The following is a 144,179-nucleotide window of genomic DNA, read 5'->3' on the forward strand; positions in this document are numbered from 1 at the left end:
CGCTTCCAGCATCTTCAGAGCGATATCGGTGTGGCCTTGACTTATGGCCAGCATTAAAGGCGTGCTGCCGTCCTTGGGAAAAGAAGGAAATGCATTTATGTCACTCTGCAAGCATGTCACGTTTGTCTTTATTTCAAGTCGAGGACAAACATAGCAAGTAAATCGTCGCATTTAAACGCGTCGAATTAAGAAAATAAAGCAAACAAAGGGTCGATACTATGTTAGGTAAATTGTCTTCGTTAATGAGAGCGCCAAAAGCAGCCGAACACGCGTAGTCAGGAGCGAATGAATTGGCCCTCACAGTTCTTATTAAGCCCTGCGACCTATTAACACCATCTCTTTCTCGACACGTCGACTGCTTTTCGCCTTGACGTATATACGGGTAAGACCCGTGACCTACGTTAGGATGCTTTGTTACTATGCAAGCCAGGATGTTCTATGTTGTACTGCCGTCAGGCATTCAGTGTTTCCGCAATAAGAATACGTGATTACTGATGGCCTTCAAGAGCTACGATGAAGGAGCTACGAAATTAAAGTAGAGGTGGCACGCTGGCTTCGAGACGAAAGGCTAGCAATCAGGGCCGCTTGTGCGGAAGACAGAATGGCGCAAGGGTAAAGAAGACGCTCAGCAAAGCCTGTTTCTTGCAGGTGATAAGCGCTCACATAGACACTTTTCGCTACGGCGCACCTCTTTCTTGCCGAATTTCGTGCTTTTGAAATCAACAGGGAACACTCACCCGAGCGGTGACGTTTAGGTCGTTTCCGGCCTTGAGTAACGCTTCCACTGATGGCTGGTGCCCGCAATAGGCTGCAGCGAGCAATGGTGACCTCTTGTACTGCACGGTACAAAACGTTATAATGTAAACGCAGGATGAAGAAAAGCAAAGCGGCAAAATGGTTGTTAGTTGGCATATCTCCGTGATTCTTATATATGACTAGCTGAGTGGAGATACGTTAGGAAGTTAAGATGATGGAAATAGCTGCGCTGATGAAATCTTTTTTTGCGCTTTTTATTACTCCTTGCCGACTTTGCGATAACTTTATTGATCGAGTTTATTTTATTTATTTATACAAACAAGAAGGTACAGTCGTGCGCAAAAGTGGTATACAACACTCAGCCGCTGACACTGCTCATGAAAACATCCATGAAATGTCATCTAGCGACAGCGTCAGGGACAGAAATAGCGACACATGCATGGGGATAAAATGTGGCACCATCACTATTGCCTCAATCTCAGATAGCTGTTGCTAGATGAACTTAGAATGCAGTTTTCCGAAGCTCCGCCACCGACTGAGTGTTGTATACCACTTTTGCACACAACTGTACAAGGCTGTTGGGGAAACAAGGGTAACAGCTGTGCAGGGGCAGCTTGAATGGCCCTATTACAACGACTGTAGCTGGGCGGATTACGTGAGAAAACTAAAGACACAAGAAAAACAAAGAAGGAAAACAATTATTAAACTTAAGTGCGGAATACGTGCAAAAATAAAGGAGGAAAAAGTACAAGCACAGTGTATGAATAACGAGTGCCAGGGAACTTCTGAGAATTTTCTAGCCAGACAAATAAGCACACCAGAGATACTCTCGCAGATATGTTATCGTGCACACCGGCTCTTCTCCGCTTATACAGAAAAGCTGTCGTGAATGACGGCAGTCTAATTTTGTACACAACTCTGTGACAGTGCCTCTGAGGACGGCAAGGTACTGAACGAACTACGAGAAAAAGGCGGGTCTACTGGTGATATTGTCCACAATGCCACTGCGGCTAATCGTTACAGTATGCAGCTGCAATGGTTGCCCGAAGGGAACTTCTCCATAACATACCAAGAGAATGAGCTTCAACATCTCTCCGACATTCCCTTCTGTCGTGCTTTAATCGAACGACAACGATGCCAAACGTAGCATGCGAGTGATATAGTGCAGTCTACACTTCTGACAGACAGTTGGGATGATAGGACAATTGCTCGTAGATTCTTCGAATACAATGCTGCGCCTGTGCGCTTAGGTGCCGCACGACATCTTTCTTCTGCTGAAAACATTTCACACCTGCTGCAATTCGGATCATGGTCTGCGTTTTGATGTCAATGCCAATGCGATTTTTTTTTTTTTCATAAGGTGGACGCGCATAGAAAAGTTTGGTTTGCTGTGCGCCTTCTCACTGCTGTTCCACGTGTACGGTTAAGCAATAAAGGACGTTAGTAACCAAATAAATAGTCAGGATGTGCTTTTTTCATTGCGCCGCCGTGGTAGTGCAGTGGTTAGGGAGCTCGACTGCTGTACCCAAGGATGCGGAATCTGATCCCAGCCGTGGCGGGCCCTTTTCGATGGAGGCGAAAAGCAAGGCTCCCGTGTGCTGTGCGATGTCGGTGCACGTTAAATAACAACCGCGGGTTGTCGAAATTTCCGGAGCCCTTCACTACGGCGTCTCTCACAGCATCAGTCGCTTTGGAACATTGAGCCCCATAAGCTGAACTAAACCAAACGTTTTTCATCAAGCATAGGTTGCTCACAGTTCGACTGTGTTTTTGAATAAACGAATACTGCTCTTCAAAGAAAATTTTCATTTCCCGCATATTCTCGCTACCGACTTTTAAGAAAAATGACTCGTCATGAAGTCTTGCAAAGTACCATGGTTGCATACTGTACGACAGTAACCGCTATGACTTGTCCCGCCCTGCAAGGCAAAGATGGTGAGTTTTTACCGAAATTATTTTGTTTCCTCTCTTGCCAGGGTGACAGCCCACCTGACTGTGATGCTGCGCAGCCGCTAGTCATGGCTTTTCAAGACAAATATTCGTTATCTGACAGAATAAGTAGCACCTTTTCAAGTTTTTTTGTTTTGTTTTGTTTTGTTTTGCTAGCCTAGACAGGCAGCAGACCATGGGACACTTGTGTCAGTTGGTATCGTAGCAGTGCCGGTATTTGAACTAAGAACACGCCAAACCAGAGAAAAATTTTCAACCATGCACACTGGGCCTTTTGCGGCCCTGGGCCTGCCTAAACTGCGTTTCTCACTATTCGCTTTACTATATTACCAAGCGTAGTATACGTATACAATAGAAGAAAACGTAGATATAGCAGCCTGCAATACGAGATCCTTCATGACGTATTTTCCCCTATTTTAGTCCTCGAAACAGGCCTACTGTAGACATTCATATGCATGCTAGACTAATATGGTGCTTATTTTGAGAAACTGTTGCCTCGTGTTATGCATAAGTGAAGGTAAAAAGGCCCTGAAACCTGGATAAAGTCTTTCCGTCCAAGATTCGCAACTCTGTAAAAAGAAAAAAAAAAATAGAGAACCGAAGCACAAAACATCGAAAAACCCACGCACCAATTCCTTGAGCAAGGCTGATTTGCTGCGGTCGTTGGCGCCCTGGAACACGATGGCCTGCAGTGCGTCCAGTGCGTGGCAGGCAGCAGAGTCCCATTTCTGTTCCTCATCGTCCCCCTTCCAGCGCCCCCGCTTCTTGACGACGCGGTCTAGTTGCTTCTTGCGCACCATGACTGTGGACACACACAGTTTCCGAAAGCCACGTTGATGCTATGTGGCACCTGAGTTGTCTCGAGGGACACGCGGTAAGCAGTTTTCGTACACACTGCGCGTGGCACCTCCACGTTTTCATCTTCCTTTCACTGCGTGACAGCAGATGTGCATCGCGGTAATTCGCTGCCTCGCTGACCGAAGTCCGTCTTTGCTGGGGAAGGCGACGAAGTGCTGCTGCTCATTGCTTGGTCGATTGGCTTGTCTAATCCGACTTCACGTAAAACACGTCTGAATGTATTTTTTTCCTTCTACGATTTCCTTGTGTGCCTTGTGCGCACGGGCCCTTGTCCGGTTGCTCTAGTGTGCTTGAATTAGGTAGCTATATCCATCGTAAATTTCACTCCTTTACTTTTTTTTTTTTCTCACAGGTTTGGCGGCATGAGGAACTGTCCCGCAAGGTAAACGCCGTAGGCTTGGCGCTGCAATATGTAGTAAACGCGAGCTCCGGCTTTCACCTGCTGGAATTAGTAGTGTTCAGGTGAAGAGAGGATCGCATTGGCGGCTTGTAAAACGTGTTCATGTGGTCCAAAGTTGGCATGACCAACCTGTGCCTCCGGACTGATGTGGTAGAACTCTCACTATGACTTCTCCGAAAATGTTGGCCTCAGTCTAGTAGCTTTCTCCCTGCCAATTTAGGTCATGAAAGCAAGGAACAAATTTTCCAGCCTCAAAGAGAGAAAACTAATATGGGGGCGTGATTTCATATTATTATCCGAAGCACGAACTTGAACAGTGCACTTCTTTTAAAGCTGGCGCTTCGTTTGACAACTATTTTGATCTCTTCGAATGCAGCATTCCAGATGTCAGTGCCATTGTAGTCATGGAGCCAATGCGCTCTGGGATGTGTAGTTGATAAGATTGCTTCTAAATCCAGACTATTGAAAATATTGACTTTAGAAGGCGCAGCATGGACGAGTTGCAAAACTCTAAAGACCCATGCAATTTTGCTTTTTTTTTCCCTCTTTCTCTATGTTCTTTTTGTTAACTCGCACTGTTAGGCGATACAGACCACGCAAAGTCTGCGCCGTGTGCTGCACACCTTGCAAACATTAATAGTCATAACGGGTGACTTGTGCGGCAATTTTTCAATGTTTTGCATAAATCTTGCGCTTCGGGTGCACTGAGTTCGCAGATGACCATGGGTATTTGCTTTTATCATTCAGCATTTAACAGTACAGTCATGTGAAATGTTATCAAGTTCTCGGTAGCTGCATATTCATTAAAAAAAGTAAACATCAACGTTAAAGTTTGTTTGCTTTTAGTATGAATTTGTTTTGTTAACATTAAATACTGAAATTGACTTTTAATATTATCATAGTCACCTAATTACTGATATTTACTCTTTCTCCGCTTTACTGTAAAGTTTAATTTCCCATGATCGAATGCCCTAGGTTCCTTCTCAATTTTCGACCACCACAAATGTGGCTGCTCTGTATAAACATTATAAAACTCGACGACCTATGGCCGCAATTCGTCTCCCTGTTCTTTCCTGTTTTCGGCAAAGAAAATTGACAAAGGGAAGTTTTACTTCCATGCATTTTGTTATTTAATTCCGTGTGGTTAACAATCACCTGTATGGGGCTCTTACAACTCAACTACATGCAACTGGTGCGATAATATTAGAATAATGTTCAACGAGGGCTCAAGAAACATAAAATGTCTTGTGTGCAGAGGGATTTTTTTTTTAAATCCTCTGTGCTGTTTATGCTTTGCATCTTATTGTTATACTTCGTTTTGCGTGCCTATTGAAAGTACGAGCGAAATGCTAATATTTTCGGCCAGTGGTCAATTTCTCCGGCTGTTACGTGCCTAGACATACCGCTCGACCTTCCGCTATCTCGTATAGCACCTGTTGTCACATGAATGTGGTCATGGGTTTTACAAAAGTTTGATGTCCTTTCGTTCCTTCACGTCCCATCAGGTGGCAAGCTTCCCAAAGCCCAAGGGGGAGGTCTGGTGCACTCGTAATCAACAGAAGTCATACCATTCACTGGCCGTCTCCTTACCTTAGCGCAACCGACCTTGCGCTTCGTTTCTATGACGATTCTGCCATGGGCGGCGAGTTAACGAGAAGTAATTACGCTTAGTGTATACCACGGTGCAAGCACCGTGGTGTATACGCATGATTCCTTCCTCGCCTCCCTTGCATGAGTACCCTAAACGAGGAAAATATTATTCCTCGCTGATGGGACTTCATCATCATCAGCCGGACTATACCCACTACAGGACGAAGGCCTCTCCCATATTTCTCCACTTAACCCGGTTCTGTGCTAGCTGCATCCACTTGAGCCCTGCGAACTTCGTAAACATTCGCCCACCTACCTTTCTGCCGCCTCTTGCTGCTATTTTCTTCCCTTGGAATCCAGTTCGTTACCCTAAGCGACCATCGGTTATCCTCTCTTCGCACTACATGTCCTGCCCATGCCCATTTCTTCTTCTTGATTTCCACTAGAATGTCAGTAACTTTAGTTATTTCTCCGACCCACTGTGCACGTTTCCTATCTCTTAACGTTACCCCTACCATTTTTCGTTCTATAGCCCTCTGCGTTGTCCTCAACTCAAGTAGAACCCTCTTTGTTAGCCTCCACTTCTCAGCCGCCATAGGTGAGTACAGATAAGAGGCAACTGTTTTACACTTTCCTCTTGAGCGATACCAGTAAGCATCTAGTCATAATCTGCGAGTGCTTGCCAAATGCACTCTGTCTCAATCTTATACTCTGTGTTATTTCCCTTTCATGGTCCGGATCTGCGGTTACTACATGTCCTAAGTAGGCATATTCGCCTACTACTTCCAGTGCTTCGCCACCTAACGTAAGCTGCGGTTCCTTCCCGAGAATGTTGAACATTACCTTAGTATTCTGCATATTGATTTTCAAGCTGTGGGGCTCCGCAGCCCCTTTAGGTGTTTTAAACCGCGCGCGCGTCTTTCTATTTGTATTGTGTTTGCACGGGCAGCGCGAGTGCACATGAGCAAGCAGATAATCTTGGGGGGCGTGATGTTACCGGCGACAGAAGAGGGTAGATAAGCGCGTCAGAAGCGAGGCGCGGGGCTTTTTTGCGCCGGCGGAAAGGTCGGCGCGGGGCAACCGGCGAGCGTCATGGGCCAGCAGGGTGTGCACGGACGACCGAAAGAAGGTCGCCGACGCGCAGATGGGAGCAGTGCTTGCAGGAACAGTCTAGGCGTATTGCTGTGAGTTGCTGTGCCGCGAGGGGCAATCTTTCTTGTGTCGCCGTTAGCACTTTGGCCCCATTGCTCGTTTTATTTGCTCCGCAGTGTGTGTTGTTTCGCCGCGGTAAGGCCCTCACATTCTTCCCGCTTTCCGTTGTTCTATTGTCGCGCGCATGAACAGCCTGTTCTCAGCGCAGTAGCGCCTTATGTTTCTCTGTTTTGCCTTTTTGTGTTTATCCGGAATAAACCGGTGTTTTTAAGAGACTGGTTTTGTCACTCGTCGGGCGAGACCATGGCTCGCGGACCCGTTTTTTGAAGGCGAGGCCTTCAAAGCCTACCTTTCTACTTTTCCTGTCTAGGTCATCAATCATTCTTTGCAGTTCATCCCCAGAGTTACTTAGCAAGACAATGTCATCAGCAAATCGCAGATTACTGAGGTATTCTTCATCTACCCTTATCCCTAACTGCTCCCATTTCAAGTCTCTGAATACTTCCACTAAGAAAGCTGTGAATTGTACTGGAGAGATCGTGTCTTTTTACCAAACACCTTTCTTTATGCAGAACTATGGTTGCTGTGCAGCCGCTATATATATCTTCCAGTGCTTTCACGTATGGCTCCTCTACACCCTGATTTCGCAATGCCTCATGTCTGCCATGACTTATACTGAGTCAAACGCTTTTTCGTTATCAACGAATGCTATGTGTAAGGGCTGGTTGTATTCCGAGCATTTTTCTATCACCTGATTGATGGTATGGATATGATCGATATTCTCTTTCTGAAAACTTGCTTGATCTTTGCTTGATTTCAGTCTAAGGTTGTCCTAATTCTGTTAGTTATTTCCTTAGTAAATACTTTATACGTAACAGACATTAAGCTGATTGGTCTAATTTTTGTGGTTCTTAGCGTCCCCTTTCTTATGAATTAAGATAATGTTTGCGTTCTTTCATGGTTCCGGTACCGTCGATGACACCAGGCACTGCGTATACAGGGTGGCCAGTTTACCTAGTGCGACATCTCCCCCCCCCCCCCCCCCCCGTCCTTCAGCAAATCTACAATTACAGTGCCGATAGGACAGCCGAACTACAACTCTGCTTCGAGCAAACCAACCCCTTTAACCGGATACTATAACCTAGCATTGACACCCTACCAAGAAGCAGTACTTCCTCCCCCCCTTTTGGTTTCTCTTTTTTTTTCTTTTCTTTTTTTTTTGCTTTACCCTCACACATCTAACTCCCAAAGTGAGCGCCAACCCACACATCTCGCTCTCGCTGTATGCTGACATCACGTTCCCGACTGCAACGCAAGTGCTGTCAGATCAAAGAAACGCTACAGCAAGCGTGGGTTCCCACGCTAGGAGTATATGTAGGCCTAACCTGTTCTCCACAAAAAATCAGAACTGCTCTTAATAAAAGTCTCACCTAAACAGTAGGATGCCAGAGACAAATTAGGACGGGAAACGACTGGAAGTCTGAACAATTTGTATGCTGTGTATGTACGTTCAGAGTAATGGTCGGAACAATGCGGTGCTCAGCCATATTTGGCAATGTACGGCCAGTATCAATCGTCTCATCGGCATAATCACAAATAGGCACAAAGAGATGAGAGAGTTTGATACGTGAAGGCCAGATGTAGTCTTCATTGCCTGCCGTATCACCTATCCAGTCCCTTACCTAAATTCCTCTGTCGCAAAAAAAAGATCCTCTCAACAAGCTCGTACAGCAGGCGTATAAGAAAGCCCTCCACCTGCCCAAAACCACTTCAACAACAACAACAACAACAACAACAAAAATAAAGAACGAAAATACGAATCCATAACATTGTCGAAAGCGTTTACGGAGGTATGTCTTATATTGTACAGTGTGAGTTGCTCTCTCAAACAGCAACAAGAAGGGCAATTATGTGCAGACTCGCATTATGTCGCATGCATTCCATTCCTGGAAATTTAGCATACCATATAGTCATACAGTACAGTAAAGAGTTGACTGAATTGGTACATATTTCAAACAAATAAAAGCAACGGAAGGACGCAGACAGGCACACAGGCCGACGCTGGACTATGAACTGAATTTATTTCACTAAAGATTGCACGCATACATATTACATTATTGAAAGCAGACATGCGCAAAATAACACGAAAAAAAAATAGCGCATAAGAAAAGATTCCCCCCGTCACATCACGCTTTCTAAAATTAAGTATCGGTGCTCTGAAGTGTTCAAGAACTGAATTTCCTTATGGAACAGCTCACTGGCGTATCCCTGAAATGAAGACACATGTGTCAGTGATACGCTAGTGAGCTAGCTCCATATGGAAATTAGGTCCTCGAGCTTTTTCGAGCACACATAGATAATCTTGAAAGAGGACATCGACAATTGCAATCAGTCTCCTTCTCATGTTGCAGAGATGCGGACTCCTTGAGAGGTTCCTGTCCATGACAACTCCAAAGAAGCGATGGATTCTATCACAGCTAATGGCTTTGTCATTCTTACACATGGCGTAAAGTGACATTGTTTTGCGTTTTGTGTGACGTGCATCTTTTCCTCTGTTATAGTTTTCCACGTCATGTGCGCATTTCTAGTTTCTCTGCTGAAGAGTATGCATGCGTGATCTTCGATGACATAAACTGAGTCCATAGTCCAGCGCCGTTCTGTGGGTATCTTTATGCCTGCGCCCTTCCGCTGGTTTAATGTGTTCCAAATACTACCAAAATCAGGGAGGAGCAGTCTACGTAGACGCGGCAGAATATTCCAGTGCAGCAGCTCTTGTACTTGCTGTCGAAAACAGTCAAGGCTCGCCTATCTCGGAGGCCGCTGAAGAGGCAGCCATTGTATTCATCATCGCGAACACGAAGGTGGAATACATTCTCAGCATTTCAAATCTGCAATTACAAATTTCGCCAAAAGAATCCGCACACCAGCTTCGTCTATCCTAGCCAAAGCTAAACCACTAAAACAGACAACCTACGTCACTGGCCACTCCTCCCATCCGAGGAATACGGCCACCCGCAACCATACACAAGGATTCGTCGGCAAAGCAGCGGGTGACCCGCTCCGCGAAAGGCCGCATGGTCACATATAATGAGATTTATCGAATATTTAGAGGAATCCCCCAAGGTGGAGTAAATTTGTAGTAAAGGAGTAATTACTCATTGGCATAGATCAGTTTATAGATAGATCAAGTTATATATCAATTCGCTCTCGCCCTACCGTCTGATCTGCTGAGCGTCCTGGTTAGCTCAGTCGGTAGAGCGACTGCCCCTGAAAGGCGGAGGTCCCGGGTTCGATTAACGGATCAGGACGAATTTTTCTGTAACTACGAAGTTTCTGAGAAAGCTGTATAGCTTTCCTTTGTAGCCGTATGGCTACGCTTGGGTGGATGCCAGTGAGTAATTACTCCCTTATTATATAATGAGATCCCACTCCATTACCTGAATGAAAGATTAAAATGTCCACCCCCGTATTAATTCCTAACAAAACCGTAGCAAGTCGCCCGGAGGCAATTTTAAACCAATATTTTCCTCAACCCCTATTCCCTCATGTACCTATGTACCTTGTGGTATATCCATCCCACTGCATATTATGCAGTAATTATAAAGCCAATCCAAATCATATACTGTACGAGAGCTTTAGGGGATTACCTCCCCCGGGGCCTCCAACTATCAAACCAAAAATCAGTGGGAATAGCGTTGCCCAACTTGGATCCGGAGACACAACTCCGAACAGCAAGTTGGGCCCGTCACCAGGAACCATGGATCTCCCGCCACCTGGCCCACGCAGGACATCTCAAGATGACCCTTAACCCCTCTCCCTTCTTGTATTCGTGACAACAGAGCTTTACCACCTCCACCAAGCCGTGGCTCGCTAATTGGGCAGCTTTGCTTTCCCGATCAAAAGAGCCCGTATAGCGAATCGTCCGTGCTAACAAATCGTGATAAAAATATTTAATAAAAATTCTTTACGATCAAGATGTGTTTCATCACGTAGTGATCGGCCTTGAAGTGAGATAGAAACATTCTTGGCAGCTTTGCGTGCATTACTCTGGTATTCACTGCCCTTAAAATAATGTACTAGATACTGGAGCACATATAGAGTAGTTTACAAGATGTGCATGACGATTCTTGGGGTAATTACGTATATCCTGCAACGATTTTCCGCTAGAGAGCGGTTGCGTCACAGCCGTTCAGGCATTACGACAGATGAGCGTCGACCGGTCGCTGGGGCAGTGTAAAGCATGAAAGGATAACATATGAAAATTCAATGTTTCCGCGAGCACACCTACCTGCTTGCCAGTTAAAAGAAAAGCATGAGTGCTAGTCGCCAGTGCTGACAGGACAGATAAAAGGAGCGTCGTTCTCCGCGTGCAGGGCACTGGTGAAGCTGCAGTACTGTTACCTAAAATATCAACACATGGAAGTAATAGATCACTATAAAAGATTTTATTTCAGAATGTGTTCACGTCACATCTCTGTGTCTTGAAGGCATATAACAGATGGTCACGAACGGCAACAAAGAGAAACTGCAAGAGGCATAGGTTCAACCGCTTCTCACGAAAAAAATATATATATTGGAACACAACATTATAAATAGAGGGAACAACATCGTTCAACTTTCTTGAATAGTTAGCACCGAGGAAAAAAAAAAAAATCACGAGAAAGAACGAAAGACTGGGAATTTAAATACGCTGTGTAATACGAGAACGAGGGCTTTTCTTTCTCTTTATACTGGTGGTTCTTCGAGAAGAGCAGAGTAATGCAGACTGAGGAACAGTGAACACAACCGAACTCCACGAGCATGCCATTCCAGACACGTACCCACGCTGTCGCTAAGGTGAGCAGTCAAACTCAAACCCCACCCAGCGGCCACCGAAATCTATACGTCAAAGAGCTTGGGTACGTCCGGCCAGAAGTGACAAGCTTATGGTTGCCCGCCCGGAAACCTGGTTGCCCATGTAGCAGACACGAGACGCGAAGCACAGAGATATCACTGCGCCCGTGGGACCATTTATTTCATCAAGGAGACCTCACGTCACCGCTCACGTGGAGCAACAAGAGAGAGAAAAAAGAGAGGAAATGCTTGTGCGCAGAACACAGAACGGCTGTCCACTCCGTGGCAGTTCTCTGCCTCAGGCCGCCGCCACCAGACACTGCTGGCGTTACAAAAAGCCAAGCGGGACCCGCGGCCTGCAAGACGTCTTTTGGACGACAGGAAGATATTTCGAGTGCATAAAAATTGGAAACTGCCACGCAGATAGTCAGTGACGTCTGTGCCATTTACAGTGCAAGGGTAACCGGGCTGAAACAACGTGTACATGCATGCGGGAACGGCTGCGCACGATCCTGCAAGGCGGAGCTTGCGTTTTCGCTGCACCCCAGTCCCCCGCTGCATCACGCCGTTAGAGTAAGTGGTGAAAAAGTACGACACCTGCTAAAAATATGTGCGCGCGAAATATCTGCGACGACGCCAAAAAAACAACGGCGTGTAATCAAGCATTGACCGGACATTTTGTGATGCCGCTGGTCGTGCAGCGCCCAGCTGCGGAAACCACCTGCAACTGTTTTTTTTTTTTTGTTCTGGGTAAAGAAATTAGCACGTACGTGCTCTACTTTTGTGCGTACGTCAAACCTCATCAGTTGCGGTAGTCGTAATGCCTTCTCGTTGAAGCAAATAAAAAGGCAGTTTTGTGTAAACAACAAACGGCGCGATTAAATCATTAGAGGTACTTAAAAGAAGTTGTATAACAAATCTTTAAAATTCAGTATTCAACAAAGTTTAGTTACAACAATGGCGAATCTTTTTCGCGGTGTTCACATGATAAAGATGGCATTAAAACCACCCGCTTGCAAAAACAAAAAAACTCTCCACCCATCCCCTCTCCCCCACCCCATCCCTGCCCTTTCATCTAAGCTTTCAATGAATACATTTCTCACAACAACCCATGTCAGTGATTTACAGTAACAATTACGTGAAAAACTTGTAATAATAATTTCAAACGCCAACTTGTAACAAGAAACATGTTGTCTGTGAGTCAGCACGTAAAATTTCGCTTGCCGTGGCCTGCAAATGACATCTGTAAATACCTGTACTCTAAATATTTTGTTTTAACTTCCAATATCAGCCAGCATTGCGTTGTTAAAATAGTATGTAAGTTCTCAGCAAAAAAAAAAAAAAAAAAAAAAAACGCGCAATGTTTCGGTGCGTTTTATCACCCAATAGTGAATAGCGATTATTAAACTGCTCACTGTCAACCGTTTTGCATCACTTCTGAGTATACTATCCCGATAATGTGAAAACTTATTCAGTATACTTGTAGGCAGCTTCGTAAGCTTGACGGTGAGGATGAGCGCTCACCGGCGTTGTAGCTTGGCCTTCGAAAGTCACTCTGACTCACCTTCCTGAAACAATTGCTCGTGACCTGCTTCCGTTATCGTTTAAGATTAGGAACATCGCAAAAAGACGTATTTTCAGTCATCTTTGCGGTCCAAGGCTGCATTCAGAATCCCACGCAACTGAACTGCAATCGCGCAGCCCGATGACTAGATCGCAAGCACAAGTACGTGTGCTTGTTGAACCCTATATGGTAACCTTATATGGAAAATAAGACTAGACAAGGTTGCCTCGCAGACTACTGAGAATCTATGCAGCAACGAGAGACTGCATTAATTCACTACACGTGCGACCTGTAGCAAATTTCTTCCTACCAATGAAAAAATACACAACTTCCTGCAGGACAAAACCAGCTGTGTGTATGCAGCGTAAATGAGCTTATCTGAAAAGAAAGCAAAATTTTGAAGAAAAGCAAACAGTTACAAACGCATCATGACATGTGTGTCCTGTCAATCCACGGCAGTGGATAGTATTGATTCCCAGAGCAAGCGAAAAGAAATATAGGTCATGAAACAAAAAAAAAAATACATAAGCGCAGTCACCATTACAAAACTCCTAAAAAAAGAAAAACGACGAAAAAGGAAGAAAAATAAATACAGATAGAACACTCACCAGGTGTGGAATTGTGTTTAAGCTGGAAAGTAGACCCACTAAGCACGGAAGAATAACGAGAATGGTTCAAAGAGAGACAGGTCCGAAATCGAGCTAACGCTACAGTATCGCTACCACTAGAAATTGAGGCACTAATGGTGCAGCAGAATACACACTGTCCTGAAAACCTGCTCTCCACAGCGCCACCACACATAGCACTGTAGCGTTTGTCAAGGTTCCCAAAAAAGAAGAAGACTGCTTTTACGACGTGCTTTCTTTTTGGTGTACGCGTACAAAGGGTAGAAATTTTATCGGACGCTGAAGGCGAGAACGAAATTGACATCAACCACCGGGCACCAAAAATATTTCTCTCGAACGGATTCGATCGCTCTTGGCAGGGCTTTGGCCGACTTCTGACGTGCTCTTTGAACCAAACGAAGCACTCCACTGCACTGCCCGACTTCCTGATTACTTCTGGACAAGCTCCTCGGATAATGGCGGCCGCGTGGAACATATATGTCGTCACATGACCGTGGCACGTCACAATGAAAGCGTGCGACCTGTTAAACGCAGACAACACGCATATCCCCCTGGCTGCTCGACGGAGTGTACGCAGCCGTCTGGTCATTGCGGCCTTTTTCTTTTCCTTGTTAGCACGCGCCTCACTTGCCGATACACCTATAGGAACAAGAGCGAGTCCTTAGTGGACGAGACCATGCTGCTGTGGCGCAAGACTTTCTTCGCTCTGTGATCTCAGCAAATTTCGCTTGTCGTCGAAATACAGCAGACCTGATGCCAACACAGAACCCCAACGACGCTTTCCGAAGAGCGCAAGCCTGGTGAATCGAACGTTTCAAGAATGAACGACAGCTGTCCGTTAAACGACGCACCATACGCACAAAAAACAGCGCGTTTCGCCTGCGTGCTTGTGGAGAAAAAACGAGCACCTAGTTGGAAGCGCGTAAAATAGGCGTGCTCCCGAACCAAACACGTTCGGTTGTGTGAAACACGGCCCAACCATTCTGTGCATCCTATCGATGCGCTAAGCTAACACTGCAGTATAGGGCACGAGTATGCCTGTCGGAAACCATCACAACGTTTGTGAATGCGCATTTATTTCATCTATAACATGCAAAAGTCTAGCCTGAAAGAAAAGTACAACGGAGAGGAAGGCCCGTAGAAAGAGCGCACACCACCACTAAGACTCCTTCGTCTGTATTCTTTTTATCAATGCTATATCTACGTTTTGCGTGCATTCCAGATTGCACGGTTTAAAAATGCGTATCACCCGGGGCACAACATCACCTCGTGTTCGTATGCTCGTGACCTTCTAAAGGTACGCTTTTCATTCACTCGCTTGACACGTGATCACCAGGAAGATGTACTTCTACAATAAATATAGTGCACAGCACGAACTGAAGTCACTAGCCGGTTTCTCCGCTCAGGCAGGTGTGTATGTGCACGAAAAAAAAAAAAAAAAAAAAGGTATGGTTCACGTCAACTTCATAGGAGGGCTCTGAGAGGTGACGATGGAACGTGCCCGACCGCTGGCGCGGTGCAAGCGAGGCGGTATGAAACACCAAATGCAGTATTCTCTGACCGTACAGCTCAGCCGAAGGGGCTTCGACATGCGTAAGCGAAGAACGTAAAACAGTTCGACAAGGGCGTTTGCTTGCTATCCTGCTGTAAAAATATGATATCGGTGCCTGTTGCAGGATACAGTGAAGGTGCGATTGTGCATTAAGACGCTGTACTTGGACACCACGCGTTTTTAGGAAAGGGGGCGAAAAATGCACGTCAAAGGTAAGAGAGGAACGAAGTCGCTCCAGTTGGCGCATTCAGAGTCTAGAGGCTGTCATTGATTTTGCAGTAGTTGCGTTACCTGTCTACCACACCGTCCACTGCACCAGCTAATCGATAGTTCAGGGGCGACAAGAACACGACACAACCTGCGTTGGGCCCACGGTGCTGCATGGCAACAGTATGCATCAGCGGCCCAGGCATTCAAAGGGCGAGTTTTCTGCGCTTCGCCGTTGTCCACCTGAGAGAGCGGATGGGAGCAAGCGCCGTGCATGGAGCTACGAGGCGAAATCTGGAAAGAACGTGGCGACAAGCCGCTTGATGCACTTGTATACAACCTGACGGCTCGGTCGGAAGAAGTGGGAACATTTTCTTTTCACGGGAGTATCGCGTCTCTTCACCCTCAAAAGCTCCTCTCGACTATTACAATTCTCCAGCCTCGGCCAGACAAGCGACCGCCGCCCGGGGTCTCCAGGAACTGGAGTTGGCCGACAGCACAACCGGACGCTCGTCGTCGGCTGCGCGTACAGGAGCCGGCGCGCAGCACTTGCCCCCGTACACGGCTCTGGTGAAACTCGGAAATTGAGCAGAAAGCTGACAGGTGCATGACAGTGAGGTACATTGCAGAGAGGGAAAGATTATGTGTTGTCGTCGTCAACCAGCCAGCAACATGAACAACCACCCGCACACTGCCGGCCGTCGCAGGCCCGTGCCTCGGCTGACAAGGCGAAGTCCATGCACCCGGTGCAGGTCGTGGAGCAGGAGTCCGGGGCAGGGGGACTGACGGGCGCCGGCACACGGGCCACGCGACCGGCGCGCCGGAGACACACTTTGGGGTCCGAGTCCAGCTGCTCCCAAGGGACGGCTACGTCAGCAGCTTGAAAAACATGATGGCGAGGCTGATGTTTATGAACAGCACGAGCATCACCAGCTGCTGCCTCGAGAACCAATCCTAGAAAAACAACGGCGCTTGGTGAGGGACGCCACGAACCAGACGCCACGCCACTAGTTTTTGCAAGCCCTGGTCAAAGTGCGTCAAACAAAAGGGTGAAAGGCGGCATCTTGTTTAATTCACTGGCTTCTAGAAAAATATTAGCCTGTAAACATGTACTGCCTAGGGGCTCACGTTCACCCGTTCAATCACGGGCTCTGTCTTAGATGCAGCAGGATGATTTTTTTTAAGATTAGTTTCTTTTCTTGTGTGGGGCTCCAGGGAGATAACACAAACATGGGACGGATGTTAATGTTAAATGCTTCCTAACGCAAGCGTGAATTTGACCGAGCTCACATTAACTTATTATATCAGCCCAAAAACACATTATTGAGGTGGTAAAAAAAAATAAAGTCGTAGTACATTTTTTCTTCGCTTCTAAGTACGCAAGCGCAACGTACACAACAAAGAGGCCAAATAAAGTCCACGTGCATGCCGAAGGAAACGTTTTCTTGTTTGTGCTAAAAAGCTCCTTCATAAAGGATGTCTATCAAGGATTAAACGATTTTCTATGTAGACGTGAAAATAAAAAAAAAAATCTTAGCCAGCTAGTAAAAAAGCTTTTTCGAAAAAATGCGTTCGTGTGACTCCACGACTGGGTTAAGCGGTGCTTTCATTAGCAATTTCTTCCCTTTGTTGCCCGTGCCATCGCTCTTGTTTAATAGTAGAATAGAATAGAAAAGGCATTCAAGAAAAGAATAGCAGATCAGATATCGCTGAGGTGAGATGGTCAGGCACGGCGTCAAATGTTTTCTATATTCAGGAGAAAGATGACCCGCCATTCCATTTGAAATCAAGTTGCCTTTTTTTCGCCTCCAAGCGTACTGCTAGAGGGCCTGTGGCGGCTTAGCGGGACACTGCGTCTCAACGTCACTCGGGAAAAGAAGCTTGCAGGAAAGAAAAACTACAGGAGCCGGAGAGGGTCTTCAGGGAGGTTCTACATTAGTAGGCAGCCCCAGCCTCAGGGTAGACTGTGACGTACCTTGACGACAGCGAGAGTAGGCGACGCGATAAATAACTCATGTACGTCAGACACCGCACGGCGTAACGAGGTAGTAGGACACGGCCGCCTGTTAAACATGTGTCAGACGCTGTACGCGCAACGGCGTGCATTGTTGTGGCACAGACGGCCGTGTACCTGTGCACGGCGCGAGATCCGGAAACGGTAGCTTAGTCTCAATAGGGCGTGCAATGCGTTGTTCGCGCACACGAGGCAAGACTTATTCGAAAAAAAAAAATAATAAGAAAGACGGTGCAGCCAATTTAGCTAAATTGGCGCGAAGTATGAGCGCTAACGCCGCCTTTTGACTCGAGGCTAGGGTTTTAAGGTCGGGTTTCAGGCAAAGGCCGGCGAAATTGGCGGCTGGGGGCCTTGCTGGTAGCGCAGTATAAAATTTCGGGACTGCTCAACGCACCTGAAGACGGGAGTACTACATCGGTGCATCTACTGCGCACTGATGAAAGGTGATGAAGACGACAACAAGGAATGCACAGCGCGCGCGAGCGAGGGTTAATCGGCTGCGGCGATAGCACCTCGTGCAGTACAGGCCACTGAAGCTCATCTCTTAGCGCCGCTGCGGGTTCGAAAACCAGGCTGGGCGCAGTTTGGTCTTGGCTATTGTATTTCTTCCTGCGAATCTGGCTATCTTTACAATGGCACGTAAGCAAGGGCTTACCATCGGTCTGAGAGCGTCATAGTGCTCACACGCTAACGAGTGGCGGGAACACAAGACGTGACAAGGAAAGCGAAGCGCCTTGGCAATATTTGAAAGGGCAAAAAGGAATGAGCACCTTGACGTCGGAATTGAAGAGGTAGAGCAGCGGGTTGGTGCGCAGCCTGTGCGCCTGCTCCTGCATCCTGCGCAGCTCGTCCCTGCGCTGGGAGCTGAGGACGGACACCTCTTCACGCGACATGAAGGCCGGCGCGGCCGCGGCGTCGGCGATGTTGGGAAGACTCTTCTTGCGAGTGAGCGCCTCGGCGGGCGCCGGCGCGGCCAGCCGGCGCCGGGGCGCTGCCACGTACAGGCTGGCCGCGCGGTGGTGGCTGCCCTCGTCCGTCGGCATGTTCGGCAGCGTCGAGCGCCGGCCACCCCCGCCTCCCGGAAGTCGCGTGGGCGACGAGTCGCCGTCCATGGACTCGGAGACGCCGGAGTCCGGCGTGCAGTCGGCGCCGCCGTAGATGGCCGTCAGCGGCGGCAACTGCTGGTCGGCCTTGTGCGGCGGCGTGCGCGATGGCGGCCGTTCGCGCCGGTATTGCTCGAAGTGGTCGTTCATCGCCTGCTGGAAGGAGTAGCCGTCGCGCTGCGTCTGTCGTCCGTGCAGAGAGCCGTGCGGCGTGCGTGGAGGGGGCTCTGGCGCGCCCGGAACCTGAGGCATGCCCTCGTCGATGCGCTGCGGTAACTGCTGCGGCAGCGCCACGGGTTGCACGTGCTGCACGGGAGCCTGCTGCGGTGGCGGTTGTAACGGCGGCGCAGGCTTGGCGTTGGCCACCGGCGGAGTGCCCTGGCGTGAGCCACCGGGCTTGCTCTGCTGGTGGGCCTTGGTGAGCGCGTTGAGCAGCTGCTGCTGAGCCGCGTCTAGCTGCGGCGCCGTCAGCTCCTGCGCACGGGTCGGCTGGAACAGCGACCTCCTGCGCTGTGGCGTCGCCCCGCCCGCGGCCACGCGGAGCTTGGCCAAGTCGGGGACCTCGGCGAGCTTCTTGAGTAGGTCCACTGCGAGAGCGCGAATAGGAACGTGCTCTTCGGGACTCAAAGCAAGAGATGCACGAAGTCAAGCTGCAAGCGGCGTTCTACCCTACTTGACAGATGATTCCATTTATGCAACACCACATAGCTGTTCCCTCTTCAGGGAAACAGGTACCCTACGTAGTGGCGACAACTTGAAGCGGTGGTGATTACAGGCATGAAATAAACCAACTATGGTAGGGCAGATCTAAAGGGCCAAGCAGCAAACATTCCTCAAATGAGGCTTTCAAGCCAGTGGTAGAGACCGCTTTTATGACGTCGCAGTGGCAATATTGCAGGTGGCTGAAAGATGCCTCCGTGAACTTAAGATCTATACCGTGGCGTCATAACAATTTGTCGACGCCATTAGCTGAAGGGCTTCTTTCCACGGGTATTTCACACTTTGCTCTTAAGTTGTATCCGACTATAGCTGTTCTTACCCACGTGCCTCCAGACGCGTGAAGAAGACTTGCTTATATACTGTTTTCTTAGGGGCCCGAAGTTTTGAAACAAAGGCAACTGTATATCTATTTTAGCCCAAGGGCTGTATTCGAGGCTACGGCGGACACCAGGTAAGCGGCAAAGTATCTCAATTAGTTAACTAATTAAATAATTACATTATTACCTCTTTAAATTTTCATTTTGGGAGACACGTTGGATTGGCAGAATAGTAGCTAGTCCTCCAAATACCACAGTCGGAAACAAATTTTCTTTTAATAAAAATTATAGCGCGCGTTACAAGGCCCCCAGATGTCATCATGAAAGGCAGTTTCACACACTAGCAAAGCGCCTGTGGCGTATATCACTCCACCCATAGAAGTCGTCCCTTTACTAGCATCCCGTGAAAGCCAAACGGGCGCACGGGATTCCGTTTCGACCACGGCCAGCCGCCGCGTCGGTACCCAATGCGCGCAGTCATTACGCTTGCAGTCCGGCCACAAAACGCACAGTGGACGAGCGATCTACGCAAGACACGTCGCTGGCGCTGTGTTTTTGTGGAAACAACCTATCAAGGTCATATAAGGGGGCCTTGTAATGCCGGCTACAAACTTTTAAAAGAAAATCTTTTATTAAGGCTATACTTGTTTGGAGGACGAGCTCCAATTCTGCAAATACAACTCACCCCTAAAATGAAAATTTAGAAACTTAACGGTTTAGTTAATTAGCGAACTAACTGGGGCTTTCAGCGTCTTACCTCGTGTCCACCTTAGCCCCCTATATAGTCCGAGTCTTAAAATTAGCCCACAGTCAGTTAGCCCCCCGCCCCCCCCCCTTTTTTTTTTCTATTTCAGACCTTCAAATAAAAAAAAAAAGAAAAAAAAACCCCGGTACTCTATTGCAATTGTAAAACTGAAAACTAGCGACAGAGTAAAGTTTGAAATTATTCCTCATTTGTTTACACATGCTGCTCCGGCCAAGCTGTTCATATTAAAGCCCATAAAAATACTACTTACATTAGGCATTCTTAGTCCTTCAATAGTTAAGCTTCTAATTGAAGCCTTGTGAACTACGTTGATCTTTTTTTTTCTTTTTCCATAGATGTTACTTTGCATACTATGCGAGCACTTATTTGCGACTAGTAAATTCATTCGCGCTGAAAAATTAGGCAAATATTCCAAGTGATTACAGATTTCAAGAGATATCCTGTGTAGCTCGGGATCCTCTTGATAACAAGCGCTTGACGATATTTTTATTCATTCGACACGACACCCTTCTGACACATTTCCTGCATATTCCTTTTGTACTCATAAACGAGTAACACGGTTCATTTCTTGATTTTACTTCATATTTGCACAGCCCTTCCTCTTATATGCCCCCTTCCCCACTCCCCAACACATAAACATACACACGTTAAAGATAAATGATACTTAACTCACAAAATTTGTTTTGCGTTCGAACAAGGAATTTTACACAAATCCTAAGTTGAAAAGGATGAATGTGCGAATGGAACATTGAAGGCAAACCGTTGCCGGTAAGCTTTATTGTCGTGCGCGGTGGTGGCCAGAAGACGCTTCCAAGCCGAAGCATGACCTCTAAGCAAATGACGTAAATAAAATCGATTCCGAATGCGCCGAGTTTGTTAGGTGTTATTCAGATTCCGTTTGCTCAGTGTGCCGACATTCTTTCGTGCCTGTTTGCTGGAAACCGCGCTGCTTTTAATCCTGGTCTGGAGCGAATGACATAATTTCAGCCGGTTCCTGTTGTCTCGCGGGCTCAGAAACGTGTGACGCCAGGACGCATTAGCATGCACACTTCACTTTCGGTTTGTTCGCTCGGAGGCGAAGAAAGAATAAAGTTGGCAGCGTCTCCAAATCGGTACAGGCGCCCTGCCAAGCAGCATCCCTGTTCGCCGCAAACAGCTAGCTGCGTTTTCTGTCCTGAGACTCTAGGCGCTGACAGAGAGAAACAAAAGAAAATGCTCGATTGTGGAGGAAAACCAAAAGCAAACATTGTTTCTTCGCGAAAATGTTTCGTTTATTTGCTTCAACGCCTTCAACGCTCGACATCCATGATTGTGCGGGGTATTTTGACTGCCGTTTAGCGCGGAAATAAGTGCGGCGGACACAAGGGGGTACGCTGACAGAGCATCGGAAGTGGTCAGAATGCAATCGCGAAGGAAGGGAATCATTTTGCACGCATCGCAAAGCATAGTAATGCGGCTTCTATGAATTGAAAATGCATCAAAAGTTCTAAAGGAAAATTTCGCATGACTAGTTTCTTTTTCTTTCTCTCAAGCTTATGATAAATATATTAGGTTCTATAGAACCTGATATATTGATCTAAGCGTACAAGTGAGGGTAGGCTAGTGCGCTTTGACACAAGGGCACCATAGACAGGCGTTATTTCCTCGCGAAAATCGACGGGCACATTGTCGGGAATAGTAAGAATAAGAATAAGAATAATGTTTATTTAACATCTTGAGGATGTTGGGTAGACATTAACTGCGGCTTCTCTTTGAGTCCAATCGTAACAAAGACTGGGCTGGCATTACGCACGAACAAGCTCACGGGAAATGTCAACTATTTCACAGGAGGACTTTCAATCTTTCTTTAACATCGTGTAATTACACATGTCAAGAGTGACCTGAGGCAGTAGCCGAAACTTTTTGACGTCCGTGTCCGACCTGGCTTTCATTCTCTTAAACATTTATTCGCCAAAAGGGGCGATTTGTTTCTGCCAACTTCGAGATGCAGCTGAATGCAAACAATCATGCAGCATTTAAAATAATGGCGCACCTATTTAGAATACAAACTTGCGCAGCCGATACTGGTTCACAGAGATGGCGCAACAACCAATGCGTGTCGGGCAAATGGCGGGGCTGACTCACGCAACGAACCGAGAACTGCGATCACCGGGGCAAAAGTAGGCCTGGACAGGGCCATCGAAACGGCCCAGCTGCACAAAGCAGCGAGATACGCGGATTCAAGCACACCGCCGGCGGCCACGGTGAGCAGGCGAGGCATGCTCTCCGAGGGTCGCGGCCAAGGCGCCGTATAGATTGCGGAGCCCTCTACCCCGCCCGCAAGAGGCCCAAGAGGTCGATCTTCCGATCATCCCCGGCGGGGGGCTGGCTGTCGTGCGCGCTGCCGCAAAATGCGGTCAAGTGCAGAGAAAACTCACCCAGCGCCGGTGAAGAGTCACCTCGATTCCGAGTGTCGCGCGCGGGCCGACCGCTTTGGGCTACTCTCGATTTAGCTGTGGAGCAAGGTGGCGCGGCCAAAGGCGCGCGCGGGTCGTCCCGAAAGAAAGGGGAGCCATTCCGGCCTGGGAGAACGCGTGCCAACATTCCCCCCGCAGGCGGCCACTTCAGGCGACGCGCGGAGCAGGCGCTGGTCGCGTGCGCGCTGGCGATGCGTCTCGCGTGCAGCAGTCACCAAGAGCGCGGCCGTCGCATGCTCCGCAACTTGGTAACCGATCGCGCACCACTGATACGCCTCGTCGCGACCGAGCCCACGGCGTCGACGAGTTGTGACGCAATAATTCGCGAAAACACCGATGCGAACTTGCTCGCTGATTTACATCGTATCAGGAAGCTGAACCCGCTGTGCGTCGGCTGTGGAAGAGAATATCTGTCCAGCAGTAATGTGCCCATATTTGTCGAGAGAAGGTTCTCGGAAAACGTGATAATGACAAGCGAGTTATCAGATTCCACTTAAAGCAACACACTGGAGACGTGCAGCTCTAAGAAGCGCACTGCATCCAACGTCCGGATACTGGGCGTTTCATGCGCGGCAAGTTCGGTAACATTAATGACAGCACTGCTACCAGTGAGTGATATACAAATGCCAAAGCACTAGACCATAACCGGAGAGAAATTTCTCCGTTTGTGCGTTCTTTTTTTTTTTTTTTTTTTTTTTTTTAGTCTTAACGAATTTCGGCAAGGCAGGCAAACCTGCAATTCGCATACATTTTGGACTTATAAGGTACCCGCTGCTTTACAAAGGGGGAAAAAAGAAAATCGCCAGGTGTTCAGTTACGCATTACATGAGCTTGAGGCCGACTTGATTGAAGGTCACCATTCCAGTTACAAGTGATAAAAAGTAACACCCAGTAAGTGGCCGAAAAATCAGAGATCACTCGTAACGCAGCACCTTTGCGCAGCAACAAAATGAGGCGGAACGACGGAAGTGGCCTTCGCATCACTCAGCGTCCGATGTGGCGCTTGACATGACAGAATCGGGGAGCTAACTATAACCACACAAGCGTGTCGTAAATTGTCGCGGCGGAATTTACGAATAGGCGGAGGGTAGCCGCGCATGGCTGTAGGTGGACGCGCGGCGTGTGCACGCGAATGTGTGTGGTATAGCACTCGAGCAAACTTTCGAACAAAAGTCGTTGCCCGTCGTGCATATAGTCTCAATATAACCGAGATGTCCCCACTGAAATCCTCACCTCCCTCTCTTCCCGAGGTTTAAGGAGGCGGCACCGTTGAGGGGCACGGAAGCCGAAGCGTATTACGACAAGGGAGAGCTCTTGTCCGGATTTATGGTCATCGTAATAAAGATTCGGGCACCGTGGGCCCGAGAGACCGCAGCGCAGGACGCACTCCGCCACCGCGACAAACATTCGATATTTTACCTCCGCTTGACAGGGCAAACTTTGCAGAAGAAGCGCGCACCGGTGCACTCTCTCCACAGCGCCGCTCCGCGACGCGCTGCTGGCAACATCGACAGAACCAGTGGCTCCCAGCCGCCGCGAGCAAACAGCTTGCGTCACACGGTGGGATTGCGGTGTCGCGACGTTCCTTCGATGTCGTGCCACTGGGGGGAGGCCCCGCCAGGAGCGGCTCCTCTTTCAAGCAAAACGGAGCCTTCAACGTCACGATGCTCGGGCCGAACGACGCGTGTATACTTTCGGAAGTGGCCCGAAGCAAATGGGTGTGTCCCACGAAGTCAAGGCATCATTCTTACCACGAGGGACCCGAATCGTGACGTAAACTCGCTGCCCTTTCTCTTTATGGCGTAAAATTTTCTTCGGGTCTTTTCTGCCGGTTCTATTAGCGGCAACACCTACATCACATGATAAAAGTTACTCGGATAGCAAAAAAATAAAAATAAATAAGAAAATAAAAAAGACTCGAAGAAATCAAGTCTGCAAGATACCAACCGGGCTGCTTCAATAAATCGGAGGAAATTTGACATGAATAAACAACACCCAGAAATAAAACCAAATCCCGCTTTACCAAATCGAATCAAATCAGCCTGGATGCAAAAACTTTTTCATGATGGCAGCTCTGCTGCACTGAAGCTCCTTTACAAGCATAAGCTGTAGGCAAATGTAAAAGATTTGAAACCCTTTCACAAAAACTAAATGTCGTAAATCAAACATCGCCCCCCCCCCCCCTCTCCCCTGCCTCACCCCTACCAATTTTTCATCGTCCAAAGAAAGAAAAAACACAAAGGAAATGATGACAGTTTTTTCCTAATGAGGTTTTAGTGACTACATAAACTAAATATGCCACTTTTCTTCCTTGAATAGAACTGGCATTGATGATGGAGCATACCCACAGCCGATGTTCGCCCGTTTTTCTGAAGTAGCGCTTAAGCGACAATTCGCTGAATGTTACCATATACTCGCGGACAGGTTTAGCTAGCTCTATAGCAGATGCTAGGCAGGAAATGGAGACTAGCATTAGTTCTCGTCCAGTGGGGAGTGGCCTACCTCCGCTGCCTCAGCCCTAGCGACATCGCCTCTTCTCTCCCTTCCCCCCTCCGGGCGCGCAACATGAACAACGAAATATTCCGAAAGCAGTGCAGAATCTGCAGTGGAGCAATGCGAAAGACTGAGTGTTGCTGCTGCCCACGGTACATCGCGGGCCCTCTTCGAGCACAACCAGCGTTCCGTTTAACATATCAAAGTTCACCAGTATTCTATAATTGGTTTACAGGAAGAGAAAGGCACAGTGCCAGTCACTCGCGGAATCTCGCTGACACATCTCGCGGACACGAGATTTCCACCGTGAGCCTAGAAAGACTTTCGGCTTAATAACCCAGTACCCAAGGCACGGGTACAAATGTCTGTCGCCTTCCCTTTCTTGTGTAGCCTTCGCTGCAGATCCAGAGAACGATGGCCGGAGTATAGCAAACGGTAATGGTATTAGAATATTATATATCTACACTATAAAATAAAAATATATTAGTCCCATTACGCGCAATGTCACATTGCTCCTTCGGTGACCTACAGCATACACCTAGGAATTCTGGCACGAGGGTTTTACCCGATTTTTTTTTTTCGTATCCCAATTTCTTCGCATCCCATTTATTTATACGACAACGTTCTTTTCGTAGTACCATTTACGATTGCGCCATTTCCATTCAGCTTTCATTTTGAAGGAAGACGAGGCCTCAGTGCTGCTTCCATTTATTTCATGCCTATTCTTTTATAGCGATTTCTAGTCGGCGCTCCGCATCTATAGCTTGCTCCTCGCAACCGAGGAGCGTTTTTCAATCGACGAATAGGAATCAGAACCCGAGTTTTCACTGGACCGCGATGGATATATCTTGCTCGTTCGCCAATTCGGAAAGCTGTTAAAGATAATCGAGTGGAGTACACCCTTACAGAAATTCAATGGCCGCTCAGTGACAGTAAGCATGAAAAGAAAGAGTTTGTAAAGCTGAGCTAGCGCCTAGTTAATGATCAGCGTGCGCATATTGACATTTGCTGCCGAAATGTATGGCGTGGTACAAGGCTAACGATTTAGACCAAGAGAATAGAGAGCAGTATTTGCTCTCTATCCTTGCTTTTTGTCATGGCATCCACCGTAGAGCAGAACGAAAAGTCGTCAGCCCTTGCGGCGCAGCTCGGCTGCCCAAGAGGATGCAGCCACGCGTTCAAATTTTGGCTTGCACGTGCATGTACCGGCGTGCTCTTGCTCTGGGACTGCTGAACTGCACACAAATGGAAGTTGATGAAAACGGCAAAGCATAGCGCCAGAAAGTGACTGTTCAAAACGTGCAGTGTCAGGCTACGGCGATGACTTAGTTAATAATAAAACAGCAACAACAACAACGGCGATGGCTTAGTTGTCTAATGCATCATCATCAGCCGGACTATACCCACTGCAGGGCCAAGGCCTCTCCCATATTCCTCCAGTTAACCCGGTCCTGTGCTAGCTGCATCCACTTGACTCCCGCGAATTTCTTAACATCATCCGCCCACCTAGCTTTCTGCCGCCCCCTGCTGCGCTTTCCTTCCCTTGGAATCCAGTTTGTTACCCTCAGCGACCATCGGTTATCCTCTTTTCGCACTACATGTCCTACCCATGCCCATTTCTTCTTCTTGATTTCCACTAGAATGTCAGTAACTTGAGTTATTTCTCTGACCCACTCTGCACGCTTCTAACGTTACCCCTACCATTTTTCGTTCCATAGCCCTCTGCGTTGTCCTCAACTTAAGTAGAACCCTTTTCGTTAGCCTCCACGTTTCAGCCCCATAGGTCAGTCTAATGCACTGACCAGGAAAGCCCACCTGTGAGCTTTACCATGGGTTCCAATCATGTTCAAAGTCGTGTGGTATTTTTCTGCTGTGTATTTTATTTATTATGCGCCCGTCACCTCTGTTTGACGTTCCATTGCGGTGACGTTGGAGCCGCTTCAGCGTCGCAGGCGTCTTCCCGGACATTCTACAGCACGCGGTCTTTTATTATGCGCATGCGTGAAAATACGGAAGTGTGCGAATAGGGAGGACCACAACAAAATTTCGGCGTTTTCTTCTCTCCGTTGTATGTTTCAGACATCGGCTGTTTTCAGCCACTATTGTAGACGGTCTGGAGGCGAGGACTGTAAGTTGATGCACTTATACCGTCGCGCATGCGCAGAACACAAAATGGCGAACCGGCGAATGGTAAGGAGGCGTCATTGCCTCAGTGCCTCACCGATTTCTCCAGAAGAACTCCCCCCCCCCCCCCCCGACCCCCCCGCACACACACACACACACATTCCGCTAAACCTTAAGAGATTGAGTTCACGCTGCAAAAACGAGATGACACCGATGACGACACCTTTCACCGTGCTCGCATTTTACTCGTGTACTGTTGTACAACACTGCTATTTAACTTTCATTTGGTTGTATTTCGAGCAGTTAGTCGAAATTAGCAGTGAGCAAGGATGGAGAGTTTAGAGATGTCTGATGACAAATCAGCGGCTGATTGCGCTTTGATAGTGACTGTATTCCGCGCGTGATTGGAGCGCAATCACCAATCGCAAGCATATTGCGGTCGCGGTTATTTCGCTCTGGAGGGAATGACAGCCTGGCAGCTGCCCTTCTCCCCCTCAAGCTGTCTGTAATTGCAGTATGCGTTGCAGTCATGTTTCAAGTTGCGTGTAAGCGGAGAACGCCAAGCAACCTCTGCGCACCTATACCTGGTGTGTAGAGTTCCGGAGCGTACTGCTTGGAAACGCTGCGCGCCACCTCTGCATCGTCTTTGGCATGCAGGGCTGCAACATCTGCCTGCTCAGCCTTGCCCCTTGCCGTTGCCGTCCTGCGAAGGAAGACGCTCTGTCAAGTTGCGCAGGCCAAAACAATGCAGCTCTGGGAAGAAAAACAGTTGGCCGCTAAAATTACGCGTGTCAGCGAGGCACGATAAAATGGGTGCGCGACAGCCGCGCAGAGTCAACGCCACATGTCATTGTTAATCAATGCGCTATATAAGCAGCATCTGCCTGAATGACACAGCAGGTAAAGCGTGTACTGCATCGCGTAGAGCCGTGAAAAACGACGTTCATCGTAAGAGGAGCTGTTGACTGTCCAGCATTTCTGCTGGAAAAGGACAGAAGAAAAGAGAGCACTGACTTCCTTCTACTTTTTTTTTTTAGAGCGAGTACAGCTTATTTTCACAGAAAATGTTACAGTGCCTCATTAAGGAGGAAGATCGAATGAACCAGGAGCAAAAGCAGAAGGGCGGATCTGTAAACATGCGCTGAAGTGTGGGATACTTGCGCCCTGAGGGGTTCTGGAAATCTTATCGAAGTCAGCGTTTACAACACCTGCAGTGCAACAGGTTACGGTAATTAAATTCTCGGTATAGCACAGCAAAAATAAGAAGCCTTGTGAAGAGTGCTTGCATGCAATGACGCTGGTAACCCGCTTATGTAGTTTCTACCAAATGCCGCGAAGTCAGTGCACTTCATTCCCTTGCTCCTCCTAGCCGCACTTGTCCATACTTTTATGCCCAAGCGTGCGGGGCTTGTAGTATTTAGACAACAAGCTCCTCCATTTTCCGGGTCACTCAAACCTTTCGATCATCGCCTACCTGCCACGCATGTGACTACAACTAGCCGCGTCGCACACACCTGGAGATGGCGATGTCAGCCTTCTGTAGCGCGATCTGCGAGGCCCGCAAGGCAGCGGCGACAGCGGCCTCAACTCGCTCGCGGAACTTGGCCGAGCGTAGCAAGAAGAGGTGCTTCTTCTTGCCCGACGTGACCAGCAGGTTGTTCTTGTACTTGCCCTCTTCCCTGGCGCCGTCCTTGAAGGTGGTGACACCGTAGCCGTACTTCTTGTTGTTGTACCACTCGCCCTCGTACTTGAGGCCGTCCGAGCGCTCGGCAATTCCGTAGCCCGAGCGTCGGTCGTTCTTCCACTCGCCCATGTACGTCTCCATGACGTTCTGGTCAGTCATGTCCTCCTGCGAAGCACCCCGCCCGGACCCTGACGGCGCAGGCTGCGGCAGCCACTCACTATTTCATGGCCCACTACGGAGGCCACGGCCGCGCGCATCCTGCATTACTCTAGGAATTGCTTACTTTTAAGAGACGGAGCCGCAATTAACGATTTTACGAATTAATCAGCTCTCCATATACGATCGCGGCTATGTAACCAAGAATATTTGGAATATTATCTGGTGCTGCTTAGAAAAGTTAGAATGACAGCATATGACAGCGCTGTGTTCGTCTGTTTATTCGTCCTATATGCGTGTGCATTAGTTCGCGCTTTTCGCGTCGTTATGCTTAACGAACCAGCCTGGTGAAGCTTTTCAATAGACAAGATGAGAGCTGCGTTTATGTTTTAAAAGGACAAAAAGAAAAATGCGCCACTCTACGTCATGCCACTTTGCCACCGCTGTCCAGCTGGGCGATGCCACAGAGCTATGCAGGAATATTTAACCATGCAGGCGGCAGTCATGACGTGAATGAAAGGGTGCGCACTTTGACACAGCCCATCCATCTTTCCAGCTGTACAGTTTCCCACACTCCTCAAGTTGCAAGAGGATGCAACGATGGCTGCCCTTTCCTACATTCGCTCTATCTAGTGCACAGAGTTCAGCTAACCGAGTGCAACTTTAGCTACAACAGTTACATTTATTTAATTTATTCACCGTAGACTGCACATATAATTATGTTAATATGTAATCAGCGGTATACTGAAATAATAACTTTTAGGCCAAACACAGAAAGCGTCGTTTCCACGCCAGAAAAAGACACTTTTCTTTCGGTTCACCACATGCGGAGCTTGTATCGTTTTTAGGCTGCACAGCGGGCATGCAAAACCCACGACACAATTCATACATGCTCGTGAAAGATTTATGAGCATCACTGTATGTCAGCATATGAAGTCAGACCGGACAGTAACACACCTTGGCTTTTATCACACAAAAATTTGGCAATTTCGGGCAATGACGCCCCAATCTCTCGCACTAAAGCCACGTCCCCACTCTAGCCTTTCCTTTTCCCTTTACACCCTCCAATGAATTTCTCACAGGTGCAGTCATGGGGCTGAAATAAAAAAAAGAATATAGTGCAACAAATTGTACAAAAAAAAATCAATTTGTTGTCCTTTCATTGACAAGAAACAGTTTTTTCTTTGAAGCCTTGTGTTATAGACGAAGAATTCAAGGGACATTTCTTCGGGTCTTAGCTGCTAACCCTTTAATGCCCAGTGCCTCGAATTAGCGACAAACCGTTTTCACGCTGTGTACTCTAAGTGCTTGCATATAAATTTTGATGTCAACGTGTGGCCAGTTGTTTCTGATAAGAGTTTTTGACATCACATTGAGGAAGCTGTGCGAGGAAAAAGGAAGCGCGAATGCGCGACTTAAGGCGCCAGCATTCATCCCGTCCTCGTGCTTATTTTCTGACTACTTTTGCGGGATACAATATAGCTTAGTTTCCGTGGGCCTTCTAGTTGGTTTCAGGCCTTCGAGTTGGTCACTCGCACAGCTAGCTGCACAAAATGGACCTAATGACTATTGTTTCGAATTCGCGACATACGGATTTCCAAACTAGCGCTAATAGATTTTAGATCTTGGATTTTGAATGTGTGAACATTACTGCGGATAAATTATTTTTTTTAAAATCACTCATAGCTTGGGCATTAAAGGGTCAAGGTGCGACTACTTGCTGAAACATAGAATAAAGGAGAGAGCGAAACAATATGGGGGAGGGGGGGGGGGGGCACTATATTTGTTGTTAATGTGAGAGCACTTCATTCCATTCCATTTTATTACCTCAGAGACCCACTACGGGTATTAAATAAGGAACCGGGTACAAACTTCAGAGTAATGAAGTGTTAAGACAACGACAGTAATTGGTAAGAGCTGAAGAATGTTTCATGTGACTGTGCTATGTTACTTCTAAATTGTTTCCCCCAACAAGCACAGATAAAAGCGCATGTTAGTTGTACATACCACATAAAATCAAAAGCAAACGCTAACGATAACGAAAGCTTACACTGCATTATCACATTTTTGGCATATTTGATTAACATGCCTTCGTGTACAAATTAGTCGGCACAACACCAACAGTGTAGTCAAGACCCGGTTTAACGAAAATAAAAAAGAATGTTCACTCATTTTGAGGCAAGGCTTGTGATAAGCGTTTGTTCTCGTTGTAACCAATAAGTATACAGACTTGTGAATAACTAATGGCGCTGTAAAGTACAGAAGAGGAAACCAGCATACGGCGTAACCTTCTACACGGGTAAGGAACAAAACATGCTCAAGACAAACGAACAACCAAACAAACAGGCAAACAAAAGCTCAAACAAACAGAAAAATGGGCAAGCAGTGTTACTTTTTCCGAGTACAGCCGTCTTGTTTTAACGAAATTACGCATTTGCCGGTATCAAAGGTGCCTTCCTTTGTCCTTTTGCGGCTAAGACGAATTGCACAAATTTATACACCAAGTAAACCATAAGGCATTGCTCAGTCTTCAGTGCATGAAAAGGTCGAATAATAACGCTAAAAGGAGCGTTCACGGAAACCACAATCCCACCAAACCAGAAAATGGAAGGATGAACATGTCTGCATGTTAGCAACTTGACGAATGTGCTGACATTTTTGTTTTTGTGTCTGCTACATCGGTGTGGTGGTGTAAAGTTTAGAGGAAGCCCTCAAGCTAGAGTTGGATTTGTAATTAAGGGAGTAATTCCACATTAACTTCTTCCAAACGACATTAACGTCCTCCATGTGGCTACAAAGGGAAGTATGCAGTTTTCACAGCAACGTTCTGCTTAAGAACTATACTATAGAGTCGAGGGCTATTATGATACCGACACCGTTCCCACTTCGACTTGCTGATCAATTCTTTTTCACCTTACCATCTGACCTACTAGCGATTTTCGCTAGCTCAGTTGGTAGAGCGACTGTCCACACAGGCTGTGGTCCCGGTTTCGAACCCAAAACGAGAAAGAATTTTCCTTCTACTAAAAATTTCTATGCAATTTATGAAGCTTTCCTTTGTAGCTTAATAGCTGCGTTTGGTAGGACGTAAGTTAATGAATATTTACTCCCTTATTGTAGCTGGTGTCGTATAAATCATGGAATTGGGCGGGTTGAAAGAGTGGTACAAGTTGACCTTAGTCACAAATATAGATCAATATTATTAACGCAATTCCGCCTGCAGTATAACCTTGCTTGACTGATTGCTACCTATGATGTTCACACGCATTCCCAACAAAGTTCACAATAGGTATCAATATTTCACATTTGTAACATAATTATTATTATTATTATTTTAACTCAGTTTTTTTTGTAGATGGCAGCATTGCACATTCCACCGGCCATAGAGGCATGCAGCTATGGAGCACTATAATGTAGCTTTGTGCCAAGCCTTGCAGACGCGTAGCAAAGCCGACTTGCAGGCAGCCCTCGCAGCGACGTGTTTCACTGCCCTCTCGCGAGATGGCGCCAGCGTGCCGCAAATGCTGCAAGCACTGGACAACGCGAACCACCCGCGTGGCGCCATCTGAAGCGGGTTAGAGTAAACGAAGGAAGCGCGCATAAAAGGAACAGAGACTGCCGTGTCAGGAGAAGGCAAAAAGAAAAAAATGAAAAAAAAAAAAAAAGAGCTCTAGCATGGACTTCAAAAGAGACAAAGAGGGGGAAAAAAACAAAAATAAATAAATAAATAAAAAGGCATGCAGCAGCATCTGCAGGCCAGCGCTTAAGCCCTTCTCGAGCAGGCAGTAAGCAGCCACTGCAATCAGCGCCGCTTATATATATATATCTTTTATTCCCTGGCAGCCGTGGCGACGGCATTGAGCACGCAGGGCTGCGCTCGTTAGACCGGGTTTCGACTCTCGTGCGTAGCTCCGCACGCGCGAACAGAGGCATGCAGAGTAAGGGAAAAAACAATGAAAAAGGCACAAACTTGTGACACGAAGGAGGCGTTTGAATCGGTGTGCGCTTCTGTGAGCCCAGACTGGGCAGACTCAGAGCTGGCCGAGCTCATATTTGAGCCCGACGAACGCAGCGACGAGCCCGAGCTCACACCCCGCTTATCGATGTCGCCTGTGCTGTGCTGCTTCTTGATTCGGAGGCCCTGGAAGCAAAGTGCTCACACAGTGAGTTGCCGGCGCCGCGACGCCTGAGCCGCGCCCGTGCAAACACGCCCTCACACGCCGCGCATCACTGCGGTGTGGGAACCGTCAGTCGAGTCTTGTGCAACACCCTCTGGGAGGTCCCGCATGCTTTTGTCGGCCCGCTGTATGTGTCCGCACAGACACGCGGCTCTCGTTAACTCGAGTATGCGCTGCCAATGCATTAACGCGCTACTAGCGGATCAGTTTACCTTATAGTTAGACGCTAACGCACTCATCGCGCTGCCTCATGGAGCTGAAACAAGTGGTAAAAAAAGCAACGAAATTAAACGGTTGGTAGTCAGTGATGCACGCTGAGAAGCTTGCTAGAAGTGAACGAATGTAACAGCAAATCTGGGCTACTTCTTCATAATTTTACTTTCATAAATATTTTGGCGGGCGTCTGTGCTAAAGGAGACGAAATAAAATAAAAACGAAAGCAATCATGTTATCTGCAAGCATATTTATTGGACTAAGCATGTTAAAGAAAAGAAAGATAGGTCCGTAATGCTAGAGAAATCGTTGAGAAAGCTCTTGTCTCTTTGCCGTGACGGTTCTAACAACACTGCTCGTCCGACAGAAAAAAGTTACGAAGTCTTCCTGGCAAAAAAAAATACTGAATGTGTCAAACAAACTTGCGGGCAAGCAATCGCCCGAGGTCTTCAATATCCCAGTAATGTTGTTTATCTCACACGCAGTAAATAAGGACGAAGAATAAAGCAATAGAGAGAAATAAAGGCCACTATTTGATGGTCGCTCGTTGCAGATGTCGCAACAAAACTCAGATCGGGAGCTATTCACTCGGTTTACGACGTGGGCTGCTACTATACTGCTGCGCAATAGAAAACCACGATATAACGTAAGTTCGGCTCCTACTAGAGACAAAGAAGCTTGCGGCTGGCAATTCGAAACAGGTTTCACGCTTCGATGTCAGTTGCTTCTAGGAATCTGTCTGAAATTCGTCCGCTGGGAATGTCCCTAAGTGAAGTTTTATGTGCACTGTCATTCAGACCGCGAGAGGAAGTTTCCAAAGAACCCTGTTCCTAGTTTCCCGCCCTGTTGTCTTTTGTACTGTCATTTTCGAACAGACGCTTGCCAATTGCTGAGGTCTGTATACAGAGGCGCAACTCACCGACCCTAGTCTTAGTTTGCTTTCGTTATTCTTTGACTACATGAAGAGAGGGTTTGATTCATACACTTGGTTGAAGTCTGGCGCCCCCTTCTCTTGTCTAATATGATTGTGTTTTGGTGAGCGAATATATATTTTAGGATAAATAATAATGGCTCCATAACCAAAGGCAGATTTAAAGAGGTTGGGACAGTAGCCTCCATCCCTCCCCAAGCAGAAATGTTTACATGAGAAAATCATGCTGAAGCCCATTTCTTTCGACCAAAAGGTTCACGAAAGATATAGTTCAAAATGGGACTACCTCCTATCCTCCCATTCTAATAGCCATCCATAAATCCGTCTCTGCCCATAACAAAACTGATGCTCATCGTTCCATGCAGCACTATTCTATATCATACTTCATTATCTTGTGCTCCTGTACTTTTGGTTCCAATACTACAATAGATTCTGGTACAGTAATATTTCCTTATACACTGCTGCTTCGAGGTTATCGCTCCTCCGTTGTGCTTTTTCCTCGTACTGAAACACCCGGAAATGATTATTTATCACGCCGTTCAACATAAATTACTTATAAATTACTTCAAATATAATATTTTAGTTTCATATGACAACGCGGTGTGCACTTTAAACTGCCGGAATACAGTCGTCAATGTATGCTGCCCAGCCGTCGGTTTCAGCGCTCGCTCCAAACCCCTAATGCTTCACCTTACAAAGACTATGACAGCGGTGAAGCCCGCTTTAGGTAGTGAAGAATCGCTTCGTTGATTCCGCTCTCGTGAAAGGCGCTTTCACCAGCAAGGCATGCAACAATACACACCTCTGCGATTCGCAGTTCAAGCGTCTCATAGCGTCCTGGTATTACATAGCGATTGTTTTCTTTTTGTGTGTGTTTCTTCCCCTTTCCTCCCCTGTGTGTGTGTGTTTTTTTTTTTTTTTTCATACGCTTGCTGATCACTTACATGGCTGGTCAAGCAGTGTAAAATCACTGCTTTTTCTCGCCATCCCCAGTTCGTAAGTGCAAACTGAAAACTGAAATAAGACTGACTGACTGACTGACTGACTGACTGACTGACTGACTGACTGACTGACTGACTGACTGACTGACTGACTGACTGACTGACTGACTGACTAGGCTGGACTGAGTGACTGAACTGAAAGACTGACTGACTTTGACTGACTTACTGGGCTGGACTGAAGGACTGAACTGAAAGACTGACTGATTTTGACTGACTTGCTAGGCTGTACTGAAAGACTGACTGATTTTGACTGACTTACTGGGCTAGACTGAATGACTGAACAGAAAGACTGACTGACTGACTGACTGACTGACTGGGCTGGACTGTGTGACTGAACTGAAAGACTGACTGACTTTGACTGACTTACTGAGCTGGACTGAGTGACTGAACTGAAAGAGTGACAATTTGACTGACTGACTGACTGACTAACTGATTGACTGACTGGTCTGGACTGAGTGACTGAACTAAAAGACTGATTGACTTTGACTGACTTACTGGGCTGAATGACTGAACAGAAAGGCTGACTGACTTTGACTGACCGACTGGGCTGGACTAGTGAATGAACTGAAATACTGATCACTGACTTGACTTTGACTGACTGACTGAATGGGCTGAACTGAGTGACTGAACTGAAAGACTGACTGACTGGGCTGGACTGAGTGACTGAACTGAAAGATTGACTGATTTTGACTGACTTGCTAGGCTGTACTGAATGACTGAACTGAAAGACTGACCCATTTTGACTGACTTACTGGACTAGACTGAATGGCTTTGACTGACTGACTGGGCTGGACTGAGTGGCTGAATTGAAATACTGACTGACTGATTGACTTATTTGACTTTGACTGACCGACCGACCGACCTGATCTGATCTGACCTGACCCAAATGACTGACCTGACTTGACCAACTGACTGTTGCTCATTTCTCTCAGTCTCTACATCTTCTCTCTCCCTTCTGCTGCATAAAATGCGACGAAATTCGGATCCATCGTAAAGCACAAACGGCTACTCCTTCAGTGCTCTCAGACAAATTTTGTATTTCCTCACTATGGGCTTCGGCAGATGACCTGTTGATTCTAAGTGGCAAAGCACCATGTTAAGGAGGAATTTACTCTACACCTGCTTGAACTGTCTGCAAAAAAGTAATATTGACTGCCAACGTCTGAAAGTCGACGTTGTTGCTGAGGTTTCAGCGGTAGTACCTTGCATTTAGTGCCGGAACTTCTCGCAGAGTCTTGTACTCAGCTAAGATCGCCTTCCTCTTTGTCCTTTATTTTGAAAAGTTGTATTCATGCAGTTCCGACATTAGGATAAAATCACTAGAGCGAGGTAGCGAACATAACGAGCAGAGCTAGTCAAAACGTTGATAGTATCTAGCCTGATATATATATATATATATATATATATATATATATATATATATATATATATATATATATATATATATATATATATATATATATATATATATATATATATATATATATATATATATATATATATATATATAAACAGGATGTCACACAACTTTCCCGATTATGTATTTTATTCTAACGGTTTCGGACGATGAACCGTCCGAAACCGTTAGAATAAAATACATAATCGGGAAAGTTGTGTGACATCCTGTTTGAATTTATCTCTGGTTCATTAGTCACAAACAAACCATATATATATATATATATATATATATATATATATATATATATATATATATATATATATATATATATATATATATATATATATATATTACTAGACTCTCTTCCTGTCCGCGCAGTAACCTCGTCTGCTCTTCCAGCAGAACTGTGCAATAATTAATCAGCGACGTATGGTATATAGTCTAATGTTTTTCTTTCAGTTTTTAAGAAACGTCTCAATCAATGTTTTCTGCGATATGTGAAAAGAAAAAAAAAATCCCACAGAGCAGCATATAGGGGTTTCCTGGGGGCCATATTTCGTAGCGATTCGTCTCGTTATTCAACCGTTTTTTTTTTCTTCTTCTTATTGATCCGTACAAATTTCAGCACTGGAGAAGTGAGTGACAATTGTATAACTTCAAGACATGATGTCACAAGCCACAACTAATGATAGTACGATGAAAGAAGAATGAATTGGGGATCAGAAATATCTACAGGATGCAGCTCCTGTTTGGCCGCGTTCGATGAACTGAGAAACACAGAAAGGTTGGATGAGATTGAACTCCGTCTAAGTTAACTCGAATTAAGGGAAGCTGTTTGCCGTAAGAATAAGGCGTAATATAGGCAAATGAGTAGAGCAGAAGTAGGCGATAGCCGCGAAAGCTGCCGTAACACGCCGGTAGAATAATTTCCCCCATTTGCATTGATTTCTACAAGAGCCGGAGAGGAATACACTGTTTGCATCATTGTTATTAGGTATAATATATATAATTTACTGACAACGACGATTTACTATTTTTCCAACTCGCACATGCACACAGGAAGCTACTTTGCTGTAGGGTAATTTTGCTGCAAGGTTGGGAAAACGAGAAGTTAAAATGAATTATATACGTGCACTAGACAATTAGCCAAACTTGTGTCTGCTGTGCACGTGCGTATTAGAAAACAGCAACAACAATAATAAATTTTCACAATCCAGCTACAGGCAATGCACGGGGGTGCATTTCTTGCGCATCTTTTAATCTGTGTTTTCCAGATAGATCTCTTTACATTGACTTACGCATTGCCGCAACTAATCTGAGACCCCTGCATTTTTTACCTCGGTCAACGAAATTGGTCCAAATGCGAGCAGGGGCCTCTGTGATCACTTTTCAGCGGTTCGACCAGTGGAAAATATAATTATGTGAATTGTTTCAACAAATGGTTCTTAATTTTTGACCAGAATTGAAGACGCTCAGGACGGCGTGGCTTTATTTGACTGCGATTTTGCGTGGTATCTTTCTGCGCTATTTTTGCAAGATCTCGCCAAAATCGCGCCTCGGTATAGTTTCTGGTCAGGCCGTAATTCCGAATTTATTTACTCGCACGCACGCGTGAACAGAGATGAACACACGAGTAGCCAAGAAAATAAATTTCTCTGCCGAAGGCGCTCGCAGAAAATATTTTGACTTGATATAAAATGCGCCTAGTACTCTGGGCTTCATGTCTCTCTAGGAGTTGATTGTGTAAAAGCGACAACTTTTGGACCTGTGATAAGTGGTTTGCATACCAGGCAGTGAGAGAACTTTTTCAACTAGTGAACTCGGCTCTGCGCGAGCTGCCTGCACTAGCAGCGCTGCCTAACAGTGGTCAATGAGGGCGCTCCGTTGCGGCGGCATTGTGGTTCCCTTAACAACATTTTTTGATTTGCGAGCACTCTCGCTGAGATACTCGCACTGCTCTCAGATTCACTGGTTTTTACAGACAGAGCACGAAACTATTAGGTGATTCTACCAGCATGGTAGCGCTAGAACGGAAAAGAGATGCAATAAAAACGTAATATAAGTTTTTTTGCCCAAACGTGCGAATGACGGCGCGAAAAACACCAGATGAAAGAGATCACCCGTTCTGTCAGTGGGATGATGAAAAAAAAAATAAAATAAAAGGAAAAAAGATTGAGGCCCTTAAAGGCGCACCTGGAGGATGGACTTCTTGAAGTTGGACGACTTCTCGACCAAAGAGCGGCGACGCTGCGGTGGCTCGTCGCTTCGCGCCTTGAGCACGAAGCCGCCGCGGCAGTCGTCGATCTTTCTGTCCCTCTCGGAGGCCGGGTCCACGGGGTGGCTGCTGCTGTCCAGCGACGTCTGCGAGGTGCGAACCTCCACTTTGCCACCGGAGCTTGGGTTCCGGTTGTGCGCCGCCAGCCCGAAGGGGGCGCTCGACCGGACGCCGTAGCCGTGACGCGTGCCGCGCAGCCACTGGCCCTGGTAGGTGCCTGCACAGACAACCTCTCTGCTGCACCACCGCTAAAGAAGCCTTTCCCATGACATCAGACTGCTTATCGGCGATTACTATTTATTATAACGATACACTAATAGCGCACTATACACGTCAGTGATAACAAGACGACAAAACCAGCGCTAGTATAATTCGAGTTTTATGCACCCTAGAAAGACTTGGACCAGTTCCTTTTTTTTTATGGAGCTTGTAAGCGAGCAGAATATAAGAAAAATCGCATTTGTCCGCTAACCGATACTGTATCGCGCCACTTTCTTTTTAATGCTCATCTTTTAAAACATCCACCCTTTCTCTTCGCTGTTTAGAGCAGGCGCTGAAATCACGTTCACTCTGCCAAACCTCAAAAGAGTCAACTGATGGGATAGTTGGTGGGATAGTTGATCAGCCATTGTAACGATATCACTTAGCGCACAGCACACACCACCAGGCAAAAGAAAGAAACTAACAGGACGTAAACACCGGCGCTCTACACACCTTCATTCTTTCTTTCGATAAATAAGTTGTGAATAGCGCTCGCGTTTCCTCCTGTGTGTTTCTTTCTTTTGTCTGGTGGTGGTGCGTTTTGCGCTAAGTGATACTATTGCAATATCTGCCAAACCCATTACTGTGACCGTCACGGCATTGACAAACGACGGAAGTAGTTCAACAATACAGTAAATTCAGTCCAAACAGTGCTGCCAAAAATTTTGTCTTGACCTTTGGGCTACATTCATCAAGTTTCATTGCCGCTTTGCTCGTGGCTGCATGTAACAAAGGCACTTATGCTGCAAAATACCAAACCTAAGCCTTGCTTCACACCAATAAAAAAAAAAAAAGGACGCATGGACACAAACGAACAGGCAGTGTGAAGGAGTGCATCAACACGACGAGGGAAATGAAAGAGTGAGACAAAAGGGAGTGCCCCAGTAGCTACATATATCTACAGAGTACCAGGCACATAAAACAGCAGTCAATATGTCTTGACTTTCAGCAGCATATGATTCGTGGAAACCACTTTTACTGCGTTGAACTCCCACGGCTCAAGAGCAATGCCACGCATCTCGTCTCATTTGTTTGACGTACGTACGTATTGTGATTATTTTTTAATGGTCCTCTCGAAAACTACATACACACACAAAAAAAAGAAGAGGAAGCCCGGACCAGTAAACGCTTTATAGGGCTTGAAGCCAATTAAATATACATAAAAGAGAGCAAAAGCTCAAGGGTAAAAAAAGCAACAATTTTTTGTTGCAAAACAGGGAAATACAATCATAAAACTACTACTAATAAAAAAACAAAGTTAGTGTCGCAAGGTGGTCCATGCTGGCGTTAAAAAAAAAGAAAAAGAAATGCACCTCCAGAAAGTGGAAAGTAGGCGAAAATGTTAAAAATAGAGCCTCTTTGCACTCTTATAGGCGAAAAATTCAGCCCGCAAATAAATTAAACGGTCCTCAATAAGCATGACAAACTCATCGATTTTATTAGCGAGTGCAGAAAAACCTGGTAAAATATTTAGGGGAATCCTCCAAGGTGGAGCAGATTTGTAATAAGGGAGTAATTACTCGTTGAAATCCACCCAAGAGCAGCCATGCAGCTACAAAGGTTAAATAAAAATTAGTCCTGGTCCGGGGACGAATTTTTCTTCAACTACGAAGTTTCTGAGAAAGCTGTATAGCTTGCTTTTGCAGCCGTATATGACTGCGCTTGTGTGGATGTCAATGAGTTATTACTCCCTTATTACAGATAAACCTCTGTGTGCGCATGAGCGCCAGTGCAAAAGAGTCAAAATAACGACAACTGTGCTCTTTCAATTAGCTGCACTTGTACTGTATGTCCCCGGATAACAGATATAACATTTCAAACAAAGCATAGTAGTAATTACCTTGTCTAGGTGTTTTCCAATGCACGACGAAAAACATATTTCATGAATATGAGTATTATTCATTTTCTGGAGGGCAGGAACGCTCGTACTGTCACTACTGCGGCATGAGTGTCGCTTGAATCCGGAAAACTTCCTTTTTCAGAGGTAGCTGGTATAATAAATTAGTTTTAAAACATTCTTGGGAAACATGCAGAACTATAATTCATTCTGGTTTTATTTTCTAGTAGTTCCTACAAGGCGGCGGCATGTAACAGACAAGTATATACGCTTTAGTCCAACGTGAAATAAAAGAAAATCTAGAGTAAGAGCGAAGCTTCTGCGAGCAACTTGGCTTGAGAGACGCACTTACTGGGAAAGGCTTTTACCCCGTCTGTTGTGGGAATTTTTTTTTTTTATAACTGCAGTCATACCCTTACTACGATATGCCGACCTTCTGTGTGAAACCAATGCCCGCCTGTCTAGAGCTACAAAAGATGGCGTCTTTCTTCCGCAGGTCTCCTAAATAGAGACAGACGAGTCTAGAACGCCATTTTAGTCCTGGCAATCGAAAGTGCCACGCTGAGAGGACTAACGTTTTAAAATAAAACGCGAAAAGTGCTCGCTCGCAGTGGAAGAGTGGGCCCTCCGGCACGAGGAGCGCGTGAAAGCAGATCGACGCAGTACGCTAGAAGCGAATCTCGATTTCATCGCGAATCACAAATTGGGTCGGTCGGTCAGAGTCAACAAATCCTCCGGAGTCCGTTTGACACATCCTCAAGCGCCGTTAGTGCATGGACCGAGCCCGGGGCGAAGAGGGTACAGCAGGCGTATACACGGCGACATATAGCACAGAACCATCCGATCAACGTCACCTCCCGAGAGCTGCTGGTCGGCGGCCGCCGATGTGAAAGGGCTGGTGCGGAGGGCGCCTTTCCAGAGTGGCCCCTTCGCGAACACAGTGCCGCGCAAAGAGTGCGGATAGCCGCCGTATATAGACTTTTGCGCCCTCCTTCGGTGTGTACGTCTGAATGTGACAGCTAGTCACGTCATGTTCGCAGCCCCGTTTGTCAGCGACGGACGTGCGGCCTTCCACTCGACGTCACCCCTTATCATGCGAAAGAAGGGAACAGAAATGCATCGTGTTTGCTGAAGTGTTGGTGAGCGAGGATGAGCACTGCACATATGCATAGGAAAGAGGGTGGGAAAGTTTCTTCGGTAATCTGGCGAACCGGACTGAGCAGGCCAAAGGCTCTGAGGAGTCACTGGAGAGATTATCAAGGCGTCGCCGAGAGACTGAGGGTAAACAGCGCAAAAAAGACAAGGACATAAGTAAGAGGACACAAGACGAGGACATACTGGTGCCCCGAGTCCATTCTACTTTCCATAATGCTGCCCCTCGAAACGGGCCTTGCGTTTTCGCGTCCCTTTTATTTTTTTTCTTTCTTTCGAACCACTTCGCCAGGATGTGCTTTGAGCACGACGACAACCGCAGGCTGTGGCGATGGGTCGTAGTGAAGAAAGGGGAAGGGAGGGGAGGGGGGTGCTGCCGCCAATGTGGAGCAGTCGAGGCAAGGACCAGCGAGGCTGCGGGCTCCCGCGTGACGCTCGGCCTAGAGTGCGATCGATTCGCCTCTCAGGGAGCAGGCGCCGACCGCCTGCTGAATGGTGCGAGCGGAAGCACGCCGTTCACAACGCGCTGGCCCCATTTCCGCGTGTACGCGCCGGGCGACACGACAACGCCGCGCCACGGCACGTCCAACGCTCGCCCGGCCTCAGGACGCTGCGAGGTCATGAGAAGCGAAATGAAAAAAAAAAAAAAAAAAGAAAGAAAAGTACCGAAGTTTTAAGCTGATTTAGCTGCACCCAGCCCGTCAGCACAAGTTCTCCTTTCCATAAGAGTGATGTTTGTCATGTATGCTTCGCCGAGAGACAAAAACTAATTAAAGACCAAGTGCTATTGAGCACTTGGTCTGGCGACCAGGACGAGTTAGTTGTTCTGACAACAGCCAGCTACTCCAGGAAAATGATGAAGGAAATGAACAGGGAAAGTGGACAAGGCAACAGAAGCGGAGAAGAGTTTTCTTGATTTGCATAAAGCAGGGTATACCTGAGACAAGAGAGCGTATGGTGGAGTGGGAAGTGTCAGGTGAGCGTCTTTTTTTTTTCTCTCTCTCTCTTTTCTTTAAAAGAAAAATGCGTGTTGAAACTTAACTCAAGGCTTTCACAAAGGGCTAGTCAAGTGCTGGGAAGTGTGAGGAAGGCCACAGTAGAAGCCTCCGCATTAATTTATGTAACCGGAAAGCACCTTTAATTCCACTAGTCCGTTGCAGTAAAACTCATATAAAAGCATCCTACGCACTATAACGCTTATTGCAGATTTGGTACTGATGTGACTAAAATTAGTCCATGAAATGTGCACAAAAGCTGTGTTTTAAAAAAAAATAATAATTAAGTTGAGAGTAACAGTATTTAGAGTCATGAAAACGCCCAGGAAAGAGCTCATTTTTTGTGGTTAAATAAAAAAAAAAAAGTTTACTTTCTGGAAGTGCTGAGCGGCGACGCCGGTCTTGGGGAGTGAAAGCAGAGGCCTAACGGCTTGCACGAGCCTTTGTCACGGGCGACGCCGAGGTTTGCATCTGACGCATTATAAGTTTGGCAATATTGTCTATCGGCACCTTTCACAACCGCCACAATTGATCCAACCGAGGTTTTGAATAATTTCCAGGTTAGTTCTAGCTACGTTGTGTACATATCAAAGAGGGGTAATCAAGGTTGCTCAAGCAGTCAAAATACTTTCAAAACTAATTTATAACAAGAAAATTGAACACCTTATAGCTCACAATCGAGCTACCAGTTTAGTCAATAGTACGATTTCGTGATTTTTCCCCATAGCTTTCACTAAGCTTTGCTTAAGGGTGCCAAATCGACCCGTTAATCCCCCCCCCCCCCTCCTCTTCTAATTTCGTATAGAGGGTAAATAATTTTGTTTCGCCATAAAACAGGCGGGTAAAAAAAAAATAAGCGCATTTTTTTGCCTCTTTATTGACTAGTGCAGGGAAAACGCTCATAAAGTAAGGAACGCCGATCACATCGCCATCAATTTCTGCGTTAGGTGAAACTCTGTAGTTTGAAATTTTGTGGCTATGTCCATTTATTAGGCAATAAAATACGCACTCATTGCACAGCAGTTTAAACTCGTGGCGTTAATGATAGCATCGAATGCATACGGGCATTTTGACCGTCTACAGTAACGGGCTCGCAGTACAGAATTAGCCCTATTTGTTCGTAAAATAAACTGCACTAGACGTCATCGTGGTTCGCTTATGAATATAGCACCCGTCTTTCGTATTCCGTTCTTTCCTGGCTTATGCGAGCTCTGTATTCAGTGGATTACAGCCGTTTCCTTATTTGAACGCTGTAATCAGTTGAAGTATGCCGACATCAGTTTATCATAGAAGTTCGTTCTGCAACCATATGTAGCGAGTACCTGACGGAATAACCTGGTAATTCGTTCTGTCCATGTTCATGAAGCGCAAAAATACCCGTGTGATATAATGTGCGTCCCTAGCTTTCAAGAAGTTCCCGTGTAATTCAATCCTTAATTCGCCCGTTGTGGCTGCAGTACCGATGCGGGCTCCTTATATAGCAACCAGTGACATGTTTCACTCTATTCAGAAGAAAATAAATGTGATGATAATAATTAAGCGCCGCATACACTTGTAGTGCTCTTCTTGATCTGAAGGTTTTTCTGAACGACAAACCACGTTTCCAGAGTCGTCTATTACCCATCACAAATATTGTGTAATAAAAAGCCTCTGCTGACCTAACTCTTACTTAAAAATTTATCACCCTCGAAAGACTGGAGCGTGACGGGAAAACACGTTTAGCCCTTGATCATGGATGAGTCCCATGGATTCAAGCGCTTCGTTCTTGAAGCACATGACACTACCTCTGCGATCAACGCTGTGCCAAGCAAGGATGTCCCGGCGATGATAAGCACGCCGCGCTTCGTGACTACTTCGCTTCAATTAGCTTCCCGATATGCAGCGTAAAGTAGGGAGGCGGATGAATATTGGGCGAGAACAAGAGCGGTTGTGCATTTTAAATTTCAGCCTACGGCTGCAGCGAGCGACGGAAAGTGAAATGACCATTGTAAGGTGAAGAGATAGAAAGTGGTCAGCATTGAAAGTGGTCAGCAAATCAAACCTATATAGTTAGAATATTCTGGCTGAAATTAAGGGGAAAAAAAAGAGGAAGCATCAAGCTTTTGCAGCAGAAGCAGGTTCTGTTAACGTTTAATTTCCCATCGCGCCTTATAGAGGGAACCCTGCACAATCTGTTTATTCCGGGGCACTGGCGTCATTCCGTTCACACCATGCATTGAGAGTATCGGCTAATCCCTACTCTCAAACATCCCCCCCGGCTGGCTTCAGCACGTCACCGCTCTCTCCGTTCAGACCTCCTCCTCTTAGGTTCCACGTCACTACTGTGAATGGTGATGTTACATCACTGTCTAATGGGAAGGATCCAGTGGGCGTCAAACCTACCAGTAAGTGCTGGAACGATCTGCCCCTGCGTGAAAAGCAGTCGTACGAAGGCCACCTCATGAGCGTGCCTCCAGTCGAAGCTGTCCTGGCGCGAACATGACGGTACTCTCTTGTTAAAATGTATTAGCGTTGAGGAAGCTGCAGCTGGCGCCAGTGGACTCGAGGTCGAATTTTCAAAAATCAGTGGCGCTTTATGGCAGGCTGTGACTAGCCGGACCATTGGGCATCCTACGCGAAGCCGTCGTTGTTAGCGATATCATTGGCGTACGTGTGCCAGTCAAAAACCGTTTCCGCGTCCCCGCAGCTTCGACGACTAAACCCCGTTTTTTCGGACACCATGCTATGACTTTTAAGCGATACAGCGCATAGAGTCATCGTAGACGCAGGAACGACTCTCTTATATAAAAAAGAGATAACGAAACAGCGTACAAAACTGGATAATGCTACACACTCTACTCGCATCGCGATGTTTCTTGTATAGCGCAGTGGCCCTGTCCTGATTTCTGCGTAGCGAAGGTTAGATGTGGAAAAGAAGTGGCTTGGGACCGCGTCCACTAGTACCCCAAGACTTAAAAAGAAAGCTGACGGAATCTAAAAGAAGAATTAAAGCGTAAAGGGACGAAATTAGTCTACGAAAGGCGGCTCATAGTGGTTGTATGGCCCATGCATACTCCAGCTGGGTAACCTCTCTTAGTGCAGCCGCACTGTCGTTTTGTTATTAAGCATCACCATCGTCTTCATCATCATCATAGGCCCAGCTTCGGAACAAACAGTTCTCCGTCACATCTCGAAATAGCCCTCTTCCGAACCATTCACGGCTACCGCATCCCCACAAACTGCCAAATCTCCTCCTTCGTATGCCTGACTTCGTCCCCCCTCTTGTTTTCGTTAGGCTTGATCTGCATTTGTACATCCGGCGGTTTTCTTTTTCTTGGTTTGTGAAAAGCCAGTACACATCTTTACATTATTATCCACATGGCTGCAGATATTGAACAGGCACATTTTTTGCATATCCTAAAACTCTCCCATAACAATCTATACAGCCACAGATGTTCCATCGGGAGGCTCATTATTTTTCGCCGTTAACGTATTTAAAGTCGTGAAACACGTCCCCCACTGGTTTTCTATGGCAATCTTAGCTACTGAATGCGAGTGAAGAAAAACAAACAAACAAAAAAAAGATTGGTTCACATCGAAAATTGTATCATTCCTTTCAATATTTCCCTAACGATATCCCAAGATATTCCACAGTTGACTCAAAAGTGAAAATAATGAAAAAAAAAAAAATCTGAACTTGATTATTTACCTGCCTCAGTGAGCGCACTAAAGAAGGAATTTAAACTGTGGAAGCTTGGGCGAGTTGATGGTGGTTCAGCCTTAAAACAGCGCAAAAACCAGACAAGGGACGCAAGAAGGAGGAGACGTGCACACAAGCGCCTATGCGCGCGTCGTGCGTCCAATGTCCGATTCGCGCTTTTTCAAGTGTGAAGGAATTTGATGCACACGTCCAAGACAGCCAGCTAAGATGGCTACATTAGGCACACCGCCACGTGCGTCAAGCAATCAAGGACAGGTAGATATACTCGCAGCAGAGACAGGCGTCAAAGGGCGGCAAGCTGCGAGCCCTGGGCGACGACAGGGCCCTCGCGGCGGGTGCTGCACAGAGAGCGCAAGATGAAGTGAAGAGGCGAGCTTGGCTCAGCCTCTGCCGCCTGTGGTGCTGCCTAAATTTAGCGCCAGGTTTATTCTTCTCACGAGAAAAGCGGACGCCTCAGCTGCTTTGTTCGAAAAAAGGCTGAAACACTGCGAGCTATAGGGCTCGTCGCGAAACCCTGCTAGGAAAACATGCCATAAATTAGACGTCGTTACCTCGCCGGCTCGTGTTTCTGACGAACGGCGGATGCAGCCTTTTGTCCCGAAGCGTCATTTCAAGTATGCGTCGCTGTTCGAAACAGCTGGCTAAGTCGCGTGGTGAAGGCTCGTTTGACAGCTTTATTTCTTTAATATGTTTTTAATTCTTACAAACAGCGCCCTAATGAGGCCAAAAGGTGTTTTACGTCTATACGTCACGGCCATAAACTGAGCGATAATAAATTGTGGCACATAAGACGCAGTCATTTTGTTTTCAGCATCTTTTTCGATGGATTTCATCCTCTGTATACCATTGGAAAACTGTCCAACAGTGGATGAGAAGAATCGCAACGCCAATGTGCTGTATCGCCCACAAGTAATTGGTTTGGTTTAGCGTCCCAAAGCAAATCAGGCTATGAGAGACGTCGTAGTAGAGGGTTCCGGAAATTTCGACCACCAGGGGCAAATTTCAACTTGCTTTTCGCCTCCGTCGAAAAGCGGCTGCCGCGGCCGGAATTCCATCCCGCGTCCTTAGGCACAGTTGTCGAGAACCCTAACCACAGCTCCGTCGCGGCGGGGCGCCCCCTATTAATGTCGTTGCATTTTATCTGGTAGCTCCAGCGTGCATAGGAGCTTGCTTAGAATGACCAATTTGCGATGAATGCCTATACTTGTGCTAAGATATTGAAGCACTGAAGGTACGCTTTTTATGCTAGGTGCGGACACTTATACCAAAGGCAAGGCGTTAAAATTGAATTCTTGTAGAAGGTTCAATGTGCATAGAAGCTTGTTTAGAATGACTAATTTACGATGAATGCCTATATTTGTGCTGTGGTACTGAAGAACGAGGTGCACTTTTTATGCTAGGTGCCGAGACTTAAACGAAGGCAAGGCGTTAAAATTGAATTCTTGTAGAAGGTTCAATGTGCATAGAAGCTTGTTTAGAATGACTAATTTACGATGAATGCCTATATTTGTGCTGTGGTACTGAAGAACGAGGTGCACTTTTTATGCTAGGTGCCGAGACTTAAACGAAGGCAAGGCGTTAAAATTGAATTCTTGTAGAAGGTTCAATGTGCATAGAAGCTTGTTTAGAATGACTAATTTACGATGAATGCCTATATTTGTGCTGTGGTACTGAAGAACGAGGTGCACTTTTTATGCTAGGTGCCGAGACTTAAACGAAGGCAAGGCGTTAAAATTGAATTCTTGTGGGTAAGTATAGCTCATAGATTGAATACTTAAGGCTTCACAAAGATAAGACGCTATGCGCAACTCGCTTACATGAGTGAGTTTTAGAATGTGACGCTATCGGTTAGGGTGGTAAGGGAAAAGTGGGGCGTCGGTGCACATGAGTATAATGCCATGCCAAAAGGGAGGAGGGTGTAGTTAGGTGTGGTTAGCGTCTCCATATGCGCTCCGACCAGTTCTAAAGCTGCCTATTGCCCAATGTGTCTTCATCTCAAGAATATGTAGCCCGGAATGTACTCGCTTGTGTCACCGTGCGTTTAGGTTAAAACGCGAGTGCCGCGAACCGGCAGTTTTGAAGCCCATCACTTAAACTAAAGATCGCAAGAAAAATTCATTATTTTTCTCTGCAAAATACCTAAAAATGATTTGAACAGCTTTATTACTACACGAAAAGTAGTTGTATGAGAAAGAGAGAGCGTAGCAGAGAAAAAGCGGGGAAGTTAGTTGGAAGAAGGCTCCTGGTGGCTACCCATCACTGGGGGAAATGAGACAGCGAGGTAAAGAAAAAAGAAGCAGGATCGAATCGAACTAAAAATTATTGGCTTGAACTAGAAAACTAGGAAAGTGCTTCGTGCACACCAAAGTCGTAGCCTATCACGAAGACACGACGCCATCTAAAATCACGGTAAAGGTTTTTTTATTTTTCCGAACAGGAAACAAGATGTGAGAGAAAGGAAGGTATTTACACCGCTCCCTGCGCACAAAAACGACTATAGAGCAGTGGCTTTTCGGCAGGAATATATATATATATATATATATATATATATATATATATATATATATAGGCAGAACAAGGAAGGCGATTTGAACTAATATTATCAATCATATATTCTGTTGGCCTCGAACAACCTTTGCCGCATAATGAATTCTATAGTAAAGGGCGACTGAGGACACTTTTCTCTAATTATAGTCATCCGTAAAAATTGATCCTTGAGGGCTTTCTGGTAAAATTAACGTTCGTCTGACAGCAAAAAGGAGAAAGATATGATTAAAAGGTGGCTGATAAAATTTAATTCACAATTTACAAACTTTTCCTGCATCTCTATTTAAATTTAGGACGTCCTGTCCAGCTCCAAAAGGGCGGCTGGCCACCGTTTTCAAGTGAATGGAGGCGTAGTGTAGCCTTTGGGATCTTTGCCAAAAATCCGGTGTCGACGCACGCATTTCCCTTGCGAAATCGGCCGCTGGTGGCGATGCGCGTACGTCGTTTCTTTCTTCTTCTCTAGCCTATAAAAGCCCTGTGTTCGGTGAGGGTGCTCTTTTTTTTTGTTAGAACGCGGTACTTTATCGATGCAGGCCGGCTTCTGTTTGTCCCCAGCTTCCTTTTTAAGTATGAATTCCCGATTTGTGCGGCATGCCTGTCTTGTGTGGCGCGAGCGCCGGAAAGCCCAAGTATATACTACCGCACGCAAGCGTCGGCGTTTTGAAAAAGTACAGGCGCCACCCGCCAACTCTGAAGAGAAACACAGGCGAAGGAAGGCAGGCAGAGCTGCTGTCGAGAATGGGGAATGAGGGTTCCGAAAGAATTCCGCATCTGCACAGCTTCCCACGTGCCAGAGTGCGATGACATTTGTGATCGTACAAGAAAGCCAGAATGCTTTCGGTTCTTGGGCGCTTTGCCTGATAGCTTAGAAGCGAGCGCTGTTGTTGCTTTCACTGGTGCTGATTTTCTTTTTTATCGTTATCAAATACCCTTTTTGATTATTAGCGAAAAACTGAGTCAGTTTCCAGTACCCTTTGCTAATTGAATAGCAGTGAAGAGTGCGAACGCTGGCGAAGCACGGCTTTAAACCACAACACGATGCCCGGAGTTGTGAATCTCAATGGAAATTAACGAGCAGGTATCGACGCTTCCTCCTTCAATAATTTCCGACCCATGAATGTACTTATAGCCGGCCAGTCTCTAGTCCAAGACATACGTTCTTAAATTACGCGAAAGAAATCAAATGATGCTATGGATCCAGTTTACACCTAAACGAATATGCGACTAGAGGCGACTATTCGAGGTGAACATGCGAATACGTGTCTCGGGGGTGGTATGGTCGAAATTCCGCACCATTGCCGCCTTGAGAATAGCAGCTCGTACGGACAAGACAGCAAATAGAGAGCACTGCGCTGGACATGTGCATATCGCCTCTGCTGTCTTGAGGATTTTCGGCTCTTTTCTAAATATTAAGAGCCGGCAAAACTATATGTTAACGTCAAACTATGTCTGCTATCACTTTTTAAAACTGTGAGGCAGTATTCACATGACTTCTGGCACGCAAGCCAACATGTGGTCTGCCTTGTTGGCTGCCTATAGATTGGCAGATGGAAGCACAGGTTAATTTTGCTGATGAGGCTCCTGATGAGAAGATGATGAATAACTTTACACCAATCAAGGGACCTTACTCCACTTTCAGCAGGCTCGAATTCCTTGGGATTCAGCGGTGTCCAGGGCCAGATGGATGATTTTCTTTTGAACGTCTTCGTTCTGGCTGATCATTAAAGCCTCTCAGGACTCCAAATTCCTGTCTGGTTTGTTGTATCTAGGGATGTCCACGCCATATCATACCTGCAATTTCGTTACAGCGGTGGCCCAGGTCAAACTTTTCGCTGTGTATATCACATTGAGACTCTCCAAGAATGGAGTATTGGTGCACGAAAAGTTGAACATTTTGAGCAGCCATGTTCGGTGCCGTAGTCACGGCTCTAAACGAACGATTTAAAATTCGTGTATCTGTCATCCTTCTCGTCCTCTGCTCGCTTCGCGGTGTTCTCAGTTTGGACCTGTGCTACTTTAGCTCTTAGATAACACTTGTCTCAATTAATTTAAAACAGGCAGAGAGCCTTCAGCCTTTATTAGTGCCAATGTATATCGCGATTTCGCAAACCAATGGAGAGAATGAAGAAATAACTGTCGCCTTCTTCAGTAGCGCACTTCTAGCGCTGATGTGCCACACGTCCTAACGTACTACATTGCGAGTGCACAGCAAAAAGTGCCGCGTCGTGCCACATGTAGCAAGGAAAGGTGCCAACGATGAAAAAAAAAAGGATTAAATGAAGATTCATACACAAGTGATATTCTCTGCACGTTGTTGCAGAAAAAATGCATTCCCGAACATATTGTTCAAGGAGGTGCTCTTTTTTTTGGTTTGCTTATGGGGTTTAACGTCCCAAAGCAACTCAGGCTATGAGAGACGCCGTAGTGGAGGGCTTCAGGAATTTCGACCACCTTGGCTTTTTTACCGTGCACTGATATCGCACAGCACTCAGGGGCCTTGCTTTTAGCCTCCATCGAAAAGCGGCCACCGCGGCCGAGATTCGATCCCACATCCTGAAGTGCTCCTGTACCATATTATGGCCGTTTTATTTTCCATCATCTACTTCCATCTCCTTTTTAAGGGACAATGAAACGGTATATACTGAGACTACAACCATGAATGATCGGTACTTTGTAACTCGCCAACATACCCAAAAATTTATTAAGCAAGTTTCATTAGCACCAGAGGTATTGGCGATCAAAAATGATGCTCGTCCCCTCCCATCTCAACTCAACGCAGGTCCATGCGCGAGAAAAAAACAACAACAAGAATAATAAAACGCGTCGCGACTGTGCCTCGTCGTGCCACGTGTCGCTCATGTCACATGGGCACACTCAATAAGAAGGGTCACTCCGACAGCCCACGTTCCGCCAGAGGGGCAGGGACGGCCAACAAAGGACGATGAGGCACTGCCGTAATTATTTGCGGGGAGAAGTTTTTAGGAATTATTTATGAAATATTAAAAAAAAACATTTTACACGAATACTCCTAAAGACCATCTCTACGAGTGTGTTGCAGAATGTCACCATAAGAATGCCACCACCTAAATCATTTCAATGGCTCTCTTATCTCGCTCTTCATGCAAGCTCACATTCTTTTCGGGAAGCATGGCAAATGCCAAGCAAAACTTACTTAGCATTTACATACAACTCCGGCTATCCCCTGGCTACGTCCATTTAAAGCACCTGTTGTGTCGCTATTGTGACAGTGGCCTTGTCGATCCCTTACTGTTATCTACTCGGGATGGCTGGCTTTCCGTCGCTATCTTCGCAGGTGCGAGGAAACAGTTGCGCAGCTTCTAAGGCTCTGCGCCTAGTTTAAAACTCAACAAACGTCTCTGAAAAAAAAAAAAAAAAAAAGCGCTGCTCAGGCTGGGGCTTCTATCTCCTCACGAACAGCTAGATCGCTGGAGATTATCTCAATTAGTATCGGTACAAGATATCACCAAAACACCATTGCGGTACCTGAACGCTGATGCCCAGAGCGGCTACCCAGAGAAGTGGTGTTGACTACGATGAACCCATAAGCCTGGTCACGTCCCCCGAACTCGGCAGGCTAAATTTTTCTATTACATCTTACACTTCATTCCTTTTCTCACGTCCCCGTGGGTAGCGTAGCACTCGTACATATGCCGCGTTCACTTCCAAGTCATTCCTTTCTTCTCCCTCTCTCTCTCTATCCACTCTAGTCCTCCGTGCTGCAAAAAAAAAAAAAAAAAAAAAAAAAAAATCTGGCGTTCACGAAGCGTCCACGCACTCGCGCAGAACGGCATAGAAAACGCAAAAGGCCTTTATTTTCACCAAAGTTGCTGTTGATAAAACAAACGGGCAGTAAGAAAAATGCGCCAAAGCGGCTCTCTCGATCGTTAGGCGAGGGTGCCGTGTGGGGAAATCGAATACATTCGGCACGGAACTTTCTTTTCCAACGCGCGGCGCTAATGGAGCTCGGCCTGTCGGAAAAGTTTGCTTCCGGGCCCCCTGTCCGAACATTTTTCTAGCATGCACGTCAGCCAGCGTGCGCTCCCGAGTCCGACGTCACATGAATAATGACCTTGCCCGGAGCGCAGCAACGGAACACAGAGACCGCGTCGCCAGCCCTGCAACGCGTCTTTGAGTGGCGATTGCCAAGAAGGGCCGGAAGGAGCTGCGACATGGGAGACACTGCAAGTGGATCACGAAACAGTCGTAATACAACACGGGTCGGCAAAGGATCGCCAGCCGCAGAAACTGCGTCAGAACGTCAGCAAGGGTAGCTGCAGAGCAATACGTTGCATATCCAGGAATTTTGGACAAATTCTGGGAACGTTTTGTTGAACCTAGCTTTTTCACGTAAAGCATAGCTGCGCATAACAATAGACATATTCGCAGATCTGTCCTCTGAAGGCTTGTAGGTTCTTGCCATTTTTTTTATACTTGCTATTATTTTCAAATTTAATGCACTCTATTGGCTTTCTACGGCGGTCTTAATTACCAGCTGTAAACGCAAAAGAAACTTCAGAAGCAAAATTTTCCAACGCGTTGGAAGCTTACATCATTTCTGTGATATTCTTAAAAGATTCTTCCAATATCCCACAATTACCTCACAACTATTTGAAAAAAAAAAGTAAGGCAGACGATTAGTTTTTAATTGCAGTTTGAACTGCTCAGTGCGAGTACAGGAAAAAAAATTAAAAGAAAACCTTTGCCACACATCAGAAGCTTAGACCATTCCCATTAACGTGTGCTGAGTTGCTTCACAATTGAAAGCTGTCCCCCAAAAGCTGGACTTGTTCCTCAGAAAAGTGGGCCGAAAACTAAGAAAATACACTGCTGTGAATCCAGCCTGCTAGGGATCTTCCAAAATTCTACATCACAACCAAAAGCGCTTCAGAACATACACACACGCACGGTTGCCCTCACGAACTTCAGTTCATTTGTGTCTTTCGTATGCAGGGCCCAATATGAGAGTTATGCAGTACCCAAAAACTGAATCCATTCATTTGTGTTCCGTAATAATAGCTGAAAAGAGAGCGACTGAGATACCTCGTTAAGTGAGACCATTATCCTTCCCCGATATAAAAATATGAAATAAAAGTGAATGGAAGTTACGCGGTTTGTGGCCTCTTTGTCTATGAAGAAGATAGAAGTGAATAAAGAAGTGATAGAGAGTGCCATTCAGGGCCCCAAGCGCAGCCGTGCGGCCTGCCCACATATCTGCAATGTGGAAATCCAGTTCAGATTGGTTCGGGATTAGAACAGATAGATTTTCTGCCTTCAGTGGTATGCGAAGCCTGTATCGCTTTCTTTCGTTTTCAGTATCGTGTTCCCTGCCCCAGGCAAACGTTAATAATAATGACTCACCGCGGGTAATTCACCTCAATATACTAGGCAAATGATGGGAGTGAAATGAAAAATCTGGGCTTTATTAAGCAATAGAGCAGATCATGTTCAGTGCTGATTCACTTCAGGCAGTGATCGAATTCTCACACGCATGGTTAGCTGCAGGCCTGCGGGGTCAGTTTATCCCAATGTACTGTTGTCTGCGCAGTCTACAACGAAGACATGAGTTTTAGTCTACAGCTCCACAGGCATCACCCAAAGCACGCTTCGTATCGGAAAGACTCAATCTTAATGGTTTTAATATTGTATGGTATGGTATGGTGTTGTATGGTGTTGTATGGTATGGTATGGTATGGTATGGTATGGTATGGTATGGTATGGTATGGTATGGTATGGTATGGTATGGTGTGGTATGGTATGGTATGGTATGGTATGGTATGGTATGGTATGGTATGGTGTGTGCCCTTGTATGGTATACTATGCTGTAGTATGGCATGGTATGGTGTATGACATGGCATGGTATGGCGTAAGAGATGGTATAGTATGGTATGGTATGGTGTGGTATGGTATGGTATGGTATGGTATGGTATGGTGTGTGCCCTTGTATGGTATACTATGCTGTAGTATGGCATGGTATGGTGTATGACATGGCATGGTATGGCGTAAGAGATGGTATAGTATGGTATGGTGCGTGGTATGGTATGGTATGGTATGGTATGGTATGGTATGGTATGGTATGGTATGGTGTATGGCATGGTATGGTCTTTGATGCGACATGGTATGGTATGATATGGTGTGGCATGGTATAACGTACGGCATGGTATGGTATGCATGGATGGTGTGGTATTTATTACATGGTATAATTTGGTATGATATATGGTATGGTATGGTATGGTATGGTATGGTATGGTATGGTATGGTATGGTATGGTATGGTATGGTATGGTATGCGCCGTTTGGCCTCCCGTTGTGACATCGGCTATGGAGAAAGCCATAGTGGAGAGCTTCGATCATTTTTATTACCTAGTATTCTTCAACGAGCACTACCGTTGTACAGTACACAGGTGTCTGGTTTCGCCTTCACCTCTATCGAAACACGACCAACGCGGTCAGGAAGGAATCCGCGTCGTTGGGCTTAGCTTTGTAGGTCCTAACCACTGAGCCACCGCTGCGGGGTGGTGCTGATGGCACAGGAGACATAAATCGGCATTTTTGAGTGCGTCAAAAACTGAAGAAAAAAAGTGCAGTGCTGTTACAAATCGTTTTCTCGGGATAGTCTCTCTACTGCGCTGCCGAAACTAGAAACAGAAATGCATCTGAACCCAACACTTTCATCTGAATACACAGCGAAACTATAAATACGTATATTTGTTCTAGCTGCCATTGTAGCAACCTTTGTATTCCATTGCGAAAGCCATTGCATGCTGGACCGTGGTAAAAACAACAGAATACATAGATAAATTTAGAAACTTTACTGGATTTAAACCGACCTGACGATTATGAAGAAAAATCTTCTTGCCTACACGACGGAAGTGGCACGAGTGCAGAAGCAGAAGAGGGTATAAGAGAAGGTAACTCAAACTTTAGACTATTTGTTAAAAGAAGAAAAAAAAAAGCCTGCAATCATCAAAATCAGAAAAGAAAAGCAAAAACACTGAAAATGTCAGAAGTGAAAACCAAGTTCTAGGTATTATTAAATTAACGTGCTTTGGCATTGCTAGAGTGAAAGTCTGTGGTTATTGTTTTTTTTTTTTTTTTTTTTGAGATACAGGAAAATAACTTAATAGCGGATAGGAGTCCGCAGTCTACGTAGTAAGGTCCTTACCGTGGAGAAACGAAAAAGAAAAGCGATGATCCGGCATTCGATAATTCTGCAAAAGCATTTGTATTTGGCCCCTACATGATCTCTAATACGTGATTTTACTCTAAGGGATGTTTTTACTCTGAGCCAAGGCTTCACCCAAGCAACAAAATTTTTCTACCACCGAAGGCGGGCAGCTAGAAGTAGATCGACCATGGAGGTGTGTGGATGGCCAGCCCATTAGTGGGAGATGCTTGTTGAGAGCAGTCGGCTTTACCACTGCGCGTCTGTGTGTTCGATTCCAGCGTCGTCAGTTCATTCCCAAGCGGCGCAGGCTTCTAGTGGGCGGAGGCCTTGTGGAAGGTGAAAAAAGGTGGATTGGTTTGGCTTATGTGGTTTAACGTTCCAAAACAACTCAGGCTGTGAGAGACGCCGTAGTGGAGGGCTTCTGAAATTTCGACCACCCGATGTTCTTTAACTTGCACTGACATCTTCCAGCACAAAGGCGGCTAGCTTTTCGCCTCCACCGAAAAAGCGGCCACCGCAGTCAGGATTCGGTCCCGCATCCTTGGGCACAGCCGTCCACCGCCCTAACCACTGCGCCTACCCCGCGGGGTAATGGTGATGGTGGGTGGCGCATCTGGAGGCTAGACTTGGGTAAGGGGATGGTAGACCGTAGATGGCGCTTGCGGTGCGTAACGGCGGGCGGGCATGGGTTGAGGGGAGGTGATTCGAGGGCGGCGGTGTGGGTGGGTGGCACCCCAAGCGTGGGGGATGAGGTGGTCAGATAGCTGGAGAGTGGCGCTTTTGTGGCTGAGCCTTCGCTTTCCTAGGCTACACACACACACACACACACACACACACACACACACACACACACACACACACACACACACACACACACACACACACACACACACACACACACACACACACACACACACACACACACACACACACACACACACACACACACACACACACACACACACACACACACACACACACACACACACACACACACACACACACACACACACACACACACACACACACACACACACACACACACACACACACACACACACACACACACACACACACACACACACACACACACACACACACACACACACACACACACACACACACACACACACACACACACACACACACACACACACACACACACACACACACACACACACACACACACACACACACACACACACACACACACACACACACACACACACACACACACACACACACACACACACACACACACACACACACACACACACACACACACACACACACACACACACACACACACACACACACACACACACACACACACACACACACACACACACACACACACACACACACACACACACACACACACACACACACACACACACACACACACACACACACACACACACACACACACACACACACACACACACACACACACACACACACACACACACACACACACACACACACACACACACACACACACACACACACACACACACACACACACACACACACACACACACACACACACACACACACACACACACACACACACACACACACACACACACACACACACACACACACACACACACACACACACACACACACACACACACACACACACACACACACACACACACACACACACACACACACACACACACACACACACACACACACACACACACACACACACACACACACACACACACACACACGCACACACACACACGCACACGCACACACACACACACACACACATACACGCACACGCACACACACGCGCACACGCGCAAACACACACACACACACACACACACACACACACACACACACACACACACACACACACACACACACACACACACGCGCGCGCGCGCGCGCGCGCGCTTGCCAGAGAGAGAGAGAGGGAGAGATATTTTTTGTTTTGCGTGGTCTCGCTGCTGCTGCCTTCGCAGTAACAGAAAACAATTAAGGAGGGGGGAGGGGGTGCGATAGAATCTGCTTATCAGATAAATGCCTGCCCTCGCACAGAGTACTAGTTCACGGCATGGTGGTAGTATATTCGAAATGATCATGATGTTGGGCCATCCTACAAACACTCTATATTTGCACACGAGTAAATAAGGACGGCCTATTGCGTTATTTTTTTAGCAGATTGAAAAAAAAAAAAAAAACGTTTACCGTCAATTGTAATGCGGCACAAGTAAATGTCAAGAACGCCCGTGTGCTGAGTACATGTTCGAGAGCCCGAGACGATCGAAGTTAATCCGCAGTCCTTCAACACGATGCTTGTTTCACTACCTCCTTAATCTCTTTCCATAAAGTGTGGTTGGCTCTGGTACAGGGAGTATATGACAATAAAGGAACACACTTACTAATCAATAATGCTTGCATTTTGCATGTTCGTGCTATCGAGTGCGAGGAGGGACAGGCTGTCACCAATCTTTCAAAACCGTACTCCTTGTCTCGACACTTGTTTCAAATGTCTCCTGTAGCCTGCAGAATTAGCCTCTTATTGTATTTCATTCACTTTCTATAACCCTCGGAATGACAACTACAAGATTCAAAAACACCATTACACTCCATAGCCTTTCGTCTAAAAAGATTCGATCTTTCATATCCATCCCTCATATTATAGCATCAATTTGAGGTTTCAGATGCCACCCCCGACCACAGATAATACTGTTTACGCTTATCCTCCTCCCGTATTCATCTCCTATTACTGTCCCCAAAAACTAACGGGAGGATCAGAGGGGGATGGCAGAGCTTCTTTGATGCTACGGACGGACATCCTTAAAACGCGGAAGGTAAGCTCGAGCGACATGTCTCTGGTCTTCAGCGGTCACAATAGAAAAGGGAAGGAGGGATGAAAGAAATAGGGAGATAAGTATCTCACGAGTAGCTTGATACACAAGCCTGCCAGGAAATGAGAAACAAGAAGTAGTTGGTAGCATGTTCGACAAACAAAAAGGCCGTTCTATAGGCGCTAAGAAGTCGGTGCAGACCCTGAGTAATTATTGCTCCGCGTCTAGTGCCTCGCTAAAGAAGCTCAAAAGTACTAAAAGGCAATCGCCGCAAAGCGTAGCCTCGCATCGCCTCCTTTAAACAGGCAGCCAGGAAACAAAGACGCTGACTGTAGTCTGCTCCGAAGATTCCCAAGTAAAACATAGCCGGTAAGGCAGACGGCGATGCTGTGTTTATGACGCGTATATTTATCTTGGCTGAGGCGAGCGGAACTGCAGCTAAAGCAAAAAGGCATAGTTTGCCGGCCCTCTTTCGTGAAGCTCGCTGAACGGGCGAGGCCCGCAGCTTGCTTACGACAAGAAAGCATGTGCGAGAAAGGGTAGCTGTATGTTGCGGGAAGAAAAGCTCCACATACAAAAGAGAACAACAACAAACAAACCTGGAAACATAAGGAGGGAAAAGAACGCTTGTATTGCCGTCGTAGCCCTGAGGCGTCATGCGCTATTTGCTTCGGTTGTAAGGGATTATAGCAATTTTTTTTTTACCGAGCGAGGCAGCTCGATTGCTCGAACGAGACTGTGAAGAAGGCTTAAAATTAATAGGAGCGCCTTCAGCCTTTCCGCACTGAGACAACGATGACTTAGTGCTCCTTGCGTGTCGATGATATTGTGACATATATGCCCTGCATCGCTGGAAGTTGAGGATGAAAACGATCAGCAACAGTGACACAGAAGAAGAAAAAGTGGTAGCAACGATTGATGCTAGAATAAGGTCGACGCTGCTGTGTTTCTGTGTTCTGTGTGCGGTGCCAGCCTGGACTAACCTTCGTGGACTAGCCTTGCCACGTTACATCTTGGTGGAGGTGCGGGGTATCGATCCCCGTACCTCTCGCACCCTACTGCTAAAGTGTCGACACGACCTGCACCGTCCCCATCTCCGGAGGCTCGCATATCAGGAATGGTTGCACCTAATTTGCGCCCTGACCGTGCTACAGCACTTACGAGTCTTCTGAATTCGTACAGCGATATTTTTGATTTTGGTGACCGCCCCTTAGGACAAACGTCCCTCATTACACATCGTATCGACACCGGAAACGCCCGCCCAATTCACAGAAGACCTTATCGAGTCGCCATTTCAGAACGACGCGTCATACAAGATGAAGTGGACCAGATGTTAGCAAAAAACATAATAGAGCCTTCGAGCAGTCCCTGGGCGTCGCCTGTCGTGCTTGTCAAAAAGAAGGACAATACCTGGAGATTCTGCGTTGATTACCGACACCTCAACAAAATTACAAAGAAAGACGTTTACCCGCTCCCCAGGATAGATGATGCCCTCGACTGCTTGCACGGTGCCAGCTATTTCTCTTCCATTGATCTTCGTTCCGGTTATTGGCAGATCGCAGTCGACGAACGGGACCGGGAGAAGACCGCCTTCGTCACTCCCGATGGCCTGTATCAATTCAAGGTGATGCCTTTCGGCTTGTGTAATGCGCCCGCAACATTCGAGCGCATGATGGACTCTCTCCTGCGCGGCTTGAAATGGACGACGTGCTTGTGCTATCTCGATGACGTCATTGTATTTTCCTCTACATTCGAGAGCCATCTCCATCGCCTTGATGCCATTCTTGGCGTCTTCCGAAGAGCTGGCCTTCAGCTGAACTCGAAGAAATGTAGCTTCAGCCGACGTGAACTCAAGGTGCTCGGTCACGTGGTCGACGCCCGTGGCGTTCAACCCGACCCAGACAAAATACGTGCTGTAAGTGCATTTCCTACACCCCGTTGTACCAGTGACGTACGTAGTTTTCTTGGGCTTTGCTCCTATTTTCGGCGGTTTGTACCCAACTTCGCGGAGACGGCTCGACCACTCACCAATCTTTTGAAGAACGACACTTCATTTTGCTGGGAACAAGAACAATCTCAAGCCTTTTCTGCGCTCATTGCAGCCCTCACCAACCCGCCCGTCCTGGCACACTTCAATCCCTCGGCCCCAACGGAGGTACGCACCGACGCCAGTGGTCACGGTATTGGTGCCATACTCGCCCAACAGCAGATGGGTCGCACTCGCGTCATTGCTTATGCTTGTCGCCTCCTTTCTGCAGCTGAACGGAATTACTCGATCACAGAACGTGAGTGTTTAGCCCTCGTGTGGGCCATTACAAAGTTTCGCCCCTACTTGTTTGGCCGCCCGTTCTCCGTCATCACAGACCACCATGCCTTATGCTGGCTTTCTACGCTGAAGGATCCTACTGGTCGCCTGGGCCGTTGGGCCCTCCGCCTTCAGGAATACACTTTTTCTGTCATCCACAAGTCTGGCCGGCTGCACGCTGACGCCGATTGCCTGTCCCGCAACCCGGTAGATCCACCACCTGCGAGCGAGTGTGACGATGACACATATGTGTTGGCCATCTCTGACCTTTCAAACATTCGCCATGAGCAGCGCTTAGATCCGAAGCTTAACAGCATTATCAATCGCCTCAGCACTGAGAACTTTGACGCTACCCTAGCTCTGTTTGTGCTCCACAACGGCACCTTATACCGACAGAATATGCGACCAGATGGCACCGAGCTTCTGCTCGTAGTCCCCGAACACCTGCGTACCACCGTTCTTCAACAGCTGCACGACGCACCTAGAGCGGGTCATCTTGGCGTATCTCGTACGTACGACAGCGTCCGCCACCGCTTCTTTTGGCCAGGCCTCTATCGCTCTGTCCGTCGTTACGTGGCTTGTTGTGACCGGTGTCAGCGACGGAAGAAACCCTCGGTTATGCCAGCTGGATCCCTGCAGCCGATCGACATCCCAGTAGACCCGTTTTCCCGAGTTGGTCTTGACCTTCTCGGGCCTTTCTCACTTTCTGCGTCGGGGAATAAATGGATTGCGGTGGCCACGGGTTATACTACGCGCTACGCTGTCACCCGAGCGATACCCACCAGCTGTGCAACTGACGTGGCTGCGTTTCTTCTGCACGACGTCATCCTGCTCCATGGTGCTCCACGCCAGCTGCTCACTGACCGTGGCCGTTGCTTTCTTGCTCGAGTAGTCGACGAAATTCTTCGGTATTGCTCCATCAAGCACTCTTTTACCACCGCTTACCATCCTCAAACGAACGGCCTCACCGAACGCCTCAACCGCACGCTCACGGACATGCTGTCAATGTATGTCTCGGATGATCACCGTGACTGGGCTATTACTTTGCCGTTTGTAACGTTTGCGTACAATTCCTCTCGTCACGACACAATGGGCTACTCACCCCTTTATCTTCTATACGGCCGTGACCCTCCCCTTCCGTTTGACAGCGTACTGCCTCCCACCGCTAACGCCAGTACCTACGCTCGTGACGCCATCTCCCGAGCTGACGCCGCCCGTGTTATCGCTCGCCGCCGACTAGCTTCCTCACAAAGTTCTCAAAAACGGCGCCATGATTCTCGCCACCGGGATGTCCACTACTCTCCGGGCTCTCTCGTCTTGCTCTGGACTCCCGCTCGTAAAGTAGGGCTGTGTGAGAAGCTCTTGCCACGATACACAGGACCCTACCGTGTTTTACGGCCAGTCACTCCTGTGACATACGAGATCGCCCCTGCACATCCGCCGCAAGAGTCCTCTATGCCACGCACCGAGATTGTTCATGTCGCCCGGATGAAGCCGTATTACCCCTGTAGTACTTCGTCCTAGTGCGCACCGGGACTGTGCTTTTCGGGGGGGGGGGGGGGGGGGGGTAATGTGACATATATGCCCTGCATCGCTGGAAGTTGAGGATGAAAACGATCAGCAACAGTGACACAGAAGAAGAAAAAGTGGTAGCAACGATTGATGCTAGAATAAGGTCGACGCTGCTGTGTTTCTGTGTTCTGTGTGCGGTGCCAACCTGGACTGACCTTCGTGAACTAGCCTTGCCACGTTAGAATATTTTGGCTAATTACCTCTTGGCACGAAACCTTCTATTGTCTTGGATCGAATTTCTGTCAGAGGGCAATAATTAGGCCCTCTACACGTTAACACTCCAGTCAACTCTGATGCGCTCCCAAACGAAACAGTTTCCCGTTTTCGCAAGCCAGCCGTACAGCATGGCCCTCTGAAACAACTACGAAGCCGTCAAAATCGACAGTGAAGGAAGCAGCCGATCTCGATTACAGTGGAAGCGGACTCTCGCGCGGGCGGAGCCTGGTCGAGGGTCGCTCGGAAGGCGTCTCGGTGGACTTGGCCGCCGCTCTCTCACTCGTTCGATGGTGGGCCTCCTAACGGTTCGGACAGACGCGGGCTCGTGTTATGCCACGGCGGAGCGTGATGTATCGCGCGGTTACCAAGTGAGCGGCCAAGAGAAGCTTTGAAAATAAGCGCGCCCAGCGAGAGGAGATCGAGCCCCGGACGCTCGAAGGACCCAGGAACAAGCGGATGAGAAGAGGGCCGAAAGGAGAGCGGCGTCCTCGCAATGCGGCCTGCTGCTTTGGCTCCCGGCCGCGCCCGAAATAGCGGCGGGGGCCCCAGCCGACGGCGCGTGGGCCGCCCGGGCGGCCTGCTTAGGCGCGCCCCCCGCGCTCACCTTCGGCCGCCGAAATGCGCCTCCTTCCCAGGAGCCAACAAAGAATCCGCGCAGCCCACTTGGCAGCCCGCGATCCGCCGAGTGGAAAATTGGGAAGCGGGACGCCAACGCGGATGACCCCGCCGCCGAATGTCGCACTTCCTCCCGACTACAAGGCGACCCCGGCCGCGAACCACGGCTGGAACACGACACCGCCCGTCTTCTCCTCGACCGTGAATTCGACGCCCAACTTCTGCTCCGGCGATTTCGTAATATTCGTTAGAAGTCGGCTGCCTTTTGTGTCCGACAGCTGTTTTAGTACACTATCGGCTGTGTTCATTTCGTTTGTGATAAGAGTTGATAACATAAATACAGCTGGGAAAGGGCAGTCAGAGCGCCAAATAATGATTTGGATTCTCTGTCAAACGTGTCGAACAGAACGCTCCTGCTTTGTCATATGCTGGAACAGAAGTTCTCAAATTGAGCCTGCAACCCGATGTTTATTTCGTCCCAATTAGCGTTGACTGATCATGTCTGCGGAGGCAGACGCCATTTCTAAAGACAACAGCAGCAGCCCACATTGGTACTTCGGCACATGTACAGATACATATACCAAAAACATCCGCGGCACAGCTTGCAGTTATTCGCACTTCAGTAGTGTTCATTTTCGATAAGTGGCCTCTTTCGTGTTCCGATTACACGCAACCTAGCATCATTGCATTGGAGAGGGATTTCAAAAGCCATGAAACGCGTGCGGTGAAACAAAGATGCAAGCCTGTAGTCAAGGTTCTTGTTTGCGTATTTTTCTTTCAAATGTGCCGGCCTGCGCAAACCTACAAGGTATATTACTGTAGCCAGGCATGGATGACGGTAAGGTACGTCCTGTTAACTTGACTGGAAGCGGGCGTTTATGTTTTCCTTCCATACGTTCGTTGATTGTACTGACACCGGTAACTTCGCTCATCCTGAAGCTGCACAACTCCTCTCGCAAATCAGGGAACTTTGCTTCAGTGACGTCACTAAAGGATAGGACGTACTTTTGCAGTAGCTTCCCAGGTCACTGCGGTATAACGGAAAAGCCACTGCGCAGGCGCAGCAGCCGCCCGATCTGCTCACAATGACAGTCATTATGTAACAATCCCGACCTCGAGCTTCGTATGCAATCGCGGAGCTCACACTTGCCTCGTAATAGTCGGGGAAGTTTTTCCCCTCGTGTCTTCATACCTTGGACCCTAGACTTTACCGCCTTGCCTGACGTGACGTGAAGCATATCCGCCGTTGTCATATGCGGCTTGGCATTACCTCCAACAACTGCTCATCATTCTTCATTACGACCTCGCCGCGGTGGCGTACTGGTTAGGGCGCTTGACTGCTGTATCCAGAATTATTTATTTATTGATACTGCAATCTCAGTGTTGGGATTTTATCAGGATGGGAACACAAACTAAGCAGTTTAACAAAACAGCAAAAATAAACAATAATTACAGTGCAAGTTGAAGCTCTTCTGCACAATTAGGAATAGAACCAAACATATACAACACAGCAGTGAAATAACAAATGCAATAAAAAGAAACTAGGTGATATGTTGCGAGAACAACGTCAGTGATGGCTGCAGCACCTCATTGTTATTGAGGTTATTCCAATCGAAAATAGTTCGTGGAAGGAATGAGTATTTAAAGCAGTTATTTCGAACGCGAAAAGGAGTTAAAGTTAGCTGGTGTCGTTGTCGGGTTGCGTATATAGACGAAAAAACAAGCGAATCGGTGAGTTTTGATCTGTAGTGTCTTTGTTTTAATTGGTACAGAAATTTAAGTCGTGTACAACAATTTCGTTCAGTTATTGTCGGAAGGCCAGCTTGAATTAAAAGGTGTGTTAGTGGTGTACGCCGGTAATCGTTATATATGTATCGTGCCGCCCTCTTTTGAACTTTTTCTAATTTATTCATGTTAGTTTGTGTGAACGGGTTCCAAATGATTGCAGCATAATCTACGGTAGGCAGAACAATAGATTTTTAAGCAAGCAGGCGTACAGATGGGGTAGACAACCGCTATGCCCGTCTCAAGAAAAAGAGTTTACGGAAAGCGTTACACGTTATAAGATCAACATGTTTATTCCAGCTAAGATTGTTACAGACCCAGAGCCCCAGATATTTATATTCTGTTACTTCAGTTAGTGTCATGCCATTAATACAATAATCGAAGGGTAAGACTTTTTTTTTTTTTTTTTTTGTGAGTGATTCTCATTAGTACAGTTTTTTTTTTTCAAAGTTAATGGACATCTGCCATGCTTCACACCATGCGAAAACTGTTTGTAACACACTATTAAGTAGTTGTTGATCAGATACATTTCTTACTTCTGTATAAATAACACAGTCATCAGCATAAAGTCTAATTTTCACAGGAGTGTTTACGACTATATCATTAATATATATTAAAACAACAGAGGACCAAGAACAGAGCCCTGAGGGACGCCAGGGTGAACTGTAAGCCTGTCAGAAGAATGATGGTTAAAGACAACGAAGTGTTCTCTATTTGAAAGATAGGCTGAAATCCATTTTACTAATTGTTTGTTATGAAGTATTGTATCCAGTTTATAAATTAACTTTTCGGGAGTAACCTTATCAAAAGCTTTCGAGAAGTCCATAAATACGGCATCAATCTGCGTTCCATTGTTATTTGACGAGGCGAAATCATGTATAGTTTCTGCTAACTGTGTACAAGTTGAGTAACCCCTCCTGAATCCATGCTGATATTTAGTAAAAAAAAATTATTAGCTTCGAGAAAGTTTGATATGTGATTGTGAATTATGTGTTCAAGTAGTTAACAAGCAGTTGATGTGAGTGAAATAGGGCGGTAGTTCTTGATTATTCGCTTGTGTCCACTTTTATGAAGCGGTTTCACTCTAGCAGTCCCCCAGTCTCTCGGCACTTGACCCTCATGTAAGGACCTTGTAAATATAACAAATAAATGCTTAGATGTCCATTGTGCATATCTTTTCAAAAAGGCCTTAGGTATGTTCTCTGGTCCAGGTGATTTCTTTATGTCAAGGTTATGTAACATGTTTAAAATGTCATGCTCACTAACTACAACGTCATCCAGAGGCGGGAGGGAAGCTTGAAATTTCGGAAAGATGTTATTGTCATCATTAAACACGGACTTAAAATGTTCATTGAATTCATTAGATACTGTTCGTGGATCGCTGACCAAAACACCTTTGATTTCAAATTCATTATTGACCTTTGATATTGGGGAGACCAAACGCCAGAAATGTGCGATCGAATCCCGGCTGCGGTAGCCGCTTTTTGGTGGAGGCGAAAGGCGAAGAGCCCGTGTGCTGTGCGATGTTAGTGCGCGTTAAAGGACTCCAGGTTTTCGAAATTTCCGAATCCCTCCACTACGGTGTCTCTCATAGCGTGAATCGCTATGGGACGACAAACTCTATTAACCAACCAAAACCGTTCTTTAATAGTATGGCAGAACGCCTTGCATCTGCCTCCTGCGGTTGTAATGAAACAGTATAACACCTACATTACATATGTCCAGTGCTTAGAGCCGAAAGTAACACGCACTGATGTGGTCTAGAACACCTAGACGAATTACCAGTCGTCAGAAGTCGAAATCCTCAGATGGTGGCCGTATGATTTGTTAGACGAAATTCTATGCCGTGCATCTTTCCGGTTCACGAGGGCTACGTTCTTAAGCGACAGGCTGCAACACTGCAGTGCACGTCCTTAACTGGCATCATTGATTGTCTAACGACCTTCCCTTTTACATCCCCTGTTCTCTTTCCTCTGGTGCTGGGCAGCCATCTTGAACTATCTTCCCACCTCTCCTCCTTTTTCTTGAGAGGTGTAGATGTTTATGCTGATATGCGGCATTCTGCGAAATTGCATATGGGCTATGAGAAACACCGGGTTAAAAGACTTCGGGTCAATTTCGACCACCTGGAATTGTTAAACATGTCCACAGCGCACGAAACTCTTCATATTTCGCCTCTATCTAAATGAGGCCGCTGTGGCTAGATTTTATCCTGTGACTCTAGAATGGTATTTTATTTAGTGCGATCTACAAGCTAAGCACACACATAAAAAAAGGTTTGGAGCAACTATTGGACAAAGAACTGACACGCCAAAAAGAGACTCAGAGTCTGGCTAAAAAAAATAAAGCGAGAGAAAGGAACAGTAGGCAGCGCAAATTGCTTTTAAATCCAGATTTTCGTGTGTTAGGACCGTCAGTGCTAAGAACCGTGGATGTTTATCAAAATAACTGACTGAGAAAAAAAAAAAAAGAAAACTGGGAGACAGCGCACAAGTTACTGCACTGTAGACTGGTGAAACCATTACAATTAAGGGACAAAGTGTGCCTCAGATATTTGAGGCAGCAATAACAACACAAAACAAACCCACATCATTGCAGTACAGCAAACACCTGTGCACGCTGCCACGAGAAAAGAACCCCGTCTGCTTGTTCAGAATAAAGGGATATTTGAAAGCGTGGACCTACGGTCCATGATGTCCTAGGCTATGCCATGAGAAGCAAGCTTCCGTTGCTTCGTTGGTTTAGCCTCACATGTGTGCCTCGCCGCAAGACAGGAGCCTCCAAAATTCGAGGAATATTAGTATCTAGGACGCCTAGTATGTTCGCGTTAAGTGTAGATACATATGTATTTCTGGTCGAACTCTCCGCGAATCGTTAAGTTGCAGAAGTTCGCGTAAAAAAAAAAACAAAAACAAAAAAGAAACTCAGTAACATGGGCAGAACAAGGATAATATAATTTTCCGAAGAATAATATAACTCCTTACGTTTCAAGCATTTGATTAGACCGATCATTCCTAACTTACAGCAGTTTTGACTGCAGATGCCCATTTAGCCGCTGTCCACGTTCGCGAGACGAGGCCGGCGGAGAACTCGGAGGACAAGTAAGTTGGCGATGGCTGACATGTACGGCGAGAAAAAATAAAATAAAAAAAAACACCCACACACACACAAGAAAAATTCATTGAAATTTATGGGGGTCTATCTCGGCACCTGATGCTGCAGAAAATTGCATGAGCCGAGGAAAAGAAAATCCCAAATTGAACAGCCATGAAACCAAAGCAAGGCGGAGCCGCGGAACGAAGAGTGCAGAGTACGTACACACGCATCATTTCTGAACGAGGGAGCAAGCGTCGGAGAAAAAAAAAAAAAAAAAAAAAGCGGTCAGGATATACGATGTTTGCGCAGCGATAGAATAGCACAGACACTAAAGAGGCAAAATGAAGCGCTATACACGATCTATACGCGCAAAGGTGGCGACCGTGAATCCCGGAAGGAAGAGACGTCGGTGCGCGACGACACCATCGCTCGCAGGTGGCGTGTGTGTGTGCGGTGCGCATAAAGGAGCGACGGCAGGCCCAGGTGCTCGTAGACCTCGTTTATTATAGGCGGCGAGGGAGCGCCTCTAAATCCCTGCCTCTAAAATATGCACGCGTGCGCGAGGTTGGGCGCGCAAACAGTGCGCGCTGACGCGATGCCTTCTGCCGATACGCGACGAAGCCTCGCGCCCAGGGGATGCGGCGCCAAGGTCAGCGGGCTGTGCGCTGCTTGCGTTATTAACGACCGAGAACGAGATTATATTCCCGAGCGCACTACGTGCACTCGGCAACGACCTGCTACAGGACACTGGCAGGAAATTGTCGCGCTTACATTTCTGACTAATTGTGCCCGAAAAAAAAAAAAAACGCGCAACGAAGCTATAGGCTATCGGCTCAATTCGGAGCGAAACGTTCTTCCGGCTGACGTAATGATGCATGACACAGCGTACGCACTTACTGATAGTACACTTGCGATAGTGTATATTTAAATTCTCAGAGAGGACAAAATCACGGAAATGGGTCCTGCGGCCATATCAGTGTTGCGCTTATTTCATTCGCTTGACATCATTATTGCTCTATGCTGCCTCAAGTTGCGCCAGAGAAAACAATAAGGGATGGTTCGGGGACACAAGTTTGCGTGACGCCCCAGGTGCCATAGGTGTCACATCTTTCAACGAGCGCCTCCTTTCACTAGCGCACTTTGAAGCACGTGGGCCCGACGTTCACCTCCACAAGTGTGGTCACGAGCCATATCGTCCAACAGATATATATCGTCTTCAGTCCCCGCTCTTGCGTCCTAGAGACCTTTGTTCCCAATAGCACAAGAGGAGATTGGAGTTTTCGCTAGCATTGATTGGGAAGCAGGTGCAGAGTAAGTAAACGTGGTTAGCCGATGAAAGAGCGCGTCACAGCCAACACGAACCGATGCAAGTTGAAGACAACTGTCAATTGTCGGAACCTTGCACGGGTTGTGAATTCACGCTCACATATTGTGGAGAATGTGCCAGCACAAGAGTTTCCTAACAGTTGAACTGCAAAAGTCTCGAACAATTGTTTTTCTTTCTCGTTTATGTCAGTACTACGCAGTATGTGTGTTTTAACGCGCTATATTTTGGTGACACCCCAGGGAACGGCCAATGTTATTTTGGACCAACTGCGGAGTTTTACCGCGTGCTGACATCGCACATCACACGGGCGATTTCTTAAATTAGCCTCCATCGAAATACGGTCAGTTATTCGATCTCGCGGCCTTGGGATCAGTACCAGACCTTTAAAGACACTGAGCCACCGCGGCGGGCCCTTCTTTGCCAGTATAGTCTAGGCTCATCTCAACAACGCTAAATCCTGTTTCGTGCTCTTGCCCGTCACGAAGACACAACCAGGGCCTGAATGATACCATGATACCATTCACCATAGGTTTAGGCGCCGCCACGCCCCATTTATTACAAAGTTAATTCATTTGGAGGTGCGAGCTGCAAAAAATTCCGAGAGCACTGTGCAATCTGCACTACAGACATGTGAAATCTTGAGCGTTGCTGGTACACACGGTGCATCACGTTTGCTCTCATTATCAACTAAATGCACCGTCATTATAATTGCTAATGCCATCATTGTCATTATTACTAATTATAGCGCCATTGTCATCGCTACTATCATCCTCACGGTTGACAACGAGAATTATGATGTGCGTTTCATGATCCCCGGCGTATATCGAAGTCTGTGTTCAGAGAACTGTGTGCTGTGGTGCCGGGGGTATATATGGTGCGCAGGATCGACCTCCTGCCTGGTTACCTCTACTCGATGCATGGATATGTCTCCCGGAATTTTGATGTGTGGGCAGAATGAGAGCTCGACAGGTGTGTATGATAAGCTGCGGGATGCGACGTGGTTAAATTGGCTCGATGTACTTGCATGCAATGAAGAATAAAAAAAAAAAAAAACCGGGCGTGGCGCAGTTGGTTAAAGCGCTCGGCTGGGGTTGCAAGGGATGGTGGTTCGATTCCTGGTGAAGACAGGAATAATTAAATTTTAGCTACCTTCCTCACCGTAGACAAGGATAATTATGATGTGCGTTTCATGATACCGGACGTGACGCAGTTTGCTAAAGCGCTTGGCCGGATCCAAGGGGTGGAGGTTCGATTTCTGGAGGAGACAGATTTTTTGTTCTAATGAAGTATCATGATGTCATTCGACTGACAGCTATAGTTTTAGCAGACGAACGAACGCCGACAGTATGAGCCATTAAAGGCCTTTGCTTTAAAATTAAATGGACTAGTTATACTGTTATATACCGTTACAAGTTACAGTTTGTGAGAATTTGGCTCCTCGAATTCTTTTGCGGTAGCAGGTGGGAGAACCAGCTATCTCTCTAACCAAATGACACAGCAGCGTTTTTAATGACAAAAATATTAACAATATAGAAAGTTACTCAGAAATAGCTGCGCAACCTAAAGAGGTCTTCGAACTTTGCTCAGGTCTATGCAATTACTGTAAATGTGTGTTTTTTTTTTTTTGTATGCCAATATTTAATGACGAAAATTGAATCGGAACAAAGTGCCCGGAACATGGAATAACAAGGTTCAGAATGTGGCAGTCATATTTCGGTCACGGACTGCACCAGAATTAGATTAGAATAATTTTGTCCGCAACGAACATCTATACATCTATCTCCTGTTTGTCTTTGCTTCTTTTTATTTTGCACGTAGCGCAAAGCAGCTCAAAAGACAGCGTGTGACTCCTACTGAGCACGAATTTCTGTTTAATTTCGCCCCGAAGACTCCTTCAGAACGCCGAACCCCCCCCCCCTTCCCCCCCCCCCCTCCCCCCCATTCCCCGAAGAATAAAGATAAACAGGGCATCTACTTTTCTTGCTGTTCGAGTTCATGTCTATTCCTAGCTATGCGCAAGATTATGCAACGGCTTGCCCTAAATATGTTATACGCGCGGAAGTCCTTCACAGGCAGGCAAATTGGATGGGGGAGGGAGAATATAATTTTTGCTACGAAATATACTCAAGCCGGGAACTGAAATTGACGCTGATAAAAAGAAGGGGCTTTTTAACGTTATGAGAGATTCGATTTAAGAGTAGTCGGGATGGGCGTCGTATGCTGCTTAACAAAGCAGAGGCAGAGAAAAATAGTGCTCAAGGTGTTCTATCTCTCATCAATAATGTGCAACGCATAGGAGCCAGTGCGGTCAGCAAAGTGTGTAAAATTGTCACACTTTAAATTTTTACCCCCCAAACCGGGCAAATGGCACAGCTAAGCTCCTCCACATGGGAGCTCTTTGCTGCCAAGAATACGGCCACTAAGACAAAAACAAAGGGCGTAGTATTTCGGGATTTTTATTTTTTATTCAGTTACGGGCAGAAACTACTCCGTACAACGATAATTGCGACAAAGTCACTGCCGAGTAGTTTCTGTTTATTAACGCCGCAATATGCGCCATTTCAGGCTCAAATGAAAGTGGACTATGAACTAACATGGTAGAGGTTATAAAGACTGAGACTCTTCCTTTTAATTCCTTTATCGTATTAATACATCTTTTCTGAAAGGATCACTCGAATGTGCATCAAACGAATTAGTGTTTCGATGGCTGATTAGTTAATATATTGTTCCTCTGGTTTTTTCGGAACAACCATACGTAAGAGCTTCAGCGTTGGCGGCTAAATCAGCCAGAAATTATCTGGACAGCCATTATCAGCGAATCAATACAAGTGTTTACTGCGAAATATTTCGAAACGGAGGGGTCTGGCAGCTATAGACACGCTGTTTAACGATTGGTCCAGCGTGCACGACTTCCGCCGATGAGCCATGAATAAACTCGATCTACAGAAAAAAAAAAAAAAAAAGATTCAGTCATAAAGATTTGCGCCATGATTTCAGAAATAAAACCTCTAGAGCAAGGAAAATGTCACGTGTGGTAACCAAACTTGTGGCACTTTCGGCCATGACTTGTTTGTACAGCAGCAGGATTAGTCAAACATTACCAAATACTGCCGTTAAGCATTGAAATTTGCTCGTTATTGCAGTATTTATTTCAACATTAAATTTATTTTTCTTATCGTACCGCTTCTGTTTGAAAGTTTCGGTAATCCTAGTCACTAATCCCGACGCCTCTTTCCAAGCTTTATTTTGCCCATGCTTATCCTTGACAGGCACATAACTTGCGTAACAGACTCCGAAATGCATGCATTAGAGCTGCAAAAAAAAAAAAAAAAAAAGTAATAAAGGTATCAGTAGGCGACCTTTACTGCCTTGCTTGTTTTGTTATAACCTCGTTTACGGAGACGCGCAAAAAGTGTAAAAAATGTTCACGATGATAAAGAGTTAGCGCGTGCATCTAGTATACGCAGCACTTCCCTCTTCGTTAGAGCCCTTTGCGAGATAAATGGATGAAGCCGTCGCTCGGCCGCGGAGCACCAAACGCGGAGAGAGGGGGGGGGGGGGGGGGGACAAGCTTCGCTCCCCCGCTCGCTGAGGCGCAAGATGAAAACTCGAGAGCGTAAGGGGTTTTAAAGCGGCCCGATTTTCATAGGCACGTGCCCCGATCACACAAGGTGGATCGGCGTGGAAGGTACGCCTTTCTGGGCGGAGATAATCTGTGAAGAACAGGAGCGAATCGCGAGCAAAATTCCGGGCAAAGTGGAGAGGAGTGGGGGAACACAGAGAGAAAGGGTTGAGCGAGGGGTAGATGAGCGCCATCCACCGGAGCGCGCCGGCCGCATCGCAGCTCTCGTGGAGCGCAAGAGCTTCTTGAGGCAGAGAGGGGACACCCGCCGCAGTCGGCACAGAAAATAGATGAGCAGCGCCGAATGCGGGAGGAGTGCTCGGGTATGCCCGGAGCTCGGACCCGCGGAGCCCGCGCGCCGCTGGCCGAGAAACCGGCCGGTGGAGAAGGAAGGGGCCTGGAAGAGCAAGAATGACAGCGTGCTCCGCAGGCATACCCCCCCCCCCCCCCCCCCCCCCCCACTAGAAGGGGCCGGAAGCAATATGGGTTGCGCTAGCCGATCTCGCTACAATGTAGAAGGCCGGTGTCGACGCCAGGCCGCGCCCATTTATCCTTCATTCATCGCCATTTATCGCATTTCTCTCTCTCCGACATCACGGCGCTAATCATTATGAGACCCAGGGCCCCTCTTCACGCACCAAGGAGGCAGCAGCAGCGGCTATTCGTCCTGACCGAGCGCCCGAAGATACCCGCGGGCCACCAAACACCGGCGCCCATTTGTAGTGTGTTCTCACGGCCACGTCGAACGACCACCGCGGCTCCGCGGAAATTCTCTCCGCAGGAGATTCGCGGAAAAGGACCGACCGGAGAAATGCCGCGGTAGTGAAGAGTTAAATAAAAAGGGAGAACATTGAGGTCCCAGGTCGTTTCGCGGAACTGAGAGTGCAAACGGGACGCAAACACGATGGCTGCGGAGGCACGCCAGCAGCACCGCGCGTGACTCTTACCCTTTGTATTGCGCGCGTGCGTGTTCCTGAAAGCATAAACCTCTACTACTTTGGCGCGCCTCGCCCTAAAAATTTGCCCACTGGAGGCTGCAAAGTGACAGAAAGTAACGAAATGAATAAAAGCACAAAACGTCTGAGTTTGGTGTTGTTGCTCGCAAATGTTAACCAGGCGAACTTTTCGGCATACTTTGCCCGCTAGAAAGGCAGCTTGCAGCGCAAAGTTTTATTTATTTGTTTTATTTATTTACAGCAAGCTGTTAACCTCAGGTGAGTCTGGGACAGGTTTGAGAAATTGCATCACAAAAAGGAACACGTTCAAGATAGCGAAAACTAGAAAAGAAATTCGAAGCACCCAACAGTAACTTAATACCAAACAGGGACTTGAAATTAGTAACGAAACCGAGAAAAAAAAAATTAAGAGAGACACATTCTCATAAATATCAGCTCGAGAAACACACAAATGAATGACGGGGCTTGAATAAAATGACATTAGGGATCGTTAGTTGTGCTAAGTAAATTAGAGAGAAACGAAGGGAGCGTAGTGGCATTAACATGATCATCAGGCAGGAAATTTCAGTCTCTAACCGCTTAGAGCAAATGAATACTTAAATGAATCATTAATGAATCTATATCGTTTTAAATGTCTAGAATGTTTGTTCCACGTATTGCGTGAAGTTGACGGACACAAAAAGCAATTAGCGTCAATTTTGAGGCAATTATTTACAATCAGGAAAATAAAAACCTGCGAGATGCCGTTTTCGAAGCTTCTAAAAAGAAGGAGAATAAGTAGTGTTATTTGCCGAATCTAAGCGAGAGCCTATTTCGGGTGGTCATGTAGAACAGATAGGTTGAAACATACTTTATTTAATACGACTGAGTATAATTATCCGCTTAACATTAACGATTGAAATTTCAGCTTCTTTGCATACGCACCCAAAAAATCGTCTTATGTCATCTATTTACTGCCTCTACTCTATTGAGAAACTTATTCAAGTGCTATGAACCAAGAGCACAAAATACGAAGTGTTCGCTGGAAAAGCATATGCCTTTAAAATTCCAGGCCTGACGCTATGTCTCTATAACTTCATGCAGTCACCTTTCAAATAGAATGCTGGCGCTACAATAGTTCATCCATCCAATAAACATCGGAAAGAGTAAGCATCGAATCTGGCTTCTCTTGTGTTAACGAAAAGCGTGGATTTAGCTGTAAAATAAGACTTGTTCTCGGGGTTACAGACTTCAAGGAGTTTCAAGCTAATATCAAGATGCACTTAATAGAAAGCCCCACTGCTTAAATTAACTTAAGTAAGAGAAAAGGCATCCTTTAAAAAGGAATCACCCTCCTGTAGTGGGTAGCCCTTTATGATGTACCGTGGTCATGCTTTCTTTCTCGTAAAGCTTTTTACATAGCACACATTAGGGCTAGGAAATTTAAATGAATTGAGAGGGAATAAACGAAGGTGGAGTGAGGTTTTGAACATGAATTTCAATGATTGTTTGTAGGATAATCGTAATTATATCTATGGGGATGAAATCTGCTAGACAGTTATGACTAGAAGAAAAACAAAAGGAGGGGGGAGGGGAGGGGGAGGGGAGGGGGAGGGGGGGGGGCTCCTGATGAAAAGGTTTATATACCTCAAAAAGTGCCCTTTTGTAGAAAATGGAGCAAAATAATCTAGAAACTCCCACTTTCTGCCCTACATGACAACAAAAGTGTAAAAAAAAAAAAAAAAAAAAAAAAAAACGTTCAAATGGCAAGTGCTTATGCGCGTCATACTTTCTGAACGATAGAACAATGCTCTCGCAGAACGTTACCAAATCTACGAATTCGCAAATTTAAAAAAAAAAAGGAGATGCAAATAAAGCTTTCTAAAAACTCCCAACGCTACGGCTCGGTGTCTGAACAACAAGCAATGAGAAAAGTATCTTTAAAGACGAGAATACCAAAGTGTAAGATATTTTCTGAAAATGTTATAAAATTTACCTAATAATATTAAAAATGTCTCACCCCTTCCTAAACAATGAATACTAGTTTGAAAATGGTTACAGTAGTCTATAGAATCTAGTATAGCGTAAAAAAAAGAAATATATATAAGTGCCTGTATGCATCTTGATATGAAGCCCTTGCCTGGGACTCAGCAAGGCCTGCTGACTTCCTACCGAGTTCCGAGAGCTGCAAGAATTGTGTAAATACTTCGTGACTTTAGGAATACTTCTTTTTCGTTCCAATATATGCCATGTAAGAAAAACAATAACCAGCGTCGAGGTGAAGCTGTTTTTTTTTTTCTTTTTTGTTTTTTTTTTTTTCTGGAGAAATGCTAGTCAAGTCTACAAATACTTCCACCCGCCGCCGCTTGCTCAGTGGATAAAGCGCGCTTCAAGAAATTTGCATACTGAGAGGCAATTCTTTTCCTTCCAGTTGACTACGAAAATTGCTCTTCCCTGCTTGCCGTCAACTTGGCATGGCCAAGTTCGCGAAGTCTCACTTTCTACTAGGGCGCGTCTCATCGCTGTAAACAGCTAGCCTCTACCACCCAGACATCACGATTCATTGGTCAATATTGGTAATGTGTTGGCAAGTCCGGTCCAGCATAGGACCAGTGCATTTTCAACATAGTGCCAATGTTGGGCTGGGGGTATGTCCTGCCCGGGCAGCGCCCAGCGTCCGGGCGCGCTTCTTTAAACTTTGGCTCACGTAATGTGGGGCGCCGTTTATAATGAAGGTACTGCCAAAATAGTTACGCATGCCATTGCACGTCATCCAGCGTGTTAGTTGAATGCTTTGTAGACTCTTAAAAGGTCCCTCCTCTTTGCGATAAAATAAGCCTCATTTTCAAGGCGTGTGAGGCAAAAGCGTTCTCGGGTTAGTTATAAGCCCCCGGAATAAGTTAAAACTTGGAGCGTGAACCGCGAAATATTCGGAGTTGCATTGCGGAAGGCAAAAGTCTTCACTGCAGCAGATTGAGTATTGCGAAAAATGAAAAAAGACATTGAAGGAACGTTACACGAGGCAAGTACACCTCTAAAGTCTTACTTTAACTAGCCATCGCAGCTTAATGCGCCACGCAGTTGTTCTCCGAAGTTCGATGCAGAAGTTATAATACATTCTGGGGCGGCGGGAAAGTAAAACCAGAATCTCAGTAAAGACTGCACCATACACACATACATAGAAGATTCGAAAATGCACCACATCTCTACTACGGAAATTCGGGAGGGGGGGGGGGGGGGGGGGGAGGAGAGGAAAGATGTGAAAGCTAATTTTGTTTGTCTATTACTTTTTCACACCTGTTTCTTTCAATACCTCGAATCCCGTGTTGCATTCGGAGACGAGGAGCGATCACAGCGCCGTCTCAGGTGTGGACGGATTGCCGCGCTTTGAAAATCTTGGTGATTTCCATTTGCGCGCCGAGACGTTGCCACGGAGCAACCGATGGCGCGCAATAATAGCGGCGCCTCTGGGAAATTTCCCAGAAGTCGGCGCCCAACGGCGCGCTCTACGCGTCGCCTGAATGCGCTCGCTTGAGCAACTGCTCCCCACGGGCCGAATGGCTAATATGAACGCGGGGCGAGAAAGAGCGAACTCGCCCGAAGGACCCAGCTGCACGTGAATTGTGCCGCGTGCGTCTTACGAAGCTGTTTCGACACGGGTCCAGTTTCTTCCGCGAGCCGAGGCGGGCCACGACAGAGCCGGAGAAAAGCCCACGCCACTCGCTTTTGTACAGCCTTCGGAAACCCAACCGTGATCGCTTGCTCAGAAGCTCCACGTGCGGACGAAGTAGTGGTCATGGCAGTGTTCCTATGCATATCCGATGAGGAAAGAGAAACAAACAAGCAGCTACCGTCAGACAACAGCACGTCGTGCGCAGTCGCGCACAGTGTGCTAGGGCGCTCATAGCGCTATTTCGTCACCAAATCTTTTGTGTCTGCTATGTCTACTTACGGAACTTTTCTAAGCCTGCGGAAAATTCGCATATCCTCTGGTGATACATTATCGACGTAGTAAATTCGTCCAACTTTTTCGGATTCATAACAGCCTTGTTAAATCCTGCCGTATGTAGAGAAAAACCGTATGTAGAAGATATTCTGTTAAGGAATCTTCAATTTTCTCTGATTGGCGCTTATGAATTTATATATATGTCGGGATTTGCAACCTACTCGACATGTTCTGTCGTGTCTGGCCTAACCTAAACAACTGTTCCTAAAAACAAAATGATCCTAATTAACCCATTTTCGTTCCATTCCATCGGGTCGGCGGAGTGGGACGTCGAATGTAATTAAGCAGGCCAGTGCGGGGGTCTGCCGAAGATGAGGAGGACGATTGTTCCCAATGAGCGGGACCTGCATGCTGGACCACTGCTTGAACTTTCTCGACGTCTCCAACCCAAGCTGCATACCAAAATTCATAAATAAGCGTATGAATCTTTTCTGTCGCTTTTGTGGCGAGAAAGGTGGCTTCGACCTAATCATGTGACCGTGCAATCTCCATAAGCCTTCCTCAGAACTCTTGCTTGATCCCTCTTCAAAAGCTTGGGATAAGCTAGGGTCCAGCGATGACCGGGAGTTTAGACCGGGGACATAAAATGGGCCGGCGTTGCCGAAGTCTCCAGGGCCTGCAGCACGCTAGCTAACTTGCCTCATTCGCTTACCGCTGTGCTTAATAAAGTTTTGTAAGCCCCAGCCTCGCTACAAGTGCTACCTTGATGCTGTCTTCTGTTCTCAACTCAAAACTCCTCACCACCTTTAAATAATTTGTAGTCTCCCATTGCAGGCACTTAACTCTGCGCTAAAAGTGAAGCACAGTATCATTCGCTCTTTTTCTCCACATGCTTTTTTTTATTATTTTGGGGTTGCGAAAACGAGACCGCGATTTTCCAATGCGGTATGCTAACATCTTCCAGCGAGTGAAATTAAGTGTTTCGGCTTTTGCATGTTATTGCATCCCATAGTTGCTACAAAGTCGTCCACATTTTCAACGTTGGCTACAAAGATGTCCAGTAATTTTTTATTGCTGTGTGAGATCAAGAAGGACGATTGGACAATCTCCCATTCCTCCTCCTCCCTCCACTGCACTCCTTTCACGTTAGTTGCTTACTTCTCATTGTTTGTCACTTATAGCGAAACGCGTGACGTAGAGGGCTTGTGGGGAACCTTCAAATTAAGGAAAAAAAAAATAAAGCTCTTCAAAACTAGTCTCACCCTACTTACCTTCTAAGGCTGTTTTAAGTTAACAGCGCGCTGAAAAACATTGGATGTTAAAAAATGCATACACGTATTGGGAGAAAGGCCGTGTTGTGTAAAAAAAGGCACCATAGAAAAAAGCCGGTTTTTATTTAATAGGCTAATGTTTTATTGGCGGGTTCTCTTAAGAAACAATTCAAATGTGCTTAACTTTGTCGCACAGTACCCACAATTGTGGCGCAACAAACACAATCACATGAATAGAAAACACAACACAGGCGCACACAACCAGCTGTAATATGGAACTGAACACGCACTTCCTCTTCACCACACATCCTCTTCTACACCCAAGTACATCTTCTTCACCCCCTCTCTTCTTAGGTGTAGAAGAGTATGTAGCTGAGTGGTGAAGAGGAAGTGCGTGTTCAGTTCCATATTACCGTTGGTAGTGTGCGCCTGTGTTGCGTTTTCTATTCATGTGATTGTGTTTGTTGCGCCACATATCTGGGTACTATGCAGCACCAAGTCGCCCTTCGAGCTGTTATTTTGAGATAACTTTGTCGCCTTTATCCGATAAGACATGCAAGATATCATATCAACAGAGTGGTGTAAATGCGCAATCGTATAATGAAAATGCTGACTCTGCTCATGGTGCTGATGGCATATCTAGCTATATTGAAGCATTGTGCAAGTGAAAGAACTCCTTTTACGGTGACAATATTTAATAAATACCTAGTATCAAAAACTACCCATCGGCTGGAAACTGGCGAATATAACATCCATACACAAAGATAGTGACCGCTCAAACGAATGCGATTATCGATCAGTGCTCCTAACCGTTGCTCTCTATAATAAATTACAACATATCACATAGTCTTCTTCTACGAAGAACCTTAATGATAATAACTTCTTCACCCCCGCTCAAGGTGGCTTTTGTCTGGCACGGCTCAGCTAACGGAATACGTCCACGGCAATGCAGTAAGTTTAAATAGCGGTGTTCAAATAGATGCAGTTTTTCTTGACTTCCGCAAGACTTTTGATGCAGGCTTGCGTTTTAATTTTACCTAAATTATCATATTTAGGTACCATTTTTAGGCTTTTTGGTTGTATTCAGGATTATTTATATGCGCGGAAACAACCGGCAGTACGGACTTATTTATAGACGGTGTCACTTTGTAATTGGGCGCTCCGCAAGGCTCGGTCCATGGGCAATTGTAATTGATTGTTTCTTTTTAATGATCTGCCGAGTGATCTATGTCTTCGTGTTAGACTGTACGCTGATGTTTGAGTGGTTCACCGCCATGTCACGAGCGCAGATTGTGCTGCAGCCTGATGTAGGTAAGGTGTGCGGAAGGTGTAATATTTGGACTCTCAACGCAGCGAAATGTTTCCGCATGTAATTTAAAAATAAAAGAAACAAGGTATGCAGTAACTGTAGTCAGTCTCTTGTTGGAATTCGTCAAGTATCTCGAGGTCGCGTTTAAAGCGGCATTAAATTGGACTGCGCGCGTTTGCACTGTAACTGCCAAAGCCTTGTGCCTTCTCTGCCTCTTTCAAAGAAATTTCAAGCAGGGTACTTCAACCTTGGAGGAAACACTGCACGTCACGAATGTTAGGCAAATTCTTGAATATAGATGCGCGGCTTGAGATCTGTTTCAAATTATCTTAAAATACAAATTAAAGCGAGTGCAGAAGCGACTTCGGATATTTGCAACTGAGAACTATAATTTTGATGTTATAGGAGCTCCGAACTTTGAGAAGCGCTAGGGTGGAAACTCTTATCACAGTGCAAAAAAGCATTAAGATCAAAGTTCTCGCTTTACGTTTACAATAAAGAACATAATCAATAAAAGGTCCCATTAATGGAGCCTCACTATGCTTCATGAAGGAGAGGTAATTACCAAGGTAATTACCAGTTATTTGATTAATGTCCTTTGTTATTTCTTATGAAACAAATGAATTTGTATGAGAGCATTTGCATGCCTGAATTTTAGGCTGACTTGGAAAAGGTATACTGTTCCTTCGGTATTCACTATTCTCGTAGCTGATTGCGTGCTCCGAAGAAGCAGCTCATGCTTTCCCCTCTTTTTTTTTCTTGCATATGCTGCTAATGATTTTTGTTTTATTTTTTATTACTGCGCTCTATTTCGTTGTGACGAATTATTTTCGTGTCTTTAAATTTAATTGATCTTTCTACAGTAGTTGCACCCAGGGTGCTTTTGGTGTATTGAATAAACAAATAAGTAAATAAAAACTGAGTCATACAGTGAACAATTGCATTTCCTGCAAACACAGCCGCAGCCACACATAAGAGTTGGGCGACTTGAAGCACACTGACAGAACTCATTTCATAGGATAAGGTACTGCTTAATTTCGGGCACTTGAGCATCAAGCACAATTTGTGGCCACGTTTCGATCCAGGTGGAAAACAAAAATAGCTGCAGGTTGTCTGACGTCACTGCACGTTGAAGGACCCCAGATGGTCTTCATTAACTCTGTGTCCTCCCTCTTCTGCGCACCTATTTCTTCTTTCACTCCCTTCTTCACTTTTCCGCCACGACGCGCTTAAGGGGTCCATTGAAGGTGAGACAGATATTGAACCCTTTCTTTCTCGAAAATCTATTACCTAACATTGTGAACCGAGCCTGCGCAAACAAAATATACGCTGCCAAGCAAATCTTGCCCCCCTTGCTCCCATCCAAGTGCAAAGGAGCGCGCTCGGTGTTTGGCAAGAGGAATAACAGGTGCCCGCTCCTTGTAAGCGACTCAAAAGGACACGACGGAAAGGCCGCAGTTCACGCAGCGTATCATCGCGGCCCCTATAGCTCGAGCCACACGTAAATCCCCACTCTTAGCTAGCGCCGTACTGCGGCAAAGACACGCGCCCATGCGTACACCACGCCGCGTCCAGCGATCTCGTTCTCCTCTCTGCATCAATATTTATTCTCCGTGGCGCGCATCATCACGAGCGGCGAGCGCGGCGAGCACGCACGGGCGCCTCGTGAGGCTCGGGCGTCGTTCGTGCGTGCCCCTTGCGCGCCCACCCAGGCGGGAGTATCACGGCCGCTGCTGCGCCAAAGCCAGGATCCGCGAGCGTTACTCGGACGTTTACGAGACGCCGCGGCGGAAAGACGGCCGGTAATCAAAAGTAGCCGTGCCGCCGCCCTAGATTCGAGAGGAAAAGCTGGCCCATTCGCTCCGTGCCGGATTTACCGTTGGAGCCGCCCCTTGGTCCTGAATCCTCAGAGGGCTAGTTTGAACCGCTACGCATATTTATGCTCTTTTTCTTTGATAAAATAAGCCCCCCCCCCCCCCCCCCCCCCCGGAAATGTTTATTGTGATTTGTGGCGTGGATGGGAAAACTCAGTGGCTAAGTGCAATGCAGCTTTGCGCACTTCCGGTGGTAGTGACGTCAAATGCTGAAACCGATATTCCTCTCTCTCCGGTGGTGCTGGAGAGCTTGTGATGGGGGTGGTGGAGAAAAACACTTATTAGGTAATATTAACCTGAGAGTAAAAAAAAAATGGGGGGGCTTTGATGTTGAGGATATTGTTTTACCTCTCTTACACATTTTACTCCGGCTGTATGTATTTAATTTCTATCAAATCAAAAGCAACAGCCGAAATTTCAGGAGGTAGTGCCCCCTTTCAAAAAGTAGTGTAAAATTAAAAGAAAGCACTGACAGGTTTCGCTTTCAGTAGGTCAAATATTTTTGCAGGCAGCAGATGGGGGGGGGGGGGGGGGGGGGCTTTAGATATTTTTTTTTGATATATAGTGACAATGGGCAGAACGCTTTCATTGCAGTGCATCTTTCCCAACTGATGTTAGGCATACTCGAAAACAGGATGGTGCTAGATACAAGCGAAAATGAGCTCTAAATGTTAATGCTGATGCCTACCCCGGGTGGACTCCTAATCATTGTCAGTGGAAGTTTGTGCCCCATAATTTCTTCATTTCTCCTCCATGCCTAAAAACGGAAAAAAGAAAAAAAATATACTTGATTAAAGAAGCACCGGAAATTCACAGACGGAGGAGCGCGTGTTTTCATATCTGCGGAAAGAGCCCACACGCATCGCAAACAATCTCGAGGTTGCGCCACATATAGTTAAAAGCTTCGCATTCATGGCAGCAGCTCCAGGACGCGGGTCGGCGTCACTTTGCCAAAGGAACAATAAAACGAATAATCGGCGGAGCGAATGCTCCCGACATCGCTGAATTTTCTTTCGCCCTTCACAGCGTGTAGTTTCTATGAGGCCTCGGTAACCATCAGAAAAAAAGCGTTGTCGATGTATGTCTGTTAACATTGCGTTCTCGTATGAAGACACGTGCCGTATTCTGCCACGCACAGGGTTGCGCCGTATACTGCCCAGGGCTTTGATGCTCTGTAGGGAAGACAAATGGGCGAGAGCCTTTCATAATACACGCACCGATCATCAGCTCTCAAGGTCGTTTTCGGCCCCTAAGGACGATGGCGCGAAGCTTTCCGCTTGTTACGAAACTAGCTTTGCATTCGAGCTAATCTCTTATCTGCGTTTTTAGCGAGGAAATGGTTTACATAAAGGTGCTTTCACGTTTCCTTGTTTTCTTTTCGTTTGTCTACACTGCAATCGTGTTTGTTTCCCTTTTTTTTTTTTTTTTACATAAGCGACCTTTCTACTCGCACCAAATTTCACATTCAGCTCTGGCTGGGACGTGTGTCTGCTTCTGGTGCGTGTTCAACGCATGGCAGCTGTGATGTGTGCTTGCTCCCAGAGTTTCTAATTCACATTATTCTGCGGGGAATAACAGAGGATATGCTGCCACGTCAAGAAACGAAGCGCCATGAATCGAGCATTCGTCCCGTCAGTATTGGAAAATGGCTCGTGTTCTCAACTATAGGTGAGAAAACAAATTACCACAGTTTGAGCAATGATTCAGGGCTGTGATTACGTAAAGTTGCCTTTAGATTTATTAGCTATTGTCTTTTATTAGCTATTGTAGCCCGCTCACGCCAGGGAAGAGTTTAAAGGGACAAAAAAGTGGGATATCAAGTTTGGCTAGACACATGTAGGTTAGCATCACGTCACAGCAAACATGTTATTTTTACCAGAGACAGAAATTTTGCAATCCAAAAAATTTCACAAAAAAAAAAAAAAAAACACGTGACGCGCAGAATTCTACATCGGTGACTGGTGACCCGTTTGTGCATATTTTAGAGCACCATTTCGCCATTAATGGGCAATTGCCATATAAATACGAAGAAAGAGCGTAGAATGCCACATATCTTATTAATTTTAAAAATTTGGCTGTGTTTAGCTGTGTTAACCCTAGTTGAATTGCGAAAGTAGCGGCTACTTGGCTACGCTTGTGGTTGTAGTCTGTAGTTAAGCGTTTGGTTTAGCTCTATTGTATAGACAAGACAAACTGTTCAGTTAACGACCAGGCTTTTATTTTTGATACCAATGATGACGCTGCGATGATCAGTGAAGTAGTGGGACCTGGTTTCCACTCTGCTGACAACGTGCTCTATATCTGCCGAGGCTCTGTGTTAAACCAAGTTTAAACTGCTTCCTCAATGTCTGGCGGTTTGAGGTTGGTGCTGGATCAACTAAAGTAGAAACCGCTCCCCTACAGCTTGAACGAAGGCGGAGTTCTTATCTTTATTAAAGTCCCCCGTCACGACAACCAACTCCTTTTCAGTTCGGCTGGGCATTCCGGTAGCCAGAACGTCCAACGCAGTTTCAACGCTGGCCTGGGGAGATATATACATCCCAGTTACGACGACTCCCGTCTCGTACAGTTTTACACAGATGGCGGCGCCATCTGTTGGAGCGCGTTCCGTTGAACCAGCGTTCCGTCGAACGCATCAAAGTTCACTGGCGTTTTAGTTGATAGTGGTAAAGTCGTTTATTGCATCTAAATATGGGGGACAGTTAAGCTCCGCCTTTAAGGGTATGACGCGATAGCATAGGCTACTAGCCCGCATATCAAGCCCCGCTTTAACCAAGCCTTAGCGGCTTATAGGGTTAACGTGAATACCAGGGTCCTGGCAGGCTGATTCTGTCATAACTGTTCCGTGTGAAACGAAAGAGCCAAGTTGGCAGCTCCTGCCCCGGTTTCGTCGTGCCTGCATTTGTGGCTACGGCATACGAGCATACGCGACGAGTCGAGCTGGCTGACATAGTGTCGCTTTCGCAAAAAAAAAAAAAAAAAAAAAAAAAAAAACGAAAAAAAAGGGGAAAAAAGAGAGAAAAAAAAACAAGAAAAAAAAAGTGAAACAGACGACAGAGAGAAAGATTATACGAAAAAATGATCGCCGCCTCTTTCGCCTCGTGTGTATTCTGTGCACTCAGCTGGCTACATGTGGCCATTGTCTGTGGCCAGCTCAAAACCGCAAGTTCTCAACGCCATTCGCACTCTGATGAGCGCGCTGGTTTTGTGAAGCGGTTGTGTTCGCACTTTAAGCGCCGAGTCGGCTACTTTGTGCAGGCTACGAGATTTCTGAAATTGCAGTGTCTGTTGAGCGCGTGCCAGCATGCAAGTCTATCGGCATACAAGCACAGCGTCTTTCACGTTTTCTGAGCACTGTAAACGAGGAGATGCTTTGAGATAGGTTGAAAGATATCTATTACGCAAGGAAGGTATTTATCGTCTTTCATTACAGGGCTACATGCAGCTGAATTTTCTTTGGCGGCACATACAGTTCCACGAAGAAAAGAAAATTTAGATAACACTTAATTACGTTACGTGCTGAGAATGCGATGGCATTGGAGTCAGAAGGCCTCTCGGCTTGCTCCTGATTCTCCACTCTCTTTGCTGCTCTCCGCATACGCTCTGCGCGTGCCCAGGCTTCATCTTCAGCTACATATTTCCATGGCCGCGGGGACTTTACACTACTGTAGACCCACGCCGTGTTGATCCTGGCTCCGTTCCAGCCTGTTGCACGGAGCTGTCTAGACACGTCTGAGCACGACTAACAGCTGCCAACTGACGCCGAGCCCGCCACAACGTTCGCGCATGTCACGTGATTAGTTCGCCTGCCATCATGGCCATATCGCGTGGTCTGATGACGCCACATTCCCCGTAGACCAACCAGCGCTTGGCCACGTCGTGTCATCTCGTTATGACGACGCCGGCAGACGGCGCATTTTTGCTCTTCGACTTTTATACGTTATTGTGTAAAGTGCTCAGCCAACCGATGTGTGTTCGTGAAGGTTATTCGTGCTATTTCTGCCAGCAGCCATAACAGGCATACGGTGGAATAGAGCTGGACGAAACCTGCCTGATTGTTTTTCGCCTGCAACCTACAGAAAGCAATTCACCACCTTAGAGAGAGAGAGAGAGAGAGAGAACGACCACCGCAGAGTCGACCACAAGGGGCATCTATGGTCGTACCCAATGCGTAGTTCGTCGATCAACAAGCCATAATAAACCATACAGCGTGCCTTTAGACAAGCAATACGCATGCCGTTTTTCGCTCAGATGTAGTGTCCAATGAAATATGCTGGAACGTGTCTACTGCTCGCATGCTTGCGAGAATCCCTCAAAGCTGACAGCGCACAAGCACCAGAGGCCACACGGTGGCCTCTTGCACCGCCTATAAGGGCGCCAATAACTCGAGCGACTTCTTTAAAATACACGCCTCATATTGCCACTCTCAACGAGCCACGTACACGCTGTTAATGCACGTACCACGTGCTTGGTGCATCATGCTTTATTCATGAAGGCCTGCACCTCACGCCGATCCACCTCGTGTTCACTTTTAACCAAAGACCTATGAAAATGACGAAAAAGTAGACGTAGTAAAAATTCGTTGCCTTATACTATAAACGTGAGCTACTAACGGCATAAAACAGTAACAGGTCATTAGGTTGCCTATACACCCAAGCGGGAATGATGCCGAACGTCTGACAATTCATTGCTTGAAGACCTTTTACATAAATGGCGTGTTATTCCTCAAACTTTGTCTTCCCCTCCCATCTGTAACTCCCGAGCCGGCCCCTGAGAATATTAAAAATAAATAAATGAGATTAAATTCGAAAATATTAGAGGAAAGGAATGGCTTGTTAAGATTCAAAGCGATCAAACAGTGCGCATTCGGTCGTATTAGCTACTGGGTTGGGCGCACGAAAATCCGGACTGCGGCGCGTTTCTTGAGCGAGGGTGACCCGGATTTTAGGATTTTGTTTCACAGAGCACTGACGGCCGATGACGCTTGTTTGTTCTGCAGTGTGCAGCTGCCATCGACATCTTCATGTAGTTTCTTCCCACGGTGGCTATTTTTACGGCATACGCAGGGGTTGCAACGAGACGCGCTGCGGCGGAGAGAACTTGCCCTTCTGTGGGAGGCTGAGACGGGTTGCGCTTGTATCTTGCCACCATGGCCGCTGACTAGGTCGACTGGCTATGGTTTCGGTTTGCGGATGCGTTTCTGGTCCTTGGAAGCGACATCCCTGATTCGTTATTAAGCTCTAGAGCAAATGCGACATATAAATGATGTAACTGTATTCATTTTTATCGGGCGGTTTGAAAGCAGTGGGGTTCCGAGACTTTCCATTTGCGATTTCCTCAATAACGCAGCCTACTTTCCACGCAGGAAAAAAAAAAAAAAAAAGTATGTAGGTAGTGTTCCAGAGTAATAATCTATGCACCCTGCTTGGTCTGATATTTTCCTGGTGTGTCCATTTAACCACAACATTCGCCTTAAGTTAAAGTGTGCGGATAAACCACCGGAAATTATTACGAATTCTGACGACTATAGAAAAAGCGTTACGTGGCCGCTTTCAGGCCGAACATTGATGCGTCGGACAAAGGGATGCCATGCCTGACGCCAGGTTTGCCTCTGTGAGGTGGATGCTATACGTGGTAAAGAAACGAATCCGAAACGAGGCACAGTAAAGGGGGATATACAGGCACTGTGTCGTCTTTTCAAGCGGTTCACTGCCGCCCCGTGTCACCCGTGCTTTGCTGTGACTTCTGTCTCGTACAGCACGGCAGAGAAACGCACTGCGCACCGTCCTTATTTGCAAAGCAACCAACGCGCTTTGCACGCTGAAAGCACAATAATCAAGGCTGCGTGGCACAGAGGCCTCCGAAGAGGCCCCACCGCGAAGCGATCAATGTGGCTGTCGTTGAAATAAAGTGCGTGTTAACTGACCCAGGTGAAAAGGAGCAATATAGTCAGCCTCCGTAAATTGCGACTATGACTTGCAGGTGAGCTCCCATGTAGTAAAAGAAAGGAAAACTCAGGTAGGGGACAAGGTACGGAAATAAGATATGCATTCAATGATGATTTGGTTTCGTTTATGTGGTTTAAGGTTCAAACGCGACTCAGGCTATGAGAGACGCGCAGTTATGGAGGGCTCCGGAAATTTAGGCCACCTGGGGTTCTTTAACGTGCGCAGCCATTGCACAGCACACGGGCGTCTTGCTTTTTGTCTCCGTCGAAAAGCGGTCCCCGCGACCCGGATTCAATCCCGCGTCCTTGAGCACAGTAGACTAGCGCCCTAACCACTGCACCACCGCGGCGGGACCAACAAGTGATACAGATCAAAACTTTGGCCACCGAGATACCAAAGTAGTGATGCTCAAAATAACATGTCGATTCAGTAAGGCATATTTTACGTGCCGAACCAACCTTGCAGGCAATATGGTATACCGTAGTAAAATTAAGACTCCACTACATATGATACATGTATTTTCGCAATCTTAGCCGTCTTTCATCTATAAGTTTTGTGCTTTGAAAAGCTAGGCGGCAGTACCGCTGAGTATCTGCTAGCGGCTAAATCGTTATCGTTTTCATCTTTAATCTGTTAGTCTGGATAATAGCGACGACAGGTAAACTACCAGAAGCTTTGAGGACTGAAATTTGGGGGAGTTGGTAGATACAGACTGATATTTCTGAACAACGCATCAAAGACGGGACGAAACAGAGACACAGACGAACGTTGCTTCTACACATGTTAGCTCCCGGTGCATCAGAAAACGCATTGACCAAGACGGCAGTGCGGGCGCGTGTTCATATTTCTCAACAGCAAGTAGAACTCTTGTTTGGTCTAGTTGGTAGATTCTGAATCAAAACTAATATGGCGCGATGGACGAGGACAAAGAAGGCAAACAAACGGCGCTAGTCCTGTCGTTTGTGTGCCTTTGTCCTCGTTCATCGCGCCGTATTTCTGATCATTTTCATTTTTGAGCGCATCAGAGATGAGACGAAACATGAACAAAGACAAGCTCTGCTTCTACAAACGTTCGAGCCGAGTATACCATAAATCTCATTGAGTAAGGCTGTAATTTGGACCCATTGGTACGTATTGCTCAACGGCGTACCAAAGAAGGGACCAAAGAGAGACCGAGACAAGCGCTTGTTTGTGTCTCATCCCGTTTCTGATGTGCTGTTGATCAATATGCGTCGTGAAAAACCAAGCTCGTTATCCGGGGAAGCGGTTGATGGTAGAAGCTCCTCAAGCCGCGAAGGACGTCAGGGAGACCGTGCGCGCTACTTAGCTCAAAGAACAGGATCGCGGAAAGGCGAAGGCATATTTAGTAGCCCTGGGAGCTGGTCGATACCCCAGAACGGCTCATGCACAATCTGTGGCCGCCCTAGACTCTACGCTTGCCAAATCATAATTGCTTCATGATGTATTCTTAGTGTTATTCGTTGCACATCGTGCCCTGTTGAAAGAAAAAGAGGTATACGTGTAATTGAAAGGACAAAAATGCCGTTCAGGATCTGCACTCCATGACTTACAAATGGGAAGAAATGCAGCATTAATCATGGGTCCTGGAGCTGCTTCGGTGCAATCACTTCTTGGTATAAATCTGATTTTTTTTTCTCGGCAGCATACGCTGAGTGCCTTAACTGCTGTATCCGTATGTCGGCGATTTTTCTCAGTATTCGCTAGTTTATTAAAACAAAGTCTTCCGATTGAGTGGAGGCTTCTTTCAGTACGTGTCTGTTGAGCTCGGCAGGTATTATATGATAGCGATCACGGTTATTCGAATAATACGTCAAAATTTGTTTGATTCTTTTTGTTTTAATTTTTAATTATGCCCCGTGTAGCGATTCCACATGTTAAAATGAGCTGCCTGCTTGAGAAGGAAGCGCTATAGCGCCCTCCGTAAGGTGGTGCAGCCGTCTGCAGCCGGCCGACGCATTCAAATGGAGATAAAGGCCGCGCAGAGTCCTTCCCGTGCGCTGTCTGACACTGTGACCACGGTCACCTAGACTGCCAAGATAGAAAGAGCGCCAACTCGAGTTCACCGTAATACATTCGATGCAAGCCGCAAATTTCATGTCACGCGGTCAGCATTTTCCGGTTGCGTAATTTCCTGATAGGCCTGACCATTGCACGGCTATTTTATTCATGACAGAACTATGTTCTGCTTTCCCCATAAGTCATTTCACTCTTCCCACATGACGTTTCCTGTCCTCTGTGGGCACTGTAACCACGTGACCTACATTGTAGGCCCGAACCTCTGTGGCGGTAATCCATGTCACTACGCGCCGCACGACACTGCCTAACGAGTTCATATCTTTGGTTTCCCTTTCAACGTCGTCTCTTTTTTGCTTTCTAGCGTCGCTCGACGTTTATTGTCCACAAATGAGCTTCTTTATGAGCTCGGCCTCAGCCGACGAAAACCGGCAGCGAGAATCGCGCACTGGCGAACGCACACCACCGAGCCTGCTGCTCTTTTAAGCGGGGAAGGGGGGGGGGGAGGGGGGAACTGGCTCAACGCTGAAAACGAATCGCGTCGCTCTGTCGCCATGCTGAGCATCCGCGCAGAACCACCTCTCTCCTTCTCTCTGCCAGCCCCCGTTTTCCCTCTCTTCATCTCTCCAGTCGCGCATTGCAGAGCGTCATTAACGAAATGAGTGCGCTGGGAGCTGTAGCTCCGTTCTGTCCCTGTTTATTTTTTTTTTTTTTCCTTCTCTCGTTCGGGGATGGCTGCAGCGAAGCTTGGTCCCGCCGGGCTGCCGATCGAAATGACGCGCGGCTGAGGGCGACCCAAACAAACGGCGGCGGATAAGCTGCCCCCCGGCCACTCCAGTCTCGAGCTGATCCGACCAACAGCTAATGAGTGCATCGGTCAGCTCCGATCTCGGTCACACCGACTTTCCGCTGGGGCACTGGCGGCTCCGGTAGGGTAGCTCTTGCGCCTCGCACCGCGTACAATATGAACAGGCTGAGGTCGCGGTAGTGTGCGCCGATAACCCTTGCGCATGACGCAGCCCAATGTACTGAGCGGCTATAAATTTCGAGGCAGTGTGAAAAGTTGGCGTGGGGGGCAAATGCTAAGTGCATTGTCAGATTGTAATTGCGAACGCACCTAGTAGTTGTGGCTGAGGTGGAAAATCTTCGTTTTGCTACTGCTGCGTAAGAACAGGTCCTGCTTACGCCGTAAGTACGAGTTACAGGACTTCTAGAAAACGCATGCGGAGTGCAGAGTCGTGCTATACGCTAGACGACGTCCGCTTGCAAACGAGGATCTTTCCGCGCCGTATAACTGCTCGGCGCATGGCTGCACAGTCTTCTCTCCTTTAAAGAAATCGTTTCGCTGCGTACGGCAACTGTGCCAGCGATATAAATCGGTGTAAAGGATTACGACAAAATGCGCAAGTGTAAAAAAAAAAAAAAAAGACAACAGTGTGAGAGAGAGGAACGAAAGAGGTATTCGCGAAGAATATTACACCGAAGCTAAGGCATAAAGCAAATCGTATCAAGAAACTGTAAGACGCTTCTCTTTTGATTCGTTTTGTTTTGCTTCATCTTTGCTTGATTTGGTATAAATTTAGCCTTTACTACAGAATCGCTAATACGCTGCCTCGTTAAGCCTTATTACTTAAAAAATGCGGCACATTAGAGAGAAGTTTTCTTAGCCTCAAAAGGAACATGTCAAAGACGCCCCCAGCACAATAAAAAAAAAATCCGTCGAGGTTACAGCTACCTAAAAATCTAGAGGAATGGGTGAGATCGCTCTCGACATCACTGAGCAGTGAGATAGGTATATAAAAAGAAGCAAAAAGGCTTGCTATTCCTCTTACACGAGGACAAATGCATTGAATAACACAGAGTAACGGTGCTATCAGTGTACGCGATGGAGGACTCCCAGCGAGCGCAGAATGAAGAGAGCCTTCACCAGCGCCACTAGTCAGTGCGCTGTGCTTGCTTTGCAGAGGGACCTTCGGAGCACATTCTGCAAGGTCGCATTCTGTTGCTAACGCGCGTACACGTACGGTGACTCTCTCTCCTCTCGCCTTTTCTCTACCACATGCGCCGAGCGCCCTCACTGCGAGCCCACTTGTGAAGTATTCGCCGAAAGCGCCCGTGGATAGCACTGCTGGGGTTATGCTGCTGCGTAGCAACCGTTGGGAGCCCGGTCCGAAACCGCGCGTGCCTTCACTTGCTGCTGCGCTTTTTGCTACTGCTGCTGCGTTCTCGCGTTATAGTCCCGAGTGATGTTCTTGCGTGGCGTGGAACGCCAGCCTGATAACGTATTCTGCATCGAGGGAGGGAAACTCGGCGCGTGTACTGAGTACACGCGATCTCACTTCTCCACAAACTCGGAGGAATATTTATCAAGTGCAGCGTGGAAGCTTTCTCTGCTTTGAAAATAGCTGCCTATTTTTCCTAATGTTTCCGTAGGGACACTCTCGAAAACAGTGTTCGGAGCCGCGGATCTGCACCGGCAGGTGGAAAACGTTAATAAGAAGTAGGAGTAAAAGCCTCGCCATTCATGACTCAGAACCCCAGAAGATTCCTAGGTAAGCTGCAGCCACGCTCCGTTAGTCATCGCGTGACCGCTTGCTTGGCAATAAAACAAAGACTGAAAAAACCCGAGTGTGACGAATCCAAGCTCCGGGCCACGATTTCGGTGGCCCGCGGAAACGGGAACTCGCCCAGACGCCATAAAGCACTCGGCGAGGGCCCCCGCAGCGGCGGCACCGTCAATTTTGAGTCAGTCCAAGGTGACGCAGCCCCGCTCACCCGCGGCACTCCGCGGAGGACTTTAGCGGAGGGGGGGCACGCGGCGCTCCCAGCGGCAGTCCGGTCAACCTCCGCCGTTCACGGAGCGAACTACTTCCACGTGCTTGCGTGGTGTCTCGGCCCGGTAAAAATAACGCCCGCCGCGACCGTCCGACGCCTACAAGTGCACGCGGGCTCACGTGCACTGCTGTCAGGGCGTCGAGCAGCTCAGACGCAAATGCAGCTCCCACCGCGGGCAGCCGGCCTATTGCAGAGGCTTTGACGGACTCGCCGTGCGTGCCTACGTATGACCCACAGCCCGAGCTACGTGACCCGAAGGGATCACACACTTCTCAAGCGAGTCCCACACTGACAAGTGGAACCCAGGATTTTTCTTTTTTTTACTTCGTACAAATGAACTTCCTCTGTTTTTTTTTTTAATGTAGAAATGGATTCAAGGGCTTGCACGCAAGTTTTTCCGCGAACCCACTTGTTGTTTGGCCACTGCAGTGCTCATTTGGATGAAGGTCCACCTTCGAGTGCACCTGAATAACAAAGACGCGATCTAGTGCACGCACACCAGAAAGACGAGGAAGTATAGGACAAAGAATACTTTTTGGTAGTTTCCATGAGAAAGAGAGAAAATGCGAGGTAACGCGTCACGAATCACAGTCGGTAGGGACACAATTAATGAACGTGTCGATGAGTTGATTAATCTACGTGGGGAATGAGTGAAATATTCTAAAGTGGCGTCCGCAGAATCTGAGCAAATTGCAATAAATCACAAACTAATAATTGTGTCGAATGCATTCAAATGGCCCACTTACTGTGCCTTAACTAACAACGCAGTGTATGTGCATTACATATGCTACGATGCCAGCGCCGCGATTCACTCAAAACACCTATTTGAAAAATAGTTGTAAACTTCACACTATGGTCCGACGGCAAAACGTTAAGGTTAACTCGCAACATTGTTACTATAGGTTGAGGATTGTTCCGATTGACGTCAGTTTGGCGTTGTTGACCACTCTCCCTCTAATGGCCATGGAATCAAAACAGGGAAGTGCACATGTCACAATGTCTTGCCTAACTGCAGAGAGCGGGAAGCTGGCGCAATATGCTCCTATGGGGGTCGCCCGGCCGTGAAATCAATTCCCAGCGCACTTCTATTAAGGTCGTTGCCATCGTTCCTCTCGGTCCGCTGCGCTTCTAGAGACACTGAAAACGGGGTCTTGCGCCACGGGATTTGGGTTGGGAGCGTGGTAAGTTATTTCTTTTCCGGCTACAATTCATAAAACGTTACGTCGGCAGCATATTGAATCCGACTTCTGATTACTGCGGGGAAAACTTAAATTTGGTAAGGTAAGTGCTAGGAAACTGCAGTTTTTCATTTTACGACAATGCATTGCCTTAACCAAAGAGCATTTCGAAAAAAACGTGTATTCATGGGAAAGGGTCTAATATAAGCTATTTAATGACACGTTATGCTGCCCCGGAGAATAAGCTATCAGTAAATATCTTTATTTGGATAATACACAGCAGTGTTACGTGCTTGGTTAATCCGCTGAAAATTTACGCACGTTAAAAGTATTTCACACGTCAGTATTCCGTCGGCGATGAACCGTATTTACGTCGTAGACTTGTAGCATGAAAGCCGAAGTAATATCACCGTGAAAGATCGCGCTCCTACTACACAAACAATGGTTATTGTATCGACCTGCCAAAGAAAAAAAAAAAACACCTGAGAGATTTATCTGAAGCGTGTAAAAGTACAGCTGTCAGTGAACGCATGCAATTTCAACTTCGTATGGTTTGGAGGAAAGCGCTGTCCAAATACATGTAAGCATGCGTCGCTCACGACCGTAAGTCGGAAAGCAATGCACGCATATGGGCCTCCGTTGTGATGGTTGGAAAACAGTGAAAAAATCTTGGACAATAGAAGGTGAACAAAGTCAAGGTGAGAACTGTCCGGAGGTCATGAAAGCTTTAAATCGGCAACAACGTGGCTTAAAGTATTTATGAACGTGGAACGAGTTGCTTTTTTTTTTGTTCTGTTTTGTTTACGCAGTAAGAACGAAAATGAAATGCCGTGGCTGTTTACACATAGTATAAGCTAGATGTAAATAGTTTCACTTATGCTCACATCAACAAAACAAAAAAGAAAATAATAAAGAAGTTGAACCGCTTACGGGCGACGACGGATGACCACCTAAGATCATATTCAGATGAATGGACAATAAATGACCACCATACGTCGCAGAAAGAAGGACTTTCTGAGAAAGAGAGAGAGAGAGAGGGGGGGGGGGGGGGCAAGATGCAGTTCTGTCTATTGGCATGAAGAGAGCCGAAAGCCTAAAAGAAAAATGGGGCGGGGGGGATCACAGGGAATAAATTACAGCTTTCTGGTAATAAAATACCAATGGACTAATACGGCACATCTGAAGGCCGCACCCTGCTGTGGTTAAAGCAATGCACTCTCTACGTACACATGCAGGAGAAAAAAATTAACTAAGTAGTAGCCTCAAACACTACTCTGGCTTTTTCAAAATACTTTGCGATATTTGCCTGGTCCACTCACAACTATTAAAGTATGCCTGACGAGCGAGGGCAGGACTGCTTTGCAAAAAGTGCTGACATTCTTTTTTGGCCCTCTGACAAACGGGATAATTTACCCATGCTCAGTATTGATCTACATATTGTTACCAAGCTCTTCATGTTTCCATGTTTCTTGTGAAAGAAGGCCAGGTCGAGACGCCAAAGTCTTGACGGCAAGGCAAGGTACGCCGTGTCAGCGTTTTTAATTTGATGGTGAACTCAGGCGCGTGCTAGAGCCGGTGCCGCGGGACGATGACGATGGTATGTACAAAAGAAAGAAGAAGGTTATGGTATGTACAAATGAAAGAAGGTCCGTGGAAGGCTCACAATATTTTGTAGCGGGATTAAGCCCTATTTTCTAACTTTTCGCGCTCTCGATGGCTGCAGATGAACGTGATGAATGAACGTCAAGTTGGGAACCTGTACATTTACTCTGCTGACGAAGAGCATGTTCGCAAGAAGAACTCGAGGTCAGATAAACGCAGTCGTTGGGTGAAAGCATTTCAATGCACCCACGTTTTATTCGCATGCGACTCTCTGTGATATGCAATCAATGCCACTTCGCTTTGCCAAACAACGAGTGCGGCAAGAGTAAATCATGCGCACATTGAACGATAACTACGGCAAATTCGACCAAATGTTTTCTACGAATGGCAAGCTGATCTAGTTACTAAGCTTAGAGGGTGAAGAAATACAAAGAGAAATTCAGTGCAATGAATTCCGAAGGTGAAGTTAAACCTTTACAACATGCTAAGCTTTAATTGCTGAAGCGACACTCTTAACTTTGCGTAACGCTGTCGCAGGGGGCTACTAGCAAAATTGGACTTTTGATGCGTCTCTAAAGAGTTGATCAGGATCTGAATGCATACACGGCACATCTTTTTGCATTTCACCTTCTCCAATAAACATGCGGTCACTGAAGCTGTGAATGACAACTGTGATATCGCGTCCAGCAACGTGACGTTCTCTGCGGGCCAGCAACTACAATACACAAGTATGCCAAATAACGTATATTTTACTTGTTTCCATGTGACTTCTTTATAATATTATGCGCTGGGAAATTTCAATTTTGTACAAATTAAAGAACACTAAAACTGGATAGGAGCAAGCAAAAATACTGGTGGGTCCTTGTGTAAAAATAATTCCTGCGAGCTTTGAGAAAATTATGGCGGTTTAAGCAAGGCTTGAACCTAGTTATAGAGCAAAAGCTCTGAGTGTTACAGCGATAGCCTCTGTAACACCGCATTTTCAATCCGCGGTCTTTTCATAATTTTTCTTGTAACTGGTTAGCAGGAAAGGAAGGGCATGGTATCTGCTACGCTTGTAAAGGAAGGGAGAAAGATGGTAGTGAAAGTGGAAAAAGAGAAAGAGATGCCATAGTGGTGGACTGCGTAGTATTTTTGATCAGCTAGGGATCTTTAAGCAAGATGTGCCGTAGTGGAGGGCTGCGGAGTAATTTTGACCACCTGAAGATCTTTAGCGTTCACTGACATCGCACAGCGTACGGACGTCTCTTCGTTTAGCCTCCACCGAAACTCAGCCTCCGGCAGTCGAGACCGAACCCGAGTACTTCGGTACTTTATGTTTTATGGAAAGGAAGGCGCATTATACTTCGAGTGGACACCCCTACTTCATTAGATCAAGGTCACTTCAAGGTCAAATTTAGTGCCACGCGAAGACCGGCTCTACCTTTCATTTAGCGTCAATTGTAAATTAGCTTATAAGAAAGAAAAGGCCACTATCTGTCAAGGTCACTTGAAGGTGAAAACCTCCGAAAATCTGGCGTAGTGAAGCTTTCGCTTCAAAACAAAACCCTCACAGAAATCGCTCGACGACCTTAATATTTTTGTTATTTAAAGAGAACAGTAAAAAAAAGGGTGGCTGCACGAGAACAAACTAACCTTTTCGTGTCCCAGCTCATCTCTCAATGTTACCTGGCATCTACCAACAAACTGTCATTGTGATGCAAAGAATCGCTTTGTTCCTTTCCCCGTTTTAGCTGGAAACGTGAGCTTTACATTTTAAATGCAATATTACTCTTGGTAGCTAAGGGGTATAACAAAATTGAGCAGAATAGCCACTCTACGCATATTATGCATATATATATATGCTTCTCCATTACGTTCGATAAATTCCTAAATCTCTAAAGAACTGAACTAGTAATATGGAACTACTCACGCAAGCAGTTGCAGTCTCCCCACCTCACCTCCCTCGTATTTATGAAGTCACGGTCACATTGATCTGCGCTGTGGGGCGGTGATCTGTGGTGCAGGATGATATGGGACAAACTAGTGCCCGTACTTAGTTACAATAGCATAGGGTGCACTTCAGACGTAAACAATAAGGCTACTTCTCCCCTGAGCATCGCCCAGCGTTATGCCTGCCTGTGGTTGGCCCCACTACATAGGTGTACCATAAATATCACGCTGTCCCGAACTGCAGCCATCAGCCCGTCTACCTAATTCTACGGTTCTTGCGTAGAACATGTCATGTAAAATTTTCATCGTATTTCGGTGGAAGCGGAATGCAAAAAAAAAACAAAAAGAAACACCTTCGTGCTGTGTTATGACGCTCCAAGAACTCCATGCAACAGAAATTAATTCGGCCGCAACCCCTACTACACGCGCCTCTTTTATATTGTGCCTTCTTTGATTCGCCCTTTAACCTTTCCTTTGCTGTGCAGTTCTTTGTCCGCCGATAACGAGGCAGTTGCAGCGACTTGGCATTCCGCATGAAACAGCATTTCCTGCGGCTCCGCCGAAGCGTGCTTACCTGCATAGACGAAGAGCATATGGAAGAAGCCTAACTTGCGCAAGTGTTCTCATTGCGATTTCGGTAAGGGTTACGTGTCTGGCAGCGATCCACAACATAAACATAATAAATAACATAAACGCAACAAAATCATCTGTATCGGCCGTCCAATGCAGATTCGTGGTGGCATTTTCACTTAGTGCTATGCTCTGTTGTGATGTGAAATTCTGGGCGTTTTGTCGAAGGCGAGTGGGTTGTAGCTGCCAGCCACTTCTGCCTGATCGGGCTGAAAAACCAGTATCCCGAAATCGTCTCTCTCTACAGCTCTGCACGTAGAAATGTCCCGATCACAGCGCAAGCTCCATCAGATTGCTCTCCAAATAAATTAGCCTTTTCGGACAGGCCAACGTTTTGCGAGGCCAGCGCATATGTATTACCGGCTTATGTGAAAAATGCGTAACCTGGTATGAAGCATTTATTTAGTGCCGCAGGCAAAACACTTCAAAGTTTTCATCGAACTGGCTCTGCAAGACCGCTTTCGTCTTTTTTCAACCGCTTGAGTGGCGAAACGCTGAATTCTTCTACAGCCGGGCATAATTGCCTCATTTGAGCAGCGTGTAATGATAACATGACAAACGACGTACTGGCTGCCCTTTATGTAAATCTGTATGTGTGTAAGCACTCTTTAGAGCCTAAAATTCCTAAAACATGTTTCCGTGCACCTTTGTGGGGGTTAAGCCGCATCGTCGTTGAACCACGCGATATTCTGTGCTTTCTAAAATATAAATAAATGCGGTGTGCAGTGCAGCAAAATAAAGTAAACGACTGTTTATCGACGAAAACTTACGCGAAAGTCGTCTTGTGCTGGTGCTCATTTGCACACAGTAATTAAGTAACGTGATTTACCCATTGCAGATCGATTTGCAGTTTGCATTCGATGACATACTGTTTGGTAAGTTTGAGAAGAGCATACAGCATAGCAACGCGGAGTTGGTAGTGTTGCAATTTCCTTCTGCAGGTTCCAAACAAGCGAGGATTTAAAAGGAAGTAAAAGGCGCAGGAGGGGGGGGGGGGGGGGGGGGGTCGAGAAAACAATACAAAGTTAAATCCTGGAAATGTGACCTTATAATGAGCTATCTACGTCTACTCCTCTAACCAGCCCATCGCCTACTTGTCCCCCTTTACGTCGGTGCAGTGCTGCACGCACCGTCGTGTTGACGGCCACGCTGAGCAAGAGAATGTGAGCCGCTCGAGCGCACTGGAATGCTGCCGAGAGCAACCATCAACTACAACAACATATAAATGCAGTTGGGGATACTACTGTAAGCTCAAGAACAATTTCAGTTGTCTATGACAGCGCGCCTGCATAACGAAACCACCTGATCACAACGCGATCATGCGACAATGGATAAGGTTACAAGGTAAGTTGACGCTTGCCGAGAAGGAAGAAGCCGTCTCAATGGAAATGGTTCGGACAAGCGAGCATGGTCATGTTCACTTTTTCTTTTTAATTTGAGAGATGTTTCTTCCTAAACCATAACATACTCCGGGCTACATCGTCTGCTTACCTGGGGAAAAGACAAATTACATTGTGCAGACTTTGCAGAGGGAAGCCACGTAAGATGGAAACACAGCCGAACTCTTTTGACTTTCCCTTTTTTTTTTCTTGCCTTCCTGTGGCTGCATTGCAACGAGTAACAATCAGAGATGCTGTTTAAGAAAGTACGAGGGACAGACACCTGCAGCGCGCTACTGCCCCGACCCTGTTTAGGAGGTTTCACCAGGAGGCCGATAGGTGGAGAGGAATTATCTGGAGTAGTGAATACCGCAAGCGACCTTGCTTGTTGCAAACGTTAACCGATGCATAAACGTATTACATTCGCCACTGTAGGCTCATAATATGTTTCGCCTAGCGTAAGATTCCTGCCGTAACTGAAATCTACCCACCACAATCACTAAATTTCTTTGGCACTCGGCTGCTCAGCCTGAAATTGGGGTATCGGATTCTGGCCATTGCGGCCATATTTCGATGAAGATGAAATTCAAAAACAATTGCTTGCTGTACTCGAGCAGCCCTTCAAAAGTCCCACACGGAATAAATTAAATTCGACCTACTTGTTCACTGTAATGTACCTCATAAGCTACGGGCAATTTCGGGCCAATAAATACAACTTACTCTACCGTACCTCCTCCCACCTTCACCGTTATTGCTATAGTAAATATATTGGCTTAAGAAGAAGAATAGAGAATTTGTTAGAGTGGCATAACTCAGGAAAACGGCTCCTGTTCCACCGACCACATAAGCTGATAGTACTACTCCACAATCACAGTCGGAACAAAAAGAATCGTCGAAATCGCCTCAAATCTTAAGACATGACTCAGATCCGCAGCAATAACAAAGCATCGGATAGCAAGCAACGCAAAACAGAGCCAAGGACGTTGAGAACAAAGCGCCGCTCGCATAACAGTGAGTTCTGCGAGCCGTCCACCAGGCCCAGCCTCCCCTTCGCGGTCGCTCGATCGGCTCCTTCCGCTGCCTGGTGCGTTCCCGCGTGTGCTTCCCCCTATACCTCTTTCGCGGGGAGCCTTCTCCTCTGCCAAGGTCAAGAACACGTGTTCGGACCGTAGCACTCGAGGGCGCCGCGTTGACAAATCACCGGCCGCTCCGCGAACGCGCGAGCACACGGGCCGCTTCGGCGGCGCCGACGAGAGACGAGGCGAGAGCCATCATGCTCGTCGCGCTCTGCTCGGCGGGCGAAAATCTTCTTCACCTCGGTGCTGGGACACGCCTAAATAAGGCTGACGACAGGGCCGCTGGCTCACGACGAAGGTCCACGCGCTCATCGGGCCGTTCCTTCACGTGCGCGCACCGCGCTCCGCTCGGGGGAAAGTGCGGCAGGCTTTCTTTCTTCCTCCCTTCTTTTCCCGAGCAGAGCACCGGGACGCCGGCTCGTTTGTCATTGTCAGCGGCAGCAGCAAAACGCATGGACGAAATGCCAAGACGCCGACCGGGATCCCCTGCCGCGGCGCTGTGAATCGGCGGCGCTGGCCCTGATTTCCTGTTTCAGTCAATGCCCCAATTTGCTGGCTCGGGTTGAGCAAGAAGATGGGAAGAAAACGACTGCAAGGAAGGTCTTTGGGCGAGCTTAGCAAGCACATCGAGCGACAGGGCGCCTCAGGCAGAAAAATATCACCGCCTCCGCGCCACTTGGGGGATGAAGGCGGAACCCTCTCTCTTCATTTTACCCTTCCGACAAGAGGAAGCTGCTGCTAATAGCCTATTTGCTTCTTGCTCGGAAGTGATCCTTATCTGTTTGCGCGTTCACTTCCTCTTTTCTTGCAGCTCTCTTTAGTTGTGATTTCCTTTCCTAGCTTTTGCACTACTGTAAACGTCAAATATGCTTTTCTTTCTAATTGATATTTATTAAATTTTGGTTGTTTCTTTAATGTCATTTACTGATATTTTATATTGCTTGATGGTTTCTTTTCTCGGTTGTTCTTTCATGTGTTTTAAGTAGGTACACCATAGTCGGATTTATCCCGATGTATCATTTAACCAGTAAGCGTTCAATAGAAATCCGGTGTAAACAACTGCTTGCGTACATATATGTATATATATATATATATATATATATATATATATATATATATATATATATATATATATATATATATATATATATATATATATATATATATATATATATATATATATATATATATATAACTAATTAATTGCACTGTATAAAGGGGAACTGTAGTAAAGACCAAACGGCTAGCCCAGCCTGGAAGAATGTTACGATGTGCGTGGCTGGGGGGCGAGAGGAAGGGGGGGGGAGAGAATTAGTTCTGGAGCCGGAAAAAGAACACATGCTTGTAATAACATATGCTTTCCGGTTCTTTCCTGGAAGAACCGAAGAAGTAATAAATGTCAAGGATAATCTTTAAATCTCTTAATAGCAGAAAAGCAAACAGTATGGAGGCGAGACGAAGTGGCGTTTGTGTGCTGTGCGTTGTCAGTGCACGTTAAAGAACCCCAGGTGGTCGAAATTTCCAGAGTCCTCCACTACGGCGTCTCTCATAGCCTTAGTCGCTTTGGGACGTTAAACCCCACAAACCAACCAATGAAACAGTATGGGTGCGATTCGCCGGTACAGATAATACAATTAAACTGGCTTTTTAGCCTTTGCAGTTGCCGCTTATCTCAGTCTACATTAACTACTTCTGGGTGGCAGGCTTAAGGAGAAATGGAATAAAATAGCACCAGTGGTTTCCTTCGAGTAGTAGTTTTTCGTCTCCACTCGTCTTATTGTTTGATTTGCCTTCATCTTTGGCGAGTGTGAAGGCCGTAGCCGTGTGAAACTTGCTGACACAGAACCAAAACATGCGCACTTGCTTCTCTGAATCCTAGCACTGCAAAAATCAGCTGAGCTTCGCTCGACGTGCGCGGCACACAGGCAGAAACTACTTCGTGTGACTTTGTACGTCGCTCGATTCTGCTTTCTGAGTCCACCATCTTGAACCGATCGACGCGTAGATCATATCATAAACTATTGCTTTCTCGACAGGCGATAATTTTGAACAGCCCTAAGGAGTACACGAGCTTAACGCATAACAGCGTTTTCTCGCCCGTGAAGTTATATGCATGTCTGCTAGCTGACATGAAGCTATATTAAACAGCAGAAATCAGACGTTAAGTAGCTTCGCCTCACTCGGCAAGCTGCGCACGTATTGAATGCAAATGTGTATAAATTGGAAGCTGCAACGCAATTTTTCTACGTGTCTTAGGAACTAATGAATAGACGAACACTTTATATATGCCGAAAGTGCGCCAAATAGAACTAGGTGAAAAGAGGTAACTACACAGCATCAATAAAACCGAACAGGGACTGAAGGGGAGCCTCAGTTGGCAAGCTAACTTTCCATCCAAGGAAGCTTGGCTTCGCCCAGACGAAGACAAGCCTTCTTGAGGAAACGTTGGCCTGCATGCCGAAACTCCCCTTCAACTCTTGTTCTGTTTTTTTTTCTTTTTTTTTATGAAACCGCGCAGAGTTTCGCGATTAAGCCGACGATGTTCCGAGCGGGCTGTCGGGTTCTGGTGACGTTGCTGCTTGTGCACGGTTAAAAAAAAAAAAAAATTATCAGAGCACTACTGCTCGGTACAGAAAGGACGAAGTGCTAGCGTCACCAAATGAGCTCTGCGACGTGAACCCCTTATGTAATTGCTTGGGCCGTGGTGAAGGGAGCGCCTGTTATTTTTTTGTTCATGTGGGTGCACACATGCAAAACGAAGAGATGTATAGTTATGGAGAAAAGTTTTCGGTATGCGGGTTTCGGGGAAAAATATTGCTCTTTGGTCTGACAAAGTAGGCCTTTAAAAAGCAATAAAGCAAACGAGGCCGCTCCATCATCGGAGAATTTTCAGCTGGATAACTGCAGCGAGGCAGTGCAAAACATTTAGTTTTTATATCCCGCGAATGCGCATTCCGGTAATTTTGTCCGTCACTATACATGCAGTGCATATATATATATAAATGCAGGAATTACTCTACTCAGTAACCATGCTCGTAAAAACTTAACAGAGATTTGCTGTTTCGCGCGAGTAAAAGATATGACCCTGCTTTTTGGTGTATTTACAGGAAGAAGACATTCGAGACCGCATTCAACCCGAAAGCGCCGGCATCAGGCGCAGCTAAGGCTATCCACAGCGAACAATAAATGAAAAAAAAAAAAAACAAAAACCTATGTGCCACGAAAGGAATATAGTGAGCAACAAGCCAGAAAAGGGGAGGCGATAAGAGGTGCACCCCCTTCCTTTATAGCCAACAACTCACGCCTTCATAAACACGCTTCTGTCACAAGGTAAATTATCTGAAAAACCAAAAATACAGGAGCGGAGCGGCGTACTTTCTCACCCACAGGTTTCAACTCACGCAAGTGAAATCAACCGCAAAGCAGCCGTGTCAGTATAAAAAGCACGAGCATTTGGAAACAAGCGTACGGAACAAAATAGTTCTAGACGGGCACTAGGCCAGCGCCAATAGAAATAAAGAGACGCAGTACAGATAGAGTATCGAAGCAAGACCTATAGCGGGGGCAGTGTGAACGCACAGCCTAGGAGCTCCCCTGTTCTTCAAGTAACAAGCGTGCCACCCCCCCCTCCCCCTTCCTCCTCCTACCCCTTCCGTACACTATATACGCTCCGCGTCGTCTTTGGGCGCAAGGCGAGAGATTTCGCTCTCTTCTTTTCTGCTTCCAATGGGTAGGCGCCCATTGTACCGGCGCGCTACTGTAAATAGCGCGGCTCGGCATACGCGACCACAAGAGGAACCGCGCGAAGCTTTTCACTTGATTGTTCGAGCCGCCCTGTAGAGCCCGCCAGGTGAGAGCGTGCCCCTCTGTTCCAGGAGCCGAGGGCGCGGTTCGACCCGTTTGCCGGTGCCGCCGCAGACGTGAGTCTCTCTTTGCCCCCAACGGTTCGCTTCTCCGACATACCGGAAAGAAAACGAAAAGCAACGTTGACGTGCTATGCTGTATCACGCACGGATCGGAAGGGCAGCCTTTGTTTTAGATGTCGAGCGTGCATCGGATCACTCTCTTCGCTGCTGCGCACAGTGGTAAATAGTGCAGGAGCAGAGCCTTCAATTGCCGACGCTCTCCTTTTATTTTTATCCTTAAGACTTCGCAGTGGGTTCCGCCTAGGCCACGGATACATGCTGTTCACCACCGTGGCGACAAGGTAACATCAGCGCGTGCATTGTTCGCCTCATATGCGTGTCAGTGGGATAACTCTTTCTTCCGATCTCATTTAAAAGGATCGACGAGAGCACAAAAGTCTAACCCTCTGGCAAAAGCCCTGTGCAGCGTTGGTACAAGCACAATTTCCTTTCTGTTACGCGGCACGTTTACTGCGCTTCCTTGTCGCGCGTAACTTCACGGCAAAATTTCTCCAGTTATTGTTTTAGCCATAAGCTCACCGCTAATTCGATCCAGCGCCAACTGACACATGTTCGTGGCGGTAAAGCATGCTCCGCGCCTCAGCATTCTTTTATTTCCGCGCGCCATTTGCATTCTCCGTTGCAACTTAAACATTTTGTTTGCGATGAGCATGACAATCGTTATTTCCGGACAACAATTTTGCGCAATCTGTTTTTTAAACAAACAGTCAATGAAAAGAGCACTCATACGCATTACAAAAACGTGAAATTGCGACCGCTTTCCTGGAGGAGCCAAAGCGTACTGGTGCTTGTATTTTCTCTTTCTAGTGCTTTTAAGGAACGGTAGACGACACGTTCCATTACACGACGTGCAAGGGAGAGTAATACAGATTTTCGTTGCCTGTTCCAGCGTCAACTTCTTTGCATCGTTTTAAGGCGTACCCTAGAATTGATGTTTTCTTTATTCCGGGGGTGCGACTTGAGAATAAAACGTGCGCATGGCGCTCAGTGCAGGTCCGCGCTGCGGGCAGCGGTGTCACGCGTCGACCCATTAGACAAAATGGGTCACCCCCGTTGCCATTCCGGGTAAGCAGCGATGTAAATTATGAATATCGCGTCGTTGTCACGGAAGGGAAGAGCCCACTTCGATTGGGGAGGACGAAGGAACACACTGCTCTCTATTGCCAAAGAGCACGCCGCGCTATTGGATATATATATATATATAGTCTGACTGCCTTTTGAGCGGGCCTTGTGCAAGCCCACACGCGGTGATCGGCGGGGTGTTGCCGCGAGGTGCAGCAGTGTGGCAGCCAGGGAGACCGAGAGGCCAGGGATGTGGCCAGCAGGGCGTCTCGGTCGCCATGGTTACAGACCGCGACGCCAGGTACGGTCACCGCGGTTAGCGCGAAAATAGTTGGCGCCCAAGGTCGGGGCGGCACCGAGGACTGACCTCCGTCGGCGTACGTCTCGGAGCCGTAGCCGTCCTGGAGGCCGTTGGCCCAGGTGCCTTCGTACTTGGCGCCCGAGATGAGCGACTGGCGCACGCCGTAGCGGCCCTTGAAGCCCTGCGTCCACTCGCCACGGTAGCGCCAGCGGCCGCGCGTCTCGACGCCCAGGCCGTGGCGCTTCCCGTTCTGCCACTGACCCTCGTAGCCGCTGCCCGAAGGCCACGTGTAGACGCCGGACACCTCGAAGCCGTAGTGCCACGAGCCGCAGTACTCGCCCTGGCCCTTGGGGCCCGTGCAGACGCCGTGGCCGTGCGCCTTGCCGTCCTCCCAGCCGCCGCAGTAAGTGCCGCCATCGTCGAAGTCAAAGCGGCCGCCGCTCATCCTCCTCGCTCTAGCAGGGCACGGCCGTCGCCACCGGCGACATCTCCCCGGTCGCCGTCGTGCTCCCACTGGTTCGGGGTCGTTCGAAGGACAGATCAGGCGGCTTCGCCGTCTGCGCGGCCGCCCCCCCTGCGAGACGCGCCGATGCCCGCTCCGCCGCGCGAGGCGCCAGCGGCACACGCCCTCGCGCGGCCGACGAGGCCGGCCAGCGCCGCCGCTCGGCGCCCACCGGCGCTACGCCGCCCGCCGCGCCGCCCGCCGACCCCCCTCCCCGCGCACGGGAAAGAGCGAACACTACGAAGCGTGCCGAATGGCTCTTGTTTCGCGCTGGGTGAAGAGTACTCCAACTGTCATTCTCCATCACCTAGATCATCTCGCTCCTCGTGCCAGTAAGAATGCGATATACTTTCCGTTGCAGGGATACTTGTAAGCCACCCAAACTTTGTAACTGCCCTACCATGCTTCCATTGCTCAATAGCTGGCATGTTATCCTTAGAATAAGAATCGGCTCTTTTTTTTTCTCCTGAATTTTTTTTTTTTTTGTGTGTGGGGAAGGCAAGGGGGGGGGGGGGGATATATGTTCACAAACCAAGACCCCCAGCCATGCTAAAAGATGAAACAGCGTAGCTGTTAGGGCGAAGTAATATTGTACAAGGAAGGAGCGATGAAACTAGAAGCGAAATGCGAACGAAATATATTATTAACGGTTACATTGTTCATAACTTCAGGCATGACTGCATCAGCCTCGAAATCTCTTCCTGCGCTTAGAATTAGCGATTTGTCAGGCTCAATACTCACCTTCTAGAAATAACACATGGCTATATTTAAAGTTAAAATTTCAAAATTAATGTACGCGCAGTACATTTATGACCCTTGAACACTTTTTATGAGACGGTAGATAGTGGATTAAGTAACAATTATACTTCGGCCCCTCAAGGTTCTTTCAGCAAGTATTGTGCGTGACCCGAACACGCACCGTTGTTGACACGAAAACTGCCATAAATAGCAAAGGCCGCCACTAGTCAACGACGAGACTGATACATGCAATGGAGAAAGGCCTGAGCCGAACTTCACCAAACTAAACGGTCGTTATCCTGAATGCACTCATGACACCATGAATCCCAAGGAACCGGAAGAAGAGAAAGTGAACCCGCAAGTCGTAAAAGATGAAATGGCCGTCCAGATGCGATGAATTCAAGCGCTTACATCACCCTCCACGAGTAGGACGTTTATTGAAACGAATAAGAGTTGAGGGCGGGTTGGTGCCGACAATTGACCAACGGTTACCGTTTGATTCCCCGCTTTCATGGTGTTTTTCAATTGTTTACAGGTCGTTATTCTAAACCTTGAGAGCGATACGTCAGTGCAGTTTGTGCAGGAGGACTCTACAGCAAAGCGGGCGTCATGTACGTAATATAGCTTAGTAATTAAGAAACTAATTAACTAAACTAATTTCGGAATTTTAATTTTAGGGGCCAAAATTATATTATGAAATGAAGACCATCAACAGAGAAGCTTAGTTCAGTATTTAAATTTGGTTATCGGCAATGCAGTTTGCTATAACGTCAAAAATCTGCATATTTAGCTCGTAAAGCTTGCTTCCCGCAGTGCACATTTTTAAATGGCGATCTTTTGTCTATTTCAAGCAATATAAGCAGTGAGAGTAAATTCCGCGACAGTACCACGCCCAGAGGCGCAGTTTTAAAAATGTGCATTGCGGGAAACCAGCTTTACAAACTAAAAATGCCTATTTTTGAAGTTTTATATATCGGACAGCATTGCTGATAAAGGGAATTTAAAAACTGGTCTCAACTTTTATTTTGACAGCCTTCACTTACTCGATATAATGGTGGCCCCTAAGATAAAAAATAAAGAGTTGATTAGTTAACTTTAGTTAACTAATCGCTTAATAACTAAGCTATATCACGTATACATAATGTCCGCCTTACTGTAGAATCTACTTGCAGAGACCGCACTGATGTATCTCTCACAGGGCTTAAAATAACGACCTGTAATCAGTTAAAAAACACCCTGTTCATTGCAGCAGAAATCAGTCGTCGTTAAGCGATGGTGGCCTCAAAAGTATCCCTGAACTGTTGTAGGCACCTCATCTCAGGGTGACATTTATCATAAAATGAATGAAGGAACTAACGGATGAATGAATGAATGAATGAATGAATGAATGAATGAATGAATGAATGAATGAATGAATGAATGAATGAATGAATGAATGAATGAATGAATGAATGAAACCCTTGTTATTTACAGCAGAACAGCACGCCGGATTATTTTGGCCTGACGAAGCTAGAAAATAGTCAGGTATTAGCAACGCTAAAAGTGGGAGCGAGACCAGTGCCAGGAACATCGAAGAAAAACCGAAATCAAGAGAGAAAATTAACAACGTCAATGGCAATAAAAACAAACATTTCAACTAGAGGTGATAGAGCGGAACGGAAGCTGATTAATACAGCAGCCGCCGCAACAGAAAAATGAATAGAACGCGGCAGTTTAAACTAAAACTAAAAACACGAATTAACGCAAAACCAAATGCAAATATCTCGATGCACAAGCAGAGTAAAAAAAAAAAGTTAGTGTTCTAATAATAATGGGTTCACAGGAAAGGAAAGGCGCAGTATCTGTCACACTTGTTCTGTGGGCACCTGAACCGCGCCGCAAGGGAAGGGAGGAAGATGAGAGCAAACGCGGAAAGAGAGAAAGGGATGCCGTAGTGGAGGGCTCCGGAGTAATCTTAACGTGCACTGGCATCTCACAGCCCACGGACGCCACTTCTTTTCGCCTCCAAACAAAACAAATTCCTTGTCAATGAGTAAAATGGAAGGAGTGTTTACCTACTTGTATGCGGCTTTGGCAGTAAGAGTGCTTCAGTGATTACCCTTTCAGCTTCATGTGCGGGCACGTGTTTCATTCTCCGTTCTTGAATAGTTGCTGACACCTTTCGCACTTGCAGTGGTTACCAATATGAATGCGGTCATTGTTGCGCGCGAGACGGCGGAACTAGATTGATATTTCGCTGCGGCGCAGGCCTGCAGAAGCCCTATTCTCGACAATTCGCCATTTAGTTCAAATTGTGACGTACGCGTGACGTGTACAGTAGGACGGTGCCAGGTTACGCAAGCACACAATCGGGTTACGCATTCTGAAGAAAAAGAGAAATAAAGTAACGGAAAAAAGCGCGCTGTCGTCTGCTACTATATATTGGCGCCAAGTATGAAAAATGACGGTGCTCCTGCAGGAACCGATACTCTGCGGCGCATTCCGTGATTCGGAAGCCTTGGGTTGCAGTGAGGCGAGTGAAGCATGTTGTGGCGTTGCGGTATTAGAGTGTCATGACATACTTGCGGTCGAACATTCGGCATCAGCTATGTAGGGAGAGGCTGCGCGAGTTTCAGCTGAAGAGCAAGAATGGCGACGAAATATTCGCAGTGGGTTGGGACAAAATGGGAGCGCAAAAAAGAACTGCTGTTCGCTTTTTTTCAAATGCAGGAGCTGAAACGTTTAAGGACTTGATCGTAAACAGAAGGAATCGACAGATTTCCAATGTAGCTCCAACACTGACGAAGAGGCGCTGGTGCAGCCGGAATGGTCCATGTCTGAGGACAACCCTCGCAGTCTCAAAGTATCAATTACTGTTAGGTGCTGTCTGTGCTACCCGCCTTTTTCGAAAAGCCGCATTATGACCAGCTACCGTCAGGTCACCAAGTCTGCTTAAGTTTCTAACAGTTTCGAACATATAGTTTCTAACAGTCTATAACATATTGTGTCGGCTTGAGTTGTGTACAGCGCGGAAAGTAGCGGAGAGAGAGAGAAATGGAGAGAGTCTCACACACACACACACACACACACACACACACACACACACACACACACACACACACACACACACACACACACACACACACACACACACACACACACACACACACACACACACACACACACACACACACACACACACACACACACACACACACACACACACACACACACACACACACACACACACACACACACACACACACACACACACACACACACACACACACACACACACACACACACACACACACACACACACGCACACACACACGCACACGCACACACACGCACACACGCACACACACGCACACGCGCGCGCGCGCGCGCGCGAAGTGGAAGGCATACGCTGGGCCTATGCGCTGGCATGCGAAAAGCTCTTGCGAAACGCAAACGATTTCCGAGAAAGAGAAAGAAACAGAAGAATGTAAAAGCAGTAAGGTTAATTAGTCGATGCCCAGGCTACCGTACACGTGCAGAAAGGGATAAAGGGACAATATGGCCCTGTGTGTCATAAGTATTCTGTTGCTGTACATATCTTTCATAAAATTAAGCAAGACATCACATCATTTAGAAATACGTATCTGAACAGAAATACCGGCTACAGTCTGCGTGTTACCTCTCTTGTTTCCACTCGCGCCCGTACTAATTACGGCACCCAACATACAGATAACCAAATTAGTATAGTATGAAATGCCTATTCTTCAATAATTGATGATGCTATAAACAGTAAAACTAATTTTCAATTTAAAAAGAAAATGAAGTTGCTTTTTTCCACTTCTTAGGAGTGCACCAAATCTATGTGACTTGTAGTGCTTGTCTTATATTATTTTGTTTACATTTTGTGTCGCGAATTGTTGCGTTACCGATGTACTTTTCTTGTTTATGATGCCATGGTTCTTATCTAGTTTCTTACAATTCCAAATATAATGTATGAGATTTTTTTTTTTTCATTGGTTATGTCTTGTTTTGTTTTGTCTTGGTGAAACTCACCTTGATCTTGTCCGTCCTTCTGCCATTGATGTGTGACCCGAGGTGAGGCCTCGTCAGGAGGAATGCCATCAGCTTCTTCCCTTTGCCTCTTCCCGTGGGCATGTTTTGTATACATGATTCATGTCCGAATAAACTTCTTCTTCTTCTTCTTCTTCTTCTTATTATTATTATTATTATTATTATTATTATTATTATTATTATTATTATTATTATTATTATTATTATTATTATTATTATTATTATTATTATTATTATTATTATTATTATTATTATTATAAGGAAATAAAGCGAAAGATGACGGATGAAATCGTGGTATGAAGCTAGGGCGGCGCCGCGCGCGTATTCCTTACTGTCGAAACGGTAAAATGCAAACTAATAAAGGGAGATTATTTTCCGGCTGTAACAAAAAAAGCAGTCAACACAAAATGTCACTCAACTTCATCATATGATTAGAGCGTACCGTCATAACGTGTTCCGGAGTACTTATTTTTTTTTTTCTAAAATATCAAATGGTGAGCCCGCATGCGTATTAAAACAAAACTTTATATATGAAACACATCACATGTCGCAAGCAAACATGTGCCTGTACATGGAACATATATTCCTTTAATAAAATAGAAGCTGTGAGTATTTTTGATTGCGTTTTCTATCGTGGAAAGGCTGTTCAATTCATTAACATTGCAGTGTGTGCATGGTGCAAGTAAAAAAAGGCAGTGTTTAGGACCGAAGTTTAAGACAGTCTTTGTGATCCCTCACTGCCTCTAGCGGGAAGTTCTTGCGCAGCCATCGAACCATACGACCCCACAGGTTGTACTCACGAACCGACCAGACAGATAATTAAAAAGCATCGCGGCGCTCTCTGAAATTTATGGTGGTTTGGTGGGCGCTGTTTAATACAGAGACAAAGAAAAAAAAAAAAGCACGGGACTGGCGCCTTTATTTCTCTTCTTTTTTTTTTTGTCTCTGTGTTAAAGAGCCCCCCCCCCCCCCCCCCCCTAAACTATCATGAACAACCTACAACTCGCCCAACTTCCCCTTCTGTCGCTCTCTTAAATGCCTCGTCTCGCGCAGATCAACCGCTTGAGTTAGCGGGCCGCATATCTGCGCTTGGCAATGAGAGCAAAGCATTTGCAACGGGAGGGTAGCTACGACCCTCGTGCGGCTGTAAATCTGCGTCATCATGGTTATCCTCTAAAAGATGACGCAGCTGAAAAGTTCCCTCATGACGTCATTTCAGTGCTTTCTGCAATTACAACAAGATGTGTCAGCTTACTTCACCACCCACCAAACTGTCTACCTAACTGCGGTGAGCTAACAGCCGCCTACACTGCATGTCGAATTCGCCATGTTTTTTTTCGCGGCCGCCTCAAGTGGTTCGAAATGCGGAGCCCAACTTCTGTCATTTAGAGCAATGGCAGAACATCCTCTACGCAATGAAACGTCATTTTGACGTCATCAATAAATGTTTATGCATGACGTATTTCCCGCCACACAACGTCAGCCAATCAGATTTCAGGAGTCGGCTCTTGACAGTCGGCAGTTCATTTCAGCCCACTCGTAATACAAGCGTAAGTGTTTTTCTTTCTATCACATATACTTCCGTTTTCCCTCCCTAATTATAAATACCATCCATACATCATGAGTAGCGCTGCTAAAAGTCAGTTTTCACGTTCACGTCATTATTACGTCATCGCAAAAAGCCATTTCGACACACAGAAATTTCGCGCCACAAATTTGAAACACGTAAATTTTTTGAGAACCAGTCAGAGAAACAAAACGGCGCCGAACGGCGGCCATGTGTGCCGAGAATAGGGTCCCAGGTGTGGACAATATTGTCACGAAGTGGTGACAAGGCTGTAGACACCAAGAGAGAACACAGGTGTGATAACGAGCATGAACATTGAACCTCGTAACAGAATCAGAGTTATAAGGCCACATGCCTGCAGCTGTCGAAAAAAGAAAATATTTGACTAGATCGCGGTAATATACACACGCCGCAATTCAAAGGAATCTCCATGGTGACACACGTAACACAGTTCGGGAAAACTTTGGCGTGTTTCTTTGCACACGCCTCTTTTTTTCTTTTTTCCCAGTAAGGTACGTACTTTGCAAGGGGTGGAATAGGCAGAATTAACGTTGCTTTGCTTCGCAACCTTCGTTGTGCGACATATGATTAAGCTACGAGATTACAGCCAGAGGCTGTCTTGTTATTTATTTGCTCTTGCTCGTTGCCATCATTTGTTTTTTTTTTTTTTTTTTTTTTTGCTTTGAGATTTTCAAGCTGTGTCACAGAAACGCTATGCAGCAGTTCTAATGCGCACTCTGTGTTTTATATATAAAAGGTGTCCCAGCTAAATGTAACCAAGGTTTTGAAAAATACCCTTCCTTGCACCGCGAAATCTACTGAGAGGTGTTGAAAATCGTCTTTGCTAGTCTGCGGTATTTTGTGTTTTTCCTATTAAGTTAATAACTATTAAAGAAAAATTTTGTAACTTTTTATATATTGGTTTGAGGAAGTAAGTGTCCATGCAAAAGTTGTAGATCGGCTCAAGAAACGGCTAGCTACCTTATTGCCTTCAAGCTACGATTTACGTGGCTTTTTTTTTTTTTATTGCCCCTGGAAAAAAAAAAAAAAAAACCCGGAAAATACGAAAAACACCACGTGATAAGGCAGCACTTTCAGCGCTCCTAGACGACCGATAAAGTAACGAAATCGCTTATCTCTGCAACGCTTTCCCGAACGGAGTTTGGCGTTTTGCGATGGTTTCGTTTCGAGAAGTACGCCGGAAACTGCTCACGCGCCATAGAAAGCGAGCAGGCACGGCTTTTTCGCGGAAGGCTGCTCTGGTAGAGCGTCACGATCGGCACACCACGCAAGTGGCGGTGATAACGACGCGTCGAGTTTTGAAGTGACTTGGCGTAAACATCTTATTCGTATCAGATATGCTCTCCAATCGTCAAATGAAGCTCGAACGCTCCAAGCTAAATATTTATAAAAAAAAAAAAATCTCAGGCTTGCGTAAATGGTGCTGGCAGGGCTCTTTCATCGCGAAGAAAAATTCCATCCTCATGTTCTTCTGTTCGCTCGGTTTCGCACCTTACTTTCGACAGTCGCTAGCCCATACCTCTTCACCAGCGCAGAACACCAAACCTCGTTGGGAGCAGCATTAAAGAGAAAAGAGGACTTCGTTACTTGATCGGCCGTCTGGGAGCGCTGAAATTGCTGCCCTATCACGTGGCTGTCTTTGTATTTCGCGTGTTTCTTCGAAGGCCAATAAAGCTACGGAAGGAAGCAATGCAGCTAGCCGTTTTTCGAGCCGGCCTACAAATTTTGCATTGACAATTTCTCCCTCAAACCAACAGATAAAAAGCTGAAAATTTTTTCTTTGATAGTAATTGACGCAAGCGAGCAAGAAAAATACAGACTAGCATAGCCGGCTCTCAACAGCTCTTAGTAGATTCCAAGGGGATACGGCGCACCGTATTTGGGAAAGCCTTGGTTACATTCAGCTGAGGCATCCTTATAGTATTTGCACCTGTGTTTCGACCCTGCTATGCAAACAGACCATCAAGCCCAAATAGGAACTCTATTCAGATACAAGTCAAGAACGCCGCGACATATTCCCCTCAAAGGAGGCTCTCCAGATAATGGCGTCGACCGACTCTCATAAAATTGTGGATAGTCCCTTTGTACCTATACTCGCGGACACCTATACCTTTGAGGGAAGGCCGGCAGGAAAGGAAAAGTGACGGCCTTTTTCCCCGTCCCGTGGAAGATGGGCAATACCGACTCTATACTGTCTCTCCAACTCTTCCCCTTACCTCTGCGCGCCCCTACTCCCAACAATACACACCAGGGCATGATGACAAAGGCGTGTCTCCTTCCCTTTCCTCTGTCGACGATGCTGGCTGTCATTTGAGGGGCGTTTTCCGCTGCGTTCTTGAGTTATATCCGACAATAATTCAAATAGACTCTAGGATCCGGCGTTTCCGGCCCAAGAGAGGACATGTTCACACCGTTGGTAGCTTATGGTTACGTTACATGCGTCCTTCTTCCGTGGGTCTCCTCAGTGACCTGCATTTGTTAGTCATTCTGTCAGAACGTCGTGTGTAAATGCAGCCCTCACCTTATGAATAAAGGATTTTGCTAAGTATGACAATCTTCAGGGTGCTAATGGGGAATTAGAGGGCTTTTAATAAGGCACCCTGTAGCTCCCAGTACCCAGACTTCTCACTTGCTCGAGCTCCGGGTCAATTTACTTGTTTCGCTCGGTTGCGTTTAAGGGTTCATAGGGCAAGGAGTGGTTCAGCGGAAGCACCTGGCACCCACCGGTCTTCCCTGTGCGGCGTCTCCCATGATCGAGACACTTCTCTAATTTCTGCCTCAATTTCAGAGACGATAGAAAAGCGGATTTTTTTTTTTTTTACATTACGCCGGAGCAGAGCCATCCTTTTGCAAGACCCGATTTAAGCAAGAAATGGCCAACTTATTTAATTATCATCTCAGTTTCATGCACTGTTCGTCACATCCGCACTGATCCTAATTCGCTGAAAATTCCGCAGAGGGTAACCAACGCTGTTGTTCTGCTTGATGCAGAAATAGAACAACGGTCAGGAACCGCACAGGTGACGGACTGATCAGAGCAGATACGACGTGCGAGCATTTCTTTTATTGTTTTGGTTTGTAGGGTTTTTAATAAATATCTAAAGCGACCTAGGCTATGAGGAATGCCGTATTAATGTGATAGCATTAGAGGGCTCGATGCAATATGAAATGACCGCCGCATGTCACACGGGAGCAATAATCCAGCAGGTGACCGTTGGCAGGTGACATGACTGAGCAATGATTGGTCGCCGAATTGTGTGACGTCACACGACCACTAGATATGGTCATATTTAGAGGTGCGCTGGCAGTTGACTGCTTTTAGATGCGCTGGTCACGTGACACGACTGAGAGCGGTGGCGGTAGGTGGGATTTTTTTAAAAACAATAAAAAAAAAAAAGCGACAGCGATCTAGTCGGTCTGCGATCAAAGGAATCTGTAGCAGCACCCTTGCCTCTAATGCTGTCGCAATCCAGTCTTAAAGTCACTTAAGCGCTCTCATAGTCCTCTTTGATCTCTGAGGATGTGAAAAGAAAAAGGGAGGAACCTTCTATGCTGCATTAGGAATGAGCTGCCTTTATCCTCTATCGTTTTCAATGACACTTAAGCTAGAAAACCGTGCCGTTGGCATTTCAAGCCAATCTAACCTCGTGTAAATTAAAGCTTTGGATGCAAACAGGTAGGTGGCGTCCCACTGGCTGGTAGACAAGTTTTCACTGAAGATTAGTTGATGTATCTGTGCTCAGTATTTTAAAGCGAAAGCATTTCTAGGCTCACGGAACAAAGCCCCGTGCGCGAGAGGTGTGCGCGAGATGTGCGCAGGATCTGTGCGTCGGATCTGCGCATTGGATCTGTGCACTGATGTGTCCCTTGTCAATTATTCTGATGGCGTCATCAAAAAAATAAAAACCTGCCTCTACCGGGAATCGAACCTCCAACCCTCAGATCCCCAGCAGAGCACTTCAATCATCTGCGCCATGCCCAGGACCGTGAAACGCTCCTCATAATTCTCCTTGTCTACCGTGAGCAGGATAGTAGCAATAACAATGACGCTGCAATTAGGGATAATGACAATGATGACAGTAGCAATGATAATGACGGTGCATTTAGTTTATAATGATAGTGAAAGCAAACTTGATGCACCGTGTGCAGCATCAACGCTCCAGCTTTCGCTTTTCGGCTGTGTAGATTCCGCAGTGCTCTCGGGATTTTTTTAGATATTTCACTGCAGTATTTCGGTTGCGTTCATATTAATCGACAACCGAGCGATCATGGATTCAATTTTTTTTTTGGCCTACCTGATTTTGTCAGTTCGCGTCGACATATTCTCGGAAACATGATTTGTAGTGAGGATCGTATACTATACACTTGCTTTCTAATATTTGTCGTATATTGCTAGTAGCTCAAATGGCTCAAAACAGTCGAAATCCAGACAAATGTCTTTCTTAGTTTATTCGCCTTGTCGTATTCAATTTGTGTTTTCACAGTGTAAGAAAATATTGGTGTTCATGCTACTAATGGTTATGGTTTAGCTTCACTGGATAACATCTAACTATAATAAGAGTAGAACGTTGAGCTAGTCGGTCTAACATTTAGGAAAACATTTAGCTATATCAGATAAAAAGTACAATTAGCCTTAGGAAATACATTGTTATAAAGTAGCAGGAATTAGCTGTAAATATTTTTTATTGTGTTGTTATCGGGCCCCAGCACATTAGAGTTTGAAATGGTCACCCATGCGAGATCTGTTAACAATTGGCACACCTAACATGCGGATTAATATGAGCCAAGTGCGTCGTAACCCTTCCGCCGACCACGTCTCAGCTAATAAGAAACGTTTATTTAGAAAATTCACAATATTTTATGAAGGGTGCGCGTGCGTGCGTAAGTACATGCGTCCCGTAGATGTCAATGCAGCAGCGATGCAGCAGCAGTGGCGGTGGCGCAGTTCCACGTTCTCTGCCTAAACCTGTCATCGAATTCTTGCAGAAATTTTCGCACGGTGCCGTCTACAACCTGGTTCATCATATCAGCGCACTGCTGATATCAACTCTGGCCGTCACGTGGGGACCCAAGCGCCGGGACCTTCCTATAAAAGCGGCGACAAGCGACCCCCGTCTTCATTCAGCGATGCAGCAGCAGTGGCGGTGGCGCAGTTCCACGTTCTCTGCCTAAACCTGTCATCAAATTCTTGCAGAAATTTTCGCACGGTGCCGTCTACAACCTGGTTCATCATATCAGCGCACTGCTGATATCAACTCTGGCCGTCACGTGGGGACCCAAGCGCCGGGACCTTCCTATAAAAGCGGCGACAAGCGACCCCCGTCTTCATTCAGCGATGCAGCAGCAGTGGCGGTGGCGCAGTTCCACGTTCTCTGCCTAAACCTGTCATCGAATTCTTGCAGGTTGGTAATAGACAATTTATTAAGCACATCCTTTTTTCGCGACCGCCCCTGCTGCTGATCTAGCTGTTTTGCATTTTTCTGTTATTGCCTATTGAATGCTGGTTTCTGCTCTTGTTTACCATGAAGGACGCATGCTCCTCTTGCAACGCAAATTTTGCCGATGGTGACACGTTCATGACGTGCGTCGACTGCACTTGTAATTTCCACATTGGAAAATGCAGCGGCGTGACCGAACGATCGTTTAGGATGATGAAAGAAACCACTAGGAAAGCGCTGAAATGCCCAGCTTGCAAGCAAGCAGCTGGACAGACCGATTCAGATAATGTCTTGGAAAATTTCCAAGCAGAACTAGCGGAAATAAACAGAAAATTGTCTGGCATGCTCGTACTGGAGACCAAATTAGACAAGCTAATGAACATGCAGGAAACTGTGTTGAACATCGAGAGGTCAGTACAGCTTCTGTCTGACACTTGTGATGACATAAAAGTGAACCTACAACGACAGGACAAAGAAATAGGCGACTTGCGGCGTCGAGTGGAGGCTGTTGAGAGTGGAAGCGGTGAAAGTACTGTCCAAACACTAAAACAAGAATTAAATGAACTCGAACAGTATAGCCGCCACCAGAACATTGAAATCCATGGGCTTGAGCTGAGTGAAATTGAAGACCTCATGGCTGAAATTAACAAGATTGCCCGAAAATTGGAGCTCCCTGATTTATCCGATAGCAACGTTGAACATGTGCATCGTTTGCCCCCCAAAAAGGACAGAAGGCCTGTGGTGATTGTAAGGTTTTCCAACCGAGCCCTCAGGCGCAAATGGTTTGAAGCACGAAAGTGCGCGCAAGAAAAGTTGACCAACATCAGCTTCTATGAAAACTTGACAGCAATGAACAGGCGATTGCTGTGGCTGGCGAAGATAAGGGCAAAGGAATATGACTACAAATTCGTGTGGACTTCTGAGGGTAAAGTGTTTGTAAGAAAACAAGCAAAAGCAAGTGCTATCAGGATTGCAACCGAAAATGACCTGAGCAAAATTCTTTAGGTTAGTGACGACGGCTATTTCGATTTCAAGAAATCAAGATGGCGTACCACACGACTACTTCGTTCAATGATCTGGTGAAAAGTAACAAGTGTTTTCGTGAAAAGGGGCTTTCTTTTTTTCATTTAAATACACAGAGTCTGAGGAACAAACAAGATGACGTTAGTACATACCTCTCACAACTACAGTGTTCCTTTGATTTCTTGGCTTTTTCAGAAACATGGTTCTCAAGTGTCACTGATGTTACGAATTTTTCCGGGTACAGTCACGTTTCTGTTTATCGTGTGCAAAAACGGGGTGGAGGTGTGTCCCTATTTATCCGCGACTGTTTTCACTATGATACCATAGACGACTTTACCTGCATGTGTGACGACCTTGAAACTGTTGCCATCATGTGCAAAAACATTGCCATCGTATGCGTCTACCGACCGCCCCAGGGCACGCTGTCAATTTTTTTAAACTACATTGAATCACTCATGGATTTTGTCAATTCCTGGAAGAGGCATGTAGTGATCATAGGGGACTTTAATATCGATCATAACTCTAATAACCCTGCTAAAGTTCAACTTCTTGAAATTATGCTTCAAAATGGTTGTGAGAACGTCATTGAACAGCCTACGAGAGTCACATCGAATACAAGTACTCTGATCGACTTATGTTTCACAGATTTTTCTAAGTCTGCTAGTTGCTCCGGTGTACTTTGTTCAGGACTGAGCGATCATCTACCAATTTTTGTAGCATTATCGATTGCCACACGTACACAATGCACAAATAATACTATCCGTATCATCAATGACGGCGGAAAAAAGACCTTTCATTCACTTGTTGATAACTTGAACTGGGCGAACGTATATAAGGAACCCGATCCATCTGTATCCTACGATATTTTTATGTCCGAATTACAAATTTGTTACGATGCTGCATTCCCCCTCACAACAATTGTTCGGCACAAGAAAGCAAGGAAAGAATGGATTACGAATGACCTTTTTAAGCGCATAAAACACAAGGATAAGCTGTTCGAACAGTTTTTGCGGACGCGTGATATTGCAAAGCTGCAAGAATTCAAGCGGTTCAGAAACAAACTTAGCTCTGACTTAAAGAAAGCCAAGTGTAGATTCTATCAACATAAGTTCGAAAAGTGCGCAGATAACCCCCGAAAAACATGGAAACAATTCAATGAACTAAACGCCACGCACGTTTCTGGTATACCATTTGAATTAGTTATAAATGGAGCCACTTATTCGGAGCAAAACTTAGTTAACCTTATCAATGATCATCTAGCAAACGCAGGTGCTGGAAACTTTTCATCTCTTTCATTGCCTCACAGCAGTCTGGAGAGATATATAGGACAGGCGCTGCTTGAAAGTGCATTTTTAACGCCCACTTCTGAGGATGAGATAAACCTTATAATAAACTCGTTCGATAACCGATCGGCAGCTGGCCACGACGACATTAAAGCCGCACCTATAAAAGAAACTGCCCACTTAATCTCAAAACCACTCGCTTACATCTGCAACCGCATACTCGCTTCGGGAATCTTTCCTGAGAAAATGAAGATAGCTCGTGTCGTCGTCATTCACAAGAGAGGAAAATACAGTGACCTGAACAACTATAGGCCGATTTCAGTTTTGCCTCTTTTTTCGAAAGTGATTGAACGTGTCATACACAAACGCCTCAACAACTTTTTTGTTGCAAAAAACATCATATCAACAAAGCAGTACGGGTTCCAGAAAGGAAGATCAACTGAAATGGCTCTCGTACAAATAAAAAATAAAATAATTAAAAATATTGAGGATAAGCTGTACACCGTTGGAATATTTCTAGATTTTCGCAAAGCCTTCGATTCCATCAAACATCATATTTTGCTAAGAAAACTGGAAATATGTGGAATTAGGGGCATAGCACTTCAACTCATGCGCAGTTACCTTGAGTCGCGTTTTCAGTTCGTATGCCTACATGGCTACAAATCAAACCCAAGGACTGTAAAATATGGTGTACCGCAAGGATCTATATTAGGCCCTTTGCTCTTCTTGATCTATATAAACGATATAGTTAACATTCCTCAAACTGATGACATAGTATTATATGCAGACGATACGAATGTATTCTTCTCTGGAACAAATCTTAATGAACTTGGAAACACTGCTAACACGTGGCTATTAAATCTTAGTGTATGGCTAAACTTAAATAGTCTTGAACTCAACGAAAACAAAACTAAATTTATGCTTTTCTGTGCAAAAAACAAACCAATAGATTACGATTTTAAGCTTCGCTACGGCTCTTGCTACCTTGAACGTGTCAGCTCCCATTCCTTTCTAGGAGTTAAATTCCATCACAACCTAGGCTGGAGCGACCACATAGACCACACCCGTGTCAAGATAGCGAGAGCTATTGGTATGCTTTCCCGGCTTCGAGATCTTATACCTTGCTCGCTGAAAAGACAGTTGTATTTCTCTCTTATCCATTCTCGCATCAGTTATTGTCTTCTTATCTGGGGTACTTGTAACAAAACTGACTTAGAAAAAATATCAGCCCTCCAGTCGCGTGCAGCTCGGTTACTTTTACCTGCAGGAAACAACACAAATAGTTGCTCGGCAAATACACAGTCTCGAATGATCCCTGTGAAAATCATGTATGAACTCAAAATATGTGTGTTTATTTATAACGAAATAAAAACAAATTACATTAATTTTTTAACACGTACCTAAACAGATCTACTGGTTACAGCTTGCGTCAAACTTCTGTTGTGGTAAATAGGCCTCGTACTAACTACGGAACACAATCAATTGAGCATCAGATCATGTTGATGTGTAATTCTCATCCGTTTGTAATAGATGCAGCTAAAAATAGTTCCACGCACAGGGGTTTTAAACGCATCTGTTCGTCTTTCTTTTTGTCTAATGTTGTGTCCTAAAAAAATGCTTACTTCTGGTTCCGTTTGATGTAACCCTGCTGGGGGGGGGGGGGGGGGGGGGTCCTGTGGTGCGGTGGCCTCATAGATTGTTCATAGTAGGATGTCGTGCGGTCTGTGTGGCATATCGTGCGGTCTGTATGATATGCCATACAATTCGTATGATATGCCGTGCGGATGGGGTGGTGTGTCGTGCAGATTGTGCGGTGTTCTGTGGTGGATGGTCTGTGGGGTTGTTGCGTCGTAGGAATGCTGTATCGGTTCGAACAACCCTAATGTATTGCATTACTGTACCATTTTTGTATATGATTTAGTGTGTATTATTATTTTATTATCTGTATATATTTACAAGAACTGTTTATGATGCTTCTGTTTTGTAAGCGATGGCAAAGACAGCCTTTTGTTGTTGTACAATGCAATACCGCTCCTGCTGCTGTACCCAGGCGAGGACAAGACCCAGTCAGGAGGTTTAGCACCTCCTTTTGTCTTGCCTCGTGGGCAATACCTGCATGTTGCCCGAAGGAGAAATAAACAAAAAAAAAAGTGTACTGCGTTTTTCCTACACATCATTTTCTTTGCGAGCTGCTAGAGGCATTCCCTACGTATGTCCCGCTTCCTCATACTCGAAGAAGTAGGCAGCAGCGCCGTCTGTAGAATTACTGGCGTTCGTTTAGTGTGAAGAGATGAGTTTTATGTTTTCTTCTCATCACTTAACGTTTGCAAGACGTCAGACTGCTCGGCGAAAACATTTATTCCTTTCAAATCACTTACGACAGGGTGGGCGTTTCCGTTAAACGCTGAATAGTGAGGAAAAGCACGCTTCGGCGGAGCCTCAAAATGCTGATATTTCAATCCTAGGTCTAGACAACCTCCTTGGTCGAGACCATGGGGGAAGGAAAAAATTGAGGAGAGGCCGTGACGTCACTTTTCGCGACGCTGGCCCGCGACCGGAAAATGCTGTGGCGTTACCTACAAATGCGGCAGCTTTTCCCCTCACACTCCTCTGTGTGCCCTTCCCCGTCTGAGCGCTTCTCCGCGCCATCCGACGCCGACGCCGCGAGCCATGCTGCCCCATAGCAACGTTGACGCTGTTGCTATTTGCCCCATATCTAGGCTAAAAAAAAGCACGTGACTTCCGGCATGTTTTCCGCAATGCAGCATGATATTTCAAAATTTAGAATCTCCTACTATAGAGTTAGGAAGCAAAGGCGCGCCGCAGGGATCAGTACTATCGCCTTTCCTATTCAATGTGGCGATGAGAGGCCTCCCGGGTAAACTTAACCAAATCAAGGGGCTAAATTTTAGCATGTATGCGGACGATACCAACATTTTGATTAACCAGGGAAGCGATGCGAGTACGGAGGAACACCTGCAGGCAGCGACCGACATCATTGTCGATTAGGCGGCTGAAAGGGGACTTTCGTGCTCCCCGCAAACATCTGAGTTTTTCGTATATAACCCAAAGTACCTCCGCTGCAAGAATAGCGGGGAGTTTCATATTCAGGTAGAGGGAAAACCGGTGCCAAAAGTAGATCAGATCAGGATTTTGGGGATGGTCATCCAATATCACAGCCATAACGGAGAGGTCCTGAAAAAATTAGAAAGTTACGCGATGCAAACCCTCGGGCTCTTGAGGAGGGTCGCCACTAAAGGAAGAGGCCTCAAGGAGATAAATTTACTAAAACTAATCCAGGCGTACGTAATAAGCAGAATCAGTTACGCCACACCCTACCTGGGCATCAAGGCCGGCGAAAAAGAGAAATTAGACTGCCTGATCCGAATATGCGTTAAGAAGGCGCTAGGGCTGCCCGTGGGTACCTCGAGCGAACGACTGCTCGAACTCGGGGTGCATAACACGTGGGCAGAATTGGCAGAGGCAGTGTGAGTCTCCCAATTAGAGAGACTAAGCACGACCGAGACGGGCAGGGTAATCCTTGCAAAAGTAGGCCTCAACGCAGAGAGAGGAGTTAAAAAAAAAAGTCCCAATTAGTAGGGAAAGCCGGAATGCCTTGGTAGTCCCCCCCTTCCCTAGAAACATGCATCCAGAATTTAATGTCGAAAGAAGGGCCAAACAAACCGAGGCTCTAAAGCGACGGTTCAAGGACATAGGAGCGAAGGAAGTAGTCTATGTTGAGGCGGCAAGTGGCAGAACAGGTGCTGCGGTATCTTCGGTAGTCGATGGCCGAGGGGCGCCGGTATCCTTTCCTTTTCTTGTAGTAAAGAAAAAATAAAGTATTATTATTATTATTATTATTATTATTATTATTATTATCCGCGGCAGCCATCAGAGGCCGCAACATAGAGACTGCGGAGAAAGTTTCGATAGCGCTAGCTTGCGTAGGAAAGGAAGCCAAGTTCATAATTAGCGATAGCAAAAATGCCATTCAAAATTTTGGAAAGGGGAGGATATCGCCGGAGGCGGCCAAAATCCTCACCCAAAAAACGCTGAATAGAAAAATTCAGTTAATTTGGACACCCGCTTACGCTGCCGTCCCTGGTAACGAGGCGGCTCACGAGCTAGCCCAAGCTCTCTACTTCCGGGTAGCCGTCGAGCCCCCCGAACACTGGGCATACGACGAGCGTCTGCAAAATTACGGGGAAATCATCGGCCATTATAAATTGGGACGTAGACTGGTACCCCTGCCAGATGTTAGCCTAAATAATAGAGAAGCTGTCGCGTGAAGGCGGCTACAAACTAATACGTTCATGAACCCGGTTTGGGCGTTTCACGCGCTACCAGACCTTAGGGATAGTGATCTGTGCAAACACTGTGGGGCGAGAGGGACCCTCGATCACATAATTTGGGAGTGCCCACAATCTCCAGCGATAGGGCAAAATATTACAAGTAGAGTAGCCTGGGATACCCTGCTACGAAGCGCGGACCCTGCGATCCAGCACCGCACCGTCCATCTGGCGGAAGGTGCCGCAACAAGCCAAGGGCTACCTGCCAGCCTCTAATTCGCGGGCGCATGACTGCCCGTCTTCCCCGGCATGCGTGCCGGGGGCGAGGAAGAGGACGCCCCTTTCCGACGAAAATAAAAGTTGTGCAACCAACCAATCTGGGATACATGGGGCCTCTCCTCAGTTTTTTTCCTTCCTTCGTGGTCTAGAGCAAGGGGGCTTCTTGGTCTCGACAACCTCGCCAAGCATAAGTGCGCATCACGTGACGGAGAGGTCAAGCTTTTTAATGGCGTCACGATGACGAATGCTTTGGTGGCAGGTAGGAGAGGTTGTTCGGCTGGCACAAACTACCACTTCCTTAGAGTTGGCTTAGAGGCGTTTTCTTCGCTTGTTCGGTAGCTTCGCAGCTCGCGATCTGCATGATGACCACGGAGCAATCTTTCTTTTCAGCAGGTACGACTTGTTTAAGTAGTGATATCTAGGATATCCCTGTAAGGTCCTGGAAGGTAGCAGCACTCACTTCGAATTCGGGAGGTACCGGGTTCGATCACTGGTGCCGCCGGATACCCACCGGTTTCCAATAGGTGCAAGCTTTCCTCCGGCCTGGTGCTCGACTTTTGTTGGGTGAAATGCTTGGAAAAAGAGGCCATGGACTAAAAAAATAGAAGGGGGCACATATGGGCTTCTGCCACACGATGCGGGCGTATGGTTGTATGATAGCGGAACGGATGACTGTCCCATCGGCGCAACTACTTGGGCAACAACTCCTTTCCTAAGTATTTCACCCCAGAAGAGCCGCGTATCAAGCCGAGGGAGATTTTGTACCCACTGACAACTAGTAGGTGCCCGGCTTCACCAGGAACTGAACTTGGTACTTACCGAATGCGAGGCGGACGCTCTACAAGGCCACCACTTCGGTTGTGATTTTAATTCCTTGCTGTCGCCGGTCTACCTACCTAGCCGGTCAACCCAATGGGAACAGGGGTCCCCGACCAAGCGCCCGGCTTTTCATGGGTGCACCACTTAGGAAAGGAAGGCCTATGCCTAAAATTTCCGTCACCTATGGGCAACCAATGACTCTCCAGTCGAAAACTACGCCACGCTATCGTGCAACGTTCAGAAACCCCCGAGATCTGCTCCGGCCCTGTGTTCGTACGAGTTGGCGAGGCTGAGATTCAAGGTGGTACCGTATATTAGTAGTGTATAGGTGATGTGGCCAACTAAAAGCGACGATAACGTTTGACGTAGTTCAACGGCGGTGCGCTAATCTCTGAGGAGCAGACTTTCTTTCTTTCTTTCTTTCTTTCTTTCTTTCTTTCTTTCTTTCTTTCTTTCTTTCTTTCTTTCTTTCTTTCTTTCTTTCTTTCTTTGTTTGTTTGTTTGTTTTTGGAGTCCGATACCACATCGCCATGACTCCTTTGTAATGCAGAAGGGCATTATAGTGCTTACATGCCCGATTTTCACTTACTTCGGCATCCGTGTCGCAGAGTTCAGTTGCTAGAAGTCAAACAGACGAACTTGAAAGAAAGGGTACCTTGTCGAGCTTGAAAGAAAGAGTATCCCGGCGAGCTTAAAAGAACGGGTAGTTGAAGAGACAGGGTATATAGCTGAAAAAGAACAAAAGAAAGAAGTCGCCTCGGTAAAATTCCTGAGTTTCTGTTATCCAAGGGCACAACAGCAGCAACAGCTTCCCTGGACAATCGCTGGGAATGCGTTTCTTCAGCTTTATAAAAGCATTTCAAGTGTGTATGTGTAACTTCTTTTTATAACGGTATCCTACACCATATCCGGTATACGCAGAGAACAAATGATGGGTCTCGAAACGCGAGGGAGTATTTACAATGCTGTGGGCTTCAGCTAGACTCCCGTCCTAGCGTGATAAAAATACCGATATGAGTTTCAGATAACAGAAAGTCATTGTCGTAGACATCAAATATAGACGAAGGTATCATACTATTTATACGCAGGCTGCTTAAAATGCATGTGACGAGTTTATGAATTTTATAGGTTTGAATTCAACATTTTATTATAATTTTTTATTTATTTACATTTTATTTCAAATTAATCTACCATTTAAACATAGCTATCGTCAGCGTCTGGATTTTGGGAACCACAATTAGATTTCAAGCGCAATTAACATATTTTGTTAACTTCGTGATATTTTGAAATATATATATATATATAAACTTTGTGCTGCATCTTGTTTCTTCTGCCCGGTGCCTCGCTCTGCTTTGCCGCCTGTTTTCCTGTTGCCTGACCCACTGCGCCTTGGTCTTCTGCCTGTCTTGGACTCTTCTGATTGTGAACTGGTGAGGCCATTCCGCGAGTGGGGGATTTTACCAGGTTTCCCTTTATGGTTTAGGTCCCATGCCTAGCTAGGGCTACGGTCATGACATTGTCTTCGCCGGGCTGAGGTCCGGCAAACTGGTTCGCCAGTTTGCCGGCAGATAACCTACCTCTAAAATGCTTTTCAGCAAATGGTGTCAAACATATCCCTGTGGCACTTATTCCTGTTGGAGATGGATTAATTAAAATAAAAAATCCTCGTCTAATCCAAGATCAACTGAAAGCTGCAACCAGCCGATACCTGCAGATTTCGGAGGTGCGAGCATTTGGTAGAAGAGGTTTATTATGCAAATCTGATTACTTGGACTGCGTTGCTGACTGACTGCATTGCACTACATTTTGCCTCATTGCCTGTGAAGCCATTTATTCCAGAACAATTTGCATGCGTGAAGGGAATAATCCGCGGCGTTGATTCATCCGCTACGCCAGCAGAGATTCTTGAGGACCTTCATGAGGCCGGTGTTGGTATCATGTCAGTGTACCGTTGTAGCAGACAGGCTGGAGGCTCACGCGTACTAACGGAGTCAGTAATTGCCACATTTGCAGGGTCCTCTTGCCCAAGTGAAATTAAAGTTTGGCCAATTATATACCGTGTTGACCCTTTGCATCCTCGGCCATTACAATCCAAAAATTGCTGGTGTTTTGGGCACAGTGCCAAAGCATGCAAGTCGGCAACGCACTGCCGCGTTGGCAGCGGTGATCATGCTTCAGATCACTGCACATCTGAGTCTATTAACTGCTCCCTTTGCCAATGCAGTCACACAGCGGATGATCACACTTGTCTAAAGAGGGCCGATGAGCAGAGTGTCCTAGACATTATTCAACGCGACAGGTGCTCGCGCGCAGAAGCTTATGCCCTAGTAGCAAAAAAACAGAGTGCATACGCAAATGTTGTCCGCACCTCAACTCCTGATGTTGAAGCAAGCTTAACAAAGTCGGTTGTTGCTGTAGTAGAGAAGGCTGTTGCTGGGGTAATTGATCGCTTGATTAATACATTCAGCGCTGCTTTGCAGCAAGTAATTTCCGCGCAGGCCGCATCGCCGCCCTTAAATACTCAAACCCCGTCTATCTGCTCAATTTCCTATAAAACATTAGATAACATTCAACCTACCTCCTCTTCTGCGTCCACGCCTGTGGAAGCAAACGATACTGACTCAATCCCTATTTCTGCCGCATGTCAGTCAGATGTTGAGATGGTCTGCTCATCTCAGAAGCGTCGTTCTTCCTCTTCTCCTAATAAATCAGACCATCCGCATGTGAAATCTAAAAAGGTACTCAAGGAATCGCAAAGAAAACGGATGTGTTGAAAGAGGCTTTTGCTGCCTCAATTTTAAAGCAATAATCATGGCGGGAATCTCTGTACTCCAGTGGAATTTTCGCTCTATCTTATCTTCCTTCGACGACCTAGAGCACCTTATTCTTAAAATTACCCCTGATATTATCTTACTTCAAGAAACTTGGCTCTCTCCTAATCGTCCTTTCACAGGTAAAAATTACCGTGTTTTTAGAGCTGATCGCCCACACGGCAGGGGCGGAGGCTTGTTAACGTTGATTTCAACAAATCTAGTTCATCGTGCTAAAGTGGTTCCTGAATTTATTGGGCCTGATTGTGAGATACTTGCCGTTGAGTGAATTGTCCCGCAGTGTGTCCCGGTCATAATTGCAAATATCTACTTTCCCACAGGCGTCCGTTGGACAGATTGTTTAGAAGCTTTGCTGGCAATTAATTCAAATGTAGTTTTGGCTGGGGACTTCAATTCCCATCATGTCATATGGGGCTTCAGAACAGACTATAGTGGGCAGTTACTTTGGCCTTGGTTGTCTAGAAATGATATTCAATGTTAAAATAGTCGCGCCTATACTTATATGAGAGCAAATTCTCATTCAGCTATTGATTTAACATTAGCTACAAATGGTATTGGAGTATCATCGTGGTCTACAATAGACTTCGGTACGTCAAGTAACCAATACCCTATCACTTTCAACATTGCATGTAATCCGATTAGGTCAACTGGTACATCGTGTAAACTTGTCAACATTACCCTGTTCAAGAAATGTCTAGGAGAGGCCTTCAGGTCATCTGCCCCTTCTGATAAATTGAATCGCGGTCCTGAAGTATTGTCTTCAGTTTCAGACGCAACTCGGTGATCAGAGTTTATAGTTCAGTCTGCCATTAAAAACAAGACTCCTTCGAGCTGGTTGAATGAAGATTGCGAAAAAGCCTATCGTCAGAGGAAAGCCACATGGAAGCGCTTAGCCCATAATCAGTGCCCAAACAACTGGATTAATTACAAATTCTTTGCAGCTTCGTTTAAAAGAACAATGTCCAAGGCTAAGTAAGAATATAATGCGAATCTGAACACCTCGTTGTCTAACCCAGTCACCGGAAATTTCTTTATAAACACATGGAACGTACAAAAGTTTTGCCCTCCTTTCATACCAACCAGTCCACTGTTTTGTCTAAAAAAGATTAATTAGATCAATTGGAATCAATTTCCCAAGGCCTTGCGGCGCGCTTTCAAGCTAGCACTACCTTTTCTTCAGCCCGATTGCAGTTTGGTATAAACTTCACTGAGGTAACTATATATCTGAATTAATGTCTGTAGTTAATGGCCTGCAATCGGCTGCCCCTGGAGTTACCAGAATATCTGTTGCCATGCTGAAAATACTATTCAAAAACTTTGCCTCGGACCTATTGCAGATTGTGAATTGGTCTTTGGAAAAAGCTTGGATTCCACAAGCTTGGAAAATATCGAAAATTATTTTACTACTTAAAGACCAGGGGAAAGGGTTTGATCTCGACAACATTCGGCCGATTGCTATCACTTCAAATTTAGTTAAGCGGTGGCGGTCCCACTCCAGCGGGGAAGAGACGACATTTTTGGTGATATTCATACGCCCACTGCGCCTCACTCGTTTAATTTATAAATGTGACTTTAATATGTTTGTAAAGTTTATTTCCTCTCCTTTCTAATGGTTTATTTGGTTTATAAATAGCTGCAACGATGTTTAAGCTGTAAAGAAAAACACAAAGGTAAGAAACGGCTTTTCAGCTCTACTTGTCTCGGGAAAAACAAAATTGTGCAAAATCTTTTGCACCTAGAAAAAAAACGTTCGAGGCGTTTTGAGATTAGATGTTAAGTAACAAAGTTGAACATTTTTATTACTGTGTATAGCATAGTTTAGTAGCCACGCGCCTGTGAAAAGTGTATAAAACAGGTAATTACACATAAAATAACTTTCAAGATATGCATTCTGCTGCCGAGATTTTTTGAGAAGTTGGAGGTCGTACATATTTCGCTTTTTCCTGAAAATATCATCTGTCTGCTTCAGTTAGTGTAAAAGTTATTTGTGATCAAACTTAGCGTTTTTTGTAAAATGGCTAAAAGTAAATGCTAAACTGTTCAAGTAATAAGCTTTTATCTGTGCTGAAATTTCGCGTGAAAAAACTTTACACCTCGCTGTCAGAGGATAAGCATCGGTTTTGTTCTACGACTCTCGAGGAATGTGCACTGTCAGGGTGATTTCAGCTAATTTTTTCGTTGTTCACTTGAAGCGAGCGAGCTCTTCATGAAGTATTTTAAGCATGATTGAAATGCTCCATGGCTTGTTTGTTTCTGGCGAATGTAACTTAAAGGTTCGGGCTTTCGTTCCTTTATTCAATCGCTAACAATTATCAACTACAAAGTGTACAAAAAGCAAATAATTGTGAAATAACAGAGCCACGTATAATAAATGTAGTAGACAGCGCTATCTAAGAAATTTTATGTGCACTAAAATGTCGCAGTTCAGAAAAATTACGAGGATGGCGCCACAAACACCCTGAATCAAGGGGTATTTACGAGAGGGTATTGTGCTTCTACAACGTTTTCCCTCTGCCCTTTCCTTTCCATAGGGCGAGAGAGGTAAACACTGGCGAGTCGGGTCGAGTGGTCGGGTCGAACTGAGGTGCAGGTGCTTCGCGCATGCGCAGTAGCGCTATTTGAAAATGGTCCCTTGACAAATGTACACTTGATTGCTTCAGATTTATTTATCGCCTCGAAATAAGTGTGTCATACTGTTTGTGTGCCGAAATGTTGCCAGCTAAGGCTCTCGCGCGTGCAGCCGAGGTGAGCCCCGGCTACAATGAGCACTGTACCCTGGCGAACGAAACGTGCTTCTTGTCCAGTACAAGTAGTGGCTTTCGTTCGTTTCTAGCTTTTTTAGTAACACACATGCTATATGCTTGTGTTTGGCAAAAGCAGGCATCTTTCTGCTCATGGGACTGCCTCGCACGAGAAGCGAATAGCCGCTAACATGGTGGAACCGACGAACAAAGGAGGCCTCTATCCTTCCTCAGAAACGACTAAGCGGAATGAGCAATTGAAACAATAGTGCTGTCATAATTTCAACCTAGTAGCTAGAGATGCATCCAGACAACGCGAAATCTCTGCATTCTTATTATCGAGTCAGTCTTAAGCGTGGCCCGCATGGAGCGTTTTTCCGGGCGATTCGCCGGCGTCGACGGCAGCGGAGCGTTTTTTTGCCGCCGGAGAGGACGATTTTGCCAAATCGTCGGGATCTGGTTGAACAGATAAAAACGCCGACGACGCGCCGACGCCGGAAGTCGTCATCGGCAGAGGGCCAATGAGAGCCGGAGCAGCCGTCACGTGATTCCGGTCGGAGCCACGCCCACGCCGGCCGAGAGAGACTCGCTCGCGACAGCGGAATGAACGACGGGGGTTTGGCGCTCCGACGGCGCCGAGGGTGTCGGGTTTCTCGGCCGAAACGGCCGAGCAGCAATGTAGTCTTTCGGAATCGCTCCGCGCACGAGGCGACGACAGCAAGGTCCGGGCATCGGGCACCGTGCATTTCCTTTTTTGGGGGGGTTTTTAGGTTAGAGCTCCGTGAAGGTGGGGCCGTCCGCTGGCGCCACGAGTGTTTACGCTAAGCTCGGAGGTTGTTTATGAGCTGCTAGCCTTGCCAGCGGACCTCTGATACCTCCTTTGTGCTATGGCTTCTGCATTTAGATCTATAGCTGTTGGAAGTGATGCATGTGCCTGTTTACTTGACACACCTGACCAAGAAGAAAGAGAGCAAACCATAACTTAAAGCTCGCGGCGACAGGGAAAACAAGATGTGCGCGACCTCGACGCACGGCCGGATGGCGGCGCGTGCGTCGTGCAACTAGGCGGCAAAAAAAACGCCGCACGGCTGCTGACCATGCGGGAGTGAAATCGTCGACGCCGGCGCGGGCGTCGGGCGTGCGACGCGTTTTCGCGTGCAAAAAACGCTCCATGCGGGCCACGCTTTACACTCGTTAGAGGGTCGGTATCATGCAAACCCTCAAAAGAAAAATAAAACTTGATGCTATGGAAATTATCAAATGAGGATGAGAGGTTACGTAGCGCACATATTTATTGCATGATATGAAGGTTTTACGAGTTCAGAACAAAGATAGAAACGGTAAAAGAAACACTAAAATTCTGCTTCGCTCTGCACATATGATAAAGAATGCATCGGCTGCTAAAGTGTAGTTTATTTACTGGTATCAGCCTAACTGCATTGCTGTTTGTTTATTTTCTATATCTTAGGCAGGACAGGAAAAAAAATGTTACAAAAGTGTGAATAAATTTGACTTTGCCGCCTCAGCCGAGGGAGGAAAAAAAAATGGTTGGCAGGTTCGTAGTTGCTTGTAGCCTTGGATAAAGCCCCTCTTGGAGCGCCCCTCGCGCCGCGCTTTTATCACAAACAACGGCACGGCGCTGGACAAAGAAGAATTTGGCACTAAGCGTCTCAGTGCAAGCAGCGAAAAAAAAAAAAAAAAACACAGTTCGAACACGAACGCTGTCGGAGCTGGTTATTCCTCGTCTTAGCTCCGCCACAAAGCTATCTTCAGATATTCGCGGTGTTAGCATATATTGTGTGGGTGTGGAATTTAGATTTTTTTTTTTCAGTGGAAAGAAGAAAAAATATCTTCCCCTTTCTACGATAAAATGAATAGTAGGACACGGAACTATAACACTGCAGAAATTAATATAATATAATTTCAAAGAGCGTCTCCCTAGGAGAAATTGCACGAATACTTGTACTCTCTGCCACTTTACTGGTACAGATAAAATGTTTCGACAGTCCGCCAAGTGCAACTTGAAAACCTGAACATGCACAAGCATGCCTCTTCAACCTTCCTACTGAAGTTCCTATATAGCGCAAGCAGTGCAGGCTCCAAAGAAAAGGAGAAAAAATGCTGTAGTGGGCAGCCGAAGATAATCACCAGCGTTTAGGTCATGTTTCTTTTTTTTTTTTTTTTCCGAATGTTGTGTTCCGGTGATGATAGTAAAGGTAACGTGCCGCAGTAGCTGCCGGGGACTTTTTCGGTGAATGGGCAAGTAGGAAACAGCCATGTGAAGCTTCTTCAATACAAAAATGTAATGCTGAATCAGGTTTTCCCACTGCATTCCGTCATTCTCCTCACTAAAAAATAAAAAAAGCAACAAGAACGATGAGGCTCAACGCTGCTGAACCGAATGTCGAGGTTTAGCTCAAATGAGAGAAACCTCTGTAATCAAGAGTTCGACGAAATGTAGTCTGATCAGGTGGTGGCATAAAAAAATATACAGGGTCACTGACCCAGTCAAAGTTTCATGAAAACGTACTAACGTTGCGGAAGCCCTACAGCTTCGTTGTTCACAATGGATAAACCAGACAAAAAGCATTCGTTTATATCTTCTTCAAATACTTTGACTTGATCAGTGCCCCTATATATATATATATATATATATATATATATATATATATGAGAGAAAACACTGAATTGGTTTCCCGTTTGATGCCTTTATTTGCGCTTATTTTATTTATTTTATACGTGCATGATGTCCCGTCCTCTTCCTAGCTAATTCCGCTTCGTGAAGGGAGATATACCGCGGATTGTCCGAAGCATTACGGCGTCTACGGTAAACCGTTGACGCATTCGGCAGGGAAGCTGGTTCGGCGTTCATTTTTGCTATAATGCTATACCTGCCTAGCATCGCCCGCTACTGCGCTTTGCCGCTGTGGCCGGGGGCGTGGAGCGTTCGGTCTAGTTTGCCCGGGCATAACAAGACGGCGATGTTGCTATGGTGATGGCACTGTTTACGATTCTTAGAAAAACGCGCCACTGGCGCAAGTGAGCAATAGAGCTAACGCTCTAAAAGCCCGTCGGCCGTTTCCGTTTCCAAAAGAATGGGGCCCTTATCTCGAGTAAGGTAGATACCGTGTCACCCAGGCGTCCACTCACCCGCCGTCTCAACGCCCAATTTGTTGACTTTATATTTGAACCTTGTTTTGAAGCAAATGGACTTCCTGTGCTCTGAAAGGTATCCGATCATGTTAGCAAAAGTGACATAGAAGCATGTGAGAATTTCGAAGCATACAAAGAACGTGCTTCCGTTTGACCACATGAAGCAAAACCACTGTACTGCATTGGCATGGAAAAATTCACAAATTATATCACATGCCAAATCTGACAGAACGCGATCTGATCGATGCGTCTAATCGCTTGGCATTTGCAGGAAAACATTTGGTAAGCATGGGCGCTCTTGCATGGAGTAAAAATTGGGCTCTGATTATTATGTTGCAAATGTGTGAATGTGCAAGTAAGTGCCACATCACGAAATTATTTACTACCAACACATGAAGCCGAAAGGCGGGCACAACACTAAAGTATACTTGTTGCATACGTTTGTGTGCCCTGTGAAATGAGTACAATAAAGTCAGGCTCCAAGCTAATAATGAACAGTAGTCCACCGAATATATTGGTTCAGAAAGCGCGTGCATCATCACGGGAAGCTGCAGCAGGACAGGTCAGCGTCTTCCATAGCATGCTACTTTTCACATCAGATTTCAGTGTCGAGTGAAATTCTGCAGGAGAAAAATGTTTCTAGGAGAGTGATTGTTAAAATTTTATTCTAATTACCTGAAAATACTGTGTTCCTTTAATTGCGTGCACACAGACGCACGCGCACGCGCACACGCACACGCACACACACACACACACGCACACGCACACGCACACGCGCACACACACACACACACACACACACACACACACACACACACACACACACACACACACACACACACACACACACACACACACACACACACACACACACACACACACACACACACACACACACACACACACACACACACACGCACGCACACACACACACACGCGCGCGCGCGCGCGCGTACGTACGCGCGAGCGAATAAATAAAATAAGGACTCTGTGGAGCATCCAATTGGGAGTGGGGAAGTGGCCGCCATAAGCGCCTACAAAACTGTCCCCGTTAGGTCCTTTCTTCTGGCAACATTCCTTTACAACCCCCTCTCCCCTTCCCCCATTTCCCACATAGTTTAGTGTGAATGCGCCTCCTCAGTGCCGAAGAGAACATGAATACATGCCGGCCTCCTGCGCGATACATAGCCTCTGGGTGGATTTCACATCTATTTCGAAATATCGATTCATCTCAAAAGGGAAAAATGGGCAATCATTCACTTATTTGCACATTGTAACTTACCAACTCTAGTTTCCAAGATTGGACAATCACGAACAAAAAATAAATAAGGGCGACTGTTGAGTGAAGTTCAGCTAATTTTAGCTACATTATCATATTTGTAATCACGTTTGATGAAGCAAATTTCTGTTGACCGCAAGAGCTGGCAGCTTCCACTCCAGTCAGGGAGTGTTCCGATCCCTACTATATCTATGTCATCAACAATAGGGAGGTTTAGAATATGGTACCCCTACCGCTTAGGGGGACAGGGGTGACAGTAGGAGCACAATTCTCTATTATAGTGCGCACGCTCCACTATTACTCTATCCCACTTACGGAATGGGTTGCCGTATTCTAAAGCTCGCTAATGATCACTCGATTGCACAGCCCTAAAGACGAAGATCAAAAGAACACAAGACAGGCGCCGACTTCAACTAAGGTTCATTGAGGAAGTCTGCAGAAATAATGCCATTCGCTTTTCCTTTTCACTCGTACTAAGATTGCACTGTGCAATCATGTTGACACCCTGTTTTATTTGTGTTCAGTCAAACTAGCCTATACTGCAGTCCAGTCCAACCCCCTCACGCTCGGCGGGTAGGAGCAATCGGGTTCGTGGCTCTACAGCGGAAACTATTCGCAACTTTCACGAACAGTGTCGCCGCCACGCGGCCGCTTCCGGTACCGCCCTTGGGGGGATACTCGGAGAACGGCTCGTGCTTCTCCAGCTTGGTGCTGCGTCTCCCGCGGAACTTCTTGCGTGGAGCTCGGTCGAGCAGCGTTTGTAGTGTGTAACTGCTTTTTGAGTTGGCTTTGGCTCGCAGCCATGATAACAGATTAATAATATAGCTTCTATTTTGGTCTGTGGAGCACGCAGTACGATGGGAAAAGCAGTCGACTCTTCTATACATCGGTGGGTTCTGACTGTGCGGTCAAAGGCGGGATAAGCTTGCACATGTTACCTCCAGATTAAATGCCCAGGAAGGAGAGGATAAATAAGTTAATTAATATCTCCGTAAGATCAAGATAGTTACTTTACCGTGAAAAGCATCGTGCTAATCCTGCTCGACGAAGAAACACCCCCTTAGTGAGAGTACGAGGGGCGTAACTGTCTTATTTGTGATGTTATGCATGGGTCTCGTTTTTCCTTGCCGCTCTAAACTGAGCAGAACCAAATTTCGCAAAAAAAAAAAAAAAAAATAGACCGCGACTAAATCTATGACGGTTTTCAGTGCGCATTTCTGATAGGAGATGTCATACGTGATAGTACCATTTTTTATTGCCGATCAATTCATGGCCCGCACATCTTTGAGAAATTAAGAACGTTTGTTTCCTACCGGGTTGAATGAATGCAGTGTTTTCAATCAGCAACTGTCAGATGGACGTTAGATTAGGAGCTTGTATTTAACGTTACGGAGCATACACTCGCAGTCCATATGCGGCTTGTTCTCGAAGCCGGAACTCTAGCTGTCTTGCTTGCAAGTAACTGTTCTCGAAAAAACGTTTGTGTCAGCACTGGGTCATCACTTGCGAAAGTCAATCCCTATCAGATGTACTGCAAAAAAAAAATTATATAAATAATAAAAAAACAGGTTGGTTAAAGTGATCACAGTAGACAATCATTATTACTTTGTAGGGATGTTTTCTTGTGCCCAAACTAGGTATAGTAGGTACTTCTATGCATATTTCGAAGTGAAGGGAAAAATTAGGCCACGTAGAATGCGGGGTTGGCCGCTCGGCATGCCTGTGCTATGCGCGTGAATGCACAGCGCGACATCTTGAAATACTGCAGTTCGCGAGTGCCAGTGATCCATGGAAAAAAGTTGAAACTTTTATCTATATTCATGCTTATTCTGTCTGCGTTGAACATTTCTCCGTAGCATTAGAGTCTCCTGGGAACCTGTCTTGCTTACCGCACAACACAGTCAGCAGGATGTTTCACATACCTGACTCGCCACGCTCGAGGGATCTTTTGTATCGCACCCCTGCTACGCATGCTCACAAAGGGCTTGTACGCTGACTGACAATACCGTGCATATCTTCGCACCACAGAAACCTCGCGCGAGTATTTTAATGGAGCTTCAGAAAACATAGCCCAGCACAACGCACTTGAAGCCTGACAGCCGATCCCCTCAAGGGCAGCCATATTGGATTTCCAGTGGCGCCGCCTATAGCCCGTGAAAGTTGCGAATACTTTGTCTCAAGATATATTCAGCACTGCGAAAGGCAGAGGAGCCCTTTCAATTGTGCTACTAAGTGTCTATCGCCTGTGCCCACTATAATAGAGAATTGTGCTTGTGCTGTCACCCCCACCAACTTGTGGGGGAGGGGGGGGGGAGGCGTTTAGGAGCACAATTGTCTATTATACACGTGATCCTGGTTGGACCAGCTGGGGTGCCTCTGCCTTTCGCTGTGCTGCAAAAATCTTGTGAGACGAAGTATAGGCAAGAGAGGGAAGGCTCTTGTCCCATTTTCGGGGCGCGTATTGTTCGTAGTGTTGCGGTGGGGTGAAGAGGGGAGTTCAATGGGGAAGCTCATGCTGCGCAGGATGGGGACAAAAGTCCTCCCCTTCTCTGCCTGGACACTGATGTGAAGCCGCAAAAACTTTTTTAAGTCCGCGCAGCTACACAAGAAAAGGCTTCAGGCAGCGCAAGTCGAGAGGGCTGGGTGGCTCAGTACTCAATTCCTCAGTGATGGATTAGTGGCGTAGCCTGGTGGCAGAATCTGAACTACTTCCAAGATGGCGTCCGTGGAACCGCCACCTTAAGCTCATAGAACGGATAGTCTGCTCTCGTCTCACGGATCATGTTCAATCCTTCCAAGGCTTTAGAGAGGCTCAGATTGGATTCCGACAGGGATGTTCGATTTGGAACGCACACGTAGACTTGGAGAGTCGTATTAGGGTTGCCATGAGGCAAAAAGAGGTTCCAGCTCTAGTTACTTTAGATATTGCTAAGGCGTACGACAGCGTAGAATACAACATTCTGCTTCATAAGCTAGCTGATCTACATCCTCCATTATACATCTTTGCGTGGATTAGGGAATTTTTATAAGATAGATCATTCTTCTGCACAAAGAATGCATTAAATTCCAACACTTACACCCAGTCAAGAGGTGTACCCCAGGGAGCAGTCCTGTCGCCGTTATTGTTTAATATATTAATGCTGACATTCCTATTCACCCGGCCGTCAAAGTTTATGTGTATGCAGACGACATAGTTTTTTTTTTTTTTGCTTCTGCCACAAATATTCAAGCCCTATATCAATTGTTGCAAGATTATCTAAATGCCCTGGAGGTCTGGCTGGACAGCCTAAGGCTAACTTTAAATGTAAACAAATGTGCCGTCCTAGTACTCCCACAGACATCCCCCGTTAACATTTCCTTGTCTTATCATTCTGTCCTAATCCCGCAGGTTGATTCTATTAAATATTTGGGTGTATTATATGACCCACAATTAGACTGGAGGCCTCAAATTAGAAGCCTTGTGCTTAAAGGTGAACGTGCCCTTGGCCGGTTGATAAGAATCAGCAATAAGAAATATGGTATGCGTCGGGACACTCTGCTCTTGCTTTATAAGACCTACGTACGACCAATACTTGAATTCGGCTCCATTCTCTTTTCTGGGTGACCATGGTACAAGCTTGAGCCCCTGTTTGTTTAGAAATGACGAGCTCTGCGCCTTTGTTTAGGTCTGCCCAAATCAGAGGCCAATGCATTGCTATACTTGGAAGCTCGGATACCTAATCTAAATTTGCGGTTTCAGCTTCTAACTGTGCGAACATATTTAAGGTCTTTGGAGCCTGTCCCTAAATTGGCTAACCCCATATTTACTTCGATCCCATCATACTACTTTGATAATATTTGGCCTAGGTATAAGCTCCCTCAGTTTGTGTTTACTAATTCTCTGCTGCCGAAACTTTCAGTATCAGTAACCTCTTTAGTACAAGTTGACCACCGGCGGCCTGATACTATAATTTCATTTGATGACACCCTCCCAGGGAATGCTAAGCATTTGTCTGCCAATGTATTAAATGCCCTTATAAAGGATTACCTAGACAATTTTCCGAGCCATATTGCCATTTTTACAGATGCGTCTCAGCAGGATGAAAAAGCAGCTATTGGCATATACTCCCAGGCTCTTGACTGGAGTTATTCATTTCGGGTCCCAGACTATACGCCAATTTTCACTGCTGAGTTTCTGGCCATTGAGTTGGACTTGACTAAAATCCCTAGTAATATTTCTAAGGTTATTTTTCTTTCTGACAACCTATCCGTGCTGTCATCACTCGAAAATTCGAAGGACACTCTGCTTTGCCGTTCACTTTATTTTTTCCTTCCTCCTCACATTTCAAATTTGCGTTTTCAATGGGTCCCAGGCCACTGTGGTATTACATATAATGAAAGGGCAGATTTTTTAGCAAAATCCGCTCTTAGTGGACCTCTTGTTCCATTCATACCTAATACCGTTTACTTAACTTTATCACGATTTCAAAATTTCCAACGTCTCCATCCCCTGAGTAACGAGCCTCTCCTTTCTGCACCAGATTACCAACACCTCAGATGGCCTTGGCGCGGCCGCATGTGTGTTTCAAGGCTATGTGAAGTGTCTATGACTCTCTTGCGCTACAGATTACCGAAATTAAATCTGTATTTATGTCGTTCGCGGCTATCCGCTACTAACCTCTGTGAGTATTGCAAAGAAATTGAATCCATAGATCATTTTTTTCCCTTCTGCCGGAGGTTCGCATCTCTCCGCAAAATTTACTTAGCAACTCCCCTTTCGAGATTAGGCCTTCCGCTAACCATTCCAGTTCTCCTCTCCTTCGGAGCAAGCGTCAAGGGATATGCCTTAAAACCAGTTTGCGATTTTATTCATGATTACATAATTTCAACTGGTAGATTCCTATGCTAGGTACGATTTCATTACCTTTTCTTTTTCTTTTTTTTTATTTTTTCCAAATTCTAATTAAAGATCCATATTTACCTGAATACTCCACTCCTTGAACATAAATATTTACAATCTGCAATGCACCTTGGTCAATCCCCCGCCGTGGGTATGTGCCATTTTGTCTCAGGTCATCATCATCAAACGCCGGTGAACGGCTAAACCGCGTTCTTCGAAATTGTGAAAATAAAGTTTTGAAGTGAACCGAACGATCCCCGTTGCAGAAATTGGCACTGTTGTAATTTGAACACTTCGTACAGCTGGCGTTCACAAGTCAGTAGGAAAGGCTTTTGTTTTGTTTTACTTTTTACACACACAATCCAGCAATAGAAAAAAGCTAAATGCCTCAAAATGACTCTTTGTTCTTGTGCAGTTTGGCTCACAGTATCATTCAGCATCACTTTATATAGCAGCGGCTCATGCATTCAATACCACGAGTAATAATGCGTCAATCATCCCGAAAAATGATCAATGATGGGATAGAGCTAAAAGAACTTGATCTGGTTGATGCGACCAATATTATGCGAAAGCCTTTGTTGGTTCATGAGCGGCGTTCATGGGAGTTGTCCGTAAACTCAGATTCCAAGCCAATCATGCACAAATAACATATCAAGCCAGATCAGAATTCAACCTTTACAAGAACAAAAAATTCCGAGAACCCTGTGGAATCTAAACGGCAAAAACGCGAAAGCCTGTGTGTTGCTGTTGCATGCGATGTATCATGTTTGCTCTTATTGTCATTATCAACTAAATGCACCGTCATTATCTTTGCTAATGCCATAATTGTCAATATCACTAATTGCAGTGTCATCGTTACTATCATCCTCAATGTAGACAAGGAGAATTAGGAAGTGTGTTTCACAAAATGTATTGCTGACATGTTTTTTCCATGAAGTTTTGAACCTGTCCCATGCCAAAGTCGGTAATAAAGAAGAAGAAAACAATTCTAGAGGGGGCACTTTGGACCACTAAAGGGCGATGAAGCGAAAGCTATTATAGCGCGGTGGATCGTAGTCCTCCACATTGGCACTTCTATCTCCCTCTCTTTTTTCACTGCCACCTTCCTTCCTTCCTTTACGGCCTGGTACATGTGTCTGCGGAGAATTGTGACAGGTACTGCGCCTTTTCTATCTTGTAAATCAATTTCAAACGCCGCTGATGCCTTTCTGTACTAACGCCTCCTAGACATCTGGGTCTCTTTCTGTTTGCTGTGTGGTGCGGCGTTCGAGGAAGCGGCAAATGAAAGGCGCCGCAAGGACGCCTGGATCGGACACCTGGTGGGGCCAGCTTCGTATATGCTTGAATCACCTGGTGACGTCATGACCTGTCGTGACGGTACATCGCGCGCCCCTTGTTGAAAACAACCAGCATTTCATTGAACGCATCGAAGTTCACCGACGTTCTATAATTCGTTTACAGGAAAGGAAAGTCGCAGTATCTGTCACTCGCGAAATCCCGCTATTATCATCGCGGTCGACAAGGGCAATTATGAAGAGCGTTTCACGATCTGGGGCGTGGCGCAGTTGGTGAAGCGCTGGAGATCCAAGGAATAAAGTTCGATGCCTGGTGGAGTGGAGCCATGGTTTATTAATTTTTAACTCTCACTCTCGAAAGCGTGACACCTCTACAGACAGCCTTCGGTCGAC

At 46.3% G+C, this 144,179-nt stretch overlaps 1 protein-coding gene across 1 annotated transcript; it reads right to left on the reverse strand.

Annotated features, from left to right (window-relative positions):
* Nucleotides 1-12,864: 12,864 nt before the first annotated feature.
* Nucleotides 12,865-108,222, reverse strand: jp (junctophilin). Its single transcript, XM_084590302.1, has 7 exons — nucleotides 107,666-108,222; nucleotides 39,237-39,535; nucleotides 33,292-33,462; nucleotides 28,996-29,330; nucleotides 28,066-28,184; nucleotides 18,273-19,192; nucleotides 12,865-16,442 (listed from the first exon to the last, which is right to left on the reverse strand). Exons 1-7 carry the CDS (start codon nucleotides 108,042-108,044, stop codon nucleotides 16,356-16,358), a joined length of 2,310 nt encoding a protein of 769 aa, XP_084446428.1. The 5' UTR covers nucleotides 108,045-108,222; the 3' UTR covers nucleotides 12,865-16,355.
* Nucleotides 108,223-144,179: the final 35,957 nt, after the last annotated feature.

Source organism: Amblyomma maculatum, chromosome 1 (assembly GCF_055883805.1).
Source record: "Amblyomma maculatum isolate TAMU_Amacu chromosome 1, ASM5588380v1, whole genome shotgun sequence".
NCBI lineage: Eukaryota > Metazoa > Arthropoda > Arachnida > Ixodida > Ixodidae > Amblyomma > Amblyomma maculatum.

Bases quoted from the DNA above. Each gene is read 5' to 3' on its own strand.
- jp (XM_084590302.1), bottom strand. From the start codon at position 108,044: ATGAGCGGCGGCCGCTTTGACTTCGACGATGGCGGCACTTACTGCGGC. The intron at 19,193-28,065 runs GTATAGGTGCGC...GCGCTCTCGCAG, and splicing joins TCCGGAACTCTACACACCAG to TGGACCTACTCAAGAAGCTC. The intron at 16,443-18,272 runs GTGCTCATTCCT...TTGTTTTTCTAG, and splicing joins TCTTCAATTCCGACGTCAAG to GATTGGTTCTCGAGGCAGCA.